The following is a 127,718-nucleotide window of genomic DNA, read 5'->3' as shown; positions in this document are numbered from 1 at the left end:
GGGGGGGGGTAGGGGGGGGAGAGATAGATGAAATTTCAGTCTTTCTGGTCAGCTTGGCTGTAGTTTTCTCTGTGCTAAAAATCCACAATAAACACTCTCTGCTTGCAAGACTGCTCCTAACTGCAGTGTCCCAAGCACGAACACTTTGGGGCTCCCTATGATAAGGGCATTCTGAGATGCCTCGGAGTGTTTACACTCAGCAATGCTTCTCTGGCAGCCAGCCCCAGATCTTCCTTTCCCCTTCTGCTAGTTAAGTCTGTCGGGACTAAAAACTGAGCTCCTGTTAATAAGGTTTGCTCATTTTTTTCTCCCCACTTCTGCTAGTTTATCTCCTTCAACGCGTGCGTGTGCACACACACACTCATTTATGTATTAAAGATTCATAGACAAAGAGGTGACCTAAAATCAGTTTCCCCCCACAAGAAGGGAGAGTCTTTACTGAAATACAGACATGATTAATTTCCTCCATAAGATAATAGCAAAGCAAGTTTGATGAAATTAAGATCAAGTGAGTTATCAATTTGCCAGTAATGCATATTGCCTATTTATAAATGTGATATATTTTACAAGATGAAATGTTCAATTGACTGCTGTTCAAAATCCTGTTGCATGTTAAAGTATTAAGTATTCAAATTAACATATTTTCATTTACTGACTAACTGCGGTTGCAATGAAGGAAAATCCAGGAGTATTCCAATTTTGGGTTGGGGGTTTTTTTGTTGTTTGTTTGTTTGTTTGTTTTCATTCAGGACAGCAGGAAAGAGGAAGACTATAGGCCAAATCCCACCAATTATTTAAATCTTGTAGAATTCAAGATATCTCTCCAGCCTTCTGTCACAAGATTCACATCAGATTTGCAGATTTGACTGGCTAGTGGGAGTCTAAGTAAAATTTGCTACCCCACAGTGACTTGTTGGTGCATCCTAAGGAGTAAACTTGACAGCTCACATTTTCAGAGCACAGAGGCTGTACTACAAAGTTGTAATACAGGGACAGAATTACCAGGGACAGACCACCCTACCCCTGTCTCAGCACAAGGACCAAAAGCACTTCTAAGCGTAAGGGACAAACAGATTGTCAGCCCGGCCACAGGGCTTTGTTACGAGTGGAAGAGGGACAGCATGGGGAAAAGCTACTGACTCTCAGATTCCCTGTATAAGCAGGGGCCAAATCCAGCATGACTGTAACTCTGTAGCATGTTGTCTCCCCTTGCCCCTTTTTGAAAAAGCAAGCTGATTTTGACCCTCATATGGAAACAGAACCGCACCATAAAAATGCAAAACTAAAGTCAATAGTATGAAAGAAAAGAACCAGCAGATGTTCCTGTGGCTTGACTTAAAGGCAGATGAAGAAAACAGATGGCTGTTAAAAATTAAAATGAACTCAAATCTACACCATGTGTAATATGATACAATCTAAGCTATATTTGTTTATGAAAAAACACTGGGAGAAAAAAAATTTCCTTGAGGTACAATACTAACATCAGAGTGCTATACTGTCCTGAGTTTCAGATCTGTAGTAATCCTCAGATTTTTTCAAGTTTCAGAAAAACTTTGAAATCAGAGTATTTATCTCCTCTGAGTCATGTAGGTGGCTGTGGGTTAGCTTGTGTGTTTGTGTTTGTGCTTGCTGGAACATAGCTTCTAATTCACCATGATGAATGACCTGTTTGTATTGTACAGTGGTCTGGTTAGGATCATCAACATAACTGTACTTACACACTGATTAAAAAGGTGGCAGCTTATTTTAAAGTATAATTTCTCTGACCCATTAATCCATAACATAATTGCAGAAGCTCTTTTCAAACCAGTTTGATTACTCCAGCAATGAACTTGGCATCTTATTTCTTATTGTACTCCTTAACTGCAATTAATTTTTGCCATCTATCAAGGTCACATTGTCTGAAGGATAGCCTAAAATTACCAAAGCTTTTCTTGAGAAATGCCAGAACATTGAAGACAAGACATGTCTTTGGTACACGTACTCACTCTTCTTATTTCAACATTTGTCCACACAGGAAAGAGAATAGTTCCATTTCCTGTGAATGAAACTTATGCACAGTATATATTCCTTCTTAATTACTAGCTAAAATTATGCAGCCCAGACTGTTGATATGAAGGTATTGTCAACTGTTTTCTGTGAGCTTTCTTTAACAAGGTATAGATGTAATCAGTCACTTTCCTTCCAGACTTTATTTGGAAAAGAAAAAAAGTGTAACTAAGGCACAAAACACACAAGAACACAACCCCTCCCATACACACACACATCCTGCACCCCCCGGCCCCCCTCCCCATCTCTTCTCTTTCATTTTGACTTGCATTGGTAAGCAATGGCCTAAACCACACATTGCCTGTCATCTGCACATTCAGTCAACACTCCTGTAAGGAGGATGAGGTTCTCAAAGTAACAAAAGTCCATGCTCATCCCAAACCTGAGCGCTGTACACGGGAATATCTGCTGAACTGTGGGGGGAAAAGGATACAATTATTTCCCAGGTATTTACTACATGGCAGAAATTTTAATCTGTGAGCTGCAGCACCTGGCTGCAGCAGTGCACTCTTCAGTCTCTAACACAGGCTGACAAGAACAGGGTGAAATTTCATGTTTAAAAGGGGAAGTATTAAACCTACTTTCCTCTCCTTCCCCAGCCTATATATACTCTGTCCATAAAGATTCACTGTCCTCCTGGCTATCGCAAATGTGGGAAGGCCCCTGAGTGCACTAAGATATGTTCTGCCTAAACGTAAAAATGCCGGATCAGCCACGCAAGGTCAGATGGTGAACAGGAAAATAAGGGTAGATATGTTGACAGAGAGCTGATCCTGCAAGGTGCTGTCAATCTGCTAGGCTTGCATGGAGACTTGCCTAGTGGCTCCCATGATCAAGTTCATAAGTACAATGATAATCATGTTCATGCCATTAAAGAAACAGCACACTTCCTGTAGAAGAAACAAGGATCATCTGGGACTCCTGCATGTTTGTGGCTGGAGTCACTGGCTGGGGCTTCTTTGCAGCACTGTGCACCACCACCACAACTAGGAGGGTAATGCTGCTGCTCCAGCCTGTCGTCTTCATCCACAATAACCCAGAGATTACAAACAAGAATTTAATATTGAAATTCACAATGAAAAGGTCTGCCGGTTATTTCCCCTCTTTATCCAAAGGTATTTGCTGGAGCATTACCAAGCAAGTACTATACAAGATATTCCTTTGAGCTCTCCCATAGGAGACTGAGGATCTGTTGGTTATCAGGTACAGCCAAGCAAGAAACATGGTTAATTTTCATAGTATAAAGCAACTAACATATATAACACAACAGAGGAGATGGTCTTTGCTGCAGGGAGTACATCCGTTTCCTCTTCCACTTCCGAGGCACTGAAAAGCCTCATCCAAGACCAAGACACTAGAAAAAGCTCTGTTTGGTTAAACCCTCACTCACCCACAGTCACTGAGCGACAGTGATGCTCTGGAAAGGTTGCTGCAGTAGCAAGCTGAATAGAGAGAGATGCCTATGCAGAGACATTACGGTCTGCAGGCTCCTTGTAACACAGGTCCTACATATCTTCATAGTTTGGAACATAGTCCTGAGCAGTTTTAGTGACTTTCATAAAGAACCCAATGGTTTGTGGCCTGGCAGTCAGGAGATCTGGATTCAGATGACACCTACCCTCTTACAAGCATGGACATGCAACAAAGCAGCCCTTGAGATTTGGTAGTACGGCTGTGTGAGTGAAGAGCATTGGTTTGGGCTGTATTCCACAAAACCATTCTTGTCCTTGGGAAAGAAAAAGACTGGAAATTACATTTTATCAGTGCTACTGAGTTTTACGTGACATAGGTTTAACTCTCCCTTTAATCAACAATAAGAATGTCAAGTGACACTGCGAACAGTGTGGCAAAGGTTTCTATGTTGTGGAGTCCAAAATGATAAGGCATCGTACTGTTGACGTTTCTTTCCTGATAAGTATCAGAAAACATTCTTTTCAAAGAACCATTGTCATAGAAACTTGCCAGCACTTTAAAAAATCTCTCAGAGGCCTAACCTTTAGGGAGATATTTTCAGCTCCAATGACAAACAATTGACCTCTTAATTTATGAAGCATGACATTGTGTGTTGTCTGAAAAAAGAAGCTGTGACCTAAAGGGAGTTTTAACCTGCATACACTTCCACTAAAGTAATAGAAAGGCAAGCTGTTAATCTTCAGGGAATGAGGGACATTACCCAGATCCTATCCACTGACAACAGCCGCTTACTGAATACAAGGAAGCCTGTATTTACACTACTGCAAAGCTTCAAACCAGCAGAAAAATTACTGTTATTTACTTCAGATTGCATTTAGAGGTTTAGTTTGGGTTAAGTAGCAGGGACAATCTCTCTGCAAGCACAGATGCCCTTCAACTTACTTCTAACAGGTAATGAACAGGGCAGAGACATATCAGCACGTCAAAATGCTCATCAGATTGAGCATAACATCTAAAGTTAGAAATTCTGGATACTGGTTTCAGCGCAAAAGCTTCAGTCCCACTTCCTGGAAAGCATTTTGTGTCTCAGTTTTCCTATCAAATGAAAACTCCACTCACCTCAGTCATGTTAAATGACCTGATCCATTGATGCCCAAGTTGTATCAGAGGTATTTGAAGGCATGATTGCTCTTAAGGAGTCAGGGTGTATGCTTGTAAAACACTGAGATTCTCAACTGGAACATATTATAGAGAACAACAATGTTATTTATTTCACATATCATAGAAAATGGTTTGTTTATGCTTACTAAGATTGCTCTCTAAAATAGTGTAGTCTTTTGATTAAAACCGCGTAGTCTTCTGGCAAAGAACAAAAGAGAGCGAGTGAAGGTGCTGGTTTCATTTATGTTACAGCAAATAAATGGGCTTTTTTATAAAGCTGGAAATATACATGAACAATTCTTTGGGTAAAGCCAGCATTTCTACAAAATCTAACTTATACCTGCAAAGACTTCCTCTCCCAAAATGTCTATAGCTGTGTCCTTAATATCTGAGATTATTACAGGAATTCTGGTACAGCATGTAACTCATCTTTACAGTAAGCCCTGCATGATCAAGTGAGAACACATCACTTACTTTTGCGGAGTTTATTCTAAAATTATATGCCATATATTCTGGCATAATTAACATTTCTCATCATTTGGTGCAGGTAGGCTCATAGGAGCTCTTTCTGTATTTGTTTAAAATCACAGAATCACAGAACAGTTTGGGCTGGAAGGGACCTTCAAAGATTATCTAGTCCAAACCAATATTCACTGAAATAATGTAATGCTCATCAAGAGTGTTAATTCTCTCAGGCAGTCACTTTGTGGTTCCCTTTGCTTCTCCATAAGAAAAATGGAGCACAGCTCTATAATGGTGCCCTGCAGGCAAGAGGGCTGGGAATTGTGATCACTCATTATGTATTCAGATACAAAAGGAAAGGGCATGAGGAATAAAAATCGAATGCATGCTGAATCCATAGTCAGTAATTGACATAATTGTTTGAAATCTTCTCTATTTTTAGTAATGGCAACTCAATATATGCACTAGGTGTTTGTGAAAAAAGATTGTCTGATATTTCAATTAAAAGCAAACAAAGCATTGTGTCACAGATGATAAAGAAAGGAAATAACTATTAATTGAGCCTCATGTAATGTCAAGAAATGAGTCTAAAAATAATCCACTTCAGGTTTGGATAAAGATCCAGGGAGTAAAGACATGTATTGCAATGCAACAAGTGTTAGCATTATAGTCTTTATTAATCTCACACAACTTTTAAAGAAATTAACGCATTAATGTCTTACATGGAGCATAGCTGACAGGAGATCAAATGCTCTGTGTCACTGCCAACTGCTTCACTGGAAAATACATGCAGAGTTTGTATAATAGCAAAGCCCTTGATCACAAAGACAAAATATTCAAGTTTTTGACTACAGAAGAGGCACTAAACATAAAGTTATGAATGGCATTCTGGAAAATCAGACAAATAACAAGCCCTACCCAAAGGCAACACACAAACATTTGCTTTGCGCCAAGCAGATCCAAAAATCAGAACATTGTCTGAAATGGAAGTTTGAGACAAAGGTGAGTAGCGTTTTTAGTAAAATGAGGAGCTTCATTGAAAAATCCATACTTGATGCTATTCTCTCTATTTTTAAACAGTTTTATTTTTCTCAAAATTCTTCATATCTTGGGCTAGACCCTCAGCTGTTGCAGAGGAACAGTGAATGGAGATCTTTAAAGACTTGAACATCTTGGCAGTCCCTGCAGTCCTTGGCCTGGATACACCTAGAGCACATCACCACTTCTAAGGTTTCTTCAAATGCCGTAAGGATCAGCATACATACTGCAAATCAGCAAAACACCACTTCATAGCCATGGCTTTCTTTTCAGAGATGTGAGAGGGACTAGGCACAGCAGGCCACACAGCAGCAGAACCCTCTCTCCATGCCCTCCAGGGCAGCCTCACCACGGGGTCCATTCTCAATGGGGTTATGGGACTATGTGACCATCAGAGGTTGCCTGTCCTTCATTGGATCAGGACAGTAGAGATACATAACAATGCAGTAGGAAGAGAAACTCAGGCTACCACTGTTCTTGCAGAGCATTTTCTGCAGCATTAAAAGGCATGCTTGCATGTTTAAGCTTCAGCACAGAATTTCAGTTCTAGAAATTGTAGTTACAAATATTTGTACTTGGGCTTCCAGCATCTATAAAGGTATTGATTCTTCCCATTTCCATTCCAGGCTGCTGCCATACACTGCTTATCTAGGGTAAAAAGATAGAAGTTTGGTTTTTCAAATCTTCAGGTAGCATAGTATGAAATGGTTGGCAGCAGCTAAGATGACGACCAGCATTTCTAACTTTTGAGGGTGGGAATGGTCTGGTCTGTCACACAGGTGTCACATATGATGCTCAGGATGAACCCTTTTCCATCCCTTCCTGAGACGACCAGTATGCTCACAGAGGGCATAGAGAGGTCTCAAGCAACACAAAAGTAATGAATTTGGCACAGTTGGAGACAGTAACTCAATGAAGGCACTGGAGGAGCAGTGATGTCCCCATAATTGAGGAAATAATTAGATTCCAGCTTGTGAAGAGTTGCCCTATTCTTTAATGTACCTAACAAGGGATAGAAAAAGCAATTTTTTTTCACATCAAGAAGCACAGGGGAGAAAGGGTGAAGACTAAAAGTTCAAAAGGTAGTCAGACACCACAGGCTAAAAACACCCAAACGACATGAAGGACTGTTGCATGCTGGCAGTCTGCCCGCTGCTTGTAACAATGCTCACAACTAGGCTTCAAAATGCATGTTCAAAATGCCCATGTTTTTTGTCCTTTTCTTTAAAGTCTGTTGCTCCTGCTCCAATCATTCCACCAAACCCTTGTGGACCACATGGCCCTGTTAATGCAGATGGGGAATTGTTCTCATAGCTAAACTACTATCCAATTTACTACAAACCAAAAGGCTTTTAGGAATAGTACTTTATTGCCATTAAAATAATAACAGTGCACTCAGAAAAGGTTCCTTAGTTGTTTTAATTGAGGTCAAGCAAAGTGAAATTAATGAGGCTCTGAACATTTTTTACCCAGAGACTTTGAAAACTGAACTTCTGGGGGGGCAGGGCCTTTATTTTTGCTCACATGGATTTAGACCACAGCTGGTACAACTGGATTTTCATCTCAGTTAATGCTTCTGAAGTTTCACTGACTTTCCTTGTTTAGCTCACACTGCCACTGACTATGAAAGATCTGCAAAGAAAGTTTTCCAAACAATATCATCCATTTTATTTCATTTTCTGCAGAAAGTTGCAAGTTCTGCAAAGGCAGAATGCTCCTTGAAAGCATAATCAGATAGGACTAACACATAATTGATACCACTTCTGACCTCAACCGGTAGCTCCAGTAAACCCATACATTTTAGAATATTGAAATTATCCTGTGCTTATCCTTGCACATGCTACACACAGCATCCAGACTGAAAACCAAGAATGCTAATCTTCACAAAGAACTTCCCTTCCCTCTGAAGTCGACATTTTTTTTACTTACAGCAATGCTTTAATAAGTGTGACAACAATATTCTGAAACTATCACAACCCTTAACTGTTTGGAAGGTATGCTGAAGTCTTTAAGCACAGGATGGTGCTTTAATCTTATATAATCCTCTAAAAAGATTATTTTCTGAAGAATTTTCATATCTTGGCATTCAGCCAAGGTATTATTAAGATGAGAGTTTAATTAGAGAAAATTGAAGGAGCCCTCTGAGATACAGGAAGAAAAGAAACCCGACTTGTATGCACCTGGAGAGGGCTTGGAGAAATCTAGGAAGGTGTGTTACTTTAATTACAGCAGTACCAGGTCTGACCCTTGCTTGCAACGAATGAAATTATCAACTGGAAAAGTGAGGTTCAGATTTCTCTGGAAAAATCCCACTGCTCATGTGGGTATTCCTGTCATCTTTCTACTTTAACACCAAAGCCCAGCTGTGGCCCAAGCAGTATCCACTGTTGTCTGGGCAGATACAGACCTAAGGATTGGAAGTACACAGGAAGGTAGGAGAGAATGGGCTAACTGGGCGGTTTGAAAGATAAAGCCAAAAAGAAAAGAAGAGGAGTGCAGAACAAAGGCTACGTTAGAAAAGGAGAGGCTGAAACCCAGGCACCAGGTATGGCCTACGGCTCCATCTCATACAGCCCAAGGCACACCTTTGTTTTGGTATTCTTAGTGAATAACATGTTAGTGTTAAGCTATGATCTGCTGAGGCCAAAGAAATACTTCCCTGACACAGATGTACAGATAGATAAAACCCAGCAAGAATTTGATAAGAAATTATGCAAGTAATGCAATTAAGTCAGGTCAGTGGAAGCAAGGAATGATTTTTTCCTCTTTTTTTAATTTTTGAGCAGCACTTAGGATGACAGTAGATAATACAAGCAAAAAAGAGAAAGTTCTCAAGCAAGAACTTCTGAATGCCTGAGAAAGGGTATTGGGCCTTGAGTAAGTGTTCTGAGCTGTGTTAACTTCATGATCTTCCATCTCTAGAAAGGGAAACTGTAAAACACACATCACAAAACACCTGGACAAGTTACCAAGAGCAGACTTTTCTAAAAATTCAGCATGTAGTCACATGTGTAGCTGGCATCTTTTTTTTTTTTTTTTTTTTAAATAAAGCTGTCTCATCCTTCTCTTCCCTTTTCAGTGCTTTTTTCAAGTCTTTGTTTTTCTAAGTCTTTAAATGACCAGATGTAGCTCCATTTCAGTTTCTCCTGGAAGTGCCTAGTTTTTATTCTTAGTGTCTCTTTCTTACTTGAGCCACTCCTGGGTTTTTACTTTGTAAACCGGTTAGCTAATATCTTGGTTTCCTAAACCTCTGTGCTAAGATTTGGATGCTCACATGCTTTCTCCTTGAATTGGATCAACATCTACTGCTAGTTCTCGTTTCTTTCTTAGTTCCTCTTTTTCAAAATTTCAACTACAGAAGGAGTCAAAACTCATTCAGCTTTCTCCCTGCACTGGCCAAAGGGTGAGCCCAGTAAAAAAAATAAAATTAAAGGAAATAAATCTACTTCATTTAAAACCTCTTTCCAGCTAAGGTTATTTACAGACTACCAGTGAATGATAGCATGAGGTGTCTTTTCACTTGGAAGTTTGTCCAAACAGAATTTGAAATTAGCCAGACTAGGTGTGAGTGAAAAAGCACAAAGGAAGTCTCTTGAGGACTGCACAGTGTGTTGGCCAGAAACACTGGTGTTTCCAGAGAGAGCTGGGTGTTGTGGACGAACAGAAATATGAATGAGTGACAAAGAAAATTCTCCCATTTTCTGACCGTCCTCTCCCAAAAATCAAAGTTAGATCCAAATAGCAAGAGCACTAGATCACAGAAATTGAGCCAGCTGTGAAATTTCAAGACCACCAACAAACCTCATGGAATCGTAGAACCACAGAATAGTTTGGTTTGGAAGGGACCTTTAAAGATCATCTAGCCCAACCCCTATGCCATGGGCAGGGACATCTTTTACTAGATCAGGTTGCTCAAAGTCTCATCCAACCTTGTCTTGGTATGGATTTCACAGGACGGGTTGTGGGCATATCATCTCAAGTGTCAGTGTTAGACTGAAATATCCAATTACTTTATTCATCCATCCATATAGACAGAGAGAAGAGGAAGCATCTCCCCCAGAGTCTGGGCAGAGTGATTAGAAACCTATTCAGCCTTAACAGTAGTACAGTGTGCAGGGACGCAGCTATGAAAGTGAAGGATGTATGCACCTAAGTTAATTGCCCATCTCAGTCCTTCACAGCTTTTGCAAATGGCACTTTCCAGACTGAGTTCAGAGTCAAACTGAATGATCTTGTTACAATACAAAAATCAGTTTTGTACTTACGGGTTAAAATTGTAACTATAGGGAACTGGAATTGTGTTAGGTACAATGAATCAGGATGGGTATAACCATAGAAACCTCGTAGATTTTCTGCCAAAATTTTGTGTTTAAGAACTAACATTATGATTGAAACAATAGACAAAAGTGTAGCCGGGGCACTAGCTAATAGAGATAATTATAAGAGTGTAGTTAAGTGATTAACTAGTATTTACTCATAAGTTTTGCAGTTCTTTGGTCTTATGACTAGATGTTCCTGTACACTAGAGGAGAACAATGTTGAAATTGATCACATGTGACTGAAATTGCGCTCAGCTTCAAGATCAAAGAAGAAGGACAAGAACGAGGACTTCAAGGACAGCCAACAAGAACTTCAAATGGGTCGGTAGTCACAAAAGCAGCCCTTCGACTGAAATGGATCCTTCGTTGTGCGTGATCAGATGTAGGCATTACTAGGATAATCAGTTGCAATCATTTTATGTATATGTATGCTAATCTGATTAATATGCAATTAGTCATTCTATATAACCTGTTAGTGCTAAAGCTGTGGTATGCACGCTAGGTGGAACTATCCCCTGTACATCCAGCGCTGCAATAAACTAAGTGCCTGCTTCTTAACTTCACATTGCTGTTAAGGAGTTTTATTCTGGATTTCGGCAACAATCTCAAAAAAATAACCTACCTAAAGGTCAAGACTGCACAGTTATTTGGAGAGACCTGTGTCCACAAGCCCAAAGGAAGCTTTACCTGCAGGGCACCACCGTGCTGAGCAAATACTCCCTGTCTGGTGCTGAATGAGCTCACTGGGCACCCGCTGATGGGCAGCCATGTCAACATGGAGCTTTGCCCTGGAGTATATACGCTGCTTTAAGCAGAAATGAGCTGAGGCATTATGCTAACACTCACTGAGAGCTGCAGTGGTATCCAGTTGTCCCCACCTCCCTGTAGCTTGTGACTACCCTTGTCCAAAAGTCACTGGCCCTGAAGCAGGATCAGCAGAAGGAGATGGCCTCAGTACTCTCCAGCAACTTCAGCACAAGAACCAAGATAGCCACCAGGCTATTTTCAGGATGCAGATAAAAACAGCTGAGGGTTTAGAACTGAAAACCAGTATGAATTGAGCTTTTATTCAAAGTAGGCAGTTCTACATTAATCCACAAAAATAGGGCTTTGATCTGACATGATTAAAATCTTTACCAAAAAAAACCCAACAAAAAACCAAAGCAAAACAAAACAAGTTGTATTGTGACCATATACAGAGTTTTCCAATGGCAGATTGTTGGTTCATTTCCAGAAATATTTGGTCTTTAGACATCCAGACCAAAGACAGTGCCCAGTGAGATGGAAGTTCTGCAAAACTGAACTTTTTATGGGTTTTGAGGAGAGAGAATCCTTTCCACTCCAGGCATCAGAATTGACAAGTCTTACTTCCTAACAGTTTAGCCTGTCATCACCCATAGCAGCATCATGGGATACTTAAGGAGACTTCAAAACCCGAAAAAGACATTTTGTTAAATACCCCTTTTTTAAAAATCTGTTTATAAACCAACAGCCTCAGCCAAAACACATTTTAGACTGCTATTTCCAGAGTTTTTATTTTGAGTAGCCCAAACAGGTTGTACCAATAACAGAAAGTTACTGTGTTTCAAGCAAAAAGGAGAGGGGGAAGGTGTCACTGAAGTTATAATAAAAAAAATTCTTAACCCAAACTGATGTCCTGTCTCTTCTGTATTACTGTGTGTCATGAAAGGAAGTGGTTTAGATCACTCAAAGAATCGCCTTCAAAGATATTAGCAAAAGTGATCTTTTAATGTGAATTTGTAGAAGTGCGGCTTAACGAAGCTCAATGACAAGGTTCACTCTGTTACTACATGGAAGAAACATACAAAGGAAAATGGAGTTAGAATCAATTTAGAATAATTTACACAGAGACTGGAGATGCAAAAGGCTAAGGGAGACCCTCCCATTGAGTGAAAAGGTTCAGAGTGGATCCCCTAAACTCCTGATGGAGCCTAGGTGCAGCTAGATCCAATCTTAGTTCCAGACTTGGTCTATGTATGGTTTATGTCTAATGGAATTAGTACAAGGGTAAGAAAAATGTCCCATTGAGTCACAAGGTTCAGAATGGATCCCTTTGCTTTCTAAACTCCTTCTCAGAGACAAGTCTAGATGTGGCTGGATGCAAACTTAATCTCAAACTTGTACAACCATTTATGCCTAATGCAAAGGATATAAAGCATAAGGAAAATCTCCCATTGAATTACTATGCCAATTTGTCAGTGAATGTGTGATTATGGATCCTACATGACTTTGAGGTAGCAGCAATTTAAGATTTATTAGCACTGTTACAGTGTTATATTTTGTGATTACAAAATTAGGTTATATGATTTTTAACAATCATCAGTCAATTATCAGTGTGATTTAATAAAGTTTGCTATCAGCACTACAAAGTTTCATAAATCAAATCACACATACAAATACACACACACAGATATAGAGGTTAACCTGTGATCAAGATGTTTCTCTCTTTGCCAATTGTAATAAGTTATTGGTACCAAATGATGTTTAAAACCTCACAAACTCTGATTGTAGTGAATTACTCACTTTTCTCCTTTGTCAGTCTTTGACCCCTTCTTCTTTGTCAGCATCTACCAGCTGACAATCTTGGAAATCCTCACAAAATCTATTCTTTGAAATCCTCACAACATCTGCTACTTAAAATCCTCACAAAATCTACCCTGAGAGGTGTTCCAACTCCGGGGGAGATACTGGGTCACAGCCTGCTGTGATCCTGGAGAGCTCAAAGGATCTCACTTAGGATCACTGTTTACAGGATCACAAGATGATTGACTTGGGTCACTATATTTCCATTCTGGCCATAATTCTTGTCAGGTAATTCTGGCACCCTCCAAGGTGGGCCATGATCCAGGCAGCAGGAGTTTCAGGTACGGTTCCAGGCAACAGGAGTTTCAGGTATGGTTAGGAAGTGCCTAATCATCCTAACTCACTGTACCATAGCCAGGATAAGAAAGTACCAGATTGTCCCAACTCACTGCACTTGTATCCAAAACAGGAGCACAACGTTGGCTGGTCCTAACATTGCAATGTGGCCCGGGGATCTGCACCATGTTCAGCCCACGTTTTCTCTTTCCCAATCCTCATACAAGTCATAGATGTAATCCTCTGCAGTCTCATTGCTATCAATTCTGAACCCATCTCCTAACAATTTTTAGCACCTTCCTCTTTGCAGCGGTCTCACACAGTGCATCTCCCTCAGTCTCATCAGTACCAGACAGGGCCATGAAACTCCCATGCATATGGCCATTTGCAGTCCTGCATTTGGATGGCATCATAAGATACTGTGATTTGCAGAGGTGCTGAGCATCTGGCATCTCCAAAGTGTTGGCATGAGGTGTTAAGAGTTCCAGGTGACAATGTTACACCAACAGAGACTTGACAACAAGACCAGAGTCCTGCAATGAATTATCATTGTTTAGGTGGATCTTTGCACTCACATGGAGCCTCACTGAAATATACCTAGTTCTGCCCATTCAGAGTTTATCAGGGGATCCAAGCCTTGCCATTTATCGACAAGCCAGTAGGAATATTATTAGCAGTATGTTGTTTTGCAAGCAAAGTAGAAATCTACCAGTGCCACAAACCCTGCCAAGTGGCTTGTTAATTGCATTTAAAAATTAGGTGCAAATGCACAGTACAGAAATGCCTACTTTCATTCTGCACTGTGTGTTGAGGGATCCCCCCTGGGCTATCTAGCATTCAGCCAGGACCCAGCAACACAACTCTCATTTTGCTAGGCTGAGCTCGGGCAAGCAAGAACTAGAAACCAGAAAGGTCATCCCTTTTTGAGTCTGTTTTACGACAGATGGTTACAATCAGCTTTTACCGGTAAGCACAAATGAACAGTGATGTTTAAATTCTTAGCATCCTCTAGATAATATCTCAAGTAAACAGAAGTAAATTGCATGTAAGAAATGACCACTTCTATTTCAACATTCCTCTCTGAAACTGAGAGCATGACTTCTCGAATATCCACAGTTCAAGGGGCCCCGAGTTTGCATCTTGCTGGATTAACCAAACCAGTTCTTGCTAAGAGCACTGCCAGATACTGGAGATGACAGGATATGGAGCATGTATATCACCCTCCATAAACAAAGTAACTGCCAGAGTAACTATTCATGCTGGCTTTGCACAATATATTTTGATTCTATAATGAGAACAACCTCTCTTCACTCCCTGTAGCAAATATATTTGTAAGATTAGGAGGCCTGTGTTACCATCCATATGACTAATTAGCATGCCTTTCTCAGCCTTGCTAAAATGAGATACTAGTATACTGAAAAGTGTATTTCTGAAAGATGGGGGGGTGGGGAGGGGAGGAGAAGGACAGGAAAGCTCCCTAAAAAAACAAACTGCAAGTGTTAACAGAGTTGACATCTGTGGCATCATTTACAGTTTAACAGCAAAAGAAATTGATTGTTTAGGAAATTAAACTTAACACTACTTACTACAAAGAAACACATTTCTTTTGTTCATGCTGCTTCATAACCCTTTGCTGGTTACACTGCTGAAGCATTTGCTTACTTTGGAAGAAATTTACCTCTTCCCCATGAGAAAAGCGTTTCCCATAATTTTTGCCATGAGCAGAGGGAGTTCAGGGGTCAGGTGCCAGCCATGAATATTTTTTGTAGGAATGCCAAAGTAGTGTTTTGTTTGTTAGCTTGCAGTCTTATTTTCCCTGCTTCTTTGTTCTAATCTTTCCCCTCCCATTTCCTTTAGGGGGATGTGAAAAAAAAGGAAAAGAATAGGAAGTTCAAATTTTTTAATTTCCTTCAAAGAATTCTGCAAAGATGTAAGTGTACAAGAGAGAGAAACTGGGGGTGAAAGAGGTCTACTGCAGCAGAAACTCTTTTCCTCTTTGGTCAGAACATCAGGTCTTAGCTGCTACAAATTGCTTTATGGTATATAGGGCACTAGCAAAATTATTTTCTCACTAGAGTCAAGAAACTGAAAATCCAAGCAAAAGGGATATTAAAACCAGACTTTTGGGAAATTTTCAGCTTTTTTTTAGGCTTTTGTTAACAGCTTTTTATCCTGGTTTGTAATAATGGTTTGGCTAACACTTTGCAATGTCTTCCTGTCAATCAAAGAATACATGCTGACAACACACGTGAGCCCTTTCCTAGGCCAGGAAATCCTTCACCAAAGCAAGCACAGAGCAGAGCTGAGCAGCTACTCTTGATGCTTCTTAGGAAAGAGAACAACCAAAGAGACTCTTCTTAAAAACAGAGGGGTAGGTTGAGAAGAAGAGGTCAGCTCTTTTTAAACACCAGAAAAGCTGAAAAATAGATTAAAAACCTGATTTGAAAGCTCTTTTATGGGTTATATTTCGGTCCACCGCAAAATACTGTAATAATGATAGTATCAAAGCTTTTGTTTCCTATGCAAAACAATTTAATGTTTACTACTCAGATTTCACTGCATAAACTCCTTTCAGCACACGGCTGCTCATGAACATACAAAAATTCATTTGACTGGAAGATGTTTGGTTTGGAGCAAGAAGAACGTATGTTAATAAAGTGACATGTTGATAATGTGGCATGATAAAGTAAACATGTTTATAGTCCTCCTTCATATTCATGAGCAGTGGATGGATCTCTTTTCCCACAGAATAAGAAGGACAGTTCTGCTAATTCAACACAGATGCATAGTATTCTCTTGAAGAAAAAGCACTTGTTAATAGGATATCCAGTTTAAGTTTCACACAAACTAATCATCCCAACCATATTCTGCCTTTAAAAAACATTCAACAAAGTACTTTCATGGTTTTGTCTCTTTTTTCAAAATCACTAGTAGATTTTTTTTCCAGAGTTGAAGGAGTCACCAGATTCAGTTCATCATTTCTACAGTAGCCCTGGAAGTTAGAGCAAAATAAGCAGGGGGGGCAAACCTAAACGGAGGCAGAAAACCACATACCTTTCACTTGCAGCTATGTTATTAATCCTCGCAGTTTTCTGAATCAGTTTCCTGTGACTGGAACATTAGGTTCCTGTTGCACAAAAAAAGTTCTCCCATTTTTTCAATCACACCCGGTTGGTATGATGGCCATAGCTAGTCCTTTCCAGGACTGTGGTCTTCACACATTGTACTGGTTGCAATACCCACCTCTTGTGAGATGTCTTCTTAGAAATGAAGTCTAAACATGTTACATGACTTACCTTGCCAGAAGATCAAACCATGGAAAAGTCACGTTATGTAGCCTGAGCTAATAAAACTACTCTGTGATTAGTATAGCCAGAGACAGGCAGATTTACACAAACTGCAGAGAGTCCTCCTCTCACCACAGACAGCTAGTAGAGTATAATTACAGTGTGTCCCAGACTATTCTGAAATCACAGATAACCATGAAATATCAGGCACATTTCCCTCAGATCATAACTTAACATACTTTAAGTGTTTTAGTGAAAACTAGCAGTTTTCTCAGGATGACCAACCGTGCAGGTTCTCAAAGCATCTGACTTCCCTCCATCATTTTTACCATGCTGCTCATTCACCATTTTCTGCAGAGGTAGATGCAAAGGCATGCGTTTGGTAACAGTGACAAAGAAACAGTATTAGGACCTCTGGTCTAACTCTCAGCATACGGAGGCTTAGGAGAATAAAAAAAATAAAATTCCTGTGTTTCTTCTGACAGATGTTTAAGACCCCAAGATAGCCAGAAAACATACCAAGTAAAGGCTCCATTAATCATTTCCAGTGCATTACACTTCATTAATTAATGTTCTGCCCTCGACAAGCATTTAAGTGCTGCAAAAAACGTGCACGTTCTATAAGGCTTAACAGTATTTATTCTGAGCTTTGTGCACAGAATAAAGTTAAAATAAGGCCCAACAGGTACTAAAGTAAGCCACATTCTGTGCTCTCAGCTAGACATTAAGCAGGCAGCATTAGCTTGGTCTTTAATCCTACATTAATGAAATACTGAACGGAAGGACAAGCCAACAGTGATTAAAATAACTACAAGTAAATATTTGGCAGACTTACAGAATAGAATTAGGGATATGTGTATGTTAATATAGAACTCATACCTGTGTAAACGGTTATTTATTAAAAGTAAGCCACAGGTAACAGACAAAGCTGCAACCTTACGAGTTGCCAGAAGGTGCTATTCAATAGGTACTGAATGCCAATACACATGCTCTTCAATACATGTTGCAATCATATCAGTGCTCAGACACTCTCAGGAAGAGGATCCTTAGACTCCATCAGCCTACATGGATGATTGTGTCTCTTCTCAAACCTCTCTCGCATATGGTATATATGCCTCTCTGCTACAGTGGCTAGTGGGTTTTCTACTAAATTCACTGCTCTCACTTCTGAAACGTCAATATTTTTAGCACGCAGACATAAGGATTATTTTCTTAGTCTTGGGACTTTGCTCCTATGGATATACCAGAAGCTCCTGGCAGTGACAAGTCCAAGTCATGGAGTTTGGATCTGACTCTGGGTTTGGAGAAATGCAAAGTTCCTGGGATGCTGCCCCCCAGCAGTCTCTGACTTACAGGGCACATCTTCAGAAAGGCAGCAAAACAGGGAATTAATTGTCTGGTCTTGTCTCCTTGGGAGCTTCATATCAATTCTAGGGGTAATAGTTGCTTTCCATGCCAATGGAGAAATCCATTCACATGGAAAGATTTGCACTTTACCTCCATGCATCACATTTTTAGCCCACTAAAGCTTTAAAGGGGGAGAAAAGAAATGCAACAGAAGCTTTTCACTCATCACTGGGAAATGTATTGAAGAGACTTCAAAATTTGTAAAATCAGAGAATATCAATACCAGAGATGTGTTTTTAAGTACCTGATATGTTCCTGCCCTGAGGAGGCTGCCATTCAGGAGCAAGCACAAAGGCCATGCTTTTCCATCAAAATCTGCTAATCTATTTTGCTCATGTGGGGTCTCATTGTCCTTAGTGGGTCTCCTGCCCAAGGGTTTTATGTAGTACTACATATAGTCTTTGTCAAATGGTTAGAGAAAGTTTCTGCTTCTATAGAAACGCAATTTTTCTTGAAACAAAATAGGAGGGATGTTGCCAGAGAATTTTAGTAGTCCAGTTCATTCTGACACAGAATTACCTTCTTCTAAAATGGACAATAACAAATACTATCCATTCTAATACTAAAATTCATCACCATTCAAAAAAAAAAATTTAACACAGGCCTCTCATTAATAACAAAAAATCCTGAGTAAGCACCCTACTACATTCTATGTTTAATGATTCTGAAGGTCATTAAATAAATCCTGTGAACTGATGCATTTCATTCCTCTTTTTAGCAAACTTAGACTAAAGAAAACATTAAGAACACCACAGAGCGAACCCAACCTAGTAGTAGTAAACTATCTTAAAGGGTTGTCTTTTCTTCCCCATTCAGATGAATCTATATATACATACTCGAGAGATTTCAAGCATGGACTGTGCAAGGGCATATCATGTTCACATCGCTGCCCACATCTTGTCTGGTGCAGTGGTAAAGCAATTTGTTCTGTGTCAGTAACAGCATTTATGGCATTGTGCTGATAAGGGGACCTAGGATGTGATTTATTCCTAGAGCAGCTGAAGATGAAATTCCAGCTGTGTTACATTCTCTTCATTAAACAGCTGTAAGTTACAGCCAGATCCCTGCAAAAGGCAGGGAGATACTGAGAGGATGAAAAAGAAAAACATCTCCAGAGACATGGCACCTCACAGTCTCCAGGGCACTTGGCAGTCAGCTTGACTTGGCTAATGGTCTTCTGTGTGACAAAGAACATATGGCTTTCACAGTTAAAAAAGTTCTCGAAAAAGCGTATCAGAGAAGGGAACATTAAACCTCAGGCAGCTTCATTCAGTGACGGGCAAAGGGATGCAAAGGCAATATCTTACCTGGCAAGAGCTAAACCAACCCCAGAATTTCTTACTGGATCTGGAAACTGAAAATTACAGCTTATAGGAAAAAAATGTTATTGCAGTGAGTCATACGCTCCCATCAGTGGAGAAATTGTTCCAGAGTCACCCAGCTGACAGAAAGAACCCACCTATGTGCCCACCCCCAAATACCCTTTGGTGGGTTTCCACACCTCCCCAACCTGTTGTATCTGGGGAAAAAGGACTCCAGGGCATACAATGATTGTTTAGAAGCAGTACATAGCCGCATTGTCTTTGGGAGCTGCTAGATATTAGCCTCGAATTTGTAGTCATCAATTGTCCATGTACATACAGCCTGTAAACACACTCTGGTAGGAACCAGTCTTCATCTCCTATCTGATGTTAAAGAGAGAAGCAGCATAGGCAATAAGAGAGTAGTTTTAGTTTAAATCAACCTTAAGAAAACACACCACTGCGATATAACTCCATAACCAGCATTTGAGCATACTGACAATTGTCCTTTTTAGTGTTTTTTCTCAAAGAAACAGATCAACCAGAGCTCCTCAAAGCAAGAAGCCCTGCTAAAACAATGCACTTGACCTAAACTCATAACAAGAAATGGCTAAGACACAGTGGATGGAGCTCACCACCCTAACAAAACTTTAGTCCAACTTAGGTAACATTTATCGAAATTTCAAACTCAGTGGCTAAAATATTTCAAAGTTTTCAGCAAAAGATAACAGGTCCTTTTTTAGGCTTTCCCTTCAGTAAATATTGCTATCAGGTATGTCTATCATATACATATACCCCTTCACAGAAACACAAAATTCAGTTTGATCAATAGTGTTTTACAAGGTGAAGTAATGATTCACAAACTGATGCAGATCCTAATAAACCCAGTTTGTTCGAGATGTACATCTGAGAAGAAAGGTCAGTCCCTACCACCTTCAGAAAGAACCAGGAATCAGCAAGTAAAGCTGGCAGGTGGGGGGGTTGTGGCAAACCCAGGTAGTTACGCTGCAGAACTCCTCGCGGCAGAGCAATATGGACCGTAACGTTTTATATGCATTGAAGGAAGTCCATGCAGGTTAATGGAGAAGAAATCCACTGAGCTACAAAGTACACAGAAACCACTTCTGGCTCAGCAAGATGTGACCAAAGGTTTGGACAGCACAGAGGGCAGGAAGGGAAACAAAATGCTGAAATGTTGTGTAGTCATCTCTCTGTTTCCACCCGCTTTCCTCAGCATCCACTTTTGGCACTGTGGGAGGCGGAGCCTGGGATGGAGACCCTGCATAGATTCAATGTAGATTCATTATATTTTTGCAGTCTTTTGAAAAATATGTTTTTAAGATGAAAATGAGAAGAAAAAGTAGCTCCCCATAAAGCCATTAATAACAAGGGTTTAATTCCTTTTTTTATTAGTGCCAGTGTTTACTCTTTTGTAGAAAGAGCAGCTTTAGCCAGTGCCTTTTCTGAATAAATCTTTTCATTTTTATGTGGACATTTTACATCTGGAGATAGTAAAAAAAAAAAAAAGGCAAAGTCACATAAACATATCATTATCCAGTTGCAGTAAATTTCCATCACAGCACTTAGGAACCTTCTCTACTCTCTGAAATTAAAACAACTCAAATAAATTGCAGCTGGATTACTTAAACCAGAAAATATAGCTGTTCTTGCCAGTGTTCATCTGATCACCCCCATTTTCAAGTTGCTTTTAGAAAGAAACAACAGTTTCTTCTCCATTTCTTGTTAACCTGCTTGCCTTCATTCTCCAGCTCCTGTTTAGTTTCAAAAGATATGCATTAAAGGTAATCATAAGCAAAAACAGTTAGACAAAAATCACAGCTAAAAAATAACAGGAGAAAATTACGCTTTTGCATACCAACCAGAGTACCATGTCTTTTCTCTGCCCATCATGTAATCTCTCTGAGGGCATGTACATCTGCCAGAGCCACGGACATTGGACTGATGCTTCTTTGAAACAAGAAGGATGCAGGAAGTAAGTGGAAGAGAAGATTCCTGGAATGTCAATGCCACTCCACTCTTGTTGAATGTTTTGTGGGCAGGTCCAGACCTGGCTGTAAATAGAGCTCAGTACTAGTTATGGGTGATATTTTTCCTATAATAGATTCAACAAACCTCTATTTTTGTAATAAGTAGAAATGTTATTGCCTTAAATACTTCTGAACTTTTCCAGATGCGTATCACAGGCCAGGCTGTGAATAATAATTAGTGCAAAAATACCTCCAAAAGTCCAATCTCAGCCTTGCTCAGAGACAATGAAGAAATTACCACTGGAAATCTTGTTCTGAAAATTTCTGCATGAAAACTCCAGTTGTCACATTATCTTCTTAAGTCATTAATGCACAGTGAAAGTATCTGCCATAAAAAGAGCACCCATTTGTGACAGACCTTGATATGTTTTACTTGGGTTATAGATGCTATGAATTTTGACAGGCCCAATAACAATTTCTGCAAAAGTATCTCCATTGGAAGGCTAAACTGCACTATACAGCATGGACTTCATCAGCTCAGGAACAAATCCAAACAAGATTACAGTCCAATTGCAGTGCTTGCTAGAGGCATGCAATGAACAAAGCTAGAACTCCCACAGAGAGGGCAGCAATTCCCGCCTAACACTGGAATTGGGAAAATGTGTGAAAGAATAACATCTACATGCTCTAATGAAAGAACAATACCAACGAGACCGCCTCCTCCACTCTGCAGAGTAAAAGGTATTTTACTAGCTAACCAGCAAGACCTCCAGATAGTGGGAGCTGAGGGAGTGAAAGCTGCAAGGTGATGTTGCCAGTCTTCCTGGATGACTGAGCTGTGACTGCTTAATAGAAAATGCAATTCTGACAAGAAGAAACCGAAGACTGATGGGTGAACAGGACAAACCCTGGCTAAATACAGGGCTTGTAGGCTGTAAGTTTTCTCTTTCATGTCAGATCCCAGGAAGCATTAAGGCAACACAATGGCAGGAGGTCAGAAAACTATAAGCGGTCAAACCTTACAAAGTTGTTATCCTGCATTTTAACTGTGGCAACCGGGTGCATGTTTTTTCTCCATGGCAAATTTAGAGTAAAATACACTGGCCAAAATCAGGAACATGAATAATACCAAAACATTTTATGTCACCAAGGTGTACAGGTTAAAATCTCCAAAAAAGACCTCATGTATCAAGTGTTAATTTGTGAAACTGCAATTGTGAAGGTGCTTCTTGCAATAACTTATCAGAATTGAGTGAAACAAGGTCAATCAAACAAATACCATAAGGCACTAACACAAGTTTTGTAGTTTGCCCCAGAAAAGGATCTGTACAAGTTTGCCTTTCCAGTAGTGACCCCTAATCTACCTCTTATTATAAAAGTAACATTGACTCTGCTCCTTGGGTGTTTCAATGAATAAGTATATATTTTGAAGAATTACTAATTATAAAATTATTATTTCAAATGGTCTAAATAATCCTAAGAAAGGACACAACAACTGATGAAGAGAACTCCCACAAAGCTGAACACCAAAGAATGCCACTCAGCAGTGGAAAGCTGAGGGTTTTTTACAGAATTTGTGTTGAACAAAGCCATTCTAGAGAAATTAAAAACAGTTGCTAGAACACCTCTTCCTGATGGAGAAATTACTGGCATTCATGGGAATATAAACCTATTCAGTGACTTTCCTTCCAGACCTATACAGGATTCCCAATTCCTCTACAGATTTTCTGCAAAGCTTCTTTTTCTGGTTTTTGGAGGAGAGAATTCAATAATCAAATCCCTCAGGCAGCTAAAAACGTTGTTTGCTAGCCTTCCAGCTTATAAATGACTGGCCAGGTGCCTTGTGAACAGTTTCATTACCTGAAAGATGCATCTCTGTTACTAATGGATGAAGAGCAGCCAACTGAGCCATGAATAATAACTACAAAGCACAAGAGAAATTACAACCAGACTAGCAATAAGTTGCTTGCAATTGTGCTTTCATTCTTTAAATTCCAACAACATAGCCAGATCAGATATCCAAGTGAGAGAGGGAACAGTATCGTGAAATCCCAGGAATGTCACAGCAAAGGACAGGAGGCGTACTAAATTTTCACAAGGGAAATTGGCAATCAGTTAATTGCTACTCTGAATTTGCAGAGATTGCACAGCTAATAGATAAACTGAAGAATGAGCATTATCCACTAAAAAAAAAAAAAAAGAGCACAACAAGCCAAACAAAACATATCAGAGCTTCTGAAAGACATCTAAAATAAGAATGTTACTTTGACATATATTCAAATCAACAGCACAGCTGGTGAAAGGCAGTCACAGGTGAAGGCTTATGAGAGTACTAACCTCAATTAATTCTCTCCAACAGTAACATATACTGTGGAAGAGAGACTCAAATACCTGGGATATCACTAAGACACACATGAAAATACTCAGTATTTGCATCACAGTCAACATTCAGGTAACAGATGGGGCCACACCAGAGCAGCTCATTGCAAGTGGCCACTGTCCACTCCCTCCACCCTGACTGTGGGTTTCTAATCCTGCTGCTGCCACAGGCCTGTCCTCGATGCTGAGCCACACTTGGAGCCACACTTGGGTTGCTGATGCAAAAAGATGACAGCACAGCAGCAAGATGATCTCAGTTTCAAATTTTACATCTGCAAGCAGATGGGGAATTAGGCCCAAGCTGACATCTCTGCCAATTAAGGGCTATCAAGATCTTTTTCCAGCCAGCTTTCATTTCTGAGGCCTCATTGGCTTTTAGGGGGCCCTGATCGCTAAGGGCTTGCCCTTTAAATTGCATTGCTCAGCTCCCTGTGTGGTCTTCTGCTAGATGCTTGATTAAAAAAATATGGCCAGAATTAACTTTTAAAGAACATGCCTTTGTAAAGTGGTTTTGGTTCATGAAAGCTGCAGAACGTATGGGGGAACTCACAGAATAAGACTTTGCAACTTTTTCAGTAAGATTTAAAGTGATAAAGGCCAGATTTTTTCGTATTTTTTAATGAATTTGCACTTACATCATGCTGAAACAAAACAACTTGCAGGCAGTGGAGAAGCTTTGCTAAGGATTTTAGCCAAATATATAGGCTGACTCTCCAGTTTATGGTAGGTACTCCATTCCTCTCACTACAGCTGTAAGAGATTACAGCAGTGGTTGAGCTCTGACTGAAGCTGGAAAGCTGTGCTTTTTCTTGGGCATGAATCCAAAAGGTTACAGAGCGTGAAAATATGACATTGCATGAAGAAGCTAAAAACCGAGGAGCAGCCTAGCTTTGCTAAGCTGGCTTTGTTCAGTCTGGGCTCCTGAGCCGTCTTTCTTTTCACTGTGACTGCCCTGTACTCTGCTGTGTGGTGCAGGCATGACTAGAAAGTAATCATGTCAGTCCTAACCAGCTCACCTCATTCCTTCTTATACCTGTTTCTCTACCTGTGAAATGAGAAGACTAGTATTTTTCACTGCAGTGCTTCACCACCTACAGAAGAAAGAGCAAGCTGTGAAAACTAGGACCTTGTATCAGCACAGGTTGTAAAGCTCAGTGGTTTTCTTTGTCAATAGTTGTGTATTTTCATTCAAAACTAACCAGAAAATATTTATTGAAACTGAGGACGTGGGAGAAAGGACACCAGATGAGTCAGCAACTCTTTCTTACTTTGCAAGCAAGTACATTTGCTTACAATGCTAAAGCTGTAATTTGCCACATTTTCAGCTTACACATGGTTGGCCAGGTGCCTTGCAAATAGTGTCTGCAATTTAGTGAGACACAGTAACTCTTAAGGAGGTCACTTTTTAGAAAACAAGATTGTAGCTCATTGCACATATCCTTTCATATGGCACATTCCTGTCCTTATTGTCTTCCCTTTTAGCCTAAAATATTTATTGGGGAAATAAAAAGGTAAAGTTAGCCTCCTTGGACTTCCATGCCAGGCTTTGTACAGCTGTGTTATCACACCTCAGGACACCAAAGACAAAGTTTACAGGTTTTGCACTCAGGAGTGGCAGCAGAATCAGTCCTGTGAAAGGCAACCGAAAATGTGTTTCAATACAGCAGCATTTGGGTTCATTTTTGCAGACACTTACATATTTCCTTGAAAGGTTTGGAGACAAGAAGGTGTTAGAGAGATTTCCTAGATGAAGGGGAAATATCCAGGTCTGAGAGTGGGTGGTGCACATCTAGGATAACCATACAGAAGCAAATGTCAAAACCACAAGAACATGAAACTGGGGGTTAAAAGCCCATGAAATGGTCACACTGACTGGGGCACCAACCTGAAAGCTGTTCCATGGCCATAACTATCCCTGAAGTGAGGATGAAATTAAAGGCTTTTTCAGGGTCAAGCCCTTAAACACACTCTGGGTACATTAGAGCATTTAGTCCACATGGTTAATTCCACTGAAAGACTCCAACAGTTTGATGCATGCAAGTACAGAAGTCTTTCTTCTATTGCACTAACATAAAGAATTTAAGACACACTAAAAGTCAGGAAAGAAGATATTGCATATAAATCCACATATTACAAAAATAAAGGAACATAATCTGTTTTTATTAATAAAAAGCCATTAATTTCATGTATGTGCCAAATGAGAAGGATTTAAAGAGGAATGTAGTGATGTAACTCATTAGTAGTGAAAAGAAAAAGCCATACTCAAGCAGCAAGAAAATATATTTTGAAGAGGAGTCAGAATAATCAGTACCTTGTGGGACTGAAGCCCAAGGAATTATACAAAGTTAAAATCACAGTGATGAACCAAAGAATACAGCAATAGATTTAAAAATGTCTGGAGCCAGGCACCGTTGTTCAGACATTCCAGACAAAATGCTCCACAAAAAGGACAGTTTTTTATGAGCTCTGCAAAGAGGATATTTGAGCTTTTTTCTACTCCTGAGACTAGGATCCTCTTACAGAGCAGACACATCACTGCTGTTATCAGATATTTTAGCGTCCCCAAAAGCTGAAACAGAATGGTCAGGGGGAAAGGATTAGAAGAGGGCCAAGCAAAAGCTGAAAAAGCCCATAGCAATTCAGTAGTCAAAGCAGAGAAAGACAATGGGGGTTCCCTTAATGTTTTTTACCACATTTCAGTTTGTTAACTAAGGAAGGCAATGATTTGTGATAGTATTCATCAATGAGCTTTTGGAGAATGAAGGGATAATTAAAAATTAAAGTAGGAAGGTGTTCTGTGCATAAGATTGGCATTATTAAGCATGCAGACAAAATTGTGCAAAAAAACATATGAAAGAGGTACTCAGGCAAGCCTGTAGGCTCTGCTCGGGAGCTGATGGCATTGAAAGAAAGCCGAGAGCACTGCTGGAGAGCCTTAAAATTGAGGGACATGGTTGAATTCAATGCAGTGAAGAGGAAAACTAGTGAAGATGAGGGATAAAAAGTATAGCAATGTAGTTAGGGTGAGAGGGGATAAGAAGGCAACATTTGCAGATGCCAGCATGGCCAAAGACAAAGCTAGAGTGATCATGATGGTGGTGAAGGAGTCATGAATGATGTTTGAGATCCAGTCAGTACTTTGAGATGCCTTGGAGCAAAAAAGAATGTAAAGGACAAAAGAGGATGAAGTCAGAAGCCCTCCCTAGTCTAGCAAGACAAAAGGTGGGAGATCTTGCATTTCTGGGAGCAAAACTGATCTGACAGAGCAAGTAGAGCCCACAATACAATGGCATATTTACAAGTCTCACTTCCCTGACCAACAAGCCACAGGCATGTTGAGGAGCATGGCACTGGAAAGGACAGAACTGGTGGCTGCTCTTCCTGCCTTTGAGCCACCAGCTCTTTTACATAGCTACCAGCTTCAGGGGGAGCAAGATAGAGCTATGATTTGTACATACTAGTTCAATTTTAGGGTCAGAAATAGATACCAGAAGATCAAACAGAGCAGACAATAGCTGCAAGGTAAGTTGTCAAAAGGAGCAATTAGATAGGAAGTGTGGGCGGTTTTTCAAAGTACAGTTTAGCAGTTTAGAGAGTTTTCAGCAAAGCAGAGTGAGCATGTGCTTTCCGTCCCACCGACGCTGAGAGGCAGCGATGTGATCAGAAGGGGTAAAACACCGACTCGTTACCACAAGGACAGAAGATTTTTGTGGAGAAAAGACTGATACAATCAAGAATAATTTCAGGAACCTGAGGAGGCATCTGAGTACATAAACAATCCAGGTCATTTTCTACAGATTCCCTTTCTAGTGCACTGAAGTAAGAAAGAAATTATCAGAAAAAAAGATTAATTCTGGAGGTACAACAGGAGAAAAGGTGATGAGTTAAAGAGTGGGAACCCAAGTTCCTAGAGGTATCTTCTTAAGGCAATCAGGCAATCATTCTTATTATACTCTATTACCATAGAGCAAATTGGAATCTGGTCCATCCTAAGACAATTACTTCACAGCACCAGGGTTTGTCCGCATTCTATATTGGGCAACTTCTAATGAAGGATTTACACCATGAAAAGAAGGAGCAGGTTATGTTTCTTTGAAGGGAATCAGTGGCTTCAAATAATATAGTAGTTTACTCTGATTTTACTGATGAGAGCTTAGGATAGGAGTAGATCTCTAGATGTGGGTGTGGTTGACCTAAACCAAGAAAATATCTCTTTAGTTTGTGTAAATATTTCAACAAGTAACACCACGGATGGATTACATATCTCCCCATTTAGAGACGCACGGGAATAGAAAGGTGAGCTCTGACTTGCCCAAGTTCAAACAGGGCATATAGAGAGGTGGAAGACTTCTGTCTCTGATTATCTGTTTTCGAATTTCCAGATTCTTTTATATCTAGGGTTTTTATTCCAGTCCCTAGAATCTCTGCACTTTACTGAGCCTTAACCTTTGTTCCTGTAAAACAGCAAGATGGAAAAAATAGTAGGCAAGATCTAGGGATTGGATGGACAGTATCTAAAAACATCGGTGCACCACTTTTGATCCCTGGAAAAAGCTTCTGTGGCTTTTGCCAGAAGCTGCCTTTCATTGTAGAAATGAGATTGTATGTACCAGCATCCTCTGCCTCACTTCCTGGGGACTGACATAAAAATATGCAGATTATCCAGGGAAAGAGCTAGCACAGCTGCTGTTCTACTGATGCACCAGAACAACCAAGGGAAATAGTTCCAAATAGTCATGACAGGCTGAATCCACTCAAGGTATAACTCCATGAGGGGCAGAGAAGGTGCAATTATGAAACTAGTCCTCATAGGAATGCCTTAGTGATGCAATAATCCAAACTGGGCTGTATATCTTCTCATTTTAGTCTTCTCTGCATTTCAGACAAATCAGAACAAAGCTCTTTTTCTGTCTTCTCACTTGTTTTCATGCAGGATTTGCTGGTCCTGCCATACCTGCATGTACTGACTGGTGCAACTAATGAGCGAAACATCACAAGAAGTTATCGACAGTTTGCCTTCATCTCACAGATAGGCATTCACTAACAGTAAAATTCCCTGCATGACATTGGGATTTCAGTCTTTCAGAACAAAACTTTATGCAACTTCCACTGCACTTTGCACAGCAGTGTGAGAGGTGCTTCCTCATGGACACTGCAAACCCAGAATTTGTCCAGTCTTCAAATGCATTTGTTGAATGCAGCTCCTGGAAACTTCATGATTCTGCACAGAAAAGCAACAAAATGTTTCAGCTTCAGCTAAGTTTTGGTCTCAGCTGTGCTGTGCAAAAGAACTGCAGGGACCTGATCCATCTGCCTAGCAGGACAGGTTGCTTTTGTGAAAAGAAGCCTTAGCAAGAGTGACCTTAGCGAGCTGAGTTTTCTTCCTCATTTCTTTGTAAGACTGCAGGAGGAACTAATGGTTTGCCTTCTATTTTCATCTTTTCCATTTATTTCCCCTCATGCTGCACATCAGGAAGAAGGTGAGGGGATAGCTGGACTACTAGGCTATGAACTGCCTCCAAACCAATGCTTTCAAAAAGCCAACAATCAAGTTTCCCTGACAGAAAACTAGAAATGTGAAATGCACTCTCCTTGGCTAAGCTACCTTCATTATTTCTGTGCCTAGCTTGACTCTGTTCGTACTTATTTTATCTCATTTGCTGGTGTTGTGACACCTTAATTGCTCCAAAATTACAGTTGGTATTAGACCTTAATGTTTGGTTTTTTTACATTGCCATGATTAACAATGAATAATCCTGGTATGATAACTGCTACATTTCCACCCACCATCACTCAACTTCAACTCACACATAATGTCCCCCACAGCACAGCGACCACTACCAGCAGGCCATCCCAAGAAAAGGCAATAGCTGAAGGCAGGGGCTGGAGGCCAGGGAGATGTCACACATACTATCAGGAGAGACTCTTGTCAATCTTGCCTAACTGTTGCATCCTGCAAAATCCCAGTCAGTAGGGAATTCATACGGCCGTTCTGGCAGCAAAATAGGGTCTTTTTGCAGAAGTTCTTTTAATTCACATGGATTGCTGATTCCCAGGAGGAACTGCAAATCCTAGACGTTTTCGAACAGTTTGAAGCCAAAGTGACTGGATAAGTAAATAAAAAATTACAGAAAATGACAGTTAAAAGAAAAGACGAAGTCTGTTTTCCTATTGCATCTGCTTAAGGTCCTTTTTCTTCTGCAAAGCTATACTGTTAAAACAGTGTAGCAGATGCAAGCATGAGGCCAAGCAGCTAGTGAAATGAGGGAAGGATTATTACAGGTTTTACAAATGCTTTCCCTTTTTGTGCCAAAACATGAATTTGTAAACAATTTGAGTCTTCATAATTCCACTGAAAAGCACTTTAACAGGTTTTTTAACAAAAAAGGTTTTAACAGGTTCTTTAACAAAATTCCCTTTAACAGGTTTTGTTTCTAACATTTCTAAGCATACAGGCCAGAAAAGGTGGTCATGGTAGGACTGTAAAGAGTTACAGGTAATAAAAATCACAAATAGCAATTTGGTATGTAGCTTCAGGAAAGGCACAAAGCAGAGTGGGTTTTGCTGGACTTCATGTTTTCTGCACGCAGGCTGAGCCACATGTGTCAAACACAACATGTGCTTTTAACCTGACCACCTGTTCTGAAAAAAACATGTCCGCCAAAATCCAGAAAGATCACACAGCCTCAATGTGTATTAGAGTATTTTTCAACTGTGTGTGACATTACATACTGAAAACCATATGGCTGCAAAAAGGCAAAGAAAGTCTCCACTGCACTGCTAGTTGCAATTTTTGTCTTCAGTCCCCGTGGAGCCCAGGCTAAGCTTCTCCTTTTTCCAGCAGGGAGCCTGTCAGATTGCACAGGACGTGGGTAAACACACATCTGTTTCTCCCAGACTTTCTTGCATTTGGTAAACAAGCTGGTTTAGCCAGGGCAGGATGCAAAGGAAGGAGATCCTGACCTATGAGGGCAGTGTGGATTGCTTCAATTTGTTCCACCAACAGGCACAGGCTGTGAAAGTGGAGGAACCGCACTATTGATGTTAGCTGTAAAAGTCAACCCAAAGCCTGTGCAACAGGGGATGGGAGGCCCAGCCGAGCCATCCCCTTGTGAAGCTCTTGGTTGTCTTGGCCAGCAGAGCAGATCGTGGTCTTTCTTCTTTTCCTTTTCATTGGTACCATATATCCCTGAGGAATGTACCTCAGTGGGACTTTGCACTTTCCTTAAAAATTTGCCCATGTTGGATTTTTTTAAACATTTCGTTGCACAGTTAAAATGAAGCAGGGGGGAAAGTAATCCTTTTGCTCCCGAGATGTTTTTGACGCCACGTTGCCCCTTTAGGACTATTTAAAAGCCCTTTTTCTGCAGAGGCACTCATTGATCAGCGACTTCTTAAAAGCACAGGGTATGTGTGCTGCTAGAGATCACAGGTGTCCAGGCTGTGTAACCATGCAAAGACATTTGACCTGCACTGAGACCAGCCGTTTGCCTGGTCTCGGGGTAGCAGGTGGAGAAAAATCCATCCTCTCTATAGCAAAGGCAAGAAGGAACTACAACACTTCTAATAAAAGTCACCTTCCAAGAGGATTTTTACTTCCTCTCCCCTTTTTTCGACTTCTGAGGTTTCTCCAGCAGCTTTAATGGGAGAGGAGGAGGCAGACCTAAACCCTTGGAGCCTGATGATACTCCCCTATGGCAGGGGATGAGGGACTCCAGCGCTGGGCCAGCCTGGGAGGGCTGACGCCTCCGGCAGCTTTGGCGCTACGCCGTGAGGAGCCGAGGCTGCAGCCTCTGCCCTGCGCACCCCTCCTCGCTCCCGCCCACCGCCCAGCAATACCTGCCTGCCCAGCCCAGGGCAGGCACAGGCGGGGATGGCGGCTACGCTGGGGTAGCCCTCTGTGCGGTAGCCGGTCAGCGTGGCCCTCGGCTGAGCCCTCTCAGAGCGACCCTGGGCCAGGCCTCAGGTGGTGCCAGCAAGGAGCCAAGAGGGAAAGAAACCAGGCACTTTTGGCTGGACATAAATGGAAGGGCAAGTCTATATCAGCTAAACCCTCAGGAAAGTATTTTGAGCTATGTTCAGTCTCTCTCCCTCCCACTGTCCCCACCATCCCCTTCCACCCTGTAAACCATACTCTGTTTCCCAAGACACTCACTGCTTGGCTTCCCGAGGGACTCCTCAGCACAAGCTACGCAACGCGTGTGCCTCCTTACTGCCTTCTTTCCCTGCACTCAGCTCGGCACACGCACCTCAGTCTGCTTCCACCCTTCCCTGCATTTTATCCCCAATATTTCAGCAACTCTCTGGCTTTGATGTCCATTTTCCTCATGCCCTTAAGTATCTGCTTCATTTTGCCTGACAACCTGACTGCATTAGCCAGGTCAGAGCAATATGGCTACCCTTCTTCCTCCTTCTTCCACAGCTGGCTGCAAGGGATCACCCTGGAAGGACACAGTCTCCCTTCTGGCTTGTTGTCCCAGATCCTTGCAGACATGACAAACCATGATATGCAGGCACCATCTCTGCTCTCCACTTTTCCCCCAGCTGGTGAATTACACAGTTCAAGCCTTTTCTTTCTTCCTATAAGGACAGTCAGAGGCAGACCTGGAGGACCACCATTTCAAAACCTTTCTCCATTGCTATGCTTTGAGTACCTCTTATTGATTAGGAGAGGCACATTTTCCTCCCAGTGCTACACTGGTCTTGTCTTCCCACATACAGTAATGTTTTTCCTTACTGAAATGAGCCTTAGTCTCCCATTTTAGCCCAAATGGGGCTCAGATAAAGATGCCTGTGCCTACTCAGGGAGGCTACGAGCTCCTACTGTTTTGCTTTGCTTTGTTAGGAGCCAGTTTTCCCCAGGAAAGATGTCTGCCACATCATAAACTGGGAGCATCGATGAAAAAATGAGGAGGTGGGTGCATGCAGAAAGCACATGGAAAAAAAGAGGAGGAAACAACAGGGCCAGAGTATGGAGAGGAAATCTCACCTTAAACCTGGGGGATAACAAGATTAAGAGGAACACAAGTTCAGACAGGCTCAACAGGACATATGGAGAACATGCAGGGCAAAAGCAGAGGGACAGCAGAAATGAGGTGATAGGAAACAGCGTATTGTACTGTGACACTTATCGCACCAGGTGGTTATGTTAACAGATTTACTGAGGATGCAGGTAAGAGGATGAAGAAATACAAGGGGAGGCAGGGTTTGCAAAGGAGAGTAAAGACTTGGCACAAGGATGAGGAGAGGATTAACAGAGTTCTTCCACAGAAAGCCAATATACTTTCCTCAGTTTATATGAACCCCCCAGGATTGGGCCCTCCAGCTCAAAAAGCAGATGTCAGATTTTAAAACAATCCTTATTATTGTTTCAGGACCTCACAGTTGGCAGTGCAAATAAACAGAGGCACAGAGTAATGAAGTGGCCTGCCCCTGGATGCACAGCTTGTCACCATGACCACTCGGAAGAGTGAATTCCAATTCGGACCACAGCACCTTACCAGTCCAACTGGTTTCAATCTTCCCCCCCAACACACTTCTTTCTTGCTAATGAGCAAGCAATCTCTCCTTCACAGACGCAGAAACATTCCCATAGAGGACTTACTTGCTGTGGAATAGAGAGCCTTTGTTCTTTGTCTAAATTCAGTATCATTAAAAGTAAGCCTAACAGCTGCAACAACACTTTCAACTGGACTGTCCTCTCAGCTACTGAAGCTGTCCAGTTCTTTTCAAATCTTATATTAAAATTTCTCTGTTGCTCCTTATATTTGTTTCTCCAGTTTTCTTCACTTTCTCTTCCTACTGTGAGAAACGCTACAGAACATGCACCTATACAAAATAATATGCAAATCAAGTGCAAAATTTCTTATATTGTAAATGTGATGACAAATACTTCTAGAGACTCTGATAAGAGTCAGGCCAACCTGCAACAGCCCCTTATTCTTAATGCCCTTGTGCATCAGACAACCATTTTGTTTCCTTCCAAATGCCTCCTGAGACATCAGTTCCTCTGCAAAGCCCACTGATGCTTAGTAGAAATGCCACTGGTCCATGAGTGAAAAGAAAACATTCTGGGATCCAAAGGTAGATCCTGCTCTCTGTACCACTCAGCTACTTACTCTGTGTAACTACTTGAAATTACATTATACGGTTGCTGAAACACAGGATTCATTTTAGTTATATGCTGAAGAGACCTCTAAAGTTTCTTGAAGGTCACCCTTGTTGCTATGGTATGAAGAATGCTAAGTGCTCTCCCTGCACTTAATAATGATACTAAACAAAAGGTAGCACCAGAAGATATTTATTATACAGAAATAAATGGCAGTACTTTTTCTTATTTTAACTAATGATTGTTCTATGGTATCAACAAACCAGGCCTGTGTTCCATAGATGGAGTTGATGTGAGGTGTTTCTTTTTTAAATAGCAAAAAAGGGGCATTTTCTCTGTTGTTTACTCAACAATCTCAAAGAGCACTACACACAGAAAGTAAATACTCCATTGCAGCAACTATAGGCTTTTCACAGATCAGCCCAGAAAAGAAAATGATTGAATTAGGAGCAATAATGTCTCCTTTTTTGCAAGTGAAAGAAAGCAAATATTATTTGGATGAGGTCCAAGCAAAGCTTTCCCAGCACATGCTATTTTATTTGAGGTATAAAGGCCTGCAAAAAAAAATCCAGCCAGCTACAGCTTGTGAAGTTTGCCACCTACTGAGGAAAGCACAGCACAGCAAGGCCAGAAAAGGGAAGAAAGAAAAACGATTGTGCTGAAGCTGGTACAGGATAAAGCCATATTGGCTATTGGAGACCATGGCCATAAAGGCTTCTAGAAACCTCTAGACAGCCAACAACGGATCGATTAAACAACAGAAATACTGCTCCTCCTCCTCCTTTATACACAAAGCCTTAGAGACAGTGTTTTATCCTGAATCAGTTCTAGATTTTGTCTTACAAACCTAGAAATGACTGAAAAAAAAGACTCCCAGCTTCTGCAGGGAACATATAATTTCATAAAGATCCAAGGTGTTGAGATGTCCCAAGTCAGAAACTGCTAGGTTATAAAAAGTCACGCTGTAGCCATTTCTAAAACTATATTGGTCATTTTTATTCACCTCCAAGGCCTATAATAAGTACTATTAAAAAACTAAGACTCTGTCTTTACAACAGGAGACATATGAGAAATACTACCTGTTAAAGTTTAGAAATATCTGTTGCGGTTTAGAAAACCTCTCAGTATGCTTTCATGTGAAACGCATGGCATTTACACAGCCTCAGAGCAAGGCATACAGTCCTCACACAGGTCATGGAGACATCACTGAACATGAGAGGGTTGCCCTCATTTCAAATTCACATAGGTAAAATACGTATAAAACTGAAAATGCTATTAAAACCTTTAACAGAGCCATGAATAATAAAAATAAATCCGAGTGTAAAACCTTCAGATGACTTAGAGCCCAGGCTGGTGTTTCCTAGCATCTAGTCATCAGGGTATAAATAAAGCGGCATCAAAATAATACTCCCCTTCTGCAGATGAGATTGCTGCCTGCCACAGCAGAGACCAACAGCTCCACCGCAGAGCTCATCTCCCTCTCTTCAGAGCAGAAATCATCAGCCCTGGCTGCGCCCAGGTGGGTTCCCATTTGAACTTGGAAAGCCTAAAGACCATCAGAGCTACCACATCTTGCACCAAAAGCAATTGCACTACATCTGTAGCAGATGAGTACCTCTGCCCAAGCATACGGCAGTGGCCCTGTGGCCATCTGAGGGCAGGGACGCTCGGACTCCACAGTCAGCTGTACTCCCTTACTGCAATAAACCTCTCTGTGTTAGTGCCTGCGCTGCAGCTACAAAGCAAGCACTAACAGGGGAGAAGAAGTGTTCTTCAAGCAGCCAGAAATCCATTGTTCTAAGGTTGACGTTATATGAAATCATGTCTAAGTGGAAATATTAATTTATTTTAAATAGATGTTTAAATAGCATATATACATATATGCATATGTATTTATATGTATGTATCTGCATGAATGTATATATATATATACACCACAGCAACTGATACCATATAAATAAATGTCAATAGAGATGTATATGAAATACATGTACAACAAAGATGCTGAACAATGACCCAAATTCTGCTAACTCGGTAGTGTCATTCAAAAACATCACCTCTGACAGAAGTGGTTCTGCAGTCTATCACCCACATAGATATATATGCCACTCACATGGATATATATGCATATATATTGCATCTTGCACAGACATAAGATCAGGGTTTGACTGGCACAACCTAAAAACCAGAAATACTTCTTGGCAATAAATCGTGATTATTATTGCAAGGCACCGAGAATGGCATACACTACCCAAATTACTGCATGCGCAGTATACTTTCAGCTTCACACAAAAGCATAATTCACTACACACTGAGCTGGTGTCCACTGCTGTGAACTGCTGCGTCAGTGCTTTCAGAGCGCCACAGCAGCACTTATCGAGGCTGTGCAGAAGCTGTGGGGCCAGCAGTGCAAGGTGCCAGGCAGCTCCGACACACAAAGCAAGCGTGCTCCACTTCCCAGAGCAGCAGTGGAAAAGGGCAGTCACTGCTCTTCCAATGTATAGGTTGAGAGAGTGACTGCCTGGATGAGTAGCTTACTCCTGGTCAATCAAACTATAATGCTGCAGCAAAGCTGGTATACTCACTTTGTGCTGTGATTAAGAGAGCAGTGGCTTCTAGCACACTTGTCCTGAGAAAATCCTATAATGTTGGCCCCTAATCTAATAGCAATGAATTTTAAAATTATTGTAGTCAATGCAAGATAATGAAATAGATTTGTACACTCTGCATTTCTTTGGCTTTCTTTCTGGTGGGCTCAATTAAGTTAGGGGAAAACATTTTGTTTCTTGAGTGCATTAACAAACTTCATTTACAATCAGAAGTAATTTGTCTCAGAATGTCCCAGAAAATCAGCTGCATACCCATCTGCTCATGGTGCTTTATTATCTAATATTTCTTGCAGGTCTTCTTTATCTCTTCCACATCACATGGCTCTGTTAACTCTCTTGGCTCTCGTGCACACAGCAAGGCACTGGCAGTCAAGACGTAGCCTCTCTGGGTTCTGCTATGCTGCCCTCTGTGATGATAGCATGCAAAGCTATTTTCTCAGTAGCCCCAGTTTTAAATTCCTTTCTCATTTTGAGCACGTACCTGGAATCCCCTGGTAGGAAAATGACAGATTTTCAAAGTTTTGCAACACCTGCTTTCTCTCCTGTGGGTGGACTGGGACATCAATGCATCAGGACCCTAAGCCCAGTCCCAGCATCTCGCCCAGCCTCTACATGCCCACCTCATTTCTACTCCTGCTCTGCTCCAAAATGGGCACAGACCCCAAGCAAGATTTGCATTAGCTTCAAATGAGCAATGCACAAGACAGTCTGAGAAGTTTGAAAACAATCTCCATCTGTCTCAACCACCCCCTCTGATGTAATTTCAGATATGTCGTTACCTTTCACATCCTAAATGTCTGAAGAAGTTTGTCCAGCCCTATATGGCAGCTCTGTGCTTTGGATGTGCCACATACCATGTCTACAGGGCTACAGACCTCCATGTCAAAGTGCTCTCTCAGCTAGTATTTTGGCTGTCCCCCCTGTCATGTCCTTGTGCATCTGCAGCTAACACAGCCAACAAGGCAATGACCAGTTTACAGCTGTGGAAACATGAACCCATGACATCAGTTTTTAAAGATGTTTTATCTTGGTGATACTGATAGGATTTTTATTACGCCTTTAGTCTCCAGATCTTGCTTTCTGCTTTTGAGACTGCTGTTTCCTCTGTGAATAGCATTTCCCTATAACCTGCAGCTGTCTGCATTCAGTCCTCCAACTGCTTCTCCAACAATCAGAACATTGTCCTCAATAACATTGCACACATTTCTCCACTTCTGCTAATCTTGTTAGGACTACAACCATTTCTTTCATATCCAGAGAAATAACTCCCATAGCATCTTGTATTCCCAATTCCAATTAGCTCCTGTAAAGAGCAACCCCTTTTTTCCCTGCAGTTTCAGAGTGCCTTCTTTGTTGTTTGTGTGGATCAGGGTGAGGATAGCTCCTGGCAGCTGTCGCTCTCCCTGTGGAGCAGTCTTTCCCTTCTGGGAAGTGCTTACCTGGTCATTTAGGTTATTTACTCAGGATGAGATAAGGATAGTAGAGGGAATGAACTTAGAAGAGGGAAAGAAAAAGCAAACGTGAGAGGTTGCAAGTCACGTGATTGGCGTTGTTTCAGGGTCACTACTCAGGAGCTGCTCCCCACCACTGCAGTTTGGGGCAGCGCAATAAGGCTGCACTTTCTGCTGTACTCATGTCAACCTTGCTTCTGCCAGTGCCAGGGAGACTGGGGTGTTTTCCCTGGTATCGCTGAGGGAGCCCAGGCAGCACCCTCCCAGCCCCGGCAGGGGACCAGCTGGTGAGTACCATGTGGCACTGCCTCTCCCCCAGCATCCTGCAGCAGGAGCATTGCTGGTGGCTCTTCCAGGAGCTTGTTCAGATTTTGTCTGACTGGTCGTAAAACTGTCCTAAAGCCCCTCTGGATCAAAATGCTTCCTTCCTTTTAGAAACATATTATTCATGTGTTTTCTTCTCTCTGACCAATAATGATAGACCACTTTTATAAAGCTTAAAATAAATGATTTAACTGGTTTTGAAGTTGCCTTCCCATGCAAGGCCTAACCTTTGGTACAGATGCAACCATCCGCACCCCCATGTAGGAGACAAATCAGCCTCCTCACCTCTGATTTCTTTTTGGTGACCGACTGGAAGACAGAGCAGTTTCAAGACTAAGATCAAGCCTAATTACTAATGAGTCCAATTTCAACACCTACATCTGTCACTGGAAAAGTGACACATCACCCACAAGCCGTACCAGGAATACCCTCTCACATATTAGAAACAGTACTTGCTGTGCAGGTTTTTTAAGTAGGAAAGTTTAAAGCTGTAATTTCCTTTACATCATCTACCGTGTTTAATTTCCCTGTTCAGGAAGTGCAGGCTGGCATCCATACCACCTGTATGAAGAATGCCTGCAGCATGTTGAGAGGTCTGGAAATTTATGGAAGAGAGTCAAGGCCCTGTTTTTACACACGTGGTGGGTGTGCTTGTTAATTTCACATGAAGGGCAGTAAACATCCTGATCACAACCAGCTCCACCTGCAAAGCTTTGATCAGGGAACAGTGGGAAGGAACATCATGTCGTTGCTGGCCCTGGCCACTCTCTGGGACTGGGACAGCCCCAGGCTCTGCTGCTGGGTTTCCCTGGCCTGGACACAGAGGTGGGGGACTGTGACTAGGTTATTCTCACTGGTGGTGGCTTACCCCACATTCAACAGAAAAGCTGGCTTTCTCTGCTGCCCGTGCGGTTGGTTCTGGCCATCCTTTATCTCTTGCTCTGCAGCTGGGCAGGCTCACAATGTCATTTTTGCTACTGCTGTCTCAGCTCAAATGCTCTGAGTACATAAGAGATGACTGACGTGATGCCTGCTGGCAGAACACCTCATGTCCAGCCAGGTGCCAACGCTGCATGCAGTTCAAGCCTGGAAATACTGGGGTGCTCTGCTTAGAGGAAAGCCTCAACAGGGAAACCCCTTGGGTAGTTCCTCCACTTCCCCAGTTCCCAGTGTGAGCTCCCCGGCCACCAGACATGATCGCGACTGGCCAGCTGTGAGGAGGCTCACTCCATACTACCTGTGTACAGCAACCTACCTGACAGACTAAGTCCAAGGTCTCATGAGCCAGAGGTCTACTGCAAATGTGTTGCTGCTAAAAGCAGGTCTGGGATAGAGAACATAGGGTTCCTGAGTTTTTTTCTTTAACGGGGACATCTTGCAGTGTTTGGCATCTTCTTTGTTTTGTCACCTGTCCCTGCTTATGCTCACAATGTATCCCTGCAATTAACCAGGGCCACTTCAACACACAGCCGCCCTGGAGGGAACGTGAACCTACAGCAGGCAAAGCTGGGTGCCCAGGACATAGGCTGCTCCCCCTGCTGTACACAGTACCCCTGGTGCTTCTGTCTTCAACACAGAGTGCTCTTTCCCTGCATTGAGAGTTGCTGGACTGTAGGTACACCATCTGCTGCCTCCATTATGCCTAGCAGAGGAGGAGGGCTGTGCAGAAACCAGCTGATTTAGGCTTGAGTCTTCATGGAGTTGGGAGAAAAGAGAAGCTACCTGGGTCTTGCTGAGGGTGGGCAAAGTATGTGGAGGAGGGGGGCAGGAAATTATCATTCAGCAAGACCACACCCCACCACCACTTCTCCCAGCTTCTTTCTTCCAGATATGAACCGCAGGATGGTCCAGAGCCACAGAAGGCATCAGTCCAAGAAGGGTGAAGTCTACTAGTGATGAAGGGCCTCTTGTCCGCTACAGAGGTTGGAGAAGGTGCCTACAGAATAAGACTGAGGAAACAAAAATTTGTTCTGTAACTATTATTTTACTGCCAGATACTTCTGTTCCCTGAGCTTTCTGCTTGGATTGAATTGCATAGCGCTTAAAGCCCTACCTCCAAGCCTCAAAAGAAGTGATTTCAAGTGGCACATATTCAGGGTCAGCTGTCACTAAGGTATACTCACTTTGTAATTAAATAAGAAGCAGTGAACACTCTTCCCCACTGCTGGGTGTTTTATCCTACTTTGTTGAAGGAACCAAAATGCATATATCCAAGACTGGAATTTGGCAACTAAAAGGCTCAGACACAGTATTGTGATTGTTAGCAAACAGCTGCTTTCATAACTGCTCTTAAAAAAAAAATCATATGATGTAAAATAGACAAAACAGAAATATCAAAGAGCAAAGGAGGTATACGGAAAAAGCAAGAAAACGTTAAACGCTCTGGAATCCTAGCTGACCAACAAGTGCAATCTTAAACAAAACAGAAATTAAACACAGGCTAATAGAGTTGGAAATCTTGGTTAAAAAAAACCTAAAAGCCAAACCTGAGGTGACATGAAAGGCTGCACTGTAAGGCTCAATCAGTAGAAGACTGGACCAGTGAGATCATTAACAGGAAATGCTTTTTATAGCAATGCTAGGTATCATTACAGGCCTAAAATCATATGCAGAATATCTTAGGTGCTTAAAGGACAAACACTTCCCTAAGCAAGTCTGTTATAGACTGAAGTTAAAGTCTACTAAAAAATGTACTTCAATAAATTTTCTTAAATCAAAATCTTATGAATGTCCACAGGAATAGGAAGGAAGGAAGAAATGCATCAGGAGAAGGAGCAGGATTTTTTTTCCTAACTCAAAAAAACATTTATTAGTTAAAGCTCCATTTTGTGTTACATTTCTTTTAATTTTGCAGATTCACTAATATGCTGCTCGTACTCCTAGCAGTTCTTCCTACTGTTTCGAACTGCTGTGATGAGACAAAGCAGCAAGCAGCCTCGTGTAAGCCAAGCACATGTCAGCTTTTGTCATGGGAACAGGGCCCAGCCTGTTTGTTCTCAGGTGTCCAGCCTCTGGGTTTTGTAATCATGTTCTCCTCATCTAATACTCTCTAATGACACTGCAATTTAATAATATGTAGCTTGTGCAAGCTACTAACAACACGAACTGAAAGGAAGTAATAGAGCTTAAAACGTCTGAATTTCCAGAACATCAGCAACAAAAAAATCTCATGCTGCAACAAAACAATCCATTTTCTTTCAAAAATAAGGAGTTCAATGCCCTTCCATCTGGCTTTCTTCAAAGCTTATCCTTTGACAAATCAGCTACTTAGTGAATTAAGAGATTGAACAGACCTTTCAAAAAGCCTGAAGTACAAACAAACAGGTTCAGGTAATCAGTTTCTGTTTTACTGTCAGCTAGTTTTATACCATAAAACATTTTCCTGATTATTCTCCAACACCCAGAAACTGGTATTCTGGGGTGACTGTGGCTTCATATTTGTTAACTGGAATTTTCCCACAAGGCCTCCTGAACTTCTGAGAAGACAGCTTCATCCAGGCTCTTTAACAAAAAATGTTCACAGCCCCTTCATGGGCACATTACATGAAGTGGAGACTTTGATGAGAAAATACTTGAAAACATTCAAAAGTAATTCACAGTCTTGAACCACCACTAGCTTTTTATGCCTTAAAAAAATCAGCCTTTTCTGGGTGAAACTGCCTCTGTTGTCTCTGGTTGCCAGCTCCCCTGGAAGCCCAGGTCTCCAGAAAGATTTGAGAGATGTTGGGGTTTTTTTTTGTTTTTAAAAACAGTATTGTTTGAGCTGATCTAAACAAGCTTTTACTGATGGTATATTGTCTTCTAGTGCCTCAGGTACATGCTGGTAGCCAACATCAGGTCCCTCAAAAATGTCAGCACGGTGCTAGCAGGGTTAAGAATAAACTGTCCCAAGAAACCCTGCTAATGGCACAGCAGCATGGTGTGAAACTCCAGATGGTGCCGCTGCAGCACTAGAAACTCCTGGTTTCTTCACAAGATGTTGCAAGACACTTTTAAAGGCTCTTCAGTAATGTAAACCACAGAAGTGTTTTACAGTGCTACAGTAGCAGCTGGCCATAGCGGACCAATTAGTACAATCAGATAGTCACACCACACCAAGCACACTGGAATCTATATGGATGCGCTGGGTGGGTAATGGTGGATTATTTGGCATTTGAAGTAGGAGTTACAACGCAAAGTCTTTCTTGTGAGATCCAGCGGGGCTACTGCCCCAGTCTGCTGCTATGCAATTTGGGTGGCAGCTGCCATTATTTAGGCAGAACAGTTTAAACATTACTTGAGTGTTCACCCAGAAATACATGGGAGACTGAGCCTACAGCTACACTTATCTAAGCAACTTATTTTCTAAGAAACAATGTTTTTCATTATAATAATTAACAACACATTGGATTCATGTCCAGGGAACTCCTGCATTTGCCTACCGTAAACTATCTATACATACAAGCTGAGTCCTCGCGCTTTTGCAGTCAGCCCGTTACAACTTTTACCTTGCCTAGCTGTATTGCAGCAGTAAACAGGATTAACAAAGGCTAATACTGATCTCATTAACTTCTCACTCAAAAGTGTATTGGAACATCATCTGTTTTTTTCTTTTTTGTAGTTGTGAAAACTCCTTGAACATACTCCTACATATAAACAAAGATACATATGTTAATCGACCTGTCCCTAGCTAAAAAACTATTTAAGTACTCCATTCATCCAAGATGCCTTAACTGCACGTTTATGACAACCTTAGGCCAGTATGCAAGGTATTAAATGCAGAATGTGCATGCACTGGGGGAACAAGATGAGAGAATAACATGTTCGAAACATGCTTGGCTTATGGATGAACATAATTTCAGGTGGTAGATCAGGTCTTCTGCCTGTCTCTCAGCATTGCTTCTGGTTCCGCAGACACATGGCAGACTCCCTGGCAGAAAGACTACTGGACTAGAAATAGCATAGTCCAAGGCCACTCAGTCTTTTAACAGAAATCATCAGCTCCTTCAATGGTGTCACAGCAACACATGCCAGCTAAATATTTGCCCCCAAGCTGTTATTTCAGTGTTATAATGGCATGCTTTAAATTGGTCAAAACAATGTTTTTCTATTACAAATGAAATCCAACTTTAGACTTAAGATTTTGCTCAAAGGTTCTACTGTCTCTCCCTGGAAATAATCCTCTGTTAATGTAATGTACTTATTCAGATCTTGTGACTGAAAGTTGAGAAGTCTGAGAGTTAAAAACTGCATGTAAACAAACAGTTTATGAAAGTCTAATGGATTTAATCATTGCTAAAAATGTTCACCTATTGGCAGAGCTGTCAGATCCATGCTACAAAAACAATCTTGTAATTTAAGAAGTTTCAGATGAAAGAGCTAGATTCCTTCTGAATATACCACAAGCTACAATTAAAGCTTAGAACAGAATGAGATGAATTTGCATACATGTTCTTCAGGAAAACCTTCAAACTCACGAGGCAGTATCTTTCTGCAACACATCCAGATTTCCTCTTGCCAAGATTACTAGTCAATACTAAGGTTCTCTCTAGGGGTACCTCTTCAGGGATACTTTTTTACAAATGCATTGCATTTTAAAACACTTATCGAGAGGGCAGGGATTAGGCTCCAAACAATTCAAAGAATTGCACAGAAAAAAAAGTTAGTAAGAATATAATTTTTCACATTGCCTCTCAACTGGCAACTACTTCCACTAGCATTTCTCATTCTGCTCCTTATCAGTGTTCTCTTTATGGTTTTATTCGAAGAGATCTTGCAATGTAAGACTTTCATATGACCATTGCACTACTACATCTAATTTTTACAGTGACTGTTGTTACATAAATTGATCCATTGAATTGATCCAAGAGGGTCTCTTCCTTGAATGATGTACTTTATTATGGAGCTAATTATTTACTGGATTGGAAAATGTATTTCTGAAGTTGAAATCCAGTTAAATTATTCCATACCACGAATTGACTAAAGATACATGAGCTTTCATTAAATGAATAGCAATGAAGAATGGGGCTCTCTCAGTTATTTCCGAAATTGCATAATATCCCTGCTCATTGTAGAGTCCCCGGTGCAAAGTTACCCGGTTGGTTGCGGGGGGGGTGGGGTGGGGTGGGGTGGGGTGTTTTTTTTTTAAATGTACACCTAGAATAGGTAACACAGATTATTACCTTTCCATCCATCATAACTGTATTACCCCCCCACAAAGAACAAATTACTTAATGGAAAGGAAGACACCCAACTCCCCACTCTCCCAGCACACACATGCTGGTCAAACAGAGATTTATCAGGCAAAGTAGAAAGAAAAAACTGTGGTCTGCCTTCCTCTCCATCCCTTTATGCCCCATCTAGAGAAACTAAGCAGGTCCGCCCATGGACATACTCATCCCTGCCAGGTGCTGTCTTGGCACAGCAGCATAAGGTATTTGGGGAATTTGAATGCTGAAGAATTCAGTTAGCTTTATGTAGTAGTTGGACATGTAATGTAACCATTATGCTATTTATATTTGTATGATTTTGTCAGAAGTGTTCAGAGATGCTGTTCCCACCCAATGTTTCACTGATGGTTTAAAATCAAAGAACTTAGTTTGAAAATCATCCAGGTCACAGTAAGCATGTTAGCATAAGCAGCGCACATGAAGTCAACTGCTAAAATATAAATATCTTCATAAAAAGAGTTTGAGCTCTTTCTCAGTGGCTTATGGACAGCATCCTGGTCTCCCAAAATTTTGACTTCCTACCCAAGACAGGAAACAAGAAATTAAATTTCCTTCCAGTCTCTTTGGTTGGACTGTGTTGGTAAACTACCCCCCTCAAACTGCCAGACAATCACCTCCAAATAGATAGCACACACTTTTGGATAGAAACAGTTTATTATGTAGTGAAAAATACAATTGTTGTGGTTGTATTGGCTTGTGTGTCACAAAAAACCCCACAAGCCACAGGAGAACTGCTTCAAAATTAAGTGTAAAGGTCCATAAACATTAACCAATTTCACAGGAAATTCAACAGCAAGAGCTTGTAGGACCACCGACAACACATTAACTAAAACAGCTGTTCCAAAATTTGGAAAAGACTGTTTTATTAGCAATCTGAAGAAATCTGTACTCTAACATCAACTCATTTCAACTTTTTCTACTAGGATGATAGGCTCTATCCTCTACATCCTGTACTCAATTTGTTGCTGATATTAGTTCACTAAGTGATTTCTTTCTTTCATCCCCTCAAAATGAGTGCAGGTATTAAACTGTGCTATAGTGGAGAACAGACAGTTGCTATGAAGTCTATGTAAACCCTGTTTTACGAACAGTGCTCTTGGGAAGGCTGCTTATCCTAGGAAAACTTTTGTGCTGGCCCTGGCTACAGCTGGTGTCTATAACACAACTAGACTAGGCTGAGGAGTGTTCCAGACCGTTAAGAACATCCGTAGCCGCCAGCAACTCACTGATACTAGGATCCTTACTACAGCTAATGTCAGTGAAGCTGAAGCACCTTAAAAGGGGCTGGACAGGTGCCCACCCCAGCCTCTAATTTTACACTGAAGACAACACAAGTAACAATTCAAGACCAACTATTTTCATATTAGTTGATTTAATTTAATCTAATTTAGCCTTTAAGTCCGATCAGTATTGATCCTCATTTGAGACACCTGCCCTAAACTTTTCTCTCTGGAGGTCCCCTGAGGAAACCTACAATAGATGCCCAAAGTTCCGATGGATATATTAATCCCAGTTCACACCTGTGTGTGGACAACTATCTAGTTCTAACCCAGAATGAACACAATTAATTTTAAATAAAGTCTTGCCAAGTCAAACAGCAATTCGTAAGGATAAAAGCAAACTTTCTCAATTTAACTTGGAAAAAAACCTAAACCAATTAAATGTTTAAGATCTGGCATTGCAAAACTCCCATGTTTTTTCCACAAATTAGTATTTTTTTTTTAAGATATCTGTCATCCTCAGAAATGGCCATTAGTCATAGCTCTGCAAGGTTTTTACACAGGCACAGAATCCCAATCAGGCTGTACTGGTGACAGAGAGAAAGCCTTCATACGGCAACTTGAAACCTCCTTTCTCTGCAGTTGCCAACAGGGAACTCCAACCACATGGGATCAGCAACCACCCAGATTTCAGGAGCTGGAGGGATTTAAGGACTTCAAAATAACTACTTTGTGTCAACTTGGTTTGCAGTTCATACCTTTTTTCTTTGAATACAGTCCCTGTAAGAGCAGAATTCACTCTCGGCAGCCCCCTCAGGAGCATAGCTCCTTCTCCCTAATTTGGCCTGATGTGAGGTCTACCCTCATCAGCTCTTTTCTAAAGCAGAAAAACCGGTTTTGTTTTGCATTACCTCTGGATCATATTGCCTCCTTTTAGCCAGCAAGTGATTACTCTGCACTGTAATTTTTCTTACTTGACACTTTTCCATCACAATCACATTGCTTTACCCATTCACATTATTATTCTGTTTGGTCCCACAGTCTAATGTGACATCAATGGTTTGGGTGCTATGGAAATCCCTAGCCAATATATCCCTACTTCTACCCCACTCCTATCCTTCACACCCAATTTCCCCTCCATTTTCTCCCTTGACCCCTTCCTAAGGACTGTCCTCTTTCCCATCTGAATGGGGGCAACTGCTACAGCTAGCAAAGACAAGTAGGTATCTTGGTTCTGCACTATTCCAGGGAAGCAGAGAGCACAGGTACTAGTGACAGACAAAACATTTTTCTTTGAAGGCTCTGCTACCCATTTCAGACAGGCAGACAGGTAAGAATAGCATTCCAACCCAGCTGTCCTAGGCAAGTAATGAAAAATTCAATGAAGAAAAATAAAAGCAAAGTGATGGCTCCATTTTTCCTTTTTAGCGTCAGAAGTGTCCAGAAGGAAAAGAGCTGCCAACAGACAAACTTCACTGTTCCAACAGGGTTTCACACAGCAGAAACACTTTGCAACAGTACTCAAAGTCCACGTGGACAAAATTTCCAGACGACACAATGGAGGTCGTTCAGACTGGTAGACCTAATCTCATTTAGGTGCATAGGTAAGATTCCTGAAGTTAAAGAAACTTGCTTGTATCAGAAAGCATGAGTAAACTTTCCATTTTTGTCCTGTCAATGTCAGTCAGTAAAATTTAAATTCAGTTTTGCAGTGGACCCAAACCCAATTGTTATCTCTATTGCAACATACTATTTGAGGGGCATATAAAATAAAAACCACAGCAGTTTTAATTCAGTTAACTGAAAAAGATAGAAAATGGAACATTCGTAATAAGGTCCACCAATTTACCAAGTGGCACTGCAGACTACCCACTGGAACTGTTTGGATGAGAAAAGATATAATTTTATTTTAATTAGATTGCATGACTCCAGAAATCGCACATGTATCAATGCAGTGACTTTTCACTTACAACGTGCAACCAGAATGTGAAGCTAGCTTATTTGGCTCTTCTTCAGATTTCCTTAAAAGAGGGTGAATTGTTCAATAAGCAGAACAGTTACTACTGAACAGCATACAGTATTTCAATTGCAGATTCTAGTTCTGAGGCAAGGTTTATTTTCTTCTGCTTAAATTATTAAAATCTTAGTCTGAGGAAAAACAGCCACAGCATATTCTCTAAGTTGTTTCATATTCACTAGATGCTAAAACATACAGATTGCCATTGGCCTCCAGAGTATACTGCATTTTACATAGCATCCTATTTAACTGTTCATCTTCTGTTAATCTTGAAGTCCCCACAACGCATTCCACTTTCAGCCCTCTTCCTTTTCTTTAAGCTCACAAGAACCTGATTTAAAGCAGCCTCCACTTCAAAGATTCATTATGAAATAGACACAATGATTATCATATTATTTGTATTATTGACTGGAATAAATTAAATAAATTGCTTTCATAAAATATGGACAGTAGAGTAAAATTCATGTAAAATACAGGAGGAGGACTTCCCACTGGGTTGTGAAAAGAAATCGATCTTGAACTTTATTTGTATTACACACAAAACAAGCATAAACTTTTCTTTCAATTCATCTTCTTTTCAAGTGTATAAAACAATGAATAGTAGGTGAAAAAACATCTAACATTTTCTCATTGTCAACAATAATGGGAAGTTTTGAATGTTCCTATGTAAAAAATAACGCAAATTGATTTGAAACGATTGTATTAATGTAAATGTAGAGTTTGTAAAGAGATTTAAGGCAAGCATCTTGTCAAAGTAAAGCTTGAGCATGCACATCCTAAACCACATATAAAATTTTGAACTACAGCTGTATTCCTTTTTAGAATATTGTTTAAGTAGGTTCATCAATGCATGCAATACAGAACCTCTCTTAGAAGACAGAGAAATAAGCTAATCAAGATGGGTTGGGTGTTTTGGATGGAAGCTTTATACCTATACCTCAGCATATTTAGACGCTGTGTTTTGCCTGGACATAAGCTCTATCCCCTTGAGTTAAAACTGTATTAAAAATAAAACCATACTTAAATTCATACTGCCCTCTTTTCTACATCAAGTTTAATTCTGAAGATCTCCTAATGCTCTGAAACAAGTTAAGCCTAACATAAGCTATATAAGTAGCATTAACCTAATTTTACATATCCCTCCACCCTGATTTTAGATACTGAAATAAGAGCAGGTCATTTAAGCATCTCGAAAAAAAGTTATCTTAATATAGTCTTACACCCACTTCATGGTAAGAAAATTAAGCTTTGAGATCCACATTTACATGCTCAAATATATAAGGATTTAACCTCTCAGATGGGATTTCAGTAAAACCTTAACAGTTTTCCCACACAGTGGCATGTCATCAACACTGAGTATTCTTCATCCTATGGCTTCAGATAAGGTAGGTATTGAATCTGGCCCACTCAGCCTGGATGCTCTAACTACAGTTTTTATGGTACAAAAGCACGGCACAGACAACAGACAGCTCCTACTGCTAATGCCTTTGAAGAAGTTACCTCTTTAAATGAGTGACTACATCTAAGAAGGTATTTCTTGGTGCGATTACTAGCTGACAGGTGCTTCCCCATAGACTGGAACTGCATGCTTATGTTTCTAGAAAAAGCAGAATATTTAATTTTGCATTCATTAAACATTGATTTGCTATGCTAACCACAGGCTCTAATTTCTTCCAGAGGCTGGTCTTCTACAAACTGCAAAGTTCAGAGCCATAATACTTAAATTTCTTTATGAAGCTGTCTTACAGAATTTATTCGAAAATGGGTAAGTGACAAGACCAGATTTAAAAACAACAAAAACCCCCACAACCAACCAAACTGAGCTAAGGTCCCAGCACTGCTGATATCCTTCCCCTGACTGGAATACAGGAAGTCCAAGTGTTGAGCTGATGAGGTAACTATAGCTTAGCCTCAGAAATGTAACACAACTTCTGCCAAATGCTTTCAAGAATGCAGATGTAGTTCCTATTTTTGTGCCTGTATCTTTCTTCAGTGTGTCTTCCTTTTCCTTCTTCTATTCAATGTACTTCCTTTATTCAATGCTCTGCAAGCCCTCTAATCTAGCTACAAAGGTTTTATTCTGGACTATGGTATGTCTAATGTTGTAATTCGTGTCTTACAGAGAACAACAAGTATACAGAGGCATCTCCATTCTTTGGCCTTTTTGCGAGCTACGTTTTCTACTGTCTGTTCTTATGATAACTATATCATTCAAACCATGGTAATTAAGTCGACCTATTTGCTGGGAAGCATCAGGTAAAAATTACATGCAACTATGAAAACTTTTAACCATGCCACATTAAAAAATAACTTTTAGAAAAGTAGGTGTTCAATGTTACTAAAACCAAGCCCTGCACACATGTAAAGAAATAATTTTCTCCCTGTTTTTAATGTTGGGATTTTAAAACAATCTTAGGGGTATATTATGTCTAGTTCTCACTAAATTCAGTGATATAACTGATAACAGAATGAGTTAATTATTAATCACTCTGGTATTTTATACCATTTAAAGTTATTATTTGATCTCTGGTGAGAAATAAAGACTAAAGTAGTTTATTTTATATTTGCTCTCTACATTTTCAAAGACCTTTTATTCTCTCCGAGACCTTGATAGCTTTGTACAACCTCTCAGCCTAGATAGGTTGCATAGAAAGAGCTATATGCCCAAGTTAGTGTGTTTAAACTTGAGATCAGGCCTTTTTTTTTAAATATTGTTTTGATAAATCTCAGGTGAAGGTTCTTTATGCACAACTAGAATACAGTGCCAAATTCAGCACTGGGTAGCACAAGCATAAAGTGTGATTTATTCCTCTGAAGTGAGAATCATTCCAATGCATCACAATGAACATTTCTACATGCTCTTGAAATCAGAATGTACTTCTTCATCCCTCAGTCTTCATTATTCTGACCTTGCTTTTACTCAAGTACCAGATATGAACACGTGCAAACCTCAATAGTTTAGAAGCAAATAATCCGTACCACCAGTGCAAATATAAACATTCTTTGTTGAACTATGCAGTGTAAGAATATACAGAAACAAAAGGACATTAAACATTAAGATTAGTAATAAAATAATTGCAAAGTATAAGTTGGATTTGTTACAAGAAACTCCTTCTTTTAAACATTAGTTGGCAAGGTGTTTTGGAAACATAACAGGATCTGATTATTGTACATTTTTCTGGCCATAAGGTGCTAACTACAGCTCCTACCCATGCAAATTAGAACAGACACAAACCAAACTTTAATCAGCTTTCTTTTAACATGTATTTTCTTTCAATTTTTGTTAAAAAGTGGTGCGAGCTAGGACTTAAAAATGATAACACAACAGTCTTTCACCAAAACACTAAACATCTGAATGATATGCACAGACAAGAAGATTTTTGCAATATTTTCTAAATAGACAATTCTTAATCAAAGAGAAGGTTTGTCTTATAACCAGGCTACTTTATTATTCCTCACCTTAAAAAAAAATATACATCTATTATCGGAAAGATCAGAATGACCTTTTGCCATAACATAACTCTGTAAGTTTAGCCTTGCTTACTTAAACTAAGGACTTAGCTTTGCTCTTATATATATTATAATTGCTAATATTATCAATGGAGGTTACAGCATCATAGGTAAACGCTCAGCTTTGCTCACAGTTTCAGCACATTATTCGAAACTCTCATGGGACATGAACAAGTGAGGTGAAGATTATAAACAGCAGTAAGACTAAACCAGAGTTGTATTTAAGGCCCAGTACAGTATACAGCAGGTTAAAAAAAAAAAGCCATAGACTTTTCATGTTAACTCTTACCCACAAATCACTTAACTTAGACATAATACTGCAGTACTAAATAATACTGCATCAATGACATATTGTATCGGGAGACATGCGCTTCTTCTGCAGCATTGGGAAAACAAAGCATCCTACAGCTCTACTGAGACCTACCTTAAGTGAAGGGCTACAAATCACTCTCACACATTTATATTTCGACCCTTAATAAGCTGGAAAAAAAATTCAGAATAAAGCTAAAAACTTCATCAAATGGGCATTCTGACAAACAAGTTTGGAACAGCAGCATAGAAAAGGAGACAAGCTGTAAACAGTACTTACGCTGGGGACCTCAGGGCATCAAAACACTACAGAGGGTATTGCAAGTTTGTGTTGATATGCCTGTTCTCTGCATGAGTGCAAAAAGGCTGATCCCAAAAAGAGACAAAGTGTAACATACACAGGGTGTTAATATTGACTTTGGAAGGCTGAACCAGAGAAAACAAAGTTCTCTTTTACTCTCTCTGCAGTCAATATCATTATCTGTGAAAAAAGTACACTGCTACATGACACTTTGTACTAAACTTTCAAAAAATCAGCTTCTAAGGAAGCTCATTGTTTACTTTCCGTTAATTTTTATTTGTATCCCAAATCACCCATAAAATACTAACTGCAAGACACTCCCCACAGGAACAAGAGCTCAGAGACTACTTCATGCTCCATCCTGAGTCTGTAGTCCCAGTTCTAACTCTTCTGTAGAGTGAATTACTATTTGAAACACAATTTATAGAAGTTTTACTGGCAACTGTTTCCACAATCTTTCATGAGAAAATGAAATAGTCCCATTTAATAGCTACAATACAATAATCAGATTAAATCAAAATAATCCTAAACTGAACATGTAAATACCCAAAGAGGTATTGAAAATATCGTCTGAAAATATAATGTACAGAATTTTATTTTTGCTGCCTACAGCTTATAATCAGATGTGTATAAACAGGCAAGTAATTAGAGAAGTCAGTTGGTGGTATATGCTAATCTCTGCTGACAAAGAGTCAAATATCTTTTGTACTTTACAGGTACAGTCAACAGAATATATTTTAAAATAAGCATCTCAGGTGTCTAAGCTTCAAACCTGTATGTGTATAATTTTACAGGATAATTTAGTTATGCATTTACAATAGGCACAAATACAAACTGGTAAAGACAGAGTTTAGATCAGGCTTCCACTTTGAAAGACCAGTTATGTTTATTTAGCTAATACTTTTAAACTCTTACTTCACCTGTAAGTATGCCACTGTATTACAGATTTATATGCAATTAAATGACTCAGTTATTTATAAAGTCATAGAAGAAAGCTGTACTCTCAGTCACCTGAGAAGAATAACTGTAGCACTTACATCATATTGACTGTTTAATTAGAAGCTTTCAGTAACTCATTTACTGAAGACATGTTTTTAGCCTATTTCTTTTGTTCTGTTTTTTCTTGGATGGGAGTTAAAGGCAGAGAATCACATACAGGAGCATAGTTACTATGAATTTACTGTGCAGAATTAAATATACTGGCATTAATAAAATATGGAAATGGGCAAGTTTTGCAGCAATTAGTGAAAGAACAGTTAAATAAACAGTTTAAATAAAAATAAAGTATATTCTTATTTTTAAGAATAGACAGCTAGCAGAATCTGCATATATAATGAATTGGGAAACTTAATTGGATACTGCTGCTCACATATTAATATGAAAAGAAAAATACATGCACTTATAAGTGTATCAATTTTACTATACATTTTTGGTAGAAAGTTATAATTAGAATATGCACATTTTCTTAACTCGAAGTTTAGAAGTGGATTAATTTTTTGATGCACAATCAACTTGCATTAATGAGTTATTCCAATTATTAGGAAAATAAATAAATCCTGCAAATTTTTATTTATTTTGGTTGGAATCCAAGAACACAAAATACCAACAAGGGGGTTAGTCTTAAATATTAGAAGACTGCTTCAAAAAAAGGAAAGAACAATCCTTTCTCCAGATCCATGACAGGAAAGATGGGAAGCAATCAGTTTCAGTTGTGCCAAGAATTATTTGGAGTAGACATCAGGAAAAATTTCCCAGTCTTTTCCCATAGGAAAAGACATCCTGTGTAAGTTACAAAATTTCTCTCAGTGCAAGCTTTTTTTAAAAAAAACAACAGGTTAAACAAGTCTGTCAGGAACGATGTAAGACTGTTGATTCTGCTTTAGGACAAGAATACAGAATACATGACTTCTTCATGTCCCTAGTAGCCCTGCTTTTCTATGACTGAAAAATATCCCCTGTAACCACTTGGAGTGAAACAGACCTGCTAAGACATTATACTTGTAGCCCTGCTTAACTTTATCTGACAGTGTAAAAATACTGTACTTCAGACAGGTTCATTTTATTCCCAAAATGAAGTTACATCTAAGATGATGATTTTTTTCCTCTGGAACACAAAATTCAGAATATGGTATGCCAAATGTGGGTAAGGTTATCTGCAGACATTGCATTTTTGTTCCAGAGGCAAAAAGGTCTCAAGTGTACTGCAGAAAATCAAACGTTCAAAAAAATGCAGGAATTATCACCAGTTCCACTGCATAACCAGCATCTGTTTTCACGTAAAAAAATAAAGTGTTTGCATTAAACTTTATTGCACCATCAACTTTTTTTTAAAATATCCCCCATTCAAGTCAAATATTAAATTATTTTTATCAAACAAAATATAAGGTCTTCTTTAAAGTATCAAGTAGATATAGTATATATGCTATACAGAAAAAGAACAGTCTAAAGGAACGACATACATCAAATCAGAGATGACAGAAAACAATCATTAGGTTGTTTCTTTTCCATGATTAAAAAAAGATTGCAAAAAGATTGTGTAGGCTATTGTATGCATGAAAAACATCCCTCCTCATTCAAGGTGTTGAAGTGGGTGACACCTTCAAGCTGTCAAGTGCTGCATGAATTCTGAAGTGCAACCTGGACTCCATAGAGTAGTCTTTGTAGTTGTTTCTGCAAAAATAACTTTATTGTTAAGAAAAACATTTTTGGCCTCAATTGTTTCTACTTCATACATGCACGGAAGTACCAAATTTAACGGCCATCGTTCCTTCAACAGGAAACAGAGATTGATACACAGATGAGTTATGAGACATTTAAAGCTACACCCATAAACTGAGCGGAGAGTTACACCAGTACTAACAACTGTCCTGATAAACTGAATCCATGTCTTAGCATCTCTTTCACTTATTTTGATCCTTTCAACAGCCCTCCCAATTACTGAAGTTTCCTGTGAAAAGACAAGCTAGAAGACTACAGAAAAGAAAGGCTGTTAGCTAAAAGAGTATGTTCAGCTTCAAACCACAACTCAGCCAGAGTAATAAAACCCAGGGAAATCACATTATATGATTAAAAAAAAAAAAGGCCAAAAGACTGAGTTTCTAACAAAGGCATTAGGAGGCTGTTTCTAACTCACATTTACAACACTACTGCATGATTGGTATACTTCTCTGTACACACAAGGAGCAAATTCTACCCCATACTACAATCTACAGATGAAGCGAACATGCTCCTTTACAGTAAATTTAGCTCTCTAATGCTCTTCTATGACAGAACGTGAAAGGAAAAAGGGAGGTGGTCAGAAGTATACTGGCTTTTAACCTACTCCCACTAACACTTTTACAGCAGCAGACATAAGCCCCCCACAGCTGCTCTCTGGGACAGAGGTGGTATAGATCCTTTCTCTCCACGCATGCAGTGGAGCCACAGCATCTCTGAAGCCTAAATGAAAACAAGACACTTTCCCTTCATAGTGTCTTGTTTGAGATTGTTGGCTCCACTGTGTCTGAAGGACAGAGTTTCTTGAAACTGTAAAATTCAACTATATCAGACAACTTTTCCAAGCCAAGACCATAGATATGTAATTACTTGTACTTTGCAAAGGGGCTGGGAGGAAATAAAAACTCATAGAATCATAGAATGGTTTGGGTTGGAAGGGACCTTAAAGATCATATCGTTCCAACTCCCCTGCCATGGGCAGGGACACCTTCCACTAGACCAGGTTGCTCAAAGCCCCATCCAGCCTGGCCTTGCACACTTCCAGGGATGGGGCATCCACAGCCTCTCTGGGCAACCTCTTCCAGTGCCTCACCACCCTCACAGTGAAGAATTTTTTCTTAGCACCTTATCTAAATCTACCCTCTTTCAGTTTAAAACCATTACCATTCACCCTATCACTACACCCCCTAAGAAAGAGTCCCTCCCCACTTTTCCTGCATGCCTTCATTGCTAAAGTTACTCAGCTAATCTTAATCTACAGGCTGATACAAATAAAAAAAATCCACTTACTTTGCAGTTTCTATGTATCTTATTGCTTTTTCTCTCTCATCCTGTTGTTTGTATAGGAGGCCCAACTCATACAGGGTGAAGGGCACCAAATAACTATCATATTTTATTTGCTTCTCACTAGAAAACCAAAAAAATACAGAAGTGGTTAATTACAACCTTTCCTCAAGTGACCAGTTAACTTTTAAATGCAATCACTGCATGTAAAAGCACGTGGCCAGAGAAAACACTCTGGAACCTTTTTTACTGATTAATTCCGTACACATTAATTATACCTGCAAAGAGTGGATGTAAAATACTGCCAATAGGACCTCCTAGGAACAAAAAATTATTCTTTCCTACTTCCTATTGTACTGTGGTACATTGCCCAATCTAGCATGAACAAAATTCCAAGATTGGGATCCTATTTTGTGACTTAACCGTCCAAAAAAACCCCAACCATCCAAAAAGATAACTTGAGATAAAAACGTTCATTGGATTAGGCAGTATAATACAAGTACTTCTTTCCACACACAGCACTGAGATCCCCTTACCCTAGCTTGCCTGAACAAATCAGCAGAGAAGTCAGAAAATTCAACTTTTCCTCAATACAAGAAATTCTCAGAATCACTGTAGCTGGAAGGCACCTCTGGAGATCACCGAGTCCAATCCCCTGCTCAAAGCAAGGTCAATGGCAGCAACCTGTCCAGGACTGTGTCCACCTAGGTTTCAAACATCTCCATGGATGGAGACTCCACAGTCTCTCTGGGCAACCTGTGCCAGTGTTTGACCAACTTGACAATAAAAACAGTACTCTGCTTATGTTTAAACAGTATATCCTGTATTTCAGTATGTGCCCATTACCTCTGATTCTGTCGCTAGGCACCATTGAGAAGAGTTTGTCCCTCTGTTTCTTTTTTTTTTTTTTTTAAAACATGCTTCCTTCAGGTAACCCTTTCAGGTCATCTCTTCTCCAGGCTGAACACTCCCTGCTCTCTCGGCTTCTTCTTGTATGACAGATGCTTCAATCCTTTAATCAGCTTTGTGGTCCTTTGTCAGACTTGTTCCAGTACATCTCTCTTACACCACTGAGTCCAAGACTAGACACAGTACTCCAGATTTGGCCTCACCAGTGCTGAGATGGGAGGAAGGACCACCAGCCTTTACTTGCTGATGACACTCCTCTGACTGTAACTCAGGACACTGTTGGCTGCCTTTGCTGCAAAGGCATACTGCTGGCTCACAGTCAGCTTGGGGTAGACTGTGATGCCCAGGATCCCGAGGGCATTTTCTGACAAGCTGCTCTCCAGCCCCCAGCCTGTGCTGGTGCATGGGGTTATTCCTCCCCAGGGGTGGGGATTAGCACTTCCCTTTGTTGAACTTCATGAGGTTACTGTCAGCCAATTTCTCCAGCCTGTCCAGGTTGCTCTGAATGGCAGCACACCCATCTGGCTTATCAACCACTCCTCCCACTTTGTATCACCTGCACAGTTGCTGAGGTTGCATTCTGTTCCATCATCCAGGTCCTTAATGAAGATGTTAAAAAACTACTGGCCCTAGCCTCGAACTCTGCATTATTCTACTGGTGACTGGCCTCCAGCTGACTTCATGCTGCTAATCACAGCCTTCTGAACCCAGCAGTTCAGCCAGTTTTCAATCCAGCTCACTACCCACTTATCTACTTGAGACCTCATCAGTTTGTCTGTGATGGTATTGTGGGAGATGGTGTCAAAAACCTTTCCAAACTCAAGACAAAAAACATCCACTGCTGTCCCCTCATCTACTGAGCCAGTTATCTCATTGTAGAAGACTATAAGGATGGTTAAGCATGATTTCCCCTTCATAAATCCATGCTGACTACTCCTGATCACCTTCATGCTTTTGGAAATGGCTTCCAGAATTATTTACTCCACCTTCCCACAGACTGATGAGAAGATGACTGGCCTGCAGTTTCCCAGATTCTCCTTCTTGCCCTTCTTGAAGATAGGGCTGAAATCTGCTTTCTTCTGGTCCTCAGGAACTTCCTCTAATTGCCATGACCTTTCAAAGCTAATGAAGTGTCACAATGACACTGGCCAGCTCCCTCAGCACCCATGGATATATGCCAATGTCCTATGTATTTAGGTGTATCCAGTTGCCATAGCCATATGTATGTCTAGTCTGTTCACGCTTTTTCCAACCTGACGCTCCTCCATCAAGGGTAATTCCTGCTTGTTCCAGACTTTCCCACAGGTTTCATGGATCTGGAACTCCTGAAAGTTGATCTTGCCACTACAGAACAAGGTAAAGAAGGCACTGCATATCTTGGCCTTTCCTGTGTCTTTTACAATCAACTCTGGGATTCTTATCTGGATAGAATAACATCAACCAATATTGCAGAATGAAAAAGTTTGCAACAAGCACTGTAACAGCTCTCAGTATGTTGAAAGCAACACTTCCAAAGAGGCACCATATCCACCAAGACAAGCCTTGATGCACAGAAAATATGTCTAAAGCAGGGAGACTGCTTATGTGATAAAGAGTCTTAGTGTACTGTAGCAGCCCAAGAAATGTAGAGTATAAAGCTGACCAGAAGGTAGACATTTAGTTTACCAGACAACTTGTCCTCATGCAAAACACCCCCTCTACGAAGAAGTGTCTGAAGGCTTTTGTGATGCCTCAGCTCTAAAAGCCTCCACTGTATCAGCTAGCTTTGGAACAGGACTTTCAGAAACAGCATTCCTTTAACTCGTAACCAATCAAAACCCACTGCCCTATAACTTGCAAAGTGCTCGACTAAACACACTTGTGATCTTAGAAATGGCAAAAGAAAGCAAGATGGCAAGAAAATGATAGAATTATACATAACAAATTCTCCTTAAGTATTAATTTTTCTAAGTTACTTATTAAAAAACCTGCATGCCTGACAACTGCTTTTTCAGCCTAATTACTCTAAAAATTCTAAAAAGTTTACAACTACAATCATTACATGACTCCTTGCAGTAGGCATGGATCTGACACCTGAAGTATTTGAAAAATCCATAACACAGGAAACTCGAGTTTTCAATTGAAACAATTAGCAACAACAACTTCTCAGCTATGTAGAGAAGCATTAACTACTGAGGTACTAAATTCTGAAAAAAACCCAGGAAATCCATGTGAATTATCTTTACTTATAATCATAGTTCTGCAAATACATAAATATTTATTCCAAATGTATTTAGATAAATGCATTACCCGTCAGTTTGATTTATTTGGTCTAAAATATCACATTTATATAAAGCTAATTAATGTTAAATTGCTATAGAAAAATACTAGCAAAGTTTTGTGGTTCTTTCAGAGGTTTTTTTAATTCTAGCTCCTTAACAGGATGTTGAAGTTTAATTATTCAAAATTCTAACATGATAGCTTCTATAGGAGTATCAGAAATTTCACCCAAAGCTACAAAAAACAAAGGTTAGAAGTCTGTTTATGTTATTTTTACCTTTGAATTACTTTACTGAAACACAGTTCAGCTTGCATGAGTCTTCCCAAGTGTTTCAGGCAGAGGCCCTTCAGTAACTGCAACATGCACACATCATCCATATAGTATTCACTGTGATCTAAAAGTAAAAGCGAGATACATCAAACAATTTGAAGACATCATGAAAAGGAAAATTAGATTTTCAGTAAGGAATATGTATTCAGACTCAGGACCTTGCTTCTCAGATTTTATACCTCAAAACATACATAACCTTCAGGCACAATTTTAAACACTGTCTAAGAAGATCTGTGCATAAGATCTGTTATCTTTCTCTTTAAAGATACAGGCTAAGGAGAAATAAGAAAAAATTGGAACATTCAGATATTCCCTGGTCTTCTGTATCTGCAAGTCAGTACAAAGCAGGCATAAACTAGCATCAGTTAAAGATTTCTAACACCTAATACAAGAAGCAAAACCTACAGTGAAACTGAAACCTCCTTCACAGTATATTATCTTAATAGCTTCCCCTGTTGCAGAGCGCTGGCAGACCTCCAGTAGCACCAGTAACATGAAAAGCACAAGAACACACTATGACTCTGTTCTGCAGAACTTTTCGGAAGCATTATTTGGCAGTACAAATTCAAGAAGGCATGTTTATTAGTATTCCATCATCTTCAAAGATTAAGAAGCTTTACTAGTAGCGTATAACATTTGGAAAATTCAAGAAAGTTTTATGTTCAATAAGACTGAAAATATCAGATTAAAGAGCTTTTGCAAAGTGATTCAGAAGTATAACCTTAGCAAGTATGGTCCTTTTTTGTTGCCTTGGTTTATAGCATTTGCTTGGTGCAGGGAAGGAAAAGAAAGAAAACACATATGGATAGACAGATGGCAGCACATACATTAACAATTCAGGAAGCAAAACACTCTCCCTTCAGATCACGTTGTTTACAACTAATTACCAGCTCTCTAAGGTCACGTTAATTTTCTTCTTAATAGTCTGCCAAAAAAATCCTACGTAAACAGTTCTGAAACATGGAAGACTAAAGCATCTTAGGATTCAGTGAGGTGTTTTGCCACTACATTCAGGCTTATTGCTGTCTGTGTTTAAACCCAGGAGGTCTCTACAGATAACTGACAGACTGTGCTTTTAGTGACAGGTAGAAGCACAGTGGGTGAGTATTTTGCATTCTCTCTAGCCTGTTTTGCTAGGCTAAGGTATTGCATTCATGTGACTGTCTCCTAAAGGACTCATTCATTGAAATTACGGGGGGCAAGCACTGATGTCAGTAAAAGCTTGCCAGTCTTTAACAACTTCAACTAGTATCTCCCTGGTATTTCCCACAGGAAGAAAAGCTATTATGCCAAAACACTGACAGTAAATGACAGTAAATGCACAGGCCAATTTAATACAGACAACCTTGCAATAAATGTGGGAGAACCATCTTCCTACAGTCCTCTATACCAGAGGGAATATTATTATCAGGATTATAAAAAACAACAAAAAAAAGATTTTTCTTTAAGTTACAAATTCCTTTTTGTGTCTTGGAGATGAGACAACTGTGGAAAAATAAGCTTTCCGGGGGGGGGGGGGGGAAATTTCTCATGTCTTTCATCTGTTCCTTCTACCATCTCTATTTTCAGCTCTATACAATATAAAACCACTATCAATCCTTGACAGATTCCTTGCTGTCCCTGTTCAGTTGAAGCAAGTGAAGTATCAACAGCTCTCTCTAAGAAGTCTCAATCCCTGAGTAACCTTTGTGTATAATTAACACACTTTTTTACAGCACCTTAGCAGTCCTTTAAAGTCCTTTGAGAGACAGCTGTCTCTTAAAATAATGTGTCCTTGCCACACTGTGCTAATAGTCTTAATCACTTTCTTTGGGTCTCAATTCAGCAGCAATTCTGGTAATCAGAGTCTTTGTCTTGTCTGAGTCCATATTTTTGAAAGCAAATCACGTTCACAGATGCAAAGTCCAGAATAAAACTACATTTGGCTGCAGTTATTACTAAAAAAGATACAGAAAGCATAAAAACCACATATGCTTCCAGATTATATTCTGCTTGTAAACTGCATCTTTCCATAAGAAAAACATACTGGTTTTACTTCTGTTCCTTTTATTTTGGTACCTTGTGCATCTCTGCTTAGGAATTTGACAGGAAATTTATTTCACTGTTACAACTGATCAGAACTTATAGTACAAGCCTCTGCATGATACAGCACCAGATCCCCAACACCTTCTGCCAGAACCCTCCACACAGAACTCATGGGAATATTACTTTATTTGCAGGTGTCTTGCATATTGCTACATTTTGGTTTTAATACGACAATAAAAAAAGGAAAAACACTTGAGATTGAAGAGCCACACTACTGATTCCACAGAAATATGAAGAACAGCACAAAAAAATTAAGGGACCCAGTTCAGTCTTGGCCTTGCAAGTTGCTCTCATTTAGTTTATTATACTACCCAGATTTTACCACTATGCATTTCTCGTATGTCCTTGTATAACTTCTGATGCATCACCTCAGTTTATATGTAAATCATAATTATATGTACTTTTACATTTCATAATTAATGTTTTAATCATGTGGCAAAACTAACTTTTGCTAAATTGTTGATAAAGTGTGAATAAAATCTAAGTTCAAGAGAAATTATTTTTAGGGAATTACCATTTTTAAAAGTTTTGTGTGTGAAAAGATAGTATTTATTTATTTATTCTAGACAACTCAAAAGAGAAGTCCACCGAGAAGTTCACATGACAGATGACAGCACCCACCTGATAAAACCTGATAAAGCCAGTACTTTTGCAGTAAACCTGTTGTAGTCATGGAACTTAAGCTCCTTTAGAAATAAGTTATGGACTGATTCTCTAAATATTACCCTGAACATCTATGCTTCAATACCTCAAGATCTAAAGCCATGGTCAAAGTTTATTTGTTAAAGATGTTTTATTTTAAAACTAGCAAACATGTTTTATTTTGCCAAAAAGTAAAAAACCAGTCTCATGCATAGTACTTTACTATTTCCTTTACACTTAGTCATATTCTGCTCAGTATATGTCCTCTGTAGTAACGTCAATGTGTGGTATAAGTGGGTTTAGAAAAAATATTTTTCAGACATTTAAGAAATTAGCTGATTATGGTCCAAGAACACCCTCAGACACTGGAATGTCTTAGTAAGAATCAGTTAAGTTCTGTAACTAATCACCTTACATACTTGAGTTTTCTGTGTTCTTCTACAGCATCCATCAAGCTGGATAAAGAACATATTGAAGAACCACCGTCAACTTTCATGCAACTCCAAAATTTCCATACTCAGCTTTAATAGCACATCACCTGAGTCAACACTTACCTCACAGAACATTAGCAGACAGAAGCAAAGAAAAATGTCAGCATTTCTTACCAGCTTATTAATTCCATCCTAACTGATCACTTACTAGTTTCATTTTGTAATGCAGTTTCTTCTTTTTCAATTGTTACCAGTAAATTTTCAGTGAGGTCTGCTCTTTGGCCCACAATTGCAAAGCCATTCCAGACATACATCATTTCCTGAAAAAAAAAAAATAAACAAGACAAACTCATGGAATTGCATAAATATTTAACTAAAGAGTATCCCTTGGAAGGCTGTTACGGAACATTTTGAGTACATAAAAATACTGCCTACAAAAACTTATTTTAAACAATATGAAAGGTTCCAAAGCCAAAACACTCACTGTTGAGAAGCCTATGAAAAAATGTGTCTGTATGACTTCAAATAACCACCCACAATGAGTACAGGACATTCTGTCAGTTACATGCAAGTTTACAAAGACAATCACATTTGCCTTAATAATCACTTAAAATTGCACAAGGCTATCTATCTATGCATAGGAAAGGCAAAATGACATTGAATGTGTGTGGGCAAAGTTAACCTGGGTTTCTAAGTTTTGAAAGTTTTGACACTTTTTACTGGGTTCTATTGCATATTTTCATAGATCTTTAAAAACAAAACTGAACAGAATTTATCACGTGATAGTTTACCATCATCCATGTAACACATGAGCAAAACTGGGTATTTTAGGTTCAACTTGTGGACTCTGCCACATGAACTAAAGAAGCAGCTGAAAGTAGTTACTTTCTAAGGATTATAGATAAATTTGTGTATCTGTGGGTGTGTGCATGTACATACAGTATACATATATATGCATGCACCCAAACACCCACTTGTGCATGTGTTTATATATAGATGCTATAACGTATAGGCTGTTACCTTCCATATGGAGCAACACTGGAAGCAGATAAAACTTTCTGGATAAAAATGTAGTCCCAATACACACATTCAACACACACTTCCAATATAATTCCTACAAAATCTTATTTTAAAAAAACAAAACCAAGGGAAATCCTGGCAAAAAGCTTCCCAGATGCTTTGGTACAGTAGTAAGCAATATGCTTGTTTCAATGCATTAAATATTATCACATTGTAACACATAAAGAGAATGAGAGAATACACATACAGAGTTAATGCTAACCAATGTGAAACTTTGCCAAGATCTTTACTTACTTATTGCAAACACAAGAGTATAATTCGTTCTACTCTATTTGAATTGTAATTACACCTCTGAAATATGAAGCCTGACATCATTCTGAAGCTGATACAATACATTGTTGAAATAATTCCACTTATATTGTGCTGTGACTATGTAGGTTTTCAGAGGGAGAAAAAAACTGGTTCTATCAAAGTCTGAAATAGTGTTATTGACACTATCAACTACATTACGCTAGATTCCTTTCAATTCTGTAGTCCTGTCTAATTTACACCTACTGCTGTAACACCATACACTATTTTTGCCTAACCCATGATGGAAAAATTCTTAAATTAAAAGATACTGCATTTGACAGCAAGACCAAAAGATACATACTCACAACTGAATAGCACTGTGCTGTACAAGCCCAAGACAACTTTATTACTTGGGTCTCTATATGTAACTGAGTATACGTTGAATTTTAAAAATGATGGATTAATTTTCTTTGGACCCCTCTTTCTATATCAATGAGCTTTAACATTACGAAATTCCTTCTCAAATTTTGTTTTTATCTTCAGTTGTTGCTAACCTACCCATGTACAAGAATTTTAGCATACACATATGCAAAGTGTCAATGCTGTGTACACATAAACAGACCATGCACTACTAATGCCTCTGAAGTTAAAAGCATGGGAAATTAGACTAGCATTAGTAAAGTATCATTAACTTCTGCACATTTTACTCAGACTTGATCTAAGTGGGGAAAAAAAACAACCAAACAAACAAAAAAACCCCACCCCAATCTTCATTTTCACCAGAAGAACAGAAAGTACTGAAGTACTCCTTAACTTCCTAAGGAGTCTGGAGGACAAGGACTGAAATCCTGCCAAACTAAATAACATGAATACATATGCTAGAAACCCATGCAGGTTTCTAGCTGAAAGGTGACTTTCAGCCTCATGTGACAGCAGCAAACATTCTCTGTATGTTTGAACTTTCACGTGAAAAATCTGGCTCTGGTTTTGGACTACTAGTAATTGGTAGCATGATCCAGTCCATAGTACATTTCACAAAAATCCCATTGCATGAATGCAGTAGTTCCTAATTTAAAAAACGCAGACACATACTACCTGATATTATTCTTTCCCTGTATAAAGTATTATACTTATCTCTTTTCTGTTTTAAAGGGATGAAAAGAAAGCAAGCATAAATACCAAGGCGGGTAATATCAGCTTCACTGGTTGAGAACTTGCATAGCGTCGTGCTTTCCTTACTGCAAACTTCTCAGTTGGGATAGATTTTCCTGCAATTCTCTGTTTTAGACCATCCACTTGTCTACAAGAAGGGAAAATAGAAAACAGAAGTTGGTTTATGTAATTTTTATTTCATCTTATTTCATTTAGTAAGATTTGCTGTTCACCTCTTAAGTATAACATCTTATATTGTTTCACACCACTTAGACCAGAGCTGTAGGACATATGTTTGCTGACAAAAGCAGCATTTTAAATATTCTGATGCTAAAAGCAAAGAGAAAACCTGAAAAGTTGATGGTTATAAGTAGGAAGTAAATAACACAAGACAAAGATACTCAAGTCACAAACTTTTATGCGGGGGAAAAAGACCGCACATGTAGTTGCTTTATAAATATTTACCTGAATAAAGATACAATGTCCTCATCAGTCCTTTTCAAATCATCCTCTGAAAGCATACATAGAATTGCTGCCTTCTGGAATACATATATTGCCTATTTCAAAAAAGAAACAGCAACATATTACCACATCTAATTTGCTGGGTTGTCAATGTACTAAGGACTCAAATCTCTCACCCCACTTGCTGCAGCGAAGTGTTTCCAGTAATGCTTAGGCAGGTGGATAGCAGTTTAGCATTTCCTTTGTCACATAATTTATGCTATAATTTTATTTTCAACATATTTATTAATATTCTAAATAAGTTAGAATGCTACAGGGGTCTCCTGCAAAGAACAGGACAATTTATTATGCAAATCACTGATAAAGAGATGAGTTTAAATGACGTAACTATTCTAAAGTCTATTATTGTTATTATATGACCTGTTATGTGTTGAGACATGCCTAATAAAACCGGAAGAAAATATCTGAGTACTGATTCAAGGAAAAGTTCAATAACGAGACTTTGCAGAGAAAAAAGATAAACATCCATAATTCTATTCTAGACATTTGCACTTCACATTGAATATACTATTCTCTTCCTCTTTTGTCAAGAATTGGATATATCCCCTTTTCCACTAAGCATAATGAAACAGTAATCTAGAAAGCAACAGACAGAAATGATGTATGAAAAATTATTTGCACATTGTCCTTCATTCATACTTTGAGAAACATTTCAACAAGGAAAAGGTAGATACCCCAACTTTTCTCATGAGACCCTGTTTCCAGCAGCCTTCTCATTTCATGTTGCAAAGCATCTGCTGAGTAGGTGTGCTCTTATCTGTCTTTAATTAACTAACAGTTTCTTCAGCCAAGTTTTATTAGTGAGTGTTAGAACTTGACTTGAGATGAAAGTAATCAGTTTTTCTCTCCCTCTTCTTACTCACAACTCTGGTAAGTACCTCTGTTTTTCAAGGAGCTGAAGCATTGTTAGTTATGGCTCTGGTGCTTCAGAACATGAAATAAAAATTTCTCTTTAACCACCCAGTTAAACCTACCATTTTGGTGCCATTGTTCCTTTGCTTATGGGTTTCAAAAGAAAGCAAAAGTACACTTATTGTGTGAAATTAAATGCAAATTTAGCTGTGGAGAGGCTACTGGTATATCATAACAATGTCCACCTGCCCATTTACCTTAGACCACCTGCTCTCTTTGCTGAGCAGGTCTGCATACCGATATGCTTGAAGCCAGTTCTGCTGGAAAGTGTAGCACCACATCAGTTCCCAGTAACAGAGATGATGAATCTGTTTCCACTCTTGCTGGGCTGCTATGCATTCTTGGAACCTCAACTGCGCCTATGATGTAGTTAAGTAAGAATGATGAAAATTGGCTCAATTGCAGCTCCACATGAGAGCCATGTCTAATTACAGCACAAATTCTTTCCTAGCACCCAAGTGGAGAACACCTGACTAGTAAAATGAGATAAACTTCCCTTTCAGTCTCATTTACACAGAGAGCTGGAATCAATATTGACACTGAACATGAACAGGGATAAGAGCATAATTATCAGTCTAACTAAAATAAGTTACTTAGATGAATTAGCTATTTTTTTCCTCAAGTTGAACACTGAACAAATAAAAACCTTAAACAGAAAAAATTCATTTACCTTTTCAAAATTTCCTTTCAGTATATCTATTCTGGCAGCATAAAATAGAATAATGGAACCCTTGAAAGGAGATGAGAAAAATACCCAGTTACCATTTTAAGCTTAGGGAACTACGTTACTGTTATAGAATTTATTGAGAATACACACATTTGGAAATTTCTGGAGGTAGGGTTCAAGGAGACTGTCTGCTTCCTGAAGGTTGGCTTCTCCTGTACCTAGAAAACATAACAAACCAACCTCAATGTACTTAAAAAAATTAGTTTCATGGTTTCCAAATCATATTATGGCTTGAATAGATTAAAGGATGACTGCTTTTATGCAAAAGCAGAATTATTTAATCATATTGTGTCTCTATAAACATGAATTCTTGTCCTGAAGATACTAAGTGCTTTTAAGATAGTAAATGTCTGTAAGTAGAAACAGAATAGAATATATGAATACTCTTTAAACTGCTCCATCATAGATCCTATTTATATTTTGAAATCCCTTTAAGTGCTTTAGCAAGTTAGGAAAATATTCCTCAGCTGCCTCCTTTCCTAATTTTGAGCTCAGTAATGAAGTACAGGTGATACTGAAAGAAATGAAGTTCTCCTTAATTTCCTGATGAGCCTGAGGGACAAGGACTAAAATACTTCCAAACTAAAGAACATGAAAACATGTATCAAAGATGCACACAGAATTAATGGTGACTTTTAGCCACACATGGCAAAAGCAATTAATTCTCTACATATTTGAACTCCCAAGTAAATTGTTTGGGAGTAAAGACTTCGTTCTAAAGATAGTTTTCACAATATCTGACATTAACTTATGGATAAGGATTTGTCTGAACTTAAAAGTGTTTTGTGATATTTTGCTGTTGCATGTTGAGACAGCCCTGCAAATGGAACAAGATGTTGGTATAATGGTATCTACCCCCACTGTTTCTGCAGACATAGCTTTGTCAGAGATATAGTTTCAGATCATAATTAAGTATACAGCAATCTCCTGTTACAAAGCTAATTGGCCACAGTTTTGAAATTCAGTTAAAAAAAAATCACAGTATCTATCACAATGTGTAGCATGACTGAACAGCTACACAGTGGGTCTCACCAAGGATTAAGGAGACGTAAGTATGATAAACCAACAGGGTGAAAGTACACAGAATGGCCCTCAAACTGCTGCCAGATGCGCCTTCCCGTAGTTGACAGAGGCCCAACTCCTAAGAAACATCACAAACACATGCAAAATTAACTATCAGTATACAGAGTTACTATTAATAGTTGCTGGCTCCCCCAAATCCAGTTTTCCTTTCAGATGCAAGTATTCTGTAATTCAGCATTTTGTTATCTCGGATCCAACACAACCTTCTGCCAAAACAGTTCTGCCACAGCTGATAGCACTCAGGAAGGAGAAGATTAAGCTAACACTGAATAGAATTACCCATGCATTTCAGTGCTCTGGTGAAATGGACACACCACACAGACCATGCAGACACACAGGTCTACATCCCTTTCCCGCTATTTTCTGGCTATAAGCCTTTCAGAATAACATCTTGAAATCTATGGTCGGTGAAAACTTCTCTCAACTGTTCCAGTGCTACTTGTTGGCAAGACTCTTCCTTCACAGGAATCCCTGGTTATCCTCAATTCCTTCCAGCAAGTCAGCCCCTACTTTGAGGTTCTGATCAAAATACTAGCTCTGCTGACACACCAACTTCTAGATACCGTTTCCAGAAGCTACAATGGAATTTGTGTGCGCTAAGGAATCCAGATTCATGGAGACTTATCAGCTCTTAACACATGAAACTTCTTCCCACCCTTTCCAGCTTATGCCCATTACATGACAGCTTGACTGCTTGGGGGATTGTTGAGAAGAGCTCAGAGCTTCCGTGCTCAACACATCAGATTTCAACAGTTTTGCCTCAAAACAAGTATTAACCTAACAGGAGTTTCATTGCATAGCAAATTGATGAGTTACAGGGGAATTCAAACATCATACAAAAAAATGTGGTGATACTCCAAAGTTGTCTGTTCTTTTCCTTTCAGCTTTTATTGCCTTTTCAGTCGGGGCAAAAATGTGTATTATGGAAGAACTTCAGCATGAACCAGGTCTCTGACAGGAAAAAACAGAATGTATCGGTCTCCACTGAAGTCTAACTTTAAATAAGCAGAACTGTATTTGTGGACAAGCTAACAGCAATAAGATCATATGGTGACTTTTTGTCTCATTAATAACTTGAAGTTATTCTCTGGGTTGCTTTGTTTGGGTTTGGGTTTTTTATTTCTTATGGGTGCCAAAAAGAGTTTTAAAGAGCTGTAAGATACTTACAAAACAAGGCTAGGTTTACAAAAACAAGGCTATGATTACAAATACTTTCCTTATCCATGAAAAAAAGATGTACAGAGATTCCACAGTGAACACATGGTACTCAGAAATTCCTTCTCCCAGAGAAATGTGCTCGGATTGTGGGTAGAAAAATGTAGAACTGATTCCCCCTCAGTTACTGTTATGACGAACATTAATTTCTGACTGTATAGGCTAGAAAAGAAAGCTGATATCCTCTCCTTAAGGATCAGCAAAAGGAATGGAAACTGCAATTTCAAAACCTCTGAAGTAGACTGATCATTTCCCATAGGTGTTCAAAATCAGGATATCACCATGTGTGCTTTTACGCCTGCACCATCTAAACCACTTCTCATCTTTTTAACACTACAATACTGATAAACAATATAGATCATTACACTGTTAGTATGAAATATATGACATTAAATCCATACAGTCTTTATCTGAGAAAAGACTAATTTGAAAAAACAAGTATCAGATCCAATACCCTATTGCCAGAAAATCCAATAAATTCTAAAAGTCGGAGGATCCTTCCTGGTAAAAGCGACAGCATCTGAAATATATTTCAAACAAAAATAAGGTAAATAAAAACCTATATACATTTAAAAAGTAAAACCACTATAAACTTGAGCCAAAAATGCCACCTACTATGTTAAATGCCAGTAAACACAAGTGAAAAATAAAACAAAATAACTCAAAAATTGATATGCATGATCAACAATATGCAATCAGTCTGCACCTTCAGGGAAACTCAGATCATCCAGCATGGAAACAGCAAGACAGAGTCCAGCTGTGCTTCTTCAGATAATGACAGATATTTCTGTCTTCAGCTGATCAGAATTGTTTGAAAATTGTGGGTCATTTGGAATGAAAGTGTTATCCATTTCGGTGGTACTTACAATCCACAATTGTCATCTTCCTTTACCCGCAATCAAATGACACAATGGTGTCACAAAAGTTCTACTTGTTCCTACTGTGGGAGCACTGAATTAGCAGACCAGCAAGCATACTTGTGTTAGAAATACTAACTATTGTTATCATTCTTTAGCACTCTATTACATGCACTTTTTCTTCCTCTTGTAACTGCATTCTCCACATGCTACACAACAGAAAACTTACAAAGATCACAACCACCTTTTCAGTGAGCACTACAAAAAGGTCTATTCAAAGGTCAGTTTTTGAAAGCTGCATTCATCCTAACACACTCTGCCCAGCAGAGACTTTTTCTGTTGAGCTTCCTACTGAGCAGACTTCATGAAGATCAGGAAAGGTCAGAGCACTTATGAACACAGACATCTACCAGTTGCTTGGGTTTTAAAGACTGACAGGTGCATACAGACCTGAGGAGTTCTGACCATACTCAGAACTGGCCAGCTCCAGCCTGGAATGATACAGAAATTAACATACCAGCAGAAATCAACTCTCACCATTGCCACAACAGGTGTGAAAAGGCAACTGTAGTAAATTGTAAAGAAAACTGCTAGTGGATGTGCCCAGTTTTCTTTTGCACAAACTCAGTAAACTACTGCTCATTATTCTGAATTTGTAATTACCTATGCCAATCTACAGTATGCCACTGAAGCAAAGCATGGTATACATATGGGTGTTGGAATAAAAGCAGTCACTCCAGGTATCCTGTAATCAACAGCATAAGCATCTTAAAAATTCCTGGTACACACAAGTAGATGTAGCTGGTTTTCCTCTTAAGAAATACGTAAATTAATTAGTCCAAGAGAATTAAACATAATTCAGAATAACTTAGTAAAAAGATCCTAGAAGGCATGCACGCAAAAAGCCACTGCTGTCTTCATATTTCATAAAACCTTCAAAACCTGTATCTCCATTTTACAAATGTGTAATTTTTAAACAGGATTACAGTACTGTATCTGCAAAGAAAGAATCCTACAGATTATCCCAATGGCCTTTCTGTAGTCTGAAAAAGTCATACCAAGTTGAATGCTCCGATTCCAAGATTTACTCCTCCTTCAAACTGGTGGTAAGTTTCATTTTTGCTTTTGCTCCCCTGAGTCATCTGTAGCACTTGATGACATTCTCTTTTGATGCAGGAAAAAAAGGAGGGAAGGAGAAGCACGACTTAGAAATCATATGAAGTATAATCATTATGACTGCTATAAAAATATTTCTTTTTATTTTGGAGGTATTAATGCAACTGCACCTGCTTATACCAACACTGAATCCAAGTGTTTTCTAATGGCTTACTTGTATATTTGGTAACTTGTCCTAATTTTGAGGCCACCTTTGATAAAGTTGATCATGTTTTCATCCTGGGGAAAAAAAAATTAATTGTACAGAAATGTGCATTCAGCTATACATATAATACACACATAAAAATCTTCCAGCTACAGTTAAATTTATTTGTAACTTAACAGTAGTTGGAAACATTAAAAATGTGTTTCAGTTATTAGACTCATCTCTGAGACTGAAGTTAACACCCTCTGGTGTAACATTGCTCTGGTGCATATTACAAATTTTAAAACTTAAGAGGGGGGTGAAAAAAAAGTCAGTTACTTTTAACAGAATTTCCAATGCATATAAATGAAACAAGAAAGCTCTCCACCAGGTGGTGCTGTAGGAACTTTTAAGAAAGTTTTGAAATACCGATTCTGACACACACAAGTGAGCCCGGAACCTGACAGAAGACAAACCAAAGAATCCCCCGAACAGATGAATTCCCTTTGCTGATCAACAGTACTCACATGTACTACCCAACATGTGTGCTTACTAACCTCCAGAAAAAAGTCAAAGTAAAGCCACAATGTACTTACTAGCCATCAAAAATAAATTCCTGAAAAGCAAGATGGTTAACACCTCAACAGGACAGAATTTTTTCTCTTAGAACTCACACCGAAGAGGAATGTGTGCAGGCATTTCAGAAATGCACATTGAAATACTCAGGAACAGCATATATGATGTGGAAAATTAAGCAGCACAAAAAAAGGCTCAGCATCATCAACCAAAGGAAATTCTGGCTTCTACAAAAGGGTCACCATTTCAAAAGACCTCAGTTGTTTTGTCTGCAAGACTGAACAACCAAATGCAAGTGTTTTACTACAAGCCCTCTTGCTACTTCTTTCTTGAATAGTTACATTTTCATTATCGTCACCATCCTCAGATGCTAAGGCACACTCATTTTATAATCATTCATTACTATATTGTTCCTGACACCATGTCAAAAGTGCATGGAGAATAATATTGAATTGGGAGACAAGCACGCATCAGTTGAAGTTTTGTTAGTTGGGAAACATTCTATCCTTTTTGTGCAAAAAAGACTTGCACTTTCAAACAAGACATTTCCTTATACTTGAACATCTTTTTAAACAAGTGCTGGACACTGGCAGATGTGAGGCAATTCATTTAAACATACCATCCTCGTAAGACTGCAATATACCTTAGGTTTTTGTTTCCTTGCTATCAATAACATCTTTGGTTATTCATATAAACAAAGAGAGGATTTCGCTGGGTAGCACAGTATTTACCCATACTTTCAAACACTGCCATGAAATAACATTCACTCACTAGGAAAAAGTTTGCGTTTTAAATACCATATCTATTGTGGGAACAATGTTTTACAAGTATTAACATCTTTCCATTAAACACAGATACAAAATAAACAACTGACTTTACCTGTACGAAGGTGAGAGCTGCTTTCTGTAGCAAGCATTCAGCATAGCAGATTTCAGCATGCATTTCCTCTATATGAGAAAGAAAAGTTATTTACTGTCAGCAAAGTTAGTGTCAATATTATCTTCTTGGGGTCACTGGAACAAATAAAATGCTGCCAAGAAAAGAAAAAAAAGCAGAATTCTGCTGTTGCCATTTTGATAACTGCAGAATAATAGCTGTAACACACAAATCCCAATAGAAGTCTTCTATTTTGCTTCTCCTCAGACAAAACCTTTGATCTTGCCAGAGCTGACTTCAGCCTAGGGCAAAAGCTACTTGTCATTCTGGTGGATGCTCTCCTGTACTTTCCATTGATCCTAAGTTTAAATAAATATCACCCTACAGCAACTAGGTCTTCCAACCCTTCTTCCATGTCTTAGTAAAAACTTTTACAGATGAATGGTAACACTCACCGCGGCTCAGGTTTTTCCTAAGCCCAGTAAGACATTACGAACAGGTTTTCACTAAGTCATGCTCAACAAACCAAAAGCCCCAGGCAGACTTTCTGTCCTCATGCAGCACTGAAGTACATTTGACTTAACACACAAGACATGAGCTACTCTGCACCCATGCTGCAAGACCAGCCACGTGCACAAGGCTGCAGTATGTACAGTACACATGTGGCGAGTTTGATGTGTCCAGTATTAAAGAGGATTCTTTTGTGTCAGGTTAGAAAAAATGCATACTTGATTCTGCCCAAATCAGAAATAGGAGATCAGCATTTTCAGAGCCATGAACAATGTACTGACACCATTTCCCAAAACACCTTAAGGCAAAACAGACAACCACAAAACTTAACATATTCAGATTCCAATGCAACTAATGACAAGGACATATTCCACAGCATCAATGATTCTTAAAGTTTTGGGAGCTGTCTTAAGTAAAAAAACCAACCAAACAAACAAAAAAACTAAAACGGAAATCTCTCTTCAGTCCTATAATGTATTGTGAAAGACATTCCCTTCAATTCATGCATGTTCAGAGCCAGAAAAAAATTAGGTTGAACCCCCTATTTTGAGAAGCTTTGCATTCAAATTCAAAAAAACCCATCATATAGGTGGTTGGTTTGTTTTTTTTTTTTTACTGTAAGGCACTAGTCAAGTTACAGAGTTAAGCATATTCGTACACATTGGTAGGGTGGTTTTGAGCTTTTTTCACTTTATTTTAATTGTATTACAAACCACTTACCTTCACTCAACTGATCCACTGACTGTTTAGATACTAGATTGGACAAGGATTCCACCACCGTGCTTCTTTTCCTGAATCTAAATCAGTTGTACGTGGAAGAAAAGAAACCCACACAGCATGAGTGACATTTCAAAACAAACTTGAACTTAATTATTTGTAATTTTTAACCATTTCCAACCACAATTTATAGACATTCTTACTGAAGTGATGATTTGCCAATAGTTGCAATTCTTTGAGTACTCTGATCATGGCCACTGGTATGCATCTAGACGCAGAAGCCTATCCAACCTTAACTGATGTTCCAAGCGTGCATTTAATCTACTTTAAGTGTACAGTAACTTCCACCCCACTTCCACCCACCAGCTGCAGAGGTCTCTCTGACGCTGGGCAAGCCACTTGAACTGGACTTAAAAATTTTATGGATCACTTTTTTCCATTTCTTAAACTTTCACTCAGAATTAGAATGAAAAAAATCAAAGGGAGCTCTGTGTTTAATACAAATGAAAACATAAATACTTCAGTATTTTATGGCACTTTTATGCCAGATATTACGTCAAAACAGTCACATATTTTACTTTCAACAGATCTCAACTGTCCATGTTATAAACTGCTAGTTTATTTTAGCATGGCATTCAAAAAATGAATTAGTTACTATTTATAAACAACTCTGCTTGATGAAGAAGCTAAAGAAACAATCCTGCATTCAGAAAAGGAATGTACTTTGTAAGCCAGGAAGTCATTAATTATAAATGCTGAGCATTAGCTTATCATTTGTTTACACTATTCTGCACACTGAAAAGCACAGCATCCTAACAACAAAGATTATGACACTACAGGTTAACATAATGCATACAAAAAAATACGGTCAATTAAGGCACATGTAGTTCTGGCAATTCTTCACCTTGGAGTGCTTCATTGCCTTTATCTTGCATTTTATGAGTTTTGTGACAGACTAGGCCAGAGCACTTAAGAATAAAAGTTTGTATCGTGAAGAGATGGAGGCGCTCATTGAAACCATCTGAAGTACAAAGAGACACCTCATTTTCAGACATACTAAACAACATAGTTCAGATTGAACAGTGAATCCATAGCACACCTGAAAAAGAGGCAGAAACTGCTGACCCTTTATTTTCCTCAGCAGTATCTGATCATTTTGTCCTGCTTCCTTTTCTTTTGTTTGTCATTGCTAAGGAGGTGATGTTAAATGTCTAAACTAACAACATTTGGAAGTAATTTCTTTGGAGAACATTAATGATAAATTATGGCCTAACCAATATGATGAAGAACCAGTTCAGTAGAATAAAGCACTCATTTCTGGTTTTGTCAGAGTCTTGTTAAGCACTTTAGCTTTGACAACCCATTTTCTAAGGTGTTTTAATTAAAAAAATAAAAGGTCACTAATAACTTCTATTTTCTACTCTATTTCACTGTTGTTCCAAGCAAGACCAGAAGCAAAAGGTACAGATCCTTTTCTTGAAAGGAATAATAGCCCTTTAATTTTAAGGTAAGCTAAACACTTATATTTGGAACAATAATACAAAAATTGCTTTGGTTTTAGAAGAAGCCTCAGTACAAGCTTAATCCTATTAGACTATCAGGTCCACCTTTGCAAACAACTTTTATAAAAGAGTATTGTCACGATGAAAGGGAAAATTAAAAATATGGAGCTTTGAAATTGTTGATCCCCATGGAAAACAAAAAGTCATAGGTTGAAATAGCTCAGGCAGTTCAATCGGGTAGTGTCAGCTTACGTGAAGGTATACATACCCAACCAAACATTTAACTAACTTTAGAGGCCATACATGCCTAGACCTGACAAATCTGTCGTTTCCACAATACTAGGAAACATATTCTTACCCATAATAATTGGATAGTGAGACTTACTCCACCTTTCCAAATTTAGATCAGTATCACACTGACAATAGCCTGCTTTGAAAGTGTACAGACAGCTGAGATATCTTACTAAGAACACTTAGTGGATTAAGTACCTCATAAATGTTCACTGCTTGGGCTTACCTTTGGCAGGTTTGCAAAGCTTCCTTCATTGTAGAAATTCCCATTTGTATATCCTGCTGTTCAAAGGTCATAGCAGCTTGCATAACTAAAATAGTGCTGTACCCAAGGGCATGGTACATGCTATCTTTAGACCTAGGGCAAACATATAAATCTTGTGCATTTAAGCAAAACTTTAAATTACAATACAAAATTAAATGCTGAGACATTTGCATTAATTTGTGAAAAGTCAGAAGAATAAAGCGGGAAAGTAATGGACATGAGAACATAACCTAGCAAGTATCATCTTCCACTGGGTGCTACAGGTCTGCCTCCACAGGATACTGTCACAGCAAGTTCCAGAACATATCCTAACTGGGTTACACAAACATTTGCACTTAATTATATCCCATTTATAGGCTGCTGGTATATCAATTTAATTTAGCTAATTAAGCCTTGACATAAATACTCATCCATCTGCTTTCACTTAGCATAAGAAGTAAGGACATCCTTCTAACATTACTACTTGATCCAAAGACACAAAAATCTGCATTTGTGTCACAGAAAAGTCAGTACACACATGCTCAGTGCTGCATAAATGGCTACACGGAATCAGCCTGGCTTCCACAACATAATTACACAATCCAAAAAAAATAATGTTGTTGGAAAGTGGCTACGGAAGGTCATATACTCAAACCTAACAGTTGCAGCAGCACTATTGCCAACACTATGTCAGGTGAACTCAGGTTTTGTCTAACCAAGTTTCAAGTGGTTCAAGAAAATGAAGGCTGCATAGCCCTCTGGAGGCCTCTCTGGTACTGTACTATCCATGTACTTTTTCCTAATGTCCGGTTTGAACCTCCTAAGCCTCAACTTGGGGTGACTGCCTCCTGTTTTACCATCTGCCACTATGGAGAAAGATGTCTCTGTCTTTGCAGCTTCCCCTCAGTAGCTCCAGACTGCTGTTAGGTTAATGCCCAAGTCTCCTTTTTGCCAAACTAAACCAAACCCAGCTCTCACAATCTTACTGAGTCACATGTTCTAGTCTTCTACCCATGTTGCTCGCTCTCTGTTGGATCCTCTCCAGTTTCCTTGAGCTTTTCTCTTCCCCACGGAGCTACCCACCAAATGTAATTCTGAAGACAGGAAACTTCAGCAGAGTCAAGGAAGACAGACCCTTGGGCTAAGTGTTTATTTCTTAAATATATCAACACTTTCCCTAAACTTTTTACATTATTTAAGGATTTAAGTTTAACTTTCTTTAAAAGTCTACTTTTCAGTAAAGCAATTGGCGCCTCTATTTTTAAAGGTGGCTTTTTGTTTCCGTGCTAGGCTAGGTCCTCCTTTGCAGATTAGCTGAATACGCCATATAATAAGCTCAAAGTCTATTAGCTGCCAGGGACTTGAAGCATCAAAATCATGGAATTTACAGTATTTTTCTTCTTCATAGAAAAAGTCAACTAAAAGAAATACTTTACTGTAAATAAAAACACTATTGTATGAAACAAGGTTTTTTTGTTTTATAACGCAAAATGAAACACGTATGTATGAAATGTACAAAAAATATTTGGGTAATATGTCTGTGTATTTAGTAATACACGCATGCACAATCCTTGCATGTAGAATTTGGTATTTTGCATACTACCCAAAAACAATTTTAGCATGCACAAGTGCAGGTGGGCCTTCTCAAAGCGTTGCTCTATCACAAATAACACTCCGCAATGCTCAGAGAATGAGCTTGGGTATACGTATAGCTCATCTGAAAAGGTATTATTCCTGCCTACCTCCTCTACACTTGAGCTCTCCATACGACTACAAGCAAACACTTGATAGCTGTGTCATCCTCCCAAGGTTTCATTTAACCATGTTCTTCCACCTGTCCATACTGCTGACCTAACAACACCAACCTATCATTCTCAGTCTTACTATCACCAAACTGCAGAGCCATAACTTCACCTCGCTCTACTACCTCTCACTGACACATCCCTCAACATCATACACATCTTTGAGACACAGACAGGAGAAGAAGAGTGAACGGGATTCATTCAGATCCCAGTCCTAAAGAACAGCCACTCAGATTGCCTCCCCAGGCAGTCACAGGTAAGCTAGGTTTATCCTACGAACCTGTCGGTATTCTTTAGTTCCCTCCCTCTGCACTGCCATGCTTTTCTTCTCAGTGGAGCAAAGGCAACAGGGGAACCACAGGCAGAATTAGTCAGAAGATCAAAAGGTGGGTTTTAAGGGTAAACGCTACTGTGACTCAAACATAATATAAAAAGCAACAAAAAGAGTATTCTGGAGTTTTGTTCCAGCTTTGTTGTCCTGTCAAAAGCAGTTCCACTGTAGAAATTCTCTGATCAAAGATACATTGGATAAGGTCTTGCTCCCCTGCTTTTCCCCTCTGCGTGAGGAAAGACAGCTTGAATGATAAACTCCAACAGAACAGTTCAGTGCTTCATTAGCAGGTTTTGCTAATGGTCTTAAGGAGAAACAAGCGCACTGCTAAAACCCAAAGATACTAAGAAATGCTTTTGGACAAAAGGGAATAAGTAAAAACTACTGTCTTCAGAGGCCTTAAATTAATCTTCAACTACCAGACAGCATATTTTACACTATCTGTTTACAGTAACTTCAGCAAATAACAGGACCTCACCATGGACGAAGTAGTTCCAGGGCTTCAGAGAACTTATTGTTCAGAAATAAGTTCAGTGCCATTGAACATTCTTCCAGAGCACACTTGAGATCCATCTTGGATGCCCTAAAAAAAGATTCTTGTTAGTCAAACTGTAAATATAAAAACAAAATGAAAAGATTTTTTTCCCCTAGATAACACTGAAGGTCTTTTATAGCAATTTTATTACCCGTTTTAAAAATCTAGCTTTACAATAACAAGTCACACGCATAACACTTTATCCATGCTACGTGGGTGTGCCCTCTTTGCCCATTAAGTGATGTTTATAGCTTTGTCCTCCTTTTTTTACCAGTCAATATGCAATGGAGTCACTTTCACTGCTACATATGTAACACAAATACTCTGAACTTATCACTGTGTCCAAGCTTTTAATTCTCCATATCAGTACAAATGCAGTTTCAGACTGTATTCATATCTAAGTCTTGAGAGTGATGACAAAATAATATTTTCATCCAAGAAAGCAGTAAACACACTCTCACTCTGTAAACAGCTATGCCAAAAATAGTCCTGTCAGAAGCCTGCAGCTATGCCAAAAGTTTTTGTTGTTCCTAATTCACTTCAAGTTAAATCACTTGCACTTGCTTAAGAGGAAGCCATTCAACAAAACTGCTGTCTCAGCCAGTGTTGTCTGGAAGACTCGGGAGCACTCACGAATTGCTCCATGGGCAGAACTGGTGACCAACTGGACATTCACAGTTGTGACAAATAGCTAGAAGCTACTCAGCCTTCAGTGTACACAGCTGGATCTGGAAAAGATACTCTGTCCACAGCTTTAAAACAACAGGTTTAGGCTCTATAATGGGCTTTATCCAAGGAAGGTTAAGCAGTGGTAAGCAACAGATTGTGTCAATGAGATGAATATTTAAGTGCTGACCAAAGAAGAACCCTGAAGGAGGAATTTAAGAAGAGTAACGACAGAAGAGTGCAGCTGCTCTAAATCTGACAGTAACACACTTGCACACAAAAAAACCAAACCAAGAAAAAGGGGGACATGGAAATATGACTAGACAGGTTTTTACACAGAATCATCAACTTCCCCTACGCTCCTCCTCTCTCCATCACCTAAAAGCTTTGAGAACATTGGCTCTGTTTTTTGTATCCCTTCTGGGGCAGAAAATTGGGATAAGGCTAGATGACATCACAAAACACTTTTGCAGCTTTATTTTCTGTCATTTTTCAGTGCCAATACTTGAAAAATTCACCTTCTGTAGAAAACTAAAATCTCTAACACAGTTCTTGGCAACTACTAGATATTTATTATTGAACACACCAAGCGGCAAATCCTGCCCTTCATAATGAAGGGGCGAACTGCCCAACAGTTGAAATCTGTCAGTTTTACCATCAGATTGTTACCAACAAATTTAAATACAATTTAAATACATTTTCTCCCATACTGGGATTCAACTTGACTACTATTTATACAATTTTAAGATTTATGTAATTTAACCTACAGCCCTTAAAAGCGAAGCATTTGCAGCTCTGCTTCAACCGTCACCACGAGCCACTGGCTAAGCTTTCCATCCTCTGGCTGGGCAGGCTCTGCAGGAAAGGTCGTTTTCCTCGTGCAACCAACCTACAGCCCCGACCTCCCGCTGTCCAACAAAAGCACCACTGTCACACCAGCAGAGAGGGGACACTGTGGCGATCCAGTCACCTTTTTTCCCCCCAAGCCTTACCAGCAAAGCGGCCGTCTCTTTTCCCATGAGCCTAGGGTTCCTGCCAGCCCATCACCCCCCCAGGCTTCACCCCAACATCCAGTCCTAGGTGAGAGCCTGGGGAACGAGCACTGCAACGTTTGCCCTACTGTATAGGGTATAGGTACGGCTACAGAAGTCTTTATTAGCCTGTAATGATTCGTACTGCACAACTACTGGAGAGCAAACCTACTACATTTGTGTTCTCTTCATTGCTGGCCTATGTCACCAATGACATACTGTCCCATTGCCACTATCAGTTTATGTTCTCTCACTTAAATACCCTTAGGCTAGATAATCCAAGTTGCCTTCCAATATTCTTAAACATATTTCATGGAAGTTATACTCTACAGCAAGTTTACTTAGGTCTATGTATAAATACAAGCCCCAATAACAAGTAAAAATCCTTCAGACAAGCAATAGCAGTATCTTTTCTCTTGTTGCAGGGAGACAAAAAAGAGTCAGCATTTTGTTGTTGTTTATATACCACTCTTCATACGCGAGGCTGCACTGGAAAATATAGAACATAAAGGTACAATTTATAATTCAGACTACACTGGCTAATCTTGGTTAACCTGTTATCTAGACGTTCATTTTTTACAAGGCAGTTCCACTAATTATAGGCATATATTATGGTCTTTTATTTTTATTCAGAAAGCTTTATGTTGTATATAAATGCAGTGGTTTTATTATAAACCTTACCTTTGAGACTACTTTAACTGAAGTGTTAAAATTGAACTGTAAAAAAACCTGGGGTTTGGCTTGTTATTTTTTTTTTTCATTTTCAAAGTCCTAAACCTTTTGGTATATAAGAATGTGTGATTCATCTCTGCAAGATAGTTGATAATCAAGGCTACTCAATGACAGAAGTGTATCTGAGTGAATCTATAGGTTTATTTTTCAAATTTCCCCCACTGCATATACCACATCAAAAGTTTCTGAAACACACCTCTCAGTGAAAAATTGTAAGAGTGAAAATGTTCAAGAGAAGGGACACGTTCCAAGATAGTTACAAAATGAGACACCATTTTCACTATGAATTCAACAGGATCATGCACAATTTTTTGCTTCCTCTTTTAACACAGTTTGCTTAATCTTTTTGATTTTTTTTACTTTCTCCTCTGTCCCAAACACCCCAATTAATTCTTTCCCTTTGGCTCCTCTTTGATGAGAGGAAAAGGAAAGCGGTATATCAAGCATATGATTTTTCATCAGAAAGCAGCAATTTGCTGTAGGTCACAAAGGATTAAGAACTTTCTTCTTCATGTTTCAGTGGACACAGCTTTTTATCTTTACGATGCTACTTGCACCGAAATTAACAGGGGACTTTGCACTTCTCAGATCTAACTTAAACAATCTTTGAAAAATTAGAACATCAGACATTAAATTGTAAATGCAAATCATCACTTCATGTTCACATCTTGCATGGATATACAGGCCAAAATAGCAAACTGCCTTACAGTTCTAACACACAGACACCTTCTACCATTCCTTGACCAAGAAAGCCATGTAGGAGACACGCAGAATATCTATCTCCTCACATAGTGAATTCATACCTTCTGTACTTTAGTTTAGGAAAAAAACCCTCAACCTATCAAGACCAACCACAAACTCATTTTCTATTTTAGACATTCTAGCTTCTAAATCCAGAAAATAAAATTACCTGGCTGAGCATTTAGTCTGGATACCTGCCAAAGCCTCAGCCTGTAACACCTCTCCATACTCCCAAAGTAAGTTTTTTTTCCAGAGCCTGGATCAAGAGAACCACAGACTCTAGATTACAAAGCATCCCACCTATTTGGCAAAGGAATGGACTTAGCACACTAATCTGCTCTACTGGTTAAAGGTTTCCCATTAACAACAATCACTAGAACAAGTATGCTTAAGATCCTACACTTCCTACTAAGTAAAGCAGAATTAAAGTGTTTAGCAAAACAAATATGAAGAAAGCAACTGTATTTGGGTACATTCAGACTCTGAATATGTAAACGAATCTGTCCTAATTAAAGTATTTATACAAGCACTAGAGAAATGTACACATTTATGTCCTCTTCAAATGTCTTAAATAGTGTGCCCTCCAAAGAACAGTGTAAAGAAATAAAATAATAATAAAAAACCCCTCATTTATAATGACTGAAAGTTTTGTAAAACACTGTTTTATTAGCTAATTCCATCTGTTAACAAATCATTTCCAAAGAAATAATTTTTAGCTAGATTTAGAGGCTGGGGTTTTTTTCTGGTACTTAAGCAAGGACCTGAGTTAGTCCCTCAGTAACATGTCATCACCACCACTGTGTGTTCCCATGCTTCTACATCCTCATTTCACGTTTGCTTTTTAGGAAATTTAAGATTCATTTGGCCATGCCTGGTTAGATTACACATTCCATTTGCTCTGCCTTTCCTGCTAGGAAAAATGGCTACTTGCTTTCAAATAATTTCTCAAGAAGGGGGGAAAAAAGGGGGAGAGTTACTTCTTTAAATACCAAATTTGCAGGAATTGTCTTGAAAAAAAAAAATCCAGTAATCAAAGCTGATATCTACCAGATGGCAACAATGAGTTTTTACTCTCTCAGACTTGCACACCACAACCATTCTGTGACCAGCACTGAAGCAGTGCCCTGTTCCAGGTCTCGTCCAATACAAATCCCAGTGGCCATATTAAGGAGGGGGTTGTTCCAAATTGCAGAGGACAGATGGACCTTCTGGTCCCTTCCCCTCACAAAACGTTTGCTAACTTTAAGGTGGGCCAAGAACTCTGTGAGCTATTGGAATGGAAGCACCCAACACGAGGCGATGACCTGCTACACCAAGCATGGAGGAACTATGAACGGTCATCTGAAGTAACAGAGGGAAGAGAACCGCAAGTGAGAGATGTATAATCACGTAGTTCGTAAAACAATCCGACGAAAGGTGGATCATTCATAACAGCAGGTGATTTAACAACTGATCACAACTTTATTCACTTAGTTGTAAAATATCTGGGTTCAGCCTAGGAAGAGTAAGAAAGTTTCCTACCACTTCACCTGAAAAGTAAGCAAATAAATTGATTAAAGTATTACAGTACCCCACCACTGTTACCATGTTTCTGAATGCAAGGATCAAGATGTAAGGGCAATGTCCTATTTCCATTGCTTCACTAGGCCTCATCTTAGTGAAAAGAAACACATTTTCTGTATCTGTACGCTGTAAATCTGCACACTTCCTATCCTGCAGTCAGCAACTGCTGGAACTTCCTTTGGAAGGGAAACCTAATCTTTATTTTGTATAACATAGCCATGGACATGCTCACTTTTTATCAGACAGGACCGTTAGCCATCAGGCTCCCAAGTGCCACCATACCACCAACTCTAGCATTACCAGGGTACATATCAATATTTGTAAAATATTCTCTTAACAAGGTTCCTTAAAACAACACAGCCCTGGCGTCCTGCCAAAACTATCTGTTCCTATTAAATGGGTAAGCAGCAGATTCTCTCCAGCACATTGCTGTCATGTTCTTTTCCTGTGTTACAGGCTAGTTCCCATGCTGCTGTCTTTATGTGTGACCAAAACCTGCAGGCAATGCAAACAGGATTCTTTACATCAATTAAGCTCATGAAATTATTCTGCCAATTCAAATATAAAATTTGTGAAGCCAGTTTTCTCAGACCCTTGTTTCTGGTAAGTGAATCATATTCTCTACCAAAGAGTCTCACTCCTGTTTAATTACTCTTCACATATATTTTCTACTGTTTTCCTACATCCTGCAGCAGAGGAACATAACTAAAAGGAATCGCTCCAATTCAGATTCATAACTTGATACCAGAACAGTCAGAAGGAAGGAACATACTGACTCAGAAGCAACTTGGCTATCTTCGCTGGCAGACAAGGAATATTTCTATGCAGAGGCTCAGAAAAAGCACATTTTTTCCTCTCCTCCCAAAACATTACAAACCAATTTCTACAGCAAGTTAGCAGACTGACGAACAGTTCAGTAAGCAATGCTGACTCACATTCTCTTTCTGACTCATGTTCTCCTTCTGACTCAGTCTTATTTTGGCAATCTCGTTTTTTCCCTACCTCCACATACAGCTTCCTAGAATTGACAGAAAATTAACACATTTTATCACCTAAGATGAGCATATGCTTTAATTTATCCTGGAGTAGACTAAATTAACACTACTTCAGTGAAATTACTATGGAATTTACACCCAGTGAATACAGTTCACTTCTAAATGAAAAAAGGAAAAGAAAAATGTGCTACATTGGGTGTTACACAAAGATAACAATGCCACCTTACAAGGAGAATAAAACACCACTGTGTTACCGTCTAGGTACTTTAAGGATACCTTTTCCCAACACACAGCATTTTTTAAAGTTTTCTCACTACTATTTCAAACTTTTATGAAAAAAGAATAAATGTTTTGAATTCCAGCAATAGCTTATGTATGTTGGGCTTGGTGCTGAGCTACTCATGAAACAGTTCTCATACAGTGGGGATATATTGCCCATAAGGAAGTTATTAGCAGCTTTAAGTAGGTTCTTCTAATCAACTACTTGGAGCTGCGATAGAAACAAAGAATAAGAATACTGATTTGAAAACCCTGAGATGTATTGGAATATTCACTATTGGGATGATAATCCTCAGGATGTACACAAAGCGAGAGCATTAGTAATTTAAAATGTCAAAACAGTTTACAGCTTAAGCCACTTTAATTTTTTTCCCTACAGATTAATTAAAAAGGGAGCATAACTACTAGCCTAAAACAAATCAAAAAAAGTCATTGCTTTAGTATTTAAAATAAAGTTGTTTAAACATGTAATGAATTAGACAATAATACCTATCTGTCCACACCAGGGCTCAGTGTAAAAACATTCCTGAAAGGCAGTTATACATCTAAAGTTAAGTATTAACTTGGTACATGCTGCTGTCTTTGTATATATACAGGACATTTGGTCAGCTTTTAATACAATCAGCCCTGGTGCAATGACCTACCAACTCTTCTCTTGAAAGAGGATTCAGGAGCTAGAAATGGAATTGCAGAAAAGTTTACCTTTAATCTAACTGTATTTTCCACATTTTAAATCACATATTTAGGACCGAGTTCCACATCACTTTATTAATATTAGCTGGACTTAAATGTGTAAACAGTACTTTGCATGAATAGGGATTACAGAATTTAGGTTTTCAACTTCTAAAACTATTTGTTGGCTCTTCTACAACACAGCCAAAATAATCAGCCTCATCTGATAAACAACATTTAATTGCCACTGACTTGGTTTTGTATAGCTACTGTTCTCACTAACAAAAGTCTCACTGGGCTACAGTTACCGAAAATATTTGATGTTATTAGTGGGAGCAAAGCAAAACTCTAGGGAAAAAAATGTGTAACTAGCAATAACAATTTAGTTTCAAGATACCCACATTAAGATGCACATCTGATGCAAACAAAAGGAATGAAAATAAGGTCTTCTAAAAATTGGGAGGTATACAGAGAGGATGCTATTTTGATAAGGATCACAAAAACAAGATGTGTTACATCTAAGAGAACACTCCCCCAGGAAATAAATACTTCAGCAAACAAGTGACCCTTAACACTTACAGAAGCTTCATCAGAAGAATCTTTCAGAAGGATTTGTTCGCTTAAACTCAAATGAAAACCATTTTGGATGTCAACCGCAGTGTCAACAGGTAGGGCAGCAAATACTATCTGTAGCACTCCTCTTCAGTAACATATAAGCAGGCACCTGCTAGAGTATTTACTGCCAAGTTAATGATGACAAAACAGCATTAAAATGTATTATTCTCAGGCAGTTCTCATCCTCTGCAGGAAGATGGTAAGTCAAATAGTCCTAATATACTGTCAAAATCTGATACTCACTGTCGCTATTCAGAATGTTTCTATACTTTCTGAAGTAGATCTTTCCCTTTGTAGTAATGAATAGCTCAATTAGAAAACTTAGTATTTAACTGTTTATGTTCTACCATGGAGTAACTATCTTGTCATGTGTCTTAAATAGCCAGGACATGACTTCTTAACAGTAAATAGCAGCTGATCCTCACCAGAATCTACTCAATAGCTCCATTTTCTTGGCTAGAAGGCTCAGGGTATTTTTGAATGCTGCTCTACTTCAAGTGTATTGATCCCTTGTAATGTGCAAGAACAGTGGTGATTCTGATGCTTTTTAGCTGATGGGATCCCTCTTCCCCTCTCTCCCTTATTGAGGGGACCACTGTGCAGGCACACTGTGCTTCTTCCACACATGCAGCACTGAGCTCTGTGCTGATGTGTACTGCCAGGCATAATTAGCACAAAATAAACTCAAGCCTTCAACAGAGTCCTGTGGGGGCTGGAACTCACTGTCTCCCTGGAAGACTGTCTCCCAGCCAAGATCAAAAGCCGTACTCAAACGACAGTATCAAAGGTCACAGTTTACAGCTCACAGAGATATCATTAAATCATGACTTCATGTTCACGTCTTGCATAGCTTTACAGGCCAAAGTGTACTTGATGTCCTCTTAGCTGGTCTTACTGTTTAGCAAAGATCCAAAACGTTTAAAAACTGCCACCACCACATCACCTATCACTTCTTAAACTTAAATGACCCAGACACTTCATGTTACTTGCAACACAAAGACTTTCTGTCCCTGACATCCTTCTTTTTGCTGTGTTTTTAATTTTGAACTAAGCCTCAGACTAGCAGTGTGTCACTAGAACAAGGATACTTCCATTCTTAATTCTGCAATATTCAACAGTCATGCTTTAATAATGAGGAAACTGGTAATGAACAGGTTCTTAGCTCTTGATCCCTGCCAGTCATTTTCTATTCAAGCATAGGAAGTCCAGTACTAGTCTACTACTACTCTCTCTCTGCAGTCTCAGTGAAGGGAAAACAGAGTCATCCTTTACTATGACAGAGACACTTTCCTTCTGCCCAGCCCTGTAAAATAACAATAAAAACCCGTCAGAATTCTTATTTTCTTCCATTATTTTATCATTCACCAATGTGCGCCAATTCCTCTTGTGATTTAACACCTTGCCTCCGTATGCTGTCAGATTCTTCCGGTAAGCTTTAAGCAGGAGAAGCAAACTAGTGTCTCTGCCCACGGGTAACAAATAATAAACATCTCTACCTCATCTGTTTAAGGAAACATCACTGGACTGTGATTCTGAGTACCTGTTTAATGTTCCTCCAAATAGATGGTGGTCTCCTATCTCTGTGAAATGTTTCCAGGATTGCTCATCTCCTTATGAATATTTTTGGCCTTGAAAAATCTATTAAGGACTGCATTTGGCCTTCCTTTTATATGCACTGCTAGCAACAGCAAAGATTTGCAATTTCCAGTAGGAATTGCTTTAACATTAACAGTAACGTACATCCATGTGCATCCATTATATGTGAGCAAGCATACAGAAAACTCAGCTTTTAGTTCTGCTATCTGGAAATATCTCTTCAAATAATTTTCTTCCTATTTTGAAAGCATAGTATTCCTCACCATTAAATTAGCCATTTGAGAAGAAAAATCTTTTTCATCTTATCCCTCTCATCCATCGCTCATATATGAGCCAACAGTAACACCTCACTCTTCTGCTTAGTGATGTGCCAAAACCTAGTTTGGATCATTTCCTAAGGGACAATGTTATTTGCTATCACTGCCATCAATCCTTTGCACAGGCACCAAGTGGCAACACAAGTGTAAATCCTACCAGATAAACAGTGAGATGCTTTGTAGGAGTACTACCTATCTACCTACCAGAGAGCAGCAGGTGGCACCAACAGTCCTATGACACAAAACAAAAGCGAATATAAAATAAGCTTATTGCCAAATCCCACTGAGATACTCTGTTAGGCCTACATTTTATGTTCAGAATAGTTCAGTGAAGGGAGGCTGAAGGCTTACATGGCTCTTCCTAGTACAATCCACAGACTAACGTACAGTGAACATTAGGAAATATTCATAAAAGCAAAGACAGTAGCTTCCTAGTTACATTGGGTTTTCTTCTTATTACAAGCGACTACTCTCTAAGACTCACAAATGCGGGACTTCTGTTTGCTTTGGTTTTGTTTTAAAATAAAGACATGCAGAGATGTACCACTTCCAGGAACAATTTCAGCATTGAGTTTGAATCTAAGAAACCCTCATGGGAGCAGAGCATGTGTCATTCTCTGAGGACTACTGACCTGAGTAAGAAACTGCACGCACCCCTCGCCCCCCCACTATGCTGGTGCTGGCACATGTCCTTCAGTATCTTGCTGGCTAGGTAGAGGACTCAGGCTCTGAAAAAGCAAGGTGCATCAGGCAAGCCTCCATGAGGCTGGATTTTCTTCTTCTTTCTGTATGCATGCTATGCATTCCTCCCATCTGGAGAACAATTCAGAAAGGTGGAATCAAACCAAGCAACCTTTGTCACATTTAGATGTTTCCAGCAGCTAACAAATTAAAGCATGTTGAATCCTTTACATTAAAGGGGTCACAGTATTTTTAAATTGCCAATCACTTCCAGTTTATAAATAAAAAGGATTCTTAACCTAAGGTGCTAGTTTAAAAGTAATCAGGGAAAGATAAGACCATGTGATCAACAGTTTTTTCTATTATAAACAGAAAACTTTTTGCAAACTGTTTTACGATTTCATCTAAAACCCAGACTTTAACACCACTTATAATCACGCAACAGAAAAATCTTCAGCCATAAAGCTAGAAGCCTGAAATTATTTCCAACTTACATGTATCACTTCCTATCCTAGGCTATTATCATTAATATAGAAAGCTTCCAAACTACAGCTACCTGATCAGTATAGCAAATGCTAACTCTTTTTTACCTATACAGTAAATCCACTAGTCATAGTTTATCTCCACAGCAACTTCTGCGTTCATTATGCACACATCCCTTTTTATGAGAAGCATGAATTTTAGGTAAATAAAATCATGTAGTTTACATATTCAATGGAAATGTTATCAGCTTATGGGAAGCATTGAAAAAAATTTCACGCTGATGCAAGACAGACTTTATTCCTTTGAAGGCGTAGTGTCTTCACTGTTTCAGAACTTCACCAACGCATGCTGTAGTCTGTGTGCTAAACATTCATTTAAGGAAACGCAACTGGCAGCAAAACTTTCCAGTGCTGCACTAGCCAAATTTGCAAACAGGCAGAAATTACTCTAAAAGCTTACTATATTATGATCCACTCAACAACAGTTAGTTTTTTAAAAGCAAACAAACAAAAAGAATCAAAAAAACCCACCAGAAAACACACAGCAGACACACACCCAACAATGGTCATTTAGTTGAAATGATATTACTTTACACAGCCTAGTATTTTGGCAAAATTGTTAGGGTAACACACTGTCACTTCTTCCTCCCTCAGGACTTTCTTGCATGCTGTTATTTAAAATCACATTCTACAGCAGACAGAGGCAAACAGTGTTGTTCTTACCCAAGCCCTTCCTGAGTACTAGCTTTCACGTGAATTTTGGAGACACCCATCCACCCACAGAACTGGTAACAGCAGAGGATGGAAACACCACACTACAAGGCAATTCAGTTCAGTGAGGTTCCACCTTCCTCCTCAACACTACCTGACTATGAGGAGTAGCATTTAGCCAGTTATTTGTAAACCCATCTAAGTGAATCCTGGATTGTTGTCACAATACCAAAGGATCTGCCTATGTTCTTCTTTGCATGACCAAGCAGTCTCACCACTAGGGCATTTTCCTTTTCTTTAATAGCATTTTCTGTTTGGTTGCTTTTGGGGGTTTTGTTTATTGTTGGTTTTGGTTGTGTTTTGGTTTTTTTTTTTTAAATTAAATTCTTTCTTCTCCCTCATCTTACAGCTGTGGCAGAAATGCTGACGCAGGGCAAAAAAAAGAAACAGTAGTTAGCTGATATTATACCCTTGTATACATAATAAAATAAAAAGAAAGCATCAAAAACTTTTTTTTTTTCAAAATGAACAGCTGTAGAAAAGGAGTTGGAGCTCTCAGAAAAACAGAGACAGTAAGAAGGGAAGCGGTAACTGAGAAGAAAAAAAAAGAGGCAGCTGCCCCTGTTGAAAATCAACAATTATTAAAATGATATGCATGAAAATGAGCTGAGAATGACTTTACAGTTTTTATCTCTACCTTAGCATTGTCAAAAGAAGTTCAAACTGACAGCTTTTCATAGACTATTGGAATTTCACTAAGAGATCATTTTAATTGATCAATCATTATACCTTACCAGGTATATATATATGCCATCTAACCATGAGGCAGGCAGAAGGCATATGAAAGCTCTGTTCCTCTTCCTCACAGATCAGAAGCTGGGAGGGGGGGAGCTGCTAGCATGTTAGGAGGGGTGCTTGCCCTCTTACTTTCTAGAAAAGCAAGTTCTAATTTTAGCTTTTCTAAACTTCACAGATACGTATTTAGCTACAGGAGACAGTTTTATTTTAGGAATTATTACTGCTCACAGCAGTAGAAATATTTGTAATACTGTCTTATGAATGAAATGCATTAAAAAGCCCTCAGACACACCAAAAACTTTATACATAAACAAAAATTCCTTCTTGTAAGTCTCATCTGACCTTAAACTTTAAGTCTCTGTCACGAGACTGATAATGTTTCTTTGCTTTACATTTGGCATGTGAGTCTCATTTGTGATCTCCAACTTTGGGGGCATGCACAGGACTGTTTTTGTTCTAGTTAGAAAGCAGCCCAGTGCCTACAGTGCTGCTTCATGAGAATCTAGTGAAGGAATACAAGAAACTGATCAAAAGGTTTTCCTTCCAAACATTTACTTTATGTCCATCACTAGAGGGGGCAGGGAGGGGTGAGGAGATAAAGGAACTTTCCTAATAGTCTGTCTTACTGAAAACGTGGAATTTACTTACCTATATATTTATTATCAATGCAGTATCTGAACACCACAAGAAAATACTGATTGCTGTATCCTCACACATTATTACTACCCTAGAGATGCAACAAAGCAACTGAATAAGCACAAAGGAAACAAAACAAGGCAAAGTTGATCATTTGCTTGAGTCACAGGAAATGGAGTCAAGACTAAACTCATCATACTGGCTAACCAGCACCCACCATTGCCAACATCACAGTCCGCCCCTCTGGAAAACACAAAAAGACAGGCTACATTTCTAGCCACTTTTCTTAAAAAGAAAAAACAAAACAAACCATGAGCATTCACAAATGTTTCAGTTTTGGACTAACCATTAATCAGGTTCACTAAGCCAATAATCAATTTATTGCAAGTCAGCTGGTTTTACAGCCGGAAGGGAAAAAGAAACACCAGCAGCTTTATCTGACACCAAGTTCTTTAAGTTCAGCTGAGAACTGCAGCTGAACATGTACATGCACGGTAAGCAAGACGCCAATCTTCCATAATGAATCGGCCATATTGTGGGAGCAAGACACATGACAACTACCTGGGTTACTATTTACCCACCTGAATATGCACATACAGATTATCTGATCACCAAAATGATTGTGAAATAATCTTATTCAAGCGCATCAAGCTACCCCAGCATGAATTTGACACAGCGTTGCAAAATATTTGTAATCCTAAAGATAGCCAGCAAAACTGTCCTAGATATTTAGAAGTGACCACAGATTGACAGAGGGGAAAGAAAAAACAAAGCAGTGTCAGTGTCGGATTGCAGGTAGGAGAAAAAAAATCTGCTTTACACTGTTCTGCTGGACACTAAGGGAAATGCACAGCACTATAAAAGGTTGTTATCAGATTTATTAATAGAAGTCAGTGGTTCAGCAGTATTTTTAGATGTATGTTTTAACATGAGATCTTTGCAAGTAAACCGAGAATCTACTACGTTTGGAGACCCCTTATCAGACTAATAGTTCGTATCAAATAATCCAGCTGAGGTCAATACAGGCAATACTGTGTAGAAAAATAAGCACCCAAATATGCCAGAGAGCAATACTGTCAAAACTTTATATACAGTATGTAGAGATAGATAAATAGAGGTTCACCAAAAAAAAAAAAATTAATCTGTTCAACATTTCCCTTAGAAAGTAGGTTTAAATAAGACATGCTGACAAGAAAATAGGTTGAAAAGGATCCTCCTGAAAGAGCTAGCATATATAAATAATAATGACAGGTTACTGACAGTTTTACACAAAACGAATAAAAATTCCGCTTATCTTGCTATGGAAAAAACAAGAAATAAATCATGCAGCAAGTATGACACCAGATCAGGCCAGATGTTTACGGGACTAACACTGCGTCACACAAATACTGGCTCAGATCCAAAGAGACAATTAGGACAGTGTGATCCTAGTAAGACACTCCTCCTAAACTTCAAACCAATTTACTGGAATTTATTACACAGTGAACTTACAGCTAACGTTGGAGACCTTAAATTACTAAAATCTCTAAAAGCACACTGTATTATACTTAACATTGAGTACTTAGAAAGCAGAACTGCATCCCATGAAATATTTATATTTAAGTCAAAAATTATATAACCTCAAATGGTTAAATCAGCACAGCTACCAACAGTAGAAGACATACTCTATAAATGGAGAAAATAGCTACAAGTCTGTTACCGTTCTTAAATTACCACATTTTAAAGAATGGCATCCCAAAATACACACCTTGCGGTGTTCTACAACCTACAGCATCTGAGCTGATTAAGCACTGACATCAGCAGAGAAGCTTCTGCTCTCTAAAAGCATTGTTCACCACTGCAAAGGGCAGAGGAAAAACAATTATTTCACAAACCCATTGTGAATGTATAATTTTTCCCTTCTCTTCAAGGAAATTAATCTAAAAAAATTGTAGTTTAAGTGTCCAACATACCTGCCAAAGTAAATTTTCACAGATAAAACCCCATAAATCTGACTACCACATTCATGATTTCAGGTACTAGTAGGCAGAGATAATATACTTACAGGATTAATTCAGTTAACTTCAGGTATGTAAATATAGTCCTTATCGAAATGTAAGTGCTGCTTCTTTCACTCTGTTCTTTTTCCACTGCACACACATACAAAAAAAAAAAACCCACAGAAGAAAAGCATAAAGAGAAAACTGATTCTGGTTTATTTCTCAATATCCATGAGGTTTCATTAATGAGTTATCAAGCAAAAAGAATAAAAGGATAAAAGTTCACAAGCCAGCAGCTGGCATCACAGGCACTCTCCATAGCAGAATTCAAAAGAAATGTCAGTTAGAGTGGCAGCAGCTACAGTCAATGCTGGAAGCTGATGCCTCTGCGGGAAGAGGATGCTGGGAGATTTTCCCAATCTGTGCTGCAGCCTAATTCTAATCCATCACTCCTAACTGCAAGGAGAAAATGGAGACACGAGGAACGCAAAATGATTTATATTTAAAGACAAAAAGGGAGTTACCACAGTAGTTCCTGAATAATTTAAAAAAAAGATGCTACAATTAGACAGGAAAGGAGAAGTATACAAATGCAACTGCAGTAAAAATAGATCAAACATACAAGAGTTGGTAGCAAGCAGCACTGAAGAAAACTAACTAGCTCATCTTTGATTTTCATTATTTGACAGTACTCAAAGAATTTTTTTTATTAACCCTTTGACATTTTTTCCCCAGGAATCCAAGTTTTTAGCTAGAGTCCCAGGACCAAAATAAATCAATAGCACAGCAAGGCAGCTAATAAACAGTTATCTTCATGAATACACACAGCAATAGGAAAAAGTAGGAGTCAGAAGCAAAAGAGCTGCAAAAGAGGTAGTTTAATCCCCTTGTTCTAATCTGTCCAGATGAGATATGGGAAAGCTCAGCACATGGGAGCTAAGCAGCAGAAAATTAAACTGTCCTCCATCATTACCTTTCAAAAATATTCTTTAAAGCTGTACCACCTGAGCTAATGTTACCTATTTCTAGCTATGTTTACTATCATGAACTGAGATTTACTCACAAAAATGGCTCAAACAAAGCCTTTAAAACACAATGCAGGAAACTATAGATTGACTTTACTCATTACAGATGGGTACTAAGTAACAAAGGCAGTAATACTTCAAACTAATCTATTTAAAAATTTTACTTTTGAAAATGCAATTAAGAATGCAATATACCAGGAAAGAGTTGCATAGTATTTCCTACAACACCTGAAGAAACCAAGGGCTATGATCAGGTAAGACAGGCTTTGCAGGACAGAGATGAGATGGACAGCTGTAACTTACAGACAACAGCAGCTTTAAAATCAGGATGCTTCTACCTTTTCCCTGAAATGATGCCTGATAGTGTTAAAAGACCAAGGAGTTCAGAGATATCAGAGTTCTCCACCATGTGCCTTGGAAGCAATGCTTATGTGTCTTGTCATTTACTATATTAACATTATTTGGGGCAGGGAGAGTCAAAGTGCCAGGATTTCTCTCCTCTTGATTGCACATGAAAGGTAAACCAGTTTTGAATCAAGGTTAAGCAGTCACATAAAAATTGACTCAGTTCACACACAAAACATACAACATTGTCTTTAAATCAGTGCAAGTTGCAGACAGTCCACACTTGAGGGTTGAGAAAGTATTTCCCAGTAAAAGCTGAGAAAGAGACAGGAGCATATTTCCACAAAACTGACAAAAGCAAGCTTTCTGTCTGCAAATACCAACACACCTTCAAAAGATTCTCTCTGTATTGTCTTAAAGAAAAAACACACTAATACACAGTCAAGACACCTTTCACTCAGATTGCTTCCCAAAATGCTCTGAGACAGTTTTCAATCATCTGGCAGGGGCGGGGGGGAACCCCCAATAAACAACCAAAACACGACATCATTAAAGACCAGAAAGGTTTTTGTTTGTTCGATAGTTTAAAATAAAGAATGTGGCAAATCCGGGTTTCAAACATTTTTCCCTAACAACAATCCTCCTTCTCAATATCTGAGCAAGTGATAGCATACAAGTTTTTATTTTTTTTCATCTGTGAGTTAGAGCTCATCTTTTTATTGTCTTATCTAAAGCACTAGTAACTTAAAGATTGTACCACCAATCCAAAACATTAAGAGTCTACGTGACTTTCAAAGCATCCGAAGTTATTCAGAAGGCAATTCTTGAGTTGCATGACTGCAAACAGCATTTATGCAGTCTTTATTAAAGCACAGGATAAGCATTAACTGCCTGAAAGAAATTTAAAAAGAAAGAGAACACAGACATGATCAGTAGATCATGCATTCCAGCACAACACCAAGATTTCAACATGATCATTAACAGACTCCAGAAGCCTCCAGGAACCCCCACCCCAAAAACATTATGTGAGTTTACTGCCATGGTGTTAATTTATTTCTCACAGAAGAGAAAGCCACAAGCAGCAACCCAAATATTTAGGCTCAGTTCAGACAAACTTCTTTTGGCAAACACTGGATCACAGAAAAACAGGCTCTTGGTATCCTGTGCGGCAGTTCTTCACACAAGAGAGTAGCATGGTGTGGAAATTATGCAGTTTCAAGCAGTTCTCTGTAGAATGTCCCTGAGATGTTCTGTCTGGTTTCCCACCCCCACGCCTGTTTTTCCCCTCCTTACTTTCTATAAAAAGTTATGGACACAGGTGAAATTACATATTTCAAAGTCAACAGGAGATACCAATTTAAAAATTCACACAGTGTGCAAGACTTCTACTCAAATACAAACACACAGAAATTTTACACCAAAGGCAAAAGGTGTAGTTGCAATAAATGTGGAAGGGTTAGGAATGATATAATTATTGCCCACTCAAAACCCCTTAAACTTAAACAAATTATAATCCAAGAACAGTTTGGGGTAGAGAAGGATTAGTGAGATTACGCTTGTCTCTCACTACTGTTGTTCCAAATCTTGAGACTGACAGTATAAAAGTAGCTACTGTGTCATTTATGTAGCTATGAAAATATTATTTACTGGATACTAAAATCACCTTTACTGGACTTTTTATTTACCCTTAACCTTAAGAACAAAACATAAGAAAATAAAACTTTGATCATTGTCCTGGTTTCAGCTGGGATAGAGTTAATTGTCTTCCTAGTAGCTGGTACAGTGCTATGTTTTTTAGTTCAGTATGTAAAGAATGTTGATCACACACTGATGTTTTCAGATGTTGCTAAGTAATGTTTAGTCTAAAGTCAAGGATTTTTCCGCTTCTCATGCCCAGCCAGCGAGAAAGCTGGAGGGGCACAAGAAGTTGGCACAGGACACAGCCAGGGCACCTGACCCAAACTGGCCAACGGTGTATTCCATACCATGGGAGGTCACATCTAGTATAGGAACTGGGAAGAGGGGGGCGAGGAATTGCCAGTCGGGGACTAACGGGACATCAATTGGCGGGTGGTGAGCAATTGCACTGCACATCATTTGTACATTCTAATCCTTTTATTATTGCTGTTGTCATTTTATTAGTGTTATCATTATCATTATTAGTTTCTTCTTTTCTGTTCTATTAAACCATTCTTATCTGAACCCACGGGTTTTGCTTCTTTCCCCAATTTTCTCCCCCATCCCACTGGGTGGGGGGAGTGAGTGAGCGGCTGCGTGGTGTTTAGTTGCTGGCTGGGGTTAAACCACGACAATCATTTAAATTGTCACAGCTGTTTCTCACCATCTTAAGACAATGTCAGAATTTGAGTTCAAACTTATGGAGACAAGCACTGTTCTTAAAGTTTTTGGCTCCCTGAGTTCAAATTTTAATTTCGGGCCATTTCCTCAGCTGTTCAATTTCATTCACTGACAAAAACACACACATGTGCAGGTATAACTGAAATCTTAACTACACTTCTGAGATTACAAGGATAACCTGCTCTAACTTCCTTAAACACTTCTGGCCCTTAATCTATCACCCCAGTAATACCATACAGAGCTGCTTTGGTAGGATCAAGGATTAACAGTATCCAGCTTTGGGGAGGAAAAGGAAATGCAAAAGAGGAATGATAATACAGCAATGAAATATGCCTCTTTCTGCTGAAATTGGTAAAGACAGAAAATCCTAAGAATTCCATTATTCATCAAAAATAATCTGCCTGCTTTTCTACAGAATTCTAGCTTCCACCTTTTCATTATTTTGTTTTTTAAATGTGTTTAAATGAGATCTCACTATCTCTCCACTGATGCCATAACTCAGGGTCTGGTGTCAGAAATTTTTATACAAATAGCTCAACATGAATACTTCCTCTGTGTATGAACTGTTTGCAGCAGTCAGGCAGACTACTACATTTTGGGGAAGAAACAACTACAAAGCATCTTCTATAAACACACCAGCTATCATGATACAGTTACTCTAAATGTTGTTATTCATTTGCATAAGCCTCTGATAATGGGGTGGTAATTGAAAACACCATCTTGCCTTTACCTCAAATAAAAAGACTGCATACTGACCAGTAACATGGAAAAGCATAATAACTTGATGGTAACTTATCCCTGTCACATACCGACAACATTTTAAGGAAAAGTTAAATGAGATGGGAAGAAATCCAAATACAATTAAAATTTCATACAAGTTCCTAACAAGAACTTCAGAGGATAAAATACATACAGAAATCAAAACAGCAGTGACAAGGTCAGTACATGTTAGGCATATGGTGATGGTTAAAAACTGTTGAGAACTCAAATCTCTTTTAATCTTCTTGTAAAACCAAAGAAGAGATCATTTACAAAGTTATACTCTGGCAACAGAAAACATGGATCTCTACATTCCACAAAAAGAATTTCCAGATAATCTGGGGGAAAATTAAGGTAGCAGAAATATATAGCAAAAAAAAAAGTCATAGAAGTTGAGAATTATCTTGTTCAGTAAGACTGAAATTAAAGTTCATAGTTTTTCCACAATAAGATTCAGGTACTGATGAAGCATTTTTAGCAAGAATTAAATAAAAGAACAACACATACATAAATCTGTTCCATCCATGTATGGTTTTGAACCTGCAGATGCTTGGCAGGTAACAGCATTAAGTTAGCTTATGAAACAGATTTGCCCAAAACTTAAAGTAAGCAGACACTCCAGTGGAAACATGGGGAAATATTTGGTAAGTAGCAGCTTACCACCACAAAACTTCTTGGCAGAGGCTTGAATGAATTTCCAAAACAGAAAGAACCGTTTGTCTCTAATTACTCAGTCCCTTTTACAACAGAATATGCCAATCTGAAACCAGTTCTGAGTTAACACAACCATGTAATGGCAAATTTACTTTCACATATATCCCACCTATCTTCTTTTTAAGGTTGAAGATGCTATATCTGAAGTTATGGCCAAGCCAGCACTTTGAAAACTTAGTAACTCTTTTTGGCAGAGAAGATACTAGGTAAAAATGCTACTGCTTGCTTTAACCAAAATGGCAGACTAACCTACTGCAATAGCCTTTCTTTGGCTTTAGCACCAGTGAGTAAAGAATGGCATTTACAGGTAGAACACCATTTAATGGTCCTTCCACATTTCTACAGAACAAGTATTTGGGGCTCATTACAAAAACTGTTTTGGAGTTGCTGTGTACACCTACAGTAGCCACCATGAGCAGAAGATCACAAAAGAGTCTAGATAAAGAATTTAATCCATTTAGACAATCAGAGCAAAGACTGATTTCCTCCTGGACCTGTCCTCAGCTACGACAGCCAGCACTAGAGATTTAGGGAAGGATTTTACCCTATTAAGATAACTCATTGCCCTTTAACATCTAACCTGGACAACCTGGTATCTACGGTTAAGCAATAATATTTAGGGAATAAAGCCAGTAAAAGCCAAGTTATATTAGCAAAACCATTTGCTAGCATTTACTGGAGCAATATACACAGAGCACAATATTACTCTATAGGTATTTTACATGAAGAATTACAAAGTGGTGTATGAAATACTATGAAAACATAGTTATTACACATTCTTTTCAAATCTCTAAACCAAGAAGTTGATCTGACAGAATTTGAACCTCTGATCCCGTTAAGTAAACATCCACAGTCCTTGGGGACACAACTCTCTGTAAAAAAATGTCTATTTTAGTTAAATTCAGTTGGGTATAACCAAACTGCAATAAGCCACTCAAACCAATACCGGGCATATAATCACAGAGCTGTAACAACGCCACTTTCTTACCCCAAATAAAAGAGATTGAAACATTAATAGATAGGAAAATTTAAAGACAAACATTATCAACAGCAAAATCAACAAAATAGATATAGCTTCCCAAAAGGTTGAACCTCTGGTAATTCATTGTTTCAGTGTAGTAATGCTTCCAAATTTCTACTACTGTATTATTAACAGAAAAAGCTACCATTAATTCTAGACAGGGTAAGGTCAAGTATAACTGGTGTGGCACTAGACTTGGGAAAGGCTTCCCCTCAGGCAAACTACCAGCATCATTGGTAAACTACAACCAAAGAGTTTCAGGGAAGGTATTGAAGACTTCCACAAAAAGTCCTAAGGTTTTTTTTCAGTTCCTTAGGCACTTTTTAAAAATAGCTATACCTTCTAAAGAATTTGAGAGAGAGGCTAATCAAGTGAAGAATCCTGCCCAGATACAAAACAATACACACATTTCTGTATAATTTCTGTAACCGCAGAGTAGCTAATTGTCTAAACACAGAGCAAGTCAGCAGCAGCAAGTATTCCTGCCAAGATTATCCTACTCTTATAGCTCAAACATTCACTAACTGAACTGCCTCTCTATGAACCTAATTTTCAAAGGAAACAACATACACAATTATGCTGACTGTCCACTCATGTGTCCCCATGCTCTTAGTATTTTAACCTATTTGCCATTTTCGATCAGCCAAATTTGTCAGAGAAGCAGTGGACTCAAGAGATAATTAAGATAATTTAGGTAGCGCAGAAATAGGTGAAGGGTACCTACTGAGGGAAAAGCTACAGTGTAACACGCAATTTTCTGTTTTGTTGACCTGCTGGAAAATCAAGCTACCTGTTGACCATCCAGGAACAAGGAGAACACAGGTGCAGGTGAGTGAAAGGAGAGGTAAGTAGGTGATGCAGACATGTGCAGGGATGAGTAAGTGCTCAGGGAATGCAGTTGCTCACACTGTGCTTTCTACTAGACTTGTGCAGGACCACCTGAACAAGAACTGTGGGTGGTCCCACACTACTGAAACAGGCTGAGCTAAAGGCTGTGAAACCCAAACAAATGGAAAGTTAATTTTAGAATACACATATACCAGAATCAGTCAACAATATAACAGCACAGCTGTAGTATTTTTGGCCAGTGGACGCTGACAGCAACCACAGTGACAACTGTTCAGCTAGAGACATTAAGTCACAACATGATTTCTGCCCCACTAATATTCTCTCCATCATCCCACATTTACTATTCTACATAATGGTTACTACAGACAGAAGCAATACCAGCCAGAATAAACTACCATAAGTCTAACTTCTACACAGTTACAAAAAGTGTCTCTGTTTGACAGCTGTGGGCACAGAAGAGAGACTCAGGAAGAACAAATCAAAGTTCTGCAGGTCAATAATAAACATCTGTGCCAAGCTCGGATATCAATAAAACAAAAAAAACCAACCTTCTCATGGAAGGAATGAGTGTTGGATAAATGTTCTCATAAAGTAAGTATTACAGAGTCACCTTCTTCCCTCTCCTGAGGGAAGCAAGGGCCAGAGAAAGAAGTTATCTGATCATACAGCAACTGCTAGGGAGTCAGAGGAAGAAAAAGTAATCATTAACATGAGAAGTTCTCAACATGAATATATCAGATTCTTATTTCCTTCCGAGTCTCAGGAAGTGATAAATTTAATTCTTCAACTACAGTTTTACATAGAGAGCAGACCTTACTACCCTAGGTAAGATACAAATAGAGGGTCTGGCAAATCTCTAAGGTATAATTTACCAAGGCCATGGAAATTTTAGCAATTAAATTCAGTCCAAAGCTACTGCTCCTGGGTCTAGAAGTGTTTTAGCAATCTGAGGATATCATGAGAAGTCTCCTTCTCATGTGCTTTGTGGCACAAAAATGCAGTAAGATCCTACAGAAAACTAAAACCACTTATGAACAGCATTATCTGCTTGCATCACAGTTTAAGTAAGGTGTTGCTTCAGCATGAAATCTAATGCCAGAGAAGTGACTCTATCTCACTTCATTAAGGAAAAACATCTGTCCAGCAGTACATTATGAGGTATAGCAATTTCCATTTGAAAATCTTGCTTAGATGGTATTGCATAATGTGCGATCCAAAGTTTTTCCACTAATGCTATCATTTTTTCACCATGCAGAAATGTCTAAAGCCATCAGTATGTAGCTAAAAGTTATTAAAATTTGCTATTTTTAATTCTTTACAACTTTCATATTTGTTGACAAATACATCATCACATATATCAACCTAATTACACTTCCATTTCCCAACTTTTGGGGACCTTAATTGTTCTAGAAAATGTGCATGTAGTCAGTGCATATAAAATTATGCTTCCCTGGAATGGTGAGCATGCACTATTTCACTGATGTATAAGTAGTTTTAATAAAAATATACAAATTTTAAAAAAATTCTACTTACACTGGGATGTTTTCAAAGGCATCTTCAAAATTTTCCTGCAAAAGAAAAAGAACTGTTTCAATCAAATGTGCATGTGTTCTGGAACTCTTTCTGTAACATAGCAAAGCCACCATTACCAGACAGCACTTAATTCTGCAACATACAGTAATAATCAGAATATTCAGAGTCTACTGGCTTTTTGTTACACTGTCAGTGCAAACCACTACTCAAACAGATACATTTCTTATGGGCCTACTGCATCAGACTACAGTCAAGTTAAACCAAAGACCTCTTCCTTTTCAGACTCCCAAACTTCCACCACATAAGTCACAGAAGGCAATACAGACTTATGCCTCAGGAGTTTGTGCAGCACATCTGATGTATCCAGGATGCACTAGCTGACCAGTATATCTACACATTAAAGAAAAAAAAAATAATTAAGCGTTCTAAGCATATAGCTGATATGCAGGTTGGCCAGAATATATATACTAGATCCAGGATGTATTATAGATAGTGTGCATATACAGCCAGCTCATGCATTAGTAGCAGTTATGTCTGGACCAAGCTGTTGACATCTGGAGGATGTCTCTTTCTATCTAGATTCAAACCTCTTTCCACCTAGGTTCAAATTCCAAAGTAAAATAAAGGAAGAGATGTGCAAACATAAAAACGGTCAGAATGGTTCAGCTCATGGATCATCTGTTTCTACACCCAGTTTCCAAAACTGGTCTGTGGAAGTGTGTAGCAGAAACAGGGCAAACAGCCCTCCCTCCTACATCATTCTCTTCACCCCACACTTTCCAACCTTCAGCAACTCAGGGAATTCCAGGCCTTGATGTGGTTTGTCCATCTGGTGATTTCCAGTAGGTCTCTGTTCCAAGTAAAGGACCAGTCTCCCCTTGATCCCATGTAGACTTCTTTTTATTCATGAGGTCATAACCTTAGTAAGGGATTTCACTAGTCTGCCACCCATTTTGTGCAAAATAATCATGCCTACTTGAATCTGGCTCATACTACCTTTAACAGTCCCTAGCTATTGAATTGAAAGACAGTGAAGAACCAATTTCTACTTGCTCTTTCCTTGACACAATTTTGAAAACCTTTGCTGTATCATCCAAATCATCTCTTTTCCAAGCCAAAGACTTCTACCTCACTCAGTCATGCCTTGAACAAAAACTATTTCCTACTTAAGACTGTCCTTTCTGCTCTTTCCATCAGAAAAAACTGGAAGCAGGATGGGACAGATTGTTCCAGTTTTTAACATATCCCAGGAATAACACTGACGTGGTGTGCAAAGGAGTAAGATAATACAAATCTCACACAACATTCTCAGGGTATGCAACCACCAATGACACAAGCACTACAGTGCTTGCATGAAACCTGCCAAAAAAAGTTTTCAAACCAAAACCAACACTAATAAAAGAAACAACTTAAGTGCCTTGCTAAAACACCAACTGCAGTTTATTTCAAGGCTGTCCACTCAAGTAAGACAATGGACATACTTGGAATATTGTTAGACTCACTGGCAATGAGGCGGAGGATTAGTGTTTTAGGGGTATTTACCTTAAGCATAACATGAGATTGAAGCTAACATTCAGTAATAATTCAGAAGACAGACCTACACTTCATGAATTTTGCATTTCTCAGCAAACTCACCAGAAAATGCAGCTGATAAATAATCAAACATTGTAATGACTCATTAACTACTGTTCCTCTGCCACAGGACAAATGCAGCAATACACTATGTGACTGTGATCCACCCTTCAGAAAAATGTTACTTTACTTGTATTTAACTGAGGAAAAATTTCCATTCAGAAGAAAAAACAAGCTGTTGCAAAAGGGCAGGACTTTTATCATCCTTCACAGATGGAATATACTACTACATCAGTTTTGAACTACTACAATTCCATGTTCTTTATTGCCTGCAGCTGCCACTGCCCAAGAGTAACAGGCATGTATTTAAAGAAGTGTTAACAGACTGCCCAAATATTCTCTTTCAAGCTAAATTTACCAGCCGACAATACTATACTAGGCAGAGCAAGACTTACTGTGAAGAATACAGTAATCAACTTAGCCAATAAATTGAACCCTTATCTGAGGGGAGCTGAACAGTTTTGAAAAGCTGAACAGAAACCAACAGGAACAAACACCCTGAACAGAAACCCTGTTACCCCTGTCTCACCCTCGACACTAACAGAAGTCAGTAGTCTTCTAATAAAGTGCTTCTCTGAAGACTGTTTGCCTCCTTGAGCCACTTCTAGAGACAAGAGGAGAAATTCAGCAAAATAAACAAACAAACAAAACACACTGAGAGTTTTCTGAGCACACCTCTGTTTTTCCTAAGAGAACAAACCTGACAAGCAAAAATCAAGGTACTTTTAAATGTCAGGTACTGATAAAGAACAGCAGAAATCAGAAGTTTACACCACGATGTAAAAACATCTGTGACATGAACCTCTTGCCTGCTCTTTCAAACCTGAGAGCAGCAGCTATGTTAAGAAGAAAAGAACTCTGTCTAGATAAGGGCCTCCTCTGCCTGGCTCCTACTGAATTTTCTTCCCTGCCATTCACACTGGTCAAATGCATGTCAAAACATTTAGAAGATGAAGTACAACCTTGGTATTTTTTCCCTGCCTACCAAAGGCACAGGGAATAATCACGGCCTCTCAAAGAGATTCCTTAAGGGAGCTAAAACCAACAAGCATAGTTTTTGTGAAGTTCCCAGTGCCTTCCCATTCCCACTGCATGCAAACCCCTTAACTGTCTCACACAAGTTTGTCGCTGGCTCTATGGACTCCCACAGATTCCCTCTACATAGAAGACAGTCAAATGCACTGAAAGAGAAGCATAGCCATTTTCTACTGTACTCCATGCCTATTACAACAAAAAAAGTTGTATCAACCTAAAGCGTATGGGAAAGAGACCGCAGCTGAAGTACCCAGAACAGCTCCTCTCAGATGGAGGTCTGGGATTCATCATGTTCCTGCCAAGATATACAAGGTTTCAGAAGTACTCAGAACATATTTACTTTTTTCCAAGTAGTCTGTTAAAACTTACTTGTAAATTAAGCCTGTTCAAGAGGAGAAAACAATTAAGAGTGAAGTGTTACATAAAATACAGAGCATCTTGAAGACTTCAAGCTGTATATAATATACAAACATGTATAGGTATGCATATAGTATATATTATGTCAATTAAAAAAAAGAAAAAATCAAACGATTGATAAAGTTCATCCATTCCTTAGAGTACAGAAGCAGCTCAAAAACATGGACACATTCTTGCACATTTGGTTAAAGCCTAGTAAAGTTCGCATCTTTGACTGCTCCTCCCAACACTGCAACTTCTAGCTGATACAGCTGAAATGCCATAACCAATTTCCAGATCTGCTTGTTCATTTCAGTCTACAGCAAAGCAGATTACTTAATTCAAGCTAAATAGTTTTACTTAGCACCAATGACAGGCTGCACACAAGTTTGTTCAAGCTTCAAGTCGTGTGCAACTAAATCAGCCATACTTGTGACCTCCACACTTAGCAGTGTGAGCATAGGAATACAATTTCCTTTATTGACATGGCCAGAGAGACTTGACAGAGACTGAGGTTAACCCAATCCTTCATTCGTTTCCTTCACCTGACCCACATTCATCCCACAGCAAGTCCCAAAGGTCCTGCTCCGGTATGTGCTTGTTGTAAAAGCCACACACATTCAGCTGAAATCTTCAGGAAACAGAAACTGCAGTTAAAGCCACAAAAAGGGCAACATGGCTTTTTTTCAGATATTCTACTCAGAAAAAGAAATATATTAACAAACATTTAAGTTGGTACCAAGAGAAACAGTTTACCAACCACGTCTCTCAGTACATAATGCTGGCTAATGCTGCAATCCACAGATTTTCAATGCACCTTTTCCAGAAAACGCATCAATCCAAGAATTTAAAACACATGAACATAAGTAAAACTGCCACTAGATGGCATGACAAAAACTGATTCACTTCTCCACAAAGCTGGGAAAAAAAACTGGCACAAGATTTGACAGAATAAAGCCATCTCAAATGATTTATCTTGAATTACATAATCTTCTTTTTTTCTGGTTGATTATTGTACTATTTCACATCTTTTTGATGCATCATTTTCAAGATATGAGCAGGTTTGAAAAGAATTAAGTTTACACAACTTGAGATACTCATGTTTTGCAAATCCAAGGAAGTCAGACAGACATAAATGGACACAGTGTATTAATGCAAAAAAAACTCACCAGTGTTGCTGAACTCTTTAGCGATGAGAGCAGAAACCATTTGCAGCAGACCACAATTCACCTATAAAGCCTCATGAAAAACAACATGCAAGCAAGACCCTTAAACTACTACAGGACGTTTACCAGTGACCGTACTTTTGTTCTAATATACTGGTAGAAAATGGAAACAACTGCTTGCCTTGATTATTACAGAAATCCTAGCATCAAAAGCAAACTCTCCTTTCATCCACATTCACTGTCAGTCATTTAACTTCAAGCAACTTTTAGACTATATCCTGTGACTCGTAAATTATTGTCTTAAGTTTGCTAATTGTTTTGTCAATCTAAACTATTCCTTTAAAATCCAAATTTATGACAAGATATGTTTACCAAGTAAGGTATTAACCATCTAGATTCTCCCCACTGATAACAACATAACTTCAGAGAACTAAGTCCAATAGTATCTAGGATCACTAGCCGTGATTTGGAGTCCATACTAGATTGGGCAAGGGGAAAAAAAGCCTTATCTCAAAAATATCAACAGAACATGAATAAGGCTGCACATTGATTCAGGAAACAAATGAGACCACATAAAATAATGGTGAAATTATACTAGCCAGATTTAAATACTGTTGCTATACCACATTTACCTGCCTAGTCACAATTTTATTTTGTAGGTACTAAATAGAGCACAGTTTTACGGAAAGATTTGAAGAACCATAAACTTAACAGTAACTCCCCTCCCTGGAATGCCCACATACTAAGATATTGCAAAGCATGGAAATCTATGAAGACAGTTATATATTTAGCAAGCACATACACTTTGAGATGCTTTTAGTCCTGATGCTTTTGCCCAAATTTCTATTCAAGTATGGGTACATCTAATTATTTTTGTCCACTTTTGTCTTCTGTAATTCAGCCCCATACCAATCCCCCCCCCCAAAAAAAAAAAAAAAAATCAGTGCTAGGTGAAAAAAATGCACACCAAACCCAGCCTCTGTCAACAGCCATGCTGCCCTGCACTCTTTGTGCCTGCACCTGCCTGTGGGAAGCACAGCCACCGGTTTGGAAGTCAGTGGCTGGATTCTACATAGAGAGAAAGAGGCTTCACTGAGAGGTCTAAAATTTCTCAGCCCAACAGGAAGGATAACACACCTTGCACTGCATTCACATTAAAATTATTCTGTATAAGGATTCATCTCACAGGACTTCAGGGAGTTTAAACAAAACTTAGCTGACAAGCTCTGAAGCTGCCTTCTAAAATCAGAGGACATACACCATGTTCCCTCTGGCTAAAACTGTCCAGACCCAGCTGAAAGAGCAATAGCATATCCATTGCATGTGGGGGTATGAACTAGATCTCTTTTTCCCTGTAAACAGAGAGTACAGGAAAAAAGCATGACTATGGGGAGAGAATGCGTGAGGTATAAGAAACTGATCTACAACACTCATACTACGGGCTGAGACTATGGAAGAGAGGCTTTCCGTAGGATCTTCATTTCTACAACAGAACCAGTTTCCAGACAGTTTTGTAACTCAGTAGTCACCACACAGTTTTACCAAATGGGACAGAATATATTAAAAAAATATTTTGAACAAAATCCAAGTACCTAGACTTTTTTCCCCCTTTTCTATTAAGCAGCTTTGTAAACATTCATTTATCCTTAGCCTCAGCCAGGACTACATTTAAAATGATTCAACGAAACTGGTGGCTAAAAATTTTGAATTCCTGGCCTACAGGAGTGACAACTTAAAAGCACCGAGCATTTAAAACTTACCAGACACTACTGCAACATGCAAGCTCCTAAGAATATTACTCAAGGATATGAAAGGACAACATACCATCTCACCCCTTAGCTGACTTGACTAAAGTGAGTACTGTTAATAGAGGCTGGAAAATCTCCTGAGTGAACAGAAACAAGATTAGCAAAACTCCCAGATGTGCAGCTACAAAGGAGCATGGCTGACTCCAAGTCCACTGTCAGTTCTCTACTCAAGCATTTTGCACTTGCATTATAAAAATATTGAGATTTTCTTAGTCGTTCAAGAAGACTCTGAAACTTTAGCCAAAGAATTGCTAGAATAGCCCAGACCTACTAGCACAGCAAGCATCAAGTAACCGGAATACCTCAGTTACTGTGAACTGGTTAACATGACACTATCTCAGGAAAAACAAAACAAAACAAACAAACCCCAAAAAACATCACCCCAAAAAACCCCCACCACACAAAAATTATATTTAATTAATAAAGAATTAGAGCAGAGTTGACACGGTTTGAAAAAAAAAATGGTGATCAGAGTATTAAAAATCTTTTTTGGTTGAAGAAATTGTAAAGACAAACACTTCAGACTTGACAAGCCCTTTTTTTACATGCTACGCTTATCTAGTTTTTAAGAGGTATCCGATAAAAATACATTATGTAAAGAATTCGCTGAGTAAACAAGAGGAAAAACAGTTGTCAGTGGAAGACAGCAATGAAATTGTTTCTAACAGAATTTCTCCAAGGCTTTTTTCTGTTCAACACAATTTTTAATCAATACTCTCGAAACGAACGTAATGCTAATGAAGTGTTTAGCCATAAAGTATTAGCAGAATGCAAGTCAGAATAACAAAAAGTACACTCCCAGTAAGTGACTGGGATCATTGAGTAAGTCACTCTCAAATGAGAAGATGCACAAGTAAAAATCAAAGAGATCATACACACAAGTTGAGGTTGTATTATGGAAAGCAACAGTCCTAAGAAAGACTGTAAGGTCATTTTGACATGAAATTAAATATGAATTCCTGTTGTTAATGTTATCCTTAAATTAAGCTGCAAACAGTAGAAAACAACATTTTAGTGTCCAACACCATGAGGATGAAAACTGTAAAATTTTGTACTTTCCTAGAGTTCAGCCTTCTTGAATGTTGATAAATATGTAAGATAACAGAAAACATCCCATGAAAATAGTTCAAGAGGGAGAACACGACTTAGTGTATGAGCTACTTAAACGTTCAATCTTTTCGATTCACCAAATACAGGACAGCAAAAGTACTTACTATCTCTGGCTTATGTAAAGAAACTCACAGAAACAAAATCAGTACCAGGCAAAACCACTTTGGTTTCTTGTAAACATTAGTCTTCAGCATGCCTTTTTTCTGCTGCATCAAATTCACATTTTTCAGGCAGAGTGCTAACTACTGGAGCACACCAGTGAGAATAACCACAGACACTGTCTTTCGCGTCTCCAAATTAAGGGTCTGAAAAGCACACAACATTACAGTTCAGCTAAGAACAAATTACTAGGTTTGACACCAGCCAGGTTTCATGAAACTGAAAGCTTTTGTTACACAAGGAGCAAATCATCTGTAGTTCTCACATTACTCTATGGAGAATTTGCTCAAATCAGCTCTCGGGCTATTACTTGAGTGAAAGATGCTTTTACACTATCAAATTTACTGTAGAATCCCTTTCATAGCATCAAAACAATAATGCATTTATAGATTCCTTTCCAAGTAGTTTCTGAATACTTCTCTTTCCCAGAAAATGTATGCTCATTCTCCCCACAATGTATCTTTTTCACAGATTACAGAGATTTGATCTTGTTGCTTTAACCAACACCTACTCCCTTCCCCCCAAACCATTTCGCTGAAGCATCAAATATCAGAAATGACCACTTCACAAAAAAAGAATGATAAACAACAGTGCAAGCTCACTGGTCTAAAGTTGTAAAAGTTCATCTTGTAATACTGGTCAGTTAAAAATAAATACATTCAGCTATGGAAATTGTTTGGGTTTTTTTATTCATCTGCAGTAAAAAAAGTAGGGTAACACAAACTTCAGATAGACCCTGCACAAACTACAAAAAGAAAAGTAATTCTGAGAACTAGACCTATGAAACATAATCCGTTATGGACACCTTTCCTGCATACTAACCACCAAATGATTGTGTCACATAAGGACAGAATTCAACTGTTGCTTAAATGGGCAGTGGCATAAGAAAACGTTACCTAGGACTGAGTATTTTTCCAGATGTTAAGAGAGAAAGTAATTCCCAGCATTACAGCACGACCCAGAAGCTAATGTGTCAGTTGTCTTGAGCTAATTCACAAAGTACTGATGTAAAGAATTAGTATTTTGATGAGCCAAATAACATTCGGATTTCATTTCAAAAATATAGATGCTTTTCACTTCCTAATACTTACTCAGAACTGAGAGTAATTTGCACTACGAAGAGCTTAAAAATTGCAACTTTTTAGCTAGTACATCATTAGACTTGACACAGTCATTTCTTATAGAAAAGAGCAGCCCACTTTACAAACTAGCAGAAAAGAAAAAACACCTGGGAATTAAACTACATATTAATGCTTATTGTCAAAAAACCACAAACATATGAGAGAAAAGGCATTTCAATACTGTCTTGGGAGAGAAACAACTTGGGAAGGTAGAGGGAGGAGACATCCACAACCCTTCTTCTCCGTCACCTACACACACTTTATTTGCCACTGTGACTCCAGATCCTGGTATTAACGATTTGTAGCCTAGAAACAGGAACACATGAAAAACACTCAGTTCAAAGGGGAAGGAGATGATGTAGCAGTTACAAAAGAGGAAAACGACTTCCCCTTCCCAGAGACAGAAATAGCCTTGAGGCAGCAAGGATTGAATTGAAATGCAGAAGTTCTGTTCTACTCAGTACAACCAATTTTTACATGAAAAGTAAAAATCTAATTCGTTTCTCTGAAGGAAAAAAATGCAAATTTTTTGTGCTTACGTATTACTTCAAACTTACTGGTTTGAACTATAAATACAACCCATCTGCTTTTAAAAAATTATTCTCAAGAATATTTGCATAAAATATCAGTGTTTTTCCAGAGAGCTGAGTGGACTGATTGGTGGCTGTTTTGGAGGAGCTGTGTTTTGCTAGATGTTTTCCACTGCAGATGAAGAACCTCAGCTGTCAGAAGTCAAATATCAACCTCAGTAGTTCGGACTTACTTATGCAATCTCATCCATGTAGAACAGTATGCCACATTCAAGATGTTTACTAATGTGGGTGACTTGGTCAGGGGTCATGCTTTAATGAAGTAAAAACCCCAAGCCCCAAAAAGAAAACAAGAGTTGGTAAGGTAGACCCCAGCTTTACTAGAAATTTGATTAACTAAAGAGTTGCTCAACAGTTAGCAATCCAAACAAACTTCAGTGTCATTTAGCTCAAAAATCAGATGTCAGTACCCACAAGAACAAAGGTTTCTCCATTAGTCTAGAAAGCAGTGGCCTTTCGACACAGCTGGTCACCCCAAAACTACCAGAAGTATGAAAATTGAATTGTGAGAAATTCACCCTCCATTTTCTACAGAGAACAGGTGTTTGTCACGGAAGTGCCTACCATAATTAAGTGCAACTAATCAACATGCTTTAAAAAGTGGACAACTCCTACCTTGCCTTCAGCTGCATGCAAGCCAGAGAATTGTTGAACAGCATACCAGCCACACTGTATGAACCACAGCAGGACTGAGAATGAACATCAACTGAAGGAATTACACTCAGCGATGTCAGTGGTTGTGGGTCAGACCGGTTACATGCCAGAGGGAGCAACAAAATGAGGGCTTTTCCAAACCTGCTTCTAAGGACAGGGCACAAGGCAGTCACACTTGGGTAAACCGCCATCCGTCTCGCTTGTTGTGAACACAACTGGCTGAGCTTGTGCTGTTTTAAACGACACCTCTTCCTCGTGACTGAGAAGTGGAAATAAGCAGATTCAGTTACACACTCAGCAAGTAAAGGATCACAATATACTTCACTTTAATTGACATGCAAATGGCTGCTGTCAACAGTTATTCATGTTCAGATTCATATCCAACATTTTGCACATAAAAACAAGAGTACAGTTTCAGTTAAAGCTGGCTGAATATCAAGTTGGCTTCCCTTACTATTTACACTGACACCTTCCTGCTATTTGACCTGCAGTTGTTTTTGCACAAAGAGCACTCCTGAGAAGCACAGAAATAGGGTAGCAGCATAGAACTTCACTGCTGCAATAAAGTTTTTTTTCTTCCATTTTTAAATTAGTTGACCATCTTTCCTGTCCATCCCTCACACACACCCTTGGACACCCCCGAGACCACAGGACTGTCACGTAGTTTGTATTTGTTTGTGAGTAGCACCAGAAAAAACCAAACAAAAACAAACAAACAAAACAAAGAAAAGGAATCACACAACAAAACAAATAAACCACACAGTCAGGAGTTCAAAGTCCCATACAAATGCACCGAAGTACGCTCATTGAGGATCTCTGCAAAGACTGTGTATGTCACTATTCTTGGTCAATTTCATTGGAAACAAACATTGCCAACCAATTCTAAACTGAAAAGCAAATACAAACAGATGCACCTTGGCTGGATACATCTTCCTTTTCATACCACAGGAAGAGTGATTTAAGAAGAATGTGAAGGCAACTAAGGAGACTGAGAAGGTAAGGACAATACACAACCATTCTTCTCAAAACAGACACTACCCATGGGAAGATACTGTAAGCTTCCGCTCTCTAGCCATAAGAAAGATTATTCAATCAAATTAATTCTTCTTGCTGCAGACACACCTCTGAGTCTTGAAAGAGCTCTGTGTCAAGCTCATTAAAGTTTTTACAAAAACTTCAGTGTCATCATTCAATCATTTCACAGAAACTAGATAAAACCCCATTAAAATCAAAAGGAACTTTATTATGGTATTTATTATGGCTATAAAGTTGTTAAGACTTTTGTTACATCTTTCTAGACATAATTCTTCTGACACATAACCATAACCACTAAGTACTAGGTACATCTGTATCTTCCAGGACACTGAACATCATGGATGAGATACCACTGTTGAAAGACAAAGCTGGTAAAGACTTTCCTACTTCCAGTCATCTGGATCAGCAATAAACATTTACAAACTTCTATCAGCTTCCAAATAGACTATTCACTTTTTTTTTTCATTCAGTAGAAGAGGTAAGGACACAGTGAGAGGTTTCAGGGACACAAGCAGAGGATACTTTCAGACACTAACTAAAAGTAAGGCATTAGGTAGAGCATCAGAAACAGAACATGTGTTTACTCTCAACTTGCTTGCATGCAGCCAAGGCAAAAGCAACTTTAAAGTCACTAGCCTCCCTGCAACTCAAATCAAAAAGCTTGGTCTCACTAATTCTGACAAAGTTAATATTTCACAATGAGTGACATTTCACCCATTCTAGTTCAGAACTAGCCATCTCTCATCAAGTTTAACTTTCCATGAGTGGTTAACCTTCACAGAAACTTCAGCTCAGTCTAGACAAAGGATTACTAGACAGTTTGCTGCTAATAAAATGGTGTCACTTCAAGAGACACGATCCTAGTGCATAAGGAGGTAGAGATGCCTGCTTGCACTCATTTGAGTCAACACAACCTACCAAATAAGTTACCATGAAGAGGAAGAAAAACACCATTGGAAGATCCATTTGACAAAAAACAGACATCTGTGCTCTTTTTTGGAGCTGAAGAATCCCAATCCATCCCCTCTCACAAGGGTAGATCTATTCAGCAGTCTCACCTAACCTTCCCACCTTCACTCCCATATTTCAGCATTCCCAGCGTGGAGGATGAGGCAAAACCTGATAGTTTTCATCTAGGCTGCTTTATGCATTATGTTACAGTGGGACACTCAAAATAAAAAAGTTTTAAAAAAACCACAAATACAGTAGAATCAAAAGTGAAAACAGCCAATGTAGCAAGGTCTCTAATCAACTATTGAAAGATTTTCAGTTTGTCCTGGTTTCAGCTGGGATAGAGTTAATTTTCTTTCTAGTAGCTGGTATAGTGTTATGGGTTGGATGTAGTATGAAAATAATGTTGATAAAACACTAACATTTTTAGTATGAACACGACTCAGCAACAACTAAGTCAAGGATTTTTCAGCTTTTGATGCCCAGCCTGCGAGAAAGCTGGAGGGGCACAAGAATTTGGGAGGGGACACAGCCAGGGCAGCTGACCCAAACTGGCCAAAGGGGTATTCCATAACATGTGACATATGCCCAGTATATAAACTGGGGGGAGTGAGGGTGGGGGATAGCGGCTCGGGGACTAACGGGGCATTGATCAGCGGGTGGTGAGCAATTGCACTGTGCATCATTTGTATATTCCGATCCTTTTATTATTACTGTTGTCATTTTATTAGTGTTATTATCATTATTAGTTTCTTCTTTTCTGTTCTATTAAACCGTTCTTATTTCAAGCCGTGAGTTTTAATTCTTTTCCCGATTTTCTCTTGCATCCCACTGGGGGGTGGGGGGCGAGCATCTGTGTGGTGCTTAGCTGCTGGCTGGGGTTAAACCACAACACTGACTGAAAATGATTCTCCATCAGCTGGAAAAGCAGTGAGAAGTGAATGAGAAAACACAAGTTCCTTAAATCACTTGTTTCATACAAACGGCCTTGGATGGGAAAGAACAGTATATAGTTAACTTTACCCACTTCCTGCTTCCAGATTAGGCACACTGCCACCATGACCACTGATTGAACCATCTGGCAAAAGTATGGCAAGCGAAAATATTTTCCATTGCTGTTTCTTTCATTCTTTGAATGCTACAACTTCTATTTTTGCCCTGCTAAACTTCTTCATTAGTAAGCGTAAGTATTTGCTACTAAACCAACTTTTCAAAACCCTGAAATCCTTAGATGTCAAGAACAGGTTTATTCAGAACCAAAGACAAAGAAATTACCCCTCCCCCAAATACATGCTTTTTAGTGGGAGTGCTGTTAGCTGCAACTGAACTGAGCTGTTGACCCAGCTGATCAACATTAGAGACAGCAAAAAACTACAACCAACCAGTACTCAAGAACAGGGGGGTAAAGAACTGGGAACTAAAACAAAAAGCATTGAGAAGGTAGTAAACACAAATATCTAATGCTGTAATGTATTATAAATCAAGACCATTTCAAAGGTTTTAAACCACCAGACAAAACGTGTGGTAGGAGAGAGAAGAATAGCACTACCCTTCAAGCAATGTGGAAATGTGCGTATTTCTTGACAGGCAAGGCTTAATCTCATAATAAACAAGTCTGGGAAATCAAAAAGACTCTACAAACTGCATAAAAAAAATATTTTCTCTAGTTTTGTAAAAGCCATGAATCAACTTCAGTTATGCTGCACTGAACACGATCCTTCCAAAATACCTGGCTGTCATAACAAAGAATCAGTCACTGATTTTTTTCCCCAATTCCAGTGCTCAAAAGAGAAACAAATGCCATCACTTCCGCTAGATGAAAGGGTATCAGCTATACTTCGATGGCATAATGCTTGATGCCATGGCCATAGGCTTTGGAACTCTTCTAGTATAAGTTTTTTCAGGACAACTGGTGTCTTATCTACATGTAGAATTTCATAACTTATACAAGGAGGCTTTCTAAAGATCTCATTTAAATGCAACTTCAGTTGTCATACTTCCACAGACTTCCTCATCTCATTCACACAACAATGTGCTTTATTGGTTTTTTAAAAAAAAAAAGAAGGAAAAAAAGCACACACAGATTAGTCCAACCAGGAAAATAAGAACTGCTCAAGTCACAGCTATACCTGCAACCCGCTGTAAAAAAGGACTGAGTGATCAGCATAAGGGAGTGCTTTTGCATTCACGTACTTCAGAGACAGGTTCTATTACTGTTGCTTGGTACTTGGTACAACTGGAAGCAGTTTAAAGAACAGGACTCAAATAATTTCTTTTTAAATAATAATTATAAACTTGCAGTTATCTTAGTGTTGTTACACACCAACAGCACATCTGAACAGAATGAGGTCTCTGAAGTATAACATGAACTGTGCTTATACCATGAAGATAAAAGTCATCTACGAAAGTACAAGCAAGAGGAGTATCAATATCCATGCTTTCCATCAGTTTGTCAGTATATAAAATTTTAAAAGTGCATCAGAATTACTAATAATACATTCTCATCATTACAAGAGTCAGCATCCAGTTCTGTCAGTCCTGGGCATAAGAGGTTTGTCACTGTTTGGTGGTGGTTTTTTTAGAAAAAAACTATGCTAAAAAAAAGTACTTGTGGTTAAAATTTAAACGCATTTGCTGAATTTCCAAGCCCTTCTCCAGCAAAGATCTCTTGTTAGCATACAACAGTTTCCAAACTTTGATGAGGTCTCTAATTCCACAATCAAGTTAATGTTAAGCATGGGTAGCTTTCAGCAGGAAGCAGCAAAACTTCAGTTTCAGTCTCTGTCCTCACCCCACAACATACCTGACTTTTTGTCATGCAATGTACCATGCTGAAGACAAAAAAAACCAAACAAATTCACATAATTTTGTCATTTTTTAAAGAAGAAGAATCTCACACATATCAGGATGGATCAAACAGAAAGACATAGTGTAAGTCAAGTTGCAATTACAAGTTGAGAGTCCAGTCTTGACGCAGCATAGGAAAGAAGTAGATACAGTGGAGACAACTTCCCAGTAAAGGAAAAAAAAGGTAAAATATAAATAACTAAGAGGAAGAACACATTGTGTTGTCCTGAACTTTAATACGCAATTTCAAATAAAAATGCTCACTGCTTCCATAGATTTCTAAAGCTACCAAGAAAAATCCTAATTATGTAACAGGTTCCCCATGCACTTACTACAGACTTATCCAGACAAAAGCATCACCTCTTACAAATTACAGTTCCCCTAGAGAGATATTTTGACAGCATTCCAGAATGCTTACCAATTACAATGTAATCAACAATCCTAAATAAGTCTCATGACAGAGGCACCACCTTGGAACTGCTGATATTAATACTTTTCAGAGATGACCCCAAGCTGGGGAACAAAACATGTTTACCTCATAGTAAAGATGATTCAGTGCCAGCTTTGCCTATAACTAATCAAAAAAAAAAAGAATATGAAAGGGACATTAATAAGATCATCTTGGGTATTAACCTCCCCCTGTCTCCCTCAGGTTAAATATCCTGGACTACACCACTGGTTACTCATTTGTTCAGAATGCAACAGTAGCTACATATTTAGCACCACAAAGTTCTATTTTATAGTGAAAAGCGATTTAAGTGACTTTTCTTAACTGGTTCATTTCCTTTAAAAGAAGGTCTTGCTGCAATAACAGTAATTCCAACAACCTTATTTATGCTAATGTTCTCATTACGGAACTTGAAAGTCTCCATGGATCTCCTCATCCACCAGCAGTACTAGCTGCAATAACAAAACAGCAGAGCTTTAGAAGCCAACGTTATCTACAGTTGGAAGTGTCTGTAATTCAGGATTAAAGCAGTGACTTTTGTCCAGAGCACAGCTTGTTACCCAGTGCAAGACAGACACAGGCCACCTTCCATCTCTCCTGGAAACAGTCAGATGTTTTTCATTAATAGAAAAGCATCCTCTTAAGGACACAGCAACTGAACTTCATTACTAGCATAAAATTAACTAATTATTAGCTGATTTATACACGTGTTCTAGAGAGTTCGTTGTCTTTCCACCAGAAAGAAAGCAAGACAGACAAACACCTAACACAGAAATATAGTGTCACATTCAGACCAAGTGTCACATTAAATTACACTAAGCAGAATCAGATCTTGACTTAACGAGGGAGTAAGCTAATGTGTTAGTTCTTCCTAGGCTACTTACAGGCAAACACAAACAGAACGCATTCTCATCTGAAGTTATAAGGGTAACCCTTACAAAAAAAAAAAAAAACAAAACCAAACCACAAGTAGCACGCACCTTCAAATTTCATTAACATGGAGTAAGAGTTAACCTATTAATGTCCCCCTTAAGCTTCGTTAAGGTGTCAAGTGTCTATGGCTTTCCTTCTTCAGCCAAGACTCTCCCTGCTTTAACTCTTTGTCCAGTCTATCCCCAAGCAGAGTGTGGTATTTCCTCAGGCATTGCAGGACAGCTGCAGGATCCAGAAGGGAGACACCGAACAGACTACAGAGGTGCACTGAAAGCGGCACGCACTTCCCCATATAGAAGCTGTAGCATTTACTTACGCGTCGGAGCTTGTCAGAAAGGTGCGGCTCCCACACACGCACAGGCGCACACCCCGGACAGCTTACTGATATCATGAGGGATTTATAGCCTTTGGAGGTTCTAGCTGGAGCGTAGTAACACAGACAGAGTAAAGACACAGTTGTTACCAGTTTCGTCGCTGCTCCTGCCCAAAGGGTCACTTTACCGCAAATGTAAGGTTACAGCACGTCAGCGCCTCTAGGCAACTGCTCGTGCACACGCACGCTCCCTCCTCCCCCCAGAGGGTCACAGCGCTCTCCTGGTGCTTCGCATGGCGCACTCACGGGCAATCAGGGCACGGACCCCTTTACGCCAAGCCCCCGCCGGGTGCACCGGCCGTCGTGACCGGCGCTGTGCAGACGGAAACCCCACAGGACCGCACGGTCCAATCCAGGCGCTCAACCTCTGCGCGCCACCTCCTGCCGTCAGCGCCCAGGCAAGCCGAACTCGCTCCACAAGGCGTAGGGGCCTTCTTTTAACTACGAAAGGACAAGTATCGCCCCGACAATTATTCCAGGCTGCCAGGGGACTATTTATGTCACAACTGATCCCTGCCGGCTGCTGGTATCCGTATCCATTTTCACTACAGCCCACGGTCATTACATACTAGAAAGTTTTTATTAATTTGCGGAGGCTGTTGCAAAATTTTTTTGAAATCTCACTTCGGACTTTTTAATCACTTCTTCAGACCATAAAAAAAAACACTTACCAAGGCGCACGATTTCAAAGTAAGAAAGATACTATTTAGGCCGATTTCCGCAACTATTAAAACGCAAGTTCACTAGTTTCCGGAACTCACCCACATAATCTAAAGGGACCGACTGCTACTGTAAGGTATGATCTACACAGATACAAAACTCGTAAGAAGTTTACCTTCCCAGCATAAAACTGCATGCTCTATTGCCCCTACAGCACAGACCAAAGCTAAAGCAAACACAGAAGACCAAACACAAAACTTTGTCCTTGACTTCAGTCAAACACAAGAGGAGCGCACTTCAGAGACAATTTGAGCAGGCAACCCCTGTGTCCTGGGTTGCCATCAAAAGACACAGCCTCAGCCTCCCCTTCTTGCACTCCACCTGTCCTTGTAACAGCAGAGGACTTCCACAAACACAAAGCAACTCACACCGGGAAAGTCACGTGCGTTTAAAAAAAAACAAAACAAAACCAACCCAAAACATTAACAAAGCTGGAAAAGTCAGCTCTTTCGGGGGTGTCAGGTGAGTTCCCTTCTGTGCTCCACCAAAGGGACATGCGCGCACAAACACTGACCGGAATTCAAGGCAACTGCACAAATCCCATTGGCCAAGGGGGGCTGCTTTTTGTAGAGAAACTAGCTAAAATGGACCATAAACTACATCCCGCAGTCACAACTCTTAAACCATTCAGAGAAAGCACACAAGTCCCCTCCTACTACCCAATCTCTAGGCCTCGTCCCTGTGCTCTGTTTTCACTCCCCCTTCCGTTGCGCCAGTGCAGTTACCTTTGATGAGACACCTGTAAGCTGAACAACTTAGTCGATTCGGCATGAAACCCCAAAACCAAGGCACCACAGACACAGAGCTGTACGGTCTCTCCAGTAACTACTTGCCTACTTTCCCTCAGAGATGCAAACATCCTCCTCCTCACTCAGGCACATCGCTACTTAAAGTTACAAGCTCACTTTTTGACTACTCCAATGTACAAACTCATGACAAGAGCTTATTCAGAAAGCAGTTAGAAGTAGTTCTCCATGGCGGGAACTCTGAACTGTGGAAGAGGAGAATAAATACAGAGTATGACTTCTAGGAAGATCCCTGGGATCTGATTTGTGACATTGGCGTGACTCTATACTTGTTTCCAGTTCACAAAAAAAGTACAACGTTGAGACAACTTGCATTTACATCACGCCTCCACTCCGAACATATCACTTAATCAGCTCTCATGGAAGACAAAAATCCCACCGTACAAATAAGCAAAATGGACTTCCAAACAGCTCACCATATTTTTTTTTTTTACTTGGACCTTAACACTCATTTGGTGTTCACTTACTGAGAAATATGTTCACTCTGAAACTCAACTACACAACTTTTCCCATCCCTTCTACTCAGCATGACTTGAATTTACATAGTTCACATTTAGCAGAAGTCACCACACTTTGGCAAAGGGTCCATCTTCTGGAAGTGACTGGCCATGAGCTACCCCGTATTTTCCACTGAGAGAGGGAGCTATAGCCATATATAGCTCTTTAATCCAAATTACATTAAAAGACGCAGACACTGAGCTGCTGCTGAATCTCTCTTTCCCAAGGTTTTAAAAGAGACTCTTCTTAAGCTCAGTAGAACGCAGCTTAACAGAGCCAGTAGTGTCAAACAGCAGTACACAGGCAGGTACGTTTAACTGGATTTTCCAGAGTTGCACATGTTCTTCATGCTAAGATTCTCCATCTGGACAAGGCACAGATTTAGATATTCTTTAGTACTACGTTTAAGCCACTGAATCTTACCTTAAAGTTCTTCCTCTGGTCCAAGTCACACACTTAAATTCAGCTAAACTGCTTTGTCTCCAAAGTTTAGTTCCTACACTTTTTACACTTCCCTTGACAAAGAATGGAATAATGAACATGATTAATATATGATGAAGATGTAAGGACATAATAATTAGATAAAAATGGCATGCCCCCAACCCTCTGTCACCCTCAATGCAGTAAACAGGATTACTTTTCAAAATATTTTTCTTGCTGGGAAGGCCCTAACAAACTGTACTTCATAAAGTATTCAGTTATGCTACAGTTTATTAAAAAAAGAAGTCAAGAAGCACTTAAGCTTCACATCACGTACTACGACGCTCTTCAAAGCCATTATTTATAACTGTTTTCATGACAAATTATTGTCTCCCCAAATGAAAGTAGGAAAGTTTTGCAGAGAACGTGGAATACTTCTCGTTTTTACGTGTTTCTTCAGCACCTTCTAGCCAGGTGAGCTACAAGAATCCTGAAGATCTGCATAAGCTTGCCTCATCCAAAAAGCCTCTTTACCAAAGCCACAACTAGTAATTCTACATCTCCGCAGTATTTTCAGCAACAAGTTCAGTTTTTGCCACAGGACCTCAGAGTAGCCATTTCACAGTGAATTACTATTCATACTTCTTTTAAAAAAATGAAAATATTAAATGAAAAAAATAGTTTCCTCCAGCCCTGGAAGCTTCCTAAGTTTGCAGAAAAGAAAAACAAAAAGTGACAGAGAGAGCAAGTTCAGCTAGCTGCCCCACTGGATTGGGTATCAACAGTCCTAAGGGAAAGAACACAGATAAAACATCTTCTTCCTAGTCCATTATTTCTTGGTGAAAATAAAAGTCAGTATGACATATTGAGCCTTTATAGTCATACATCCCTCAACTAAAGCTAACAGGAATACTTCTTCTTTCTTCTGGCCACCTAATACTGGTTACAGCCAAGTATGACAACTCACCTACTAAACACTACGCTTCTTAGAACAACCAGTACTGCCAATAGGTGCCAGGCACAAATTACTGTCTTCAGAAACAGATTTCTTTCAAACCTCCTCTCTGTTTTGATGACAGACTGTCCTTGCACATCCTCCAATAAGAGGATTTCTGGAGAGTAAGAGTGTGCATGATGCTCACTCCTGGGGACAAGAAGAAATGAAGGCAGTGCTGCACACCCAACCACTGGCTTGTGAAGCTCATTTACTACTCTGTTGCACAGTGAATGCATAAGAGAAGTGGAATAAAAACATGATCCACTCACCACATCATAACAAAAAATATCACTGCTAGTAAGGTCTGAGGTATTAGATTAGCCTTACTATGTGGTAACAGCATTGCTTCCTTACTCCAGAGTAAGACGACAGGCAAGTCTTCACTTGCTTGATAAGAAAATCTTGCTTTTAGCACCTGGTGTTTGGACATCAGTCCACAGGTCTGTGATACTTACTTACCACTGACTTAACTGAAATGTTTTTTGAACCTGAGAGGGCTTAAAATAGAAGAAGAAATTTTTAGTACTCACACACAAATTCTCACAGTTCTGACCACCTAAGCAGACACTTGACCACCTACGGCACAAAGGTCTTGGACATGTCCAAGATCTAACCAGAACACACGCCAACAGCAGCACAGATCCACCTCTGAAAGCTGATTCTCCCTCAACTCTTCAGTTGCACGATTTTGCTCTCTTTTCAACGTGAGAGCAATGATGCACCATTTCTGCTCCCTCAAGTATAATTCTTTCTATTAATCCAGAAGAAACAGCATGTGTGAAAATCACTGCTCACCAGATGGATGTGGTCTGTCAGGCTGTATTCCTGCCAGCCTGTCGCCAGCAGCTATGATCTTACCACCACCTCCTGTGCTGGTGCCACATGGAAGGAGAAAGCCCTATTGCTTATTTGAAACTTTCCTTGCTATTCCAAGTTCTTTTGGTTAGGTAAACTATAGGAGACTTACTTAACAAGACAGGAGCCATAAGCTCATACATGCTTATCACCCACTCATATGTTGAGTCACCCTGGCCCATGCTGCTATGTAACGCGTGGTCTGCCAAGAAATTAAGTTCCTTTTCTCTTTCAACAGGCAACCTCTTTGCCAAGACAGGGGCCCAACAAGAACCTCTGTCCAAGCCAAGTCATTAACCTCTAGCAGTTCCAACAAGACCATCAGGTCTAGAGGTTTCTCCAAGCATATTGGCACTAAAATGTCAACAAAGGAAAAAACATACATTTGCAGAACCAAATGTGCTTCCACAAAGTCGTAATTATCACAGAGATTTACTGGAACTACAAGAAACAATCTATCCCCCTTTAAGTTTACGTATGAAGTAGAACTGTCTTTCCACATAGTGGATGGCAAGCTTTTAGCTACAATTACCAAGACAGCTGTACCCCTAGGGACAGTAACTTCTACCGCTCAAAGTAAAGGCTTCAATCAAAGCTATTAGATGCTGCTTTCCACAACAGAATAGAAAGAAAAACCAAAACCTTAAGAAAAAAAGCTGATTCTTTCTTTTTGTTCTACTTTTCCATCTATATACAAAATAAATATCACCACCACACCCCTCGCACAAAAAAAACCCCAAAACCACACACAGAAAAGGGAAGTAAAGGCAAATTATAACAGAAAAAAAAATTCACTGCATAGGTACTTAGCTCTCCCAGAAGTTTATGTCAGCTCTGCCTCCCTAAGAGGCATCTGGTGCTTTCCACACTAACCCCACCTTTTTCCCTATCCCCTCTATCTTTTATCCCTCAGTCTGAGGAGGAATGACACACTAATTAACCAAAGTGAACATTAAATTAAAAAGTTTAATTGGAACACATTGCATACACTTCCTTCTCCCCTCCAGGAAACAAATAAAGACTTAAGCCACACTTTTTTTTTTTTTTATCTACCTGGCTTTCGAATTCAGTCACAGTCAACCAAGGGGCTCAAACATGAAGATGAATGAAGCAAGCTCTAGGGAGCCAAACAAGAAATGGAAAAATGTGAACAATAAAAATTAGCCATCTCAGAACAATATAGGTAATATAAAATTGGAGTACACATCCCTACCTTGAATAGGTGGTCACAAGGAAAAATAATACCTCTCAATAGGTACGCCCACAGGTAAAACAAAGTTTTATTTGAAATAAGAAACCTCAGAACGTTGGAAGCAGAGACAGCAACCTAATTTTATTTAATGAAGAAGAAATTACTACTCATACTTAGTCTTCCCGTGGTCCTATTCTCACCCGTGCTACTGGAATAGCTTGCCCCTCATCTTAGATGTAGATGTGCTCTGACAGTAGGAGAGGCCAAAACAGGAATGGGAAAAAACAGATGAGCTACGTGTCAAAGCACAAGCCTTTGGAATAAGCTGACAGAAGGAGTTCAAATTTTACGTTCTTCGGTTGAGCAAGATCTACTTCTCAAAGACACAAAACCATACAGATCAAGTTAGGATGTTTTAAATACAATCATCCTTCATGAGAGGAAGTGCCCTCACTACCCCTTCCCAACTCCATATCCCCAACATACTCTTCACTTTTTAAGATGAAAAAGACACCATTGTGGCTTGTTTCCAGCTTCTCAAAGTCTCGGGGGGCATGCAGCTACCACTGTTTCTCACCACTGAGAGTCTTCTTCCAGGCTGCAATTAACCAAACAAAACTGGTGGAGAGTCCTCAGTGTAAACATGAGAGAGAGAGAACAGCCAGTGCTGCACAGTTCTGTAATTTATTCTAAAGTACATTATTGTATTAAGCTACTGGTGGAAAGAAGCACACCACTAGCAAGTTCTCTGATCATAAGTGCAAGAAGCTGCTGCAGCAGTGGATGAAAAGCTTGAGTACTTAGAGAACTAACCAGTACTACACAGCTTTGGAGTTAAAGACAATGCTGGTTTCATTTTGAAATTAGCTCTGAATATAAACCGTCCAGCCTGATAAAGCCAGCCTATACAGTGTTTGTCCCTGCTTGGGCAGTTCAGGAGAGTACAGCATGCATCATCAGACCTTCATTACCTAAATTTTCCTTAATAGTTTAGTTTAGAGCTGAGGCATAGATTAACTGAATTGGCCAAGCTGTCCTTAATACAAGCCTTAGAGTTAACCACAGCAAGGGCACCAAATCACTTTCAGATCTTTGCATAATCCTTAGTCTGGCTGACTGAGGCTGAACAAGGCATTTTTTTTAGCATCTAGATACTTCTTGATCATGATCCTTTCTGTCTGGCTATAACTCTCATATGCACAAAGGCCAAGGTTCAGTTTGTTGGTTTTTTTTAATGGATAGGGAATCCCCAAGTAACCAATTAAGCTGGCTTTAAGACTTTGAAAAACCAGGGCAGCACAGAGTGAACTTAATGGGAAGCAGATCTGGCCCACTATTTTAAGTAATCTTTAGACAGTGGAGGGGGGGGGAAGAAGGCTTAAAGTTTTGCTTGAAGACTCTGCAGTGGCTGGGAGTGCTGTTTTGCCCTTAAAGTTAAGCATATCTGTCCTAGATTTGCAACCTGTTCCAAAAGAATACTAGTGTGAGTACTTTTAGTAGATTAATTCCATGTCATATAGTTGTTTAAGTGCCAATGGCATATTACATTCTGAGTTCACAACTAGGCACACCGCAGGTGGGCAGTTTCACTCGTGTAGCGTCCAGGACACTGCTTCTTAGTAGAGGATGACCGCACGCATTCTAACACCCAGGTAGCAACACTGCATAAGAAAATTCTGAGTTTAATAACCATTTGTTTTCCCAAATGAGCATACCCATAACACTATCTCATTAATACAGCCTCTTAGGCTTAGGCCTCCAGTTCCTGTTGGTGGGGGGTTTTTTAGAAAAAACAAAACACTGTACTACTACACTTACATTAGGGGAGGGGTGGGGGGGGAAGACTTATTTACACTTCATAGCAATTCCTCACCATGACCACTGGAAAGCCACAGCTGCACGACAATGAGGCATAAAATGGCAGAAAAATTAAATATAGACAAACACGGTATCTGCTACTTCCTTGAGCTGCAAGAAGCATAAGGAAAACCACAGACTTTATTTATCAGGGACTACAGCAGCAGGCAGCTACCTGCTACCTTAAGTTTGGACTTTAGAAGCAGGGATCTTGCTGGTCAATGTCCTGTTAAGTAGGAAATAACGTCAAGGTTTAGTTTAACATATCTTTCTTCAAAGCTTCAGGGATGAAGAAGTATTCACAAGTCCCTGCAAAGCAAAATTATATGCTAAAAGCTATGTTTATATAGTACTAAGCATGTATGTTTAAATCAGGAAGCAGAGTTCCCATCTGCCACATTCCATGTAAACAACATTATTTAGATGCATCCAGGTCTTAAGAACAAAGCTAATAGAGTAACATTCCCCAACTTCAGTTTCCCAGCATCATAACTGTTGCAATCACTTTAAAAAAAAGCCAGAGACACTTAAAAACACACTATCTTGTGTATGAAGTGCTGAAATCACATGTAGCTTATTAGTAAAGAGATTGTGGTGAACCTGTAGGCAAAGGCAGCCTACGGCTGTCTAGACAACTTCTGTTACAGAAGCAGCAACTTTCCCCAAGACCAAGCCACCATCCGCCCTCTCTTCCTGAGCTCTGGCATCTCACCAGGAAAAATCCAAGCACTTGCTCCATTACCAATTCTGGTTTGTTTCAGACTGCAGAGAATCAAGTGCAAGTCTCTGCAAAGAGCACGAGGTCCTTCCAGCTCCTCTGGAGAAAACCTGGCACTTCTTGCAGGCTATTGCTCAAACACAGCCTCTTCCAGGTGCTTTTATGCCTACCTTTCAATTGTTTGCATGGCAGCTTCTTTTCCTCTAACAAAGCATGGACACTTAACAGCAATCTCGGTGAAGAACATTCTTGCCTAGTGTTTAGGAAGGGCAGCTGGGCTACAACTAAGTTGCTAAAAACCTGCTTCAACAATTGTGAATTCCAACTACTTGCTCACTGAGAGCAGCAAGAGTTTGTTAGTGACTTGTTCTCGCTGGTACTACTCCTTGTATCAGAAACAAAACTCAGCTCCATAGAGAGCACTCCATGATTTTGCAGTGATTCACTCCAGCATACAATGAGATTTAAGCATTTCACATCCTCTTCACGTTATGCCTCCACGCTATAACCTTAGGAAGTAGCAACTTTTATAGCATGCGCTGAAATACAGACTAGTATATATCCCCACCTTCCAACCGAGGAAAAGAACAAGCGAGTTTTTATCACCTCCTCCAAGAACGGCTTCTGCAACTGCCAAATACAAAACATGCGGATTCAACCGAACTACGCAGAGCGTACCAAGTCCTATGTACACATTTGTCAGTCGCCCTGCTGTATGAAACACTGCCTCACCTCAGAAACAGGGCACTGGTCGCATGCCTGGTTTCAAAATTCACCCTAGCAAGGTTTTATAACAAAACAAAACAAAACAAAACAGCTCTTAGGTACTCATATGATTCATAAGTTTTCTTCGGCAAAGTTTGGCCGGAGGCACGCCTTACAAATCTTTTTGAAGAAGCTGCTGAACTTACACAACGCTGAAATAGTTCATTTTCGACCGCACAGTCAGAAATCAAGCCAATATCCCCACACCTGCATGCCAGGGCTGCAACCGGCCGTGTTTAAAAGCACCCTCCAGTTAAAACCGCCTCAGTTCTGCGGTACCCTTCTCAAAAAGCTTGCCTAGGAGATCCCTTACTATCACCAGCTTCCCGAGAGGTGCCGCCAACGAATTCCGCTATTGCGCTTTTCTGGACCGAGGGGACACAAAGCACATCTGAAAGTTGAGGTGAGCGTTTTCAGGGACTTGCCTTCGGGCCGCTTAACGGACCTTCAGCAAAACAACAGGCGAACCATAGGCTCCGGTCCACAAGGCATCCTCCTTACATCCAGCCACAGCTCAAGCTGCCCAGCCCGCCCGTGGCGGACCCCACGAAAGAGGAACGGCGCCCTCCCAGACCACCCGGGCGGTGACGCTTGCCGTGCCCCCCGTCCCCGCCGCCCCGGCTTCCAGGGGCGCGGCGGGGAGCGGCGCTGCCCGCCCGGCGCCCGCCGGAGA

At 39.3% G+C, this 127,718-nt stretch overlaps 1 protein-coding gene across 1 annotated transcript; it reads right to left on the bottom strand.

Moving 5' to 3' along the window:
- Window positions 1–54,242: 54,242 nt before the first annotated feature.
- On the bottom strand, window positions 54,243–101,989 carry TTC39B (tetratricopeptide repeat domain 39B). The gene is made up of 18 exons (XM_010562079.1): window positions 101,960–101,989; window positions 78,805–78,909; window positions 76,176–76,307; window positions 74,160–74,236; window positions 72,933–73,000; window positions 71,508–71,572; window positions 71,236–71,341; window positions 69,775–69,840; window positions 68,055–68,163; window positions 67,113–67,180; window positions 66,966–67,025; window positions 66,493–66,654; window positions 65,327–65,418; window positions 64,889–65,009; window positions 62,607–62,718; window positions 59,187–59,304; window positions 55,748–55,864; window positions 54,243–54,412 (listed from the first exon to the last, which is right to left on the bottom strand). The coding sequence occupies exons 2-18, from the start codon at window positions 78,897–78,899 to the stop codon at window positions 54,316–54,318; spliced, it is 1,665 nt and encodes a 554-aa protein (XP_010560381.1). The 5' UTR covers window positions 78,900–78,909; window positions 101,960–101,989; the 3' UTR covers window positions 54,243–54,315.
- Between the last annotated feature and the right edge of the window lie 25,729 nt (window positions 101,990–127,718).

Source organism: Haliaeetus leucocephalus, unplaced genomic scaffold (assembly GCF_000737465.1).
Source record: "Haliaeetus leucocephalus isolate CR32 unplaced genomic scaffold, Haliaeetus_leucocephalus-4.0 Scaffold154, whole genome shotgun sequence".
Lineage (NCBI taxonomy): Eukaryota > Metazoa > Chordata > Aves > Accipitriformes > Accipitridae > Haliaeetus > Haliaeetus leucocephalus.
The sequence above is the reverse complement of the archived record's forward strand: the minus strand, read 5'-3'. Positions and strand labels throughout refer to the sequence as shown.

What these genes read in the sequence shown, in the direction of transcription:
- TTC39B (XM_010562079.1), bottom strand. Translation starts at nt 78,899, where the DNA reads ATGGATCTCAAGTGTGCTCTGGAAGAATGTTCAATGGCACTGAACTTA. An exon ending in ACAAGTTACCAAATATACAA is followed by an intron (nt 71,342 to 71,507) that starts GTAAGCCATTAG and finishes CTGCATCAAAAG; the next exon opens with AGAATGTCATCAAGTGCTAC. An exon ending in AAGAGAGCAGGTGGTCTAAG is followed by an intron (nt 65,419 to 66,492) that starts GTAAATGGGCAG and finishes TTTTTGAAATAG; the next exon opens with GCAATATATGTATTCCAGAA.